Raw genomic sequence first — 114,540 nt, 5'->3', positions numbered from 1 at the left:
CAAAGGCGTGAACACACAGGAGACAGGCTGACCCACGGACAGCTGACACACGGACGTGAAGTACAGGCTGACATATGCAGACCACACATTTTGATCCAACTCATGTAAGCAAACCCGAATGCTAATTCAGAGACTAGCCAGAACGCCAACCCATGGTGTATCCTTGGTATCCCAAGCCTTGATATGCCTGCACACAGGCCCTAAATAAGAATCAAACAGAGTGTCACAGAGAACTATCAACATCAACACCTGTCGTCCTGCATCTGGGCCTCTCTGCTCCCATCATGGCTCTGCCACGCTCTACCTCCATTACTGCGACCCCCATCCTGGCTCTGAGCCCACTCTCCAAGGGCCTAGAGCAGGGGCTTTCACCCTAGCCCCCAGGAATAGTGGGGAAATGTTAAAATGCAGATCCCCAAGCTCCAGCCATCTGAGATTCAAATCCAGAAAGTCTGAGTAAGTTTCTGGAGCTTGCTTTTTATATTTATACTTACCCTGGCACACCTGGGGCAGTGGGCCCAGGCCCATCCCTGAGAAATGCTGTTCCAGATGGCTAAGTTTCTGACACCCTCCACTCCAGGGATGCTCCTGGCCTACTGTGGGCCACACCGCAGCCTTCTTCCCCAACTCAGGGGCTGAGTATTAAATGTTAGTAAGAGGGGAGGCTGGATGGCTCATTGGGTTAAAGCCTCTGCCTTTGGCTCAGGTCATGATCCCAGGGTCCTGGGATCGAGCCCTGCATCGGGTTCTCTGCTCAGCGGGGAGCCTGCTTCCCCTCCTTGCCTCTCTGCCTGCTTGTGATCTCTTTCTGTCAAATAAATAAATAAAAATCTTTTAAAAAAATAAAATAAATGTTAGTAAGAAAGGTTTCAGAGGATGGGGGCAACTTCAAGGTCAAGAGGCAAACAGAGCAGGCAGGTTTCTGTTCTCTGCCCCTGAAAAAAACCAGAGTCCTCCAGTAGCCTAAGAGGCTTTGCTCTGGAGAAGAGGAGTCAGCAGATGGCGGTTAGTTTAGGATGCAGGCCAGGCAGACGTGGCCACAACGGTGCACAGTGTCAGCTCGAGGTATCCCCCTTCTGAGGAGGAACGAGCTCTGATGAGGACGGCCTGGAGAGTAGAAGACCAAACACCTTGTATAAGGTGTATAAGGTGTAAACACCTTGTATAAGGTCTCACAACCTTGTATAATACTGATTGCCCTTGCTTTATCTGGCCTGTGATCATGTTCAGACCAGACGCAGGTCCTTATGTCTACTGAGCCTCACATAGGGCCCCTCACATTCATGGCAGGGGGCAGAGAGATTTAGGGGTTCCTGTGTCGAGCTGAGCCCTGGGACCAAAGATGAATGGGGCTGGAGCTTTGTCTTTGAGGAGCCTTAGAAGGGAGGAGCCCTGGGGTCAGTGTAAGGCCAGGAGGTGAAATGCTGGGCCATTCCACCACATCCCAGGGGCAGGGGCAGAAATTGGAGCACCAGGGGCTCTAAGGAGGCCCCTCCCTAGGGGAGGGGAGGCCGCGTGAAGGGTGGGCGGTTGAGTAAGCAAAGCCAGACCGTAGGAGGGTAATGAGCTGTGGGGGGGGTATCCAAGGAGGCAGGCCTTCATTAGGGCCTTATCTCCAGATTTGTTGAGGGGGAGAACCGGGGCCTTATCTGGGTTGGAGAAGCGCTCCTGTGTTTATCCCTCGGTGTTTACACACCTATCTGATGAGACATATTTTGGGCTTTTTAAAAATTATTTTTAATTGTGGCAAAATACAACATAAAGTTTACCATCTTAACCATTTTCAAGCATAGAGTTCAGTAGCACTCAGTACATTCATAGTTACCCAACCATCACCACCATCCATGGCCAGAACTTTGTCATCTTCCCCAGTCGAAACTCTGTACCCTTAATTAAACACCAACTCCCCATTCCCCCCCTCCCCCAGCCTCTGGCAACCACCACTCTACTTTCTGACTCTATAGACCACACTAAGCATCTCATCTAAGTGGAATTTTGTGTGTGTGTGTGTGTGTGTGACAGGCATAATTTCACTCAGCATAATGTCCTCTGGGTTCATCCATGTTGGAGCTGAAGTCAGAACTTTCTTCCTCTTTAAGACTGAATAATATCCCATTGTGTGTAGTAGATACCACACTGCGTATCCATTCATCATGCTTGGGTTGTTTCCACCTTCTGATTATTGTGAATAATGCTGCTTAAGTGTGGGTGTACAAATTTGGCTCTAGATTTTTGTTTATTTCCTTCCATGGCCATGTTTGTATTTGATTCTCTCTCTCTTGGCTGCCTGGGTGGCTCAGTGGGTTAAGCGGCAGGTCATGATCCCAGGGTCCTGGGACTGAGACTTGCATTGAGCTCCCCTCTCAGCAGAGAGCCTGCTTCTCCCTCCCCCTCTGCCTGCTGCTCTATCTACTTGTGCTCTCTCTCAAATAAAATCTTTTAAAAAATCCTCTCTTTTTTAAGATCTTATTTGAGAGAGAGCACGAGTGAGGGGAAGGGACACAGAAAAAGGGACAAGCAGATTCCCCATTGAGCAGGGAGTCTAATGTGGGATATGGGGGCTTGATCCCAGGACCCCGAAATCACAACCTGAGCTGAAGGCAGATGCTTAACCAAAATGAGCCACCCGGATACCCCCTAATCTTTTTTTTTTTTTTTTTAAAGTAAGCTCTATGCCCAGTGTGGGATTTGAACTCACAACCCGGAGATCAGGAGTTACATGCCCTACAGACTGAGCCAGCCAGGCACCCCTAAGATTCTATTTTGGTAAGAAAAGAAAGAAAGAGAGAGAGAGGAAGGGAGGAAGGAAGGAAGGAAAGAAACAAGCACTGAATATTGCTAATTTCATATGGCCCAACTCAACGGATCCACATATGCCCATGCATAACCGTACCTGTGCACATCTGTAAGCGTATGTACTGTCTCTGATGTTTGCATGTCTGCTTGGCTGTTTTTAAGTAATCATTTGTCAGTGTGTGTTTACCTGTGCACGCGTCAGTGTCTGGGCACTTGTGTGCACGTCTGGGTGCAGAGCTATCTGTGTGCATGAGTGTCTGGGCAGTAGTGGAGGTCTTGGACCCCAACACTGGAATCTGGTACAGGGAGCTCAACGGAGAAAGGCAGGGATGCACAGACTGAAGTGATAAGGGCCCCAAGGTATCACTGACATCCTGATCCTGAATGCCTGCAAATCAAATCAAACTCCCCAGGTGGCAAGACTGGCCACCCTTCCTACAGGCTGACCGGGTAAAGGGCCATGGGAGGGGACAGGGGTGTATCCTGGCCTCTGGGCTGGGCCTCAGGCAGAGACCCAATGTGAAAGATAGCAAGGCCCAGCCCCTGGCTGCAGTGTGCTGGCACGGGCCCCTTAATAACTGTTATTAAAAGGACGAAAAATACTGTCACGTCCAGGAGATGTGTCAGGCGCCTGCCTGGCATCATTTTGCCATCCTGGGGGCCATTTAGCCCTGTCTGTTGTCTTTTTTGTTGTTGTTGTTGTTAAGATTTTACTTATTTATTTGAGAGCGATACACAGCGGAAGAAAGAGAACACAAGACGGAGAGGGAGGGGGAGAAGCAGGTTTCCCATGCAGCCAGAAGCCCGATGCGGGGCTCTATCCCAGGACCCTGAGATCATGACCTGAGCCAAAGGCAGACGCTTAATGACTGAACCACCCAGACACCCTGTCTGTCGTCTCCTATAAGCCAAAAGGCGCCTGGACAGGTGATTGTCACATTAGGGATGGTAGGAGCAGGGGATGGGCTATAGATGGTCAGTTGCAGGCTGCCCCCATGCCAACACTGCCACATTTCATGTCACTGGAGACAACATTCCCTGGTCGAGCCGCTAGGGACAGGAGAGCCACGGTGCACCCAAATCCCTTGAATCAAGGTGAAGTGACGTGGGAGTTAAAAACCCAGGAACATGCAGTGAGGGGTCCCCGAGCTAGATAGCAAAGGATGAGAAAGACTGGAAGTTGTGCAAAATGACAAGCAGGACATTCCCAGGAGGAGGACTAGAGGGGCGAGGGCACGGCTGGGAAGGAAGATGGGGGCTGTGGGAAAGGCCGTCTGGAGCCACACTCCGCAGCGGGCCCAGCTAAGTTGTTGGCTCTCATTGTCCAGACCATGGTGCAAGGCTGGCTAAAGTCCTAGAGCTGTGTTTTAGGATTATTTACCAAGCAGCCCCCCAGGGGGAGAGTGGCCCGAAGCACTAGACTCCCAGAAACAACCCAGATGGGTGCAGTCCTCCGTTCTCAAGCACCGCACAGGCCTTCAGGAGCCCCCACGCCCACCCCCGGCTCTGGAACATAATGGGTACCTTGAACAATCACAACTCTTGAGTCACCTTGGCTTAATCTGTAAAATGGGACCAACATCACCTCTTTCACCAGGTCTTTGCGAGGAATAAATGGGCTTTTCTATGGTAAGTGCCCGAGAGGAGTAGTTCAGTACGTGCTGGATTCGAGAGCTTTCTCAGGCCATGAAAGGGTGGGTGCTTGGTGGAGGCCTGAAGACACATGAAGCAGCAACCAGAGGCACTCCCCTCGTCAGTTGCTGCCCTTTCTAGACGGAAGGCCGGCTCTGAATGTGAACATGGCCCTCTGGCTGTGTTCGTGGAGTGTGGCTCTGAGATTTGGTCTCTTATTCCGGTTCCGAGGAGGCAAGGTCCTCTCCTCACTCTCCTACACAGATGAACATTCTGGCAGGCAGATCACGGGAATGAGGATTTGGGCGTTCTATCTTGGACAGGTAGCTATGTCTGGGTTCTAGCCTGCAAACCTTGTGATGACGGCGTCTTCCTTCCCTCAACCCCCCTCTAGCCATTCATTCACCTATCCCATCTGATGGGGGGAGACTTGTCCCCACTAGTGTTTCCATACAGGGAGGGAATTCCCACTCTACTTTCCTGGAGGGGGAGGTGCGAGAGGACTGCCCCCCTCCCTTTTCTCTTCACTCAGCCTTCCAGTCCAAGGGCGGAGGCTTGTCTGGTGGCATGGAAGGTGGCTGAATCCTTCTGCTCCACCCCCAACCCCTTCTCTCTTTTTTTGTTCTTTTGTAGGCAAAGATAGCATATTCTTCATTGATCTACAAGGTAAACTTTTAGAGAAGTTCTGTCCCTGAATGAGGAGGGAGAGGTCTGCTTTTTGGGGGGTGTGGAGGTGAGCATGGTTAGTTTTAAGAGTTTTTTTTTTTTTTTGTAAGATTTAGGGGCGCCTGGGTAGCTCAGTCAGCTAACCCTCTGCCTTCTGCTCAGGTCATGATCCCAGAGTCCTGGGATCGAGTCCCACATCGGGCTCTCTGCTCATCGGAGAGCCTGCTTCTCCCTCTCCCTCTGCCTGCCGTTCCACCTGCTTGTGCACTGTCAGATAAATAAAATCTTTTTTTTTAAATAAAGATTTATTTACTCATTTTAGACAAAGAGAGTACCTGTGCACAAGAGCCAGGGAGGGGCAGAGGGAGAGGAAGGAGGAGAGAAGCAGACTCCTGGCTGAGCGTAGAGCCTGACGCTGGGGCTCAATCCCACAAACCCGAGGTCATGACCTAAGCTGAAACCAAAAGCTGGACAATCAGCTAACTGAGCCACCCAGGCACCCCAAGTTTTAGAAGGTTATTAACAACCACATTTGACCAGAGTAAAAACTACATTCTTTAATCAGCTTTGTCAGAAATATTGGTAAAAAAACAGTTCATGTCTGTCTGTCTCTTATGTCTTATTTCTCAGTTCATTTTGAACTTGGGAGGAGATATTATCTAATGATCTCTTAAGCCCCCAACATTACTGGTCTAGCTTCCTCACCCTCCCCATCCTACCCCAACCCCTCGTCTCCCTCTGTCCATCCAGTTCATCCAACATGTATTTAATGCCTCTTTTAGGCCAGCAATGTGGTCCCAAAGATGAGTAAGACTTGGTCTCTGCCCTGGAGGAACTCACAGTTTAGTGGGGAAGGAAGACTCATAAATAATTATAAGCCACAGGTTAAGCCAAGGTATAAACCAAGTGCTTTGAGGTTTATAGCTCATGACCCATTCTAGAACCTTAGAGGAACCATGTCTCCACCTCCCCATCCCCAACGAGGGTACAGCCCTGCGGCAGGCTTTTTCTCAGATGGTGACTGGAAGGTGAAGGAGCCATTTCTGTCAACAGGGAGGGATAATTTTAGGGAAGAAACAAGCCAGCACAGGCCTGTGGCTCTGGTTCACAACTGTGAAACCTTGAGTGAGCCTCTCAGGACCACAGCCTCCCAGGTGTGATGTTAAGAAGGCTGGGCTGGAGGTCTCCAAGTCTCTTCCAGCACTCATATATTCCATAACCTCCCCCCCCCATCACTTTTTGATATTACAAGCCAGTACTTGAAGACTCCCTTCCTGAGAATTCTCCAGACAGGATCTCTAGGACCTTCTCTCCTCTTAGTAGTGAAGAGGTTCACCGGCATGGCTCAAGGGAAGTCTTCTGGAAGCCACAGATGATTTGTGATGGCTGGTTAACACAGGGGCAGGGGTGAATGGGCACAGGATCATGGCCAGGGGCTTGGCTTACCCCTCCCTAAGCCCAAACCCAGTGGTGGGGGTGGGCAAGGCATAGTGGGATGCTGTGGGATGGCTATAAGAGGGCAGAACCAGAGTAAGTACGGGAGGACTGCTCCCAAGGGAAGAGTTCAAATGTTTTGGGACTGTCTTGTTCTCTGCCCACAGACCTGCAAGCTCCCCCCACCCCGCCTTCCTTTCCCCTTCACCTCAATGGCCAATAATTTTAGGTTCCCTGGGCATCAAGACCAGCATGAACTGGTCTTTCCCCCCCAGCCCTCACCTCAGAAATCCCTTGTCCCCATCTGGCTCCAATCTCTGGTCATAGGAAAAAGTTCCCTCCCCCCCTCCAAAGCCAGGCCCCTGTTCTCAAGGCCAGGCTCCCACTTCCAAAGGGACCTAATGATTCCTAACATTTACGGGGGTCTCCTACTCCACTGAGTGCTTTACATTTGGTCAGGCTCCTCTTCACCCCCATGCACATCTTCAGCCTTCTTCCATGCTGCAAAAAAAGTGTAGTTCTTACCCTACTCTCCTAACTCCTGCCCAATTTTTCTCCATTTCTTTTCAGCTAGGCACCTACCAAGATACCACAGCCACTGCCATACCGTGCCTTCTCTGTATTCTCTCAAAAAGTCTTGTTCCTGTAATATTCTAAAGCCCAAGCCTCAGTTACTTACTCCCTGGCTCCGACTCTGCAGCATGCAGCATTAAGAACATCCTCCTTCTGGAAGCTTCCTCTCCCTTGACTTCTACTCCAGCCTCTACTTCCTGGGCTGGTTCCTGCTATTCCTACTTCTCCCCACCTACCCTACCCTCCTGTCCCCACACCACCTACCCTGGGATGCTTTCTCCCACACCCATCCTAGTCCCTGGCCAGCCCTCTACATTTCACCTCTGGGAGCTCATCCATTTTTGTGACTTCAAGTGCCCCTTCTACATGAAAGGCAAAGCCAAAGTCCTTAGCCCCTCCACCCTAATCATCCCCTGACATCCAGCTCCTCTCTTGCCCTCCCTGGGGCAGCTTCCGCCAGACTGGCTCCCATACAGATACAACCAACACACACCAAAACCAATGGAGTAGGGCTCAAGACAGGAGACTGGTCAGCTTTGCTACAGGGCCACCTTGTACCAGTTTGGGGCTTCTTCTCAGTGGACCTGTTCCCCTATTGCATGATGGGTGCAATAATCCCCGCCCTGTCTATCCCATAGCATAATGTGGCACTTGGAAAAAACAGTACAGGGCAGTCTTTTTTTTTTTTTTTTGAGCTTCCGTCTTCTGCCTGACATTGCCAACTCCTGGTTCCCAGGAGAGCTCCAGATGGCTTTCTACAGGCTGCATGTGCAGGGAGGTATCAAAGTCCCCAGGATTTCTCTGCAATGTCTCTGGGGTTTGAGCTTCCCTCTGAATTCCTACAATCACCCCCCATCCCCTTAAGCCTAGATGGCTGGTTCCTGACTGAGCCGATCTACCTTGCACACGGCTGTACATCTTCTCCCCCAGCAGGTCTCTGTCCTTACCCAGAATGCCTGCCAGCTGCAGAGTTACCCAGCTTTCCCCCTACTCGTGGCCCCACCCAGCTCTCCTGCAACCTTTTCTGCCCTTAACAAACCACTCAGCTGGTCCACTTGAGTCTGAAGAAGCTTCCTATTCTGTGCCTTTCCCCACGCAGCTCCCCATTTCCTGTTTTTCTTTCCACCCACCTAAACCTTGCCCATCCTTTATGTCCCGACTCCCTTCGAGACTCTTCTGAGATCTAACCCCCCTTGTTCTGATTTTTCCTGTTAGTACGAGAATGTGTCCACACAAGCCCATGTAGCTGGAGTATCACTGAAGGCGTCCTTTCACTTTTTAACTGTGTAGCACATGGTCCTTTTCTCCATCCAGTACTCCTTCTCTGAAACTAAGCGCACTGGACTTGGGAGTTCTGCATGGAGAGTCAATCTGTCCCCCCACCCAGCTTAATGTAATTTCCCTCAATGAAAGAGGAGCTTAGTAACACCATACAGATTTGTCACTGAAGATTAAAACAGAAAACAAGTAAAAATACCAAGCAGTGTCTGACACAGAACAAAAATGCAAAAAATACTGGCTGAAGTGGGGCCTTGGCTTTAATCTCAGCTTGATGTAAGAAACAGTAATCATTTATGGTTCTCAAACTTACAGGCAAAACTGAAATCTTAGAGATATTATTCACTGCAGTGTTTGGTGTTTCTCATTTAACATCCCTATAATACATTCTTCTCTGAAACATTTCTTCTGGTGAATAAGTATACTTTCCTTTATGTGACAATGAGAACGCTTAGAACTTTCTCCCATTTCTGCCTTTGATTATACTCGGTTGCAGATTTCCTTGCTGACCTGTGGGGGGCAGTGTGGGATGGGGAGAGAGCAAGGGCCCTGGGGTTGGAAGATGGGGACTGGGGCACACTGGGCCCCTTCTTCCTGAAGCTGGATAACCTGAGCCTTGGTCCCCTCACCTGTGGAAAGGGGTTAAGAATGATGAGGATACCTATTTTACAGGACCACTGAGATAGTATCTTGAAACTACTTTATAAATTACCCAAAAAATCCCATGAAAACTGGTTATTAGCGGTACAGGTTTTCTGACATAATTTCCCTTTCCCACCTCTCAATACTTGCATCTTATCTTTTAAACTTTGTTCTAATCATGTTGTAGTTTTACTATAACTGTGTCTTTTGATTTGCTATGATCCTTTCTGGAAGTAAAAATAAGTGACAAAATTATTTCTAAAGAGCAAATCTCCCTGAGGGCAAAAAATGTCCTTCACTTGTTTTGGGTAATAACAATTTACAGCAGAAACATGTATAGCTACCGGGACGCCTTGCTGGCCCCGTCAGTGGAGCAGGAGACTTTTGGTCTGCAGGTTTCGAGTTTGAGCCCCACGTTGGTGTGGAGATTACTTAAAAGAGGGAGAGAAAGAAAAACATGTAGCTACAGAATGAACATTTAGCTTTCGTGCCTATGCAAAGGCCAGTGGAGGTACTTTGTACTGAATTGTTAAAATAAGCTGAACTGCAGGACAGAGAATGATCCAGAAAGGGACTTTTTTGTGGGGCTTGTACTGGTAATCGACGGATGATCTGATCACGCATTCCTTCTTTCATTTGTCCAAGCCTATACTGATGCCTATCGTGAGCCAGGCGCTCCTGGGGCGCTAGAAAAACAAAGGTGACTGACCCAAACACAGTGCCTGCTCTGAAAGAGCTCACAGTGCAGGAAGGAGGGTGGGGAGGTCAACCACAGTTCGCCTCTGGGGCGGACCAGGCTGGGTGGGGGAGGTAGGCATGCGCCAAACATGGGGTTTCTCTAGTCAGATGGGGAAGCAAGGACTCCAGGTAGAGGAAACATACAGGGTGATCACTTCAGGTAACCCCAAGTGGTCCAGTTTGGTTAGAGAAGAAAAGAATTCGAGACTCAGACACAAGAACAGGTCAAATTAAGATGAGCCTGGCAGCCTCCAGGAGCCTGGATTGTATCTTGAAGGGGAAAGGAGGTGTGTAGTGGGGGAAACACGCCAACAGTCTGGAAGTGAGGGCTTTGGGACATCCCCGACCTGAGAGCTCCAATTCGGTTCTTTCAAACACAGGTCCGCGTTACAAGCTGTGCTGTCTGACGGGTACTCGGCTTACAGAGACACGACCCGGCTCTGCAGGCAGATGGATTCATAAACGGCCTTTGTGGACAGAGGCCAACTGGGATGTTGAGAAGGAGAGTCAAGTTCTGGACCCGGGCTGGACTGCGTGACCTCTAAAGTTTCTTCTCAATCTGCAGTTCCGTGATTCTCCAGCAAGCCCAGTAGCTGAACTGTGCTGTGGGCTGGGATCTGTGGCTGGGGAGCTGCCCCGGGCAGCAAATGGGTTAAGGCTCAAATAACTTTTATATATGAATTAATGTGTGGAGCTGGGAGCCAAAATCTGTTCCATTAATTTTTCCATCCATTCCAGGAGCAGTTAGGTACACACAGTAAAGTTTATTTTGGTGCATGGTATACTTCACTCCATTAAAAATAAATTAATCAGCAAATTCCTGCCTGGCTCAACTCTGGTTTATGTAAATAGTGCCCAGCTGTAATGAGTTACAAGGTGTTACTATCTCACACACACAGAGGGGGCTTCACTCTAGAACTCCGCTCGCAACAAAAGCATCTTAAATAAACTCAGAGAAGGCGGTCTGATTTGTAATGTTTTCACAGAAGTGGGACATACCTCACCCATATAGAATTTCTTTATATGACTCATTTTATAGCAAGTTAAATGAAGGAAGTTTGATGGGGGAAGGAGGGGCACTATGGTTCCCCGCCCCCTGTCTTTAATTCAAAGATTAAGTCCCCCAAGAGCTGACCCACGCTCGGGAAGGAGGGGACTGACCCCCAAGTGCACAGACTAAGCTGGCTCTCCAGCACACGCTCCAGAAGCTGGGATGGGGCCAGAAAGCTGGGCATGGGGCTCGGCCCTGGGTTGGTACAAAGAAGCCAGAAAGGATCTCTTCTTCTCCTCAGTATCTCACATAAAGGGAGTCAAGAGAGGAAAGACAAGCATGTTCCTCCCTCTCATTCAGTGGGGAAGTGTTCTTGGGGCTTCTTTCTAAATGACGCAGGATGTGACAAGCCCCAGGGCCTCTGGGTCCCAGACGATGGAGCCTGGCAAGGCTATGGCTTGGCCAGAACAGTGACATCTCCATGAACTGGAGACAAAAGCAGCAGCAGACCCTGTCGTCCGCCTGTCTCTAACTGAGCTGGGGGGCGGTCCTCAGCTTATGGCAACTGCCATCTCAGATAAGTCTCTAAAAACCCGGGAATAAAGAAGAGCCATGGCAGAGATAAGTCTCTTTCTTTTAATGGCCAACTCAACCTCATGGCCCAAAGCCGGAGGACAGAGCATGGTTACCCGTCTTGACTCAGCAGCACGCCAAACTGCCTCTTGGCCATGGTGGGCCCTTGGTGGAAGTGTCCCCTTGCTAACCTATCCCCATCCCTCTGCGGCCTTTGGGGAAAGCTGTCAATCACATCGTTACTGGAGGGGACCAGGGGAGAGTGTGCTGGGGAGCTCTCGCTCCAGGCTTCTCCTGAGGGGGAGGATACCTCAGAAGAGCTAAGGGTTTTCCCAGCATTGTACCCCACCAGGTCAGACTCCTGGGCATACTAAGAGGAAAATCAATGCAAATGGGGCCAGGTATTTGACAGATGCTGTTCACAGGTCAGTTCAGGCCACTTTCTGCAGGGTTCTGAGCCAAACAAGCACCTCTCTCCTGGCAGTTCCTCAAAGCCAGCTGGCCAGCTGTGCAGAGACACCAGCCCATCAGAGACCCTCGTCGTTATAACTCGGGGAATGAGGCCTCAGGATGCTCTGAGGATTCTTCTCCACAAGAGGGCGCCAGCTCACCTCCCCTGTCAGCAGCAGATCCTCCCCATTCATGGAGTCCAAGTACTGCATCTGCAACAGAGGGAGCGGGAAACAGAGGACAGGGACAAGGGCAGGAGAGACGTAAGATGGCATTAAGGAAACAGCTTTCGAATGGTGAGGACGGGGAGGGGCTTTGGGGGATTGGGTCCAACCATCCCAGCTCCCAGGACAGCAGGTCTCTGATCGTCCAGGCTATTTCATTACAGTGGGTTGGAAGAAATGAGTTACTGGGGCAGCTCACGGGGAAGGCTTTAGGGAACTCCCCGTCATGCCCCTGAACAGAGAGACACACGAGCCCCGATTCTGTGGACTGCAAAAACTTTCTAGGGTGGCTATAGCTGGGGAGACATGTTCTTGGGATGTGTATGTGAGTTTTATCTGTCCATTCCGGGTGGTGGTGTTACGATGAGCCAATTCCCTTCTCTGAGCTTTAAGTTTCCCTGAGAGAGGGGACAGTAACGTGCACCCCACAGGACTCATGAAGAGATTAAACGATACAGTACATGTACACTGTAGTCACTGGAACTTTTTATTTTAAATATGTATGCCTCTACTGTCCTCTAGTGAGCTCTGACCCCACAGTTAGCGGGCTTCCATGCAGACCAGTGGGTCCAGCTTCACCCACTAGGCTGGCTGGGGGGGGGTCCTGCAGTGGGGAACGGAGAGCAGCTGCAGGGGAGGTGAGGCTGGGCGGTTCAGCAAGAGGCAGGTGATCTAATGAGTGGCCAAGTCTCGGGGAGGATTCCCCGGGCTGCTGCTAGTAAGAACAGCAGAATGAGAAAGGCTTTCTAGTGGATAGGCCAAATCAAGGGGAGGGCTGGGTCACATCAGGAATGGGCACTGAATTCACAAAGATGAAGCTCCACTGTGGGCTGCGAAGGCATTTGGGAGGAAAGGGGCAGGAGTCGGAGGCCTCATCCTAGTTCCTTGGATCTTCTCCCTCTTCCAAGAATTCCTTCGTTCCTGTTCTGTCACCTTCAGGCTGCTGACCCTTGAACTCAACCCGTCTCTCACATACACCTCAGGTCTAGATTTCCACACGTCCTGCCGTTCTTCTAGTACAAGGAGAGCAATGGACCCAAGACCTTGCCTAAAATACACTCCTCTTCCGACAACTCCATTTCTGTGCCTCACGCCACCTCTCTGCCCATCTTCTGTGTTGAAAATCCCGACGTAACCTCTGACTGGCCCTTGGGCTACCCACCAGACCAACCAGGATCATGGCAGTGCAGGACTAGTCTGCCGAGGGCCCAGCTTCCTGGTCTTTCCTGATCCGCTCACTCATAGTCTTGCCTTTCTTCGGCCTTTCACAGTATTTTGTTCCTACCTGTATCACCTCACAGACGGACTTACGCCAGAGTTATTAGCCTTGTGCCTGACTGTTCTCCTCACCAAACCATGAGCTGGCTCGAGGGCAGGTCTGGGTCCTATGGATCTCTGCTTTCTCAACAGAGTCCCCGGCACAGCACATATTCATAAGGTCTGCTGACAGGACCAGGTCCCCATCAAAGCTCCCTGCTTTCCTAAGAGAGCCCCATCACTGTTTCCCTATTGCCTGCCTTTCACTGGACAATATGGGGACTCCTAAGGGATTGGTGTACAGTCCCTTCTTTTGGGGCTCTCGGAGAAGTCCCAGCTGTGTTCTTGCTGTGGCCCCTGGCACAAGCCCACCATGGCAGATGGAAAAGTTAAGCCAGTCTCTCAAAAAACCATTTGCTTTGCTTTTGCATTTGCTTTGCCAACTGCTACTTGTGTCTGACAGTGAGGCCAGTCAACAGTGTGAGTCTTAAGAGCTCTCCGTGGGTGGAGTCCTCTGGCCACAGTGCTTTCTCCCAGCTCTGGCAGATCTGAAGAATGATCAAACAGAAGTCCTGGCTTCTGGGGTTCTCTATCCTCTGGGTCTGAGGAGCCCTACTGTGTGGTTTTTCCAGCAATCAGCAAGCTGCTCCTGCTGGCCCTGTCCTCTCCCTAAGAGCTGGGGCCTGGCCTTCCCCTTCCTGGCTGTTGAAAGCTTAAAGGCCGTGGACACAGGTGAGTAAGAGAATAACTGTGGGGTGAGGCCCCTTCAGCTCCAGGGCCAGGCCCATGAAGCAAAGGTGTGACTCATGGGACAGCCTGAGCTGATGAGCCGTCTGGAGCAGCTAAGGCCTCTAGTGGCTACATGAATCACCGGCTTGGGGTTGTAGGCCAGCTGTGCGGGCTGACTCACTGGGAGACCCTGGAAGAGCCTCTATGTTCCTCTTCTCTGCCACTCAGCTCACTCATCTATAAAGTATGGGTTTCCCATCAGTACAGGATCAGGGGGACAGAGAGATCAAGGAGGGAGGTAGCCATGGTTTCAAGGAAAATGATGTAGTTAAAGCAGTCCCCACTCTGGAGTTCTCTTAGAAGCTCTGGTGTCAGGGAGCCCTGGCGGACGAGGGGCTGGCGAATGAAGCAGAAGGACCCTACTTGATTGTGGCTAGCACTTGGCGGGAAGAGTCTCGAAGGACGCCCGTGGAATGCCGCCTGGAGCCCAGTCCTGCTAGAAATCAGGAGCAGGAAACATGAACCTTGAAGCTTCAAAGTGGGGAGAGAGGGGGCTACAGTAGGCAACTACACTGTACCCCATTCCCATATCCTACAAGACTGTGTGTGTCCGGGGTCTTGCACAGCACTGGGCACGTAACAGGCAAATCAAAAAACAGGTAGTGAATGAATGCCTAAGTTTGTGAGCGCAGACTCCTCAGAGCTGCTGCTTCTACCCCATTCCCTCTCCCAGCCTAGCTCACGGCTGGACGGACACACAGAAGGTGTTCTTCACGAGCACTGCTGCTGACAGGATGTGGTCAGAATTCCCTCAGGCTGGCCTCTGGGAACTCGACCTCTCACAATCCTCTGAAAGTCCAGCATCTCCAGACCTCAGAAAGACCTGCTTTCTGTGAGCCTCTGGAGGGGAGGGGTAGGCCTGCTCACCTGTTTCCTCACATACTCCACCAACAATTCAAGCTGCCGGGGGTCTTCACATTTCTGGTTGAAGAAGGTCCTCCAGAGTGCAGCAGCCAGCCCATGGTCATCTGAAAGGATCCCCTGGAAAAGAGAGTATAACTTGTCTTCCATGGAGTCTGGCAGAGCCAGACCTACAAAAGGTGGGGATAGTGTGAGCACACCAGCAACCACAGAATCGGACTGGAAAGACCCTACAGACACTACAAGAGAGAAAACAGGGCAGCTACGTGGTAGAGCTGGAAGGGTCTTCAGCATCTGGTCCAACTGATTCATTTTATGCAGAGGAAGGACATGGAAGCCAGAGCGGCCAAGTGACTGGCTAAGATTAACGCAGAGATGGGGTTCATGTCTGGCCGCCCTCCCAGGTCACAGCTCCCAACACTCTCCCACACCGTACATGACCCAGCAATACCTGTGAGGCCAAGAAGAGAAATGGCGATACAGTGTTCCTACCGCTATCTGCAAGGAATGGGCACAGAGTACTGTGGGTGGATATTTTTTCCCCCAGAAACAGAGGTGGGCATAGACTGCACCTTTTTCCTAGTCCAAAGGCACATATCTGCAAGGCAGCTGGCTCTCAGGCAGAAGAAACCAGGCACCTTGGCCTCACTGTCACCCATCTCTGGATTGGCCACAGCTGGCCCTGCCTCAAGTGGAGGAACAGGCTGTTTAGCAGGACTGCCACAGGCCAGAGGGAATGCTCAGAGCCCGTGAGCATGTGTGTATGTCTGATATTGTCCTCTGCAGCACGGAGGAGGACTCTGCTGAGAAGGAACAGATATCAAGTATCACAGAGACTAATCAGCACCTGGGCCATGGACTAGGGCCATTTTCTAGTTTGGACCTCTAAGGGAAGGGGAGGGTTTGGGAGGGTGACTGAAGGGAAAGGCCCCAAGAAGCTGCTCTGTCTGGGTGCCATGCTAATGTGGAACCAGACAAAGCCCCGACTTATAAATCAGAAGGCCGGACAAGTCCTGGCTCGGCCACTACCAAGCTCAGAGGTGGCGGACAATTCACTAATCATCTATGAAACAGAGACCGAAGTGCTTGCTCTACATATAGCATCTTTGCATTATAAAAGTGAGATCATGTACAGGCATTCTGTTACGTGTAGCATGTCAGATACAAGAATCAGGAGCTTGCTTTGGCAGGCCGCTGTGGCTACAGCTGAACCAACAGTGAGATCTAGGGATCAGACCACCTAGGTTCAGACGGCAGCTCTGTCACTTGACAGCTGTGTGGCCCTTAGAAAGCCACCAGCCCTTCCTGAGCCTCAGTTCCCCATAAGCCAAACAAGCACAGTAAGACCCAGCCCACAGCGCTGTTGTGAGAATTCAGAATCACGGCCATCACGGGCTCTGAAGACCCCAGATCATGCCTTCAGTGTGATGTTGTTCACTGGCCCCTGGGACACGGTGGCATATGAGGTCTGACTCCAGGCCTGCTGCCACGAAGGGCCAAGTCCAGGGTGGGGTGCTGACAGTTTGGTGGAAAAACAGCCAGCCTGGTCCAAATGCCCCCTGCTAAACATCCCTCTGATTTCCCGGCTTCAGAGGCTGTGCTGGCACAATGGCTGAGTCAGGAAAACCAGCTTCTTCTGGCAGATGGGGACAGGGCCCGAGAACAAGCTCAGGCACATCACCGTTCTCCAAGCTATTTGCTAACACAACAGCCTGCTGTGTCTGAAGTGCCCTGGGCACAAGTGGAGCTGCTGGCAGTGACCCACGTGTGCTGCACGGGAAGGACCAGCAGTGGGAGCGGGTGTCGCGAGGACCTAGAGAATGAACACAGAGCGCAGGACAGCGAAAGCCCTGGGAGCCACCGCCTGCTGCAAGCCGGCACCCCTGGCAATGGGGGAGACGGCTGGGAAGGGGCAAGTCCACCATCAGTCGGAAAGAAAAGGATGACTCAGGACTCAGATGAACAGTGATAAGACCTGACTGTTCCAGGCTGTCAGTTTCTTCACACACCTCGCTCCTAATGACTACATTTGCCAGAAGAATAGATTATTATTATCCCCATTTGGAAGATAAGTACACAGAGGCTTAGAGGTTATCTAGCTAATTGGCAGTAGACTCAGGACCAGAATGCACTGGTGAGGTCAAGGGACGGTGCCTGACCAGCTCTATTTAGAACACAGTACCCGGCTTGGAGTGGTGGGTGCAATAAAAAATGGCTGAATATATCAACGAGCCCAACTTCAGCCTTCTTTCCACCAAACTGCTAGTAAGTCAGTGAAAACAAATGGGAGATTGGTCTGTGAGAGAGAAATCAGGAAAGGAAAAAGGGTGCTTGGAGACCAAATATTAGTTCGCGTAGCAATGTTTCCATAACATTGGGGGGTCTGCCTATTTTCCTCACGACACACAAAAAAAACCATCCCTCCAGAGATTAAGACACCTAGGTCTAGAGTAATTGGGAGGAAGCCTGTGCCTTGAGGGTCCCAGTTATGGTTCAGGTTTGGAGTGGCAGTCTCAGAGGAGACTGATTTGTGACACCATTACATGCTTAGCGTGATGCTGAGAACACAGAATCACAGCAAAACGGTCTCAGCTCACGGGCAGCTTGCCATCTAGTTGAAGAAACAAGCTAGTTTCAAACAGGATCAAGTCCTAGAGAGTGAACAACTGCCCATTGCTAGAGGGAGGCTCCCAAGGTAGACTGGACACGGTTCGCTCCTCATTCTTCTGTCTTAGCTGCTACGACATTGTATCTCTAACTAGATGTTTGCTTGTTTCCCTGTTTACTGTCTATCTCCCCATTAGAAGGTAAGCTCCAGTGGAAAAGAACCACACCATGTTTGTCTTATTCACCAATATATTCCCAGCGCATCCCCTATGGTAGGCACTTCCTGTTCAATGGATGGATGGATGGATGGGTAGATGAGGCTGAAATTCAGAGTAAACAAACACAGATCTAGAGAGGTCAGGGAAGGCACTAGGAGAAAGGGGCCTTTAAAAGTGGAGAATATCTGGAGAGCTACATTTTAAGCAAGAGAGACTACACTGGTTCACTGAACATTTACAAAGAGAGTGCCTACAAGGTGCCAGGCCCAAAGCTGATGGACTCGGCCACTGCGCTCCAAACCTCCTTGCCCAGGAGGGCTTCCAGCCGGCACAGCACATCTGTGGGGCAGTGGGGCAAATGGCCTCACTTGGAAAAGAAGGTTACACACTCAAAAGCAAGGGGAGATAACAGTGGTTAGGACATGTCACAATGGGGACATCTGAAAGGAGGCCTGGAAATTCCATGGAGGAATTTGGGACTTAATGTAGTAGAACACAGGAAGGTTCCCAAAGTGGCCAGGGTAAGGGCACAACCCAAGCAGCATTCTAGGAAAAGGGGGCTGCAGAATGGCACTGTCCAAGTGAACTTTCTGGGATGACAGAAATGCTCGACAGCCACACTGTCCAGCACAGCCGCCACCAGCCACATAAAGCTATTGAGCACCCGAAATGTAACCAGTTTTCAATTTTATTTAAGGACTTGAAACCAAAATAGCCACACGTGGGGCATCTGGGTGGCTCAGTCGGTTAAGCTTCTCACTTTTTTTTTTTTTAAAGATTATTTCTTTATTTGACAGACAGAGATCCCAAGTAGGCAGAGAGGCAGGCAGAGAGAGAGGAAGGGAAGCAGGCTCCCTGCTAAGCAGAGAGCCGATGTGGGGCTCGATCCCAGGACCGTGGGATCATGACCTGAGCTGAAGGCAGAGGCTTTAACCCACTGAGCCACCCAGGTGCCCCAAGCTTCTCACTCTTGATCTCAGCTCAGGTCTTGATCTCAGGATCGTGAGTTCAAGCCCCGCGCTGACAACAACAACAGAAAAGAGCCACCCGTGGCTAGTCTTGGACGGCACAGCTCTAGAACCCATAACTCCCAGTGCGGCCTGCAGAATGGAGGCACCGAGTCACCTGCAGCTTGTTTGCCATGCAGAATCTCAGGCCTCACCCCAGACTTGCTGAGTCAGAATCTGAATTTTACCTACATGATCTGCATGTGCATTAGAATTACCTGAGGAACTTTTACAACAGATGCCCACCTACAGCAGTTAACGTAGAACTTTGGGGAGACAGGGCCCAAACAGGTGGTATTTCTAAAAAGGTGTCCCAGGTAATTAGTGTATCTTCCCACTCTATAAAGAGTGAAGAGAGGTGCTTGCTAAACACCAGGCCCCACTCCTATTGACCTGGAATCTTCAGAAGTGCTCAAGAATCAGATTCGAACAGCTCCCCAGATGACTCTTGCCATCAGGTGTGTTTATAAGATGGCCCCGCCAGGATGGACTGGGATGGGAGGGACAGAAAAGACACACAATTCAGAACATTATTAACACCGGTGAAAGCAATCAGCTGAGCTAGCTGTAGTGAAGTCCTCAACCAAATGCCAACTAATAGAGAATTCTATTTCTTCAATTCTAAGCGCCCCCCCCTTTTTTTAGATTTTATTTATTTGACAGAGAGAGAGGTCACAAGTAGGCAGAGAGGCAGGCAGAGAGAGAGGGGGAAACAGGCTCCCCACAGAGCAGAGAGCCCAACTCAGGGCTTGATCCCAGGACCCTGAGATCATGACCTGAGCTGAAGGCAGAGGCTCAACCCACTGAGCGGCCCAGGTGCCCCTTAAGTCTCATTTTTCTATACACTAAAAGGTTTCTGAAGTCAGAATGTATCTAATTTAACAATTAATGTGTAGATGGAAGCAGTGTTTCTCAACTCCTGTCCCATGCCCGCCAAGCTCATATTAAATTGATGACATGTGTGTACGCTATTGCTAAACTGCTCTCCCATAAACCTTGCTGTTTCTACAAATACATGGTGGACCGAGAATCGGGAAACCTCAATTTTAACTAGTCCTATTTTTGTAAGCTTATCTCCTGGCTTTAATTATTATTATCTTCACACTAATAACACTTCCTCCAGCCTGAACTCCAGCTCCGTACTTTCATCCTTTATGCCTTTCCTCCCTTTCTCATTCCTCACTTACCATGGGCCAGGCAAGAGAAATGCAAACACAGTAGACAGTGCCACCACCCAGAAGGAGTACCCACCCAGCCAGGGTGACAGTTAACAATAGCGAAGTGAGTACGGTGGAGTCCGGAGCAGGTGAAAGGAGCTGAGACTGGGGAAGTTCTAGGCCTGTTTTGCAGAAGGGGCGGTGCTTGCATTAAATCTGGAGGTCACCACGAAATGAGCAGAAAAGCACGCGTTTTATTAAAAAGATGAAGTATGATGAACCCCGGGAGTGTGCGTACCGGTGCTCATTACACCATTCTTTTACCTTTTTGATGTGTTTGAAATTTCCATAATAATAGTGGGGAGAGAAAGATGAGACGGATACTACCACATGGGTATACCCTGAGGACATTATGCTAAGTGAAGTAAGCCAGTCACAAAAGAATAAAACCCATATGATTCTACTTACAAGGGATACTCCAGAGTATTCAAATTCACAGAGGCAGAAAGGAGAAGGTGCTGGTTACCAGGGACTAGGAAGAGGCTGAGGGAAGAGTATGGGTTTAATGGGTACCAGAGCTTCAGTTTGGGAAGATGGAAGAAGTTCTGGAGGTGGGTAGTGGGGACAGTCGCTCGACAATGTGAATGGACTGAAGACCACTAAAATATGCACTAAAAGTGGTATTTGAGGGGCGCCTGGGTGGCTCAGTGGGTTAAGCCTCTGCCTTCGGCTCAGGTCATGATCCCAGGGTCCTGGGATCGAGCCCCACATCTGGCTCTCTGCTTAGCAGGGAGCCTGCTTCACCCTCTCTCTCTCTGCCTGCCTCTCTGCCTACTTGTGCTCTCTCTCTGTCAAATAAATAAATAAAATCTTTAAAAAAAAAGGTGGAATTTGATGTTATGTATATTGTACAATGAAAAAAAATGAGATCTAAATGTTCTGATGTGTAAGGAGGCCTAAGATATATTGTTCAGTGAAAAAATAGTGTATGCAGTGTAACTTCCATTGTGTAAAGAAAATACGTAGGTGCCTGTGTATGCAAACATAACGTCTGGAAGGACACCCAATAAACTATTAACGAAGTTTTCCTCTGGGACAGGGAATTGGGCAGGACAGGAAAGGGGCCTTCAATTTACTTCAACCACTTATGTGCAGTTTTATGAGTTTTTGAAATGCGTATGTACTGCTTTTATAATGACAGCCACAAAAGTGTATGATTTGTCTGGCAGCCCATGCTGTCTTCCTATTTCTAGAGGCTGAAACAGTGACTGATTTGCCTTTGTTCCTACATCCAGCACCCCACAAGGACTCAATAAATACTAGTAGTTGAATGATCTGGCCATATTCTATTGTGCCCTCTTTCCCAAGTACTAGGCAAACTGCTGGGCATAGTCATTCCTATTGCCAAGTCAATGAAGATGAGGAAATAAATTCTAAGCCATAATGATAGGATAGTGACAATGTCCTCTGAAGGTTCCCTCAGAGTTTCTCATCAAAAGTCTTTCTATGTAAGTGATGAATCCCTGAATTCTACTCCAGAAACCAATACTACACTGGGTATTTACTAATGAAAATTTAAATTAAAAATTAAAAAAAAAAAAAGGTCTTTGTTGGGGAAAGCCAATGTTCTGCTTAAGGCTTGGCAAATGCTCTTACCTCATCATATCCCAAGATTGCTGCATAGAAATTATTTGTCATAAGGATCATGTTCTTCTTCAGGATATAAGAATTAACCTACAGAAACAAAATGACAAAAACAAAAGTATGAAAAAAGGGGGAGAAAAACAAAACTTATTTTTGCCTCTAAACTATCATAGACTCTTAGTAAAAAAACAAAGAGAGAAGGCCCCTAACAGTTCAAACTGCTAGTTCCATTTCCCTGATCTGCCAGGACTCTCCCCAATTTGACAGCTTCTTTCAGGTTTTGATCCCAAATTACACAAAGCAGTAACGCAGTTTAATGAGCTGAGCCCTGAGTACATGTTAGGCTTTGTGCTAGACCCTACAGAACACAAAGTGTAAGACATGGATTCTTAGCTGAAGGAGCACACAGTCTATCTATCTAGTATGGAAAAACAAACACGTAAAAAATAATTAAACTGTAATATGTTGCCTCAGATTCTATCCCGAAAGTGGTGAGCAATAAATGAATTTAGTACAAATGATCTCTGCTCTGAGAGCAGGTGAAGAGTTCTCCAGGAAGTAACACTTAGGTGGATCTTGGAGGAGAGAGGACATTCTAGACCAAGAGAGCAAGGTATGCCAAGGTACAGAGGCAGGAAAGGACAAGTTTGGGGAGTGCCAGGGAAAGTGAATGGGCAGGAACACTGGAAAGGTATGCTGGGGCCAGGTTAGGAAACATCTAAGGGTTATTCAAAGAAGCTTGTGGTGGTGAAAGACAGAAGGAAGCTGTCAGGAGATGTGAAGAGGAGGCAGAGAAGCAGGACCCTAAGTGAGATGCTGAGGAAAATGGAGAGCCCCCGAGGCTATGAAGAAGAGGAGAGAATAAGCCGGGCTAAAGTAGTAAGACTGTTAATCTTTTTTTTTTTTTTTAAGATTTTATTTATTTATTTGACAGACAGAGATCACAGAGAGACAGGCAAAGAGAGAGAAGAAAGCAGACTCCCTGCTGAGCAGAGAGCCCGACGCGGGGCTCGATCCCAGGACCCTGGGATCATGACCTGAGCCGAAGGCAGAGGCTTTAACCCACTGAGCCACTCAGGTCCCCAGTAAGACTGTTAATCTTAATAGACTGTTTTGAAATATAATTCCAGGGAGACCATGGACTCCCAGGTAGAACTTCTCTCAGAGAACAGCCAGGTGGGCCTTCAGAGTCTGGACTATAGAGTTCAGTCAACACCTTCAGTAGGGTAAAACTCTGACCTCCACACCTTTAGGACGATAACCCAGGCCATGTTTCATTCCTCTCTGGGATCCCAGCAAAAGTCCGGTGTAATGTACAGGACATAAGGAAGGACTCACTGGATATTTAAACTGACAGGTTTTAGAAACAACCAAGTTATTAGGAACGTTACGTGGAGGATAAGATTTGTCCTTTAACAACCCTGACCATAACCACGCCACTGTCATCCCCTCTGTTGACTGAGGACCCAGTATGGCCCATGTGCTTTATGGCTATCCTCGCCTCTAGCTCACTGGAACTCAGAGGGTAGGTGTGCTTCGGTCACATTTTTATGGACACAGACAACAGCCGCAGGCAGGTGAAGTAACTAGCCCCAGGTCCCACAGCAAATTAGTAAGAGAGCGGAGACCAACATCCAGCTCAGTCTGAGTCTAAAGGCCACGTGCCTTCTGTTCCATCAGCTTCCTGCCTCCAGAAGGATGATTCTACTTTGTATCATAGATCAAAGACTGAATGATTTAATCCTGTGGTTCATAACTGGTCTCTGAAGAAGAGCAGAAAGGAGTAGTGAAAGGACCTGGGTTCGGTCAGACAACCTGGTTCAAGTTCTAACTGTGCTGTACACAGAGGATGTGATATTGGGCAAGTCAAATAATCTACTTCCTTGCTTTTCAAATGCACTACACACAGAGCTGGTTTACACAGCAATCGAATTAGCATGCATTCATTCATTAATTCAACAGTGTATGCTGAAAGCCTCCGTAAGCTGTAACGTGCTCTGCAAATGCAATGAATTATGAGTAATACCTTCTGGTTTGTTTACAGAAAACCAAAACCAGTTCCAATAGTCAGGGATAATTTTCAAAAAGGAAGAGAGAACAGCCCAGCTCAAGACTGGAAAATGTGAGATTGGATGCAGCTGGTGGTACAACCCATGACCTTTCCCCCCTACCTTCAACCCAGGCCAAATCAGACCTCCAGCCTTCATGTTCCTAGAGCTCTGTCCACACTCTTCCTCCTGGATGCACAACTCGGTTTAGAGCCATGTATGTACCTGTCTCTCCCACTAGTCTGTAAGCTATTAACTCCGATTAACCTTAGCACCCCCAACAGACCCCTGGTCCAGGGCCTGGCCCAGAGCAGGACTTGAGACTGGCATGCTGAAGACTGATCCTTACAAGGGCCTGAGTGCCACGCATAACATGTTCAATCCGATGACACCCTTTTGTTTGTTTCCCCTTTTTTGCTGCTCGAATACCTTGCACGTTTCTGAAATTTCAACGATAGGTATTGCCTAACTTGTTACTGCACCATCTTCCAGAATGGGCCGGGGTGAAATGCAGAGTCAAGAAACAAGCCAGAGACAGAGTTCATTCCTTTTGAAGTACGATGATGGGACTACAACCCAGACCTGCTGAGAGCCATTCTGGGGCTCTCCCTACTCCCGTACAAGTTGTTCTTCTCATCCTGCAAGAAGAATCAGAGCCACAAACAGACGTCAGAGACATCACAGAAAGGCAAGAGCATCTCTCAGAGGCAACCAGGCACTGAACCTGCTTAGCACACTTAGTTTATGTGTTGCATCTACCTAGTAAGCCTTAGAGCTGGAAGGGTCTTCAGAGATCAACTAGTTCAATCCCTCCAAAGAAATGGTGAACTAAGACCCAAAAAGGGGTCAGGAACTTGCCAGAGGTCACAGAGAAAGATACTGGAGGGCCAGGATCGGAACCTGATTCTAGACAAGTGCTTTACCTGCTTCACCATCTGTAGGACATTTCTAGAGACCAGCAACACATTAATCTGCAAACCTTGGTTTCCAGCAAGGTCCAGTAACATACAAACACACTTTCTCCTCTTGGGATGCACCTGCATTCTGGCTGGCTAGGACCCCAGAAGAATGGAAAGCAAGGGGAGAATTCCCTATGAGCAAGGCTCTACCACCTCTGGTCCTATAGTCTAACTCCAGTGACCTATAAGCTGCCTTCCCCTCTCCCCTGATGGCAAGCAGCCACAGCCAGGAATGGCTTTCAGATATCATCACCCAGGCTGGATTAGATCATGAAAAAGGCCCTTCCTGGAACAGGGTGGAAGCTCGATCAGTGCAGACACATGATCTGCAGGCAACAGGTGAGGGTGAGTGAGAACAGCTTCCTGAACTACGGGACTCACCCCACTGGGCCCTCCTAGCCAGCCCAGCGGCCAAGGGGAGCTGGATATTCCCGCATTTAAGCTTTGGTTTGTTGACCTGCAGGTTCTGTGTCCCCACTGCCAGATGATTCTGGACGGAGCCCCCTGCTTGTGATGAATCCACGGATGGACAGACCGAATGAGAAACTCCTCCCAGATAGTGTTGGGCTGTTCTCTCAGTAAACTCTTATCCTTTCCATAATGCTTTGCTTTTCATAAAAACCCATACATACAGCACCACCACAAGGAAAAGGTTCCTTTTATATCAGTTACTCATATTTTCCCATTTATTTAAGCTATTAAAATTCATGCAGATATTTTATAAGCCATCAGGATTTGGTGACTGGTATTACTGAATGTTTAATAATAAACGAAACAGAAGAAATCAGAGGGTTAAATGATGACTGCAATTCCTGTAATGACTTAATTAAATTTTTATTGAGTACATAAACTATGATGTCATTTCTAGCCAACCATGGGTCTGCTTTCCCAGCATGTCACAGGGCGGGAGCACTCAATAGGAGGCTAGGCTAAATGAGCAGTGAGTCTCAGCTGAAATGGGGAGGGGAGCAAGGCTCATGTAACACACTCAATAAATTATCCGTTCATTTTTAAACAAAGTCCATGAGTTATAATATATTTGCCATGCACTTTTTATGACATAATAAAAATGTTACCTTAAGGATTACTTAACACATACTACAAATGTTATAGCAGAGGCAGGCACAAGGGGCAAAGAAAACAAACACGAGCAGGCCAGGGACGGGTCCTGGAGTTGACGTCCCAGGGGGAACAGCATAGTATATTAAAAAGGGAATGCCAAAAAGGGGGTGGGGAGATACAAGAGTTCAGGGTTACTAATCAGCAGATTAATGAATGAGACAACCAACAGGGAACACAAGTAAAACAATAATGAATCTCACAAGGCACATGTTTAATTAATATAGTATTCTCGAGAAGGAATATTAGCTTTTAAAGAGAAGCCAGTTCATTTGAGGCCAAGTCATTGCCCTCTTCTCCCCTTTTGCTGTTGCTACTCTTAAAGATGTTTCTGTGACTGTTTAACAGAGGAACCAGATTATGTGGATGAAGAGAGTGATGGAGGATTGAGTTTAAACAACTCCATGAACTCTACATGGTTCTCTGTGATCTGTTCTTGGTCATCTTTCCTGCCTCACCTCCTCCCACCTCCCCACTTTTAGCTCACCCTTCATTCACAGTAAATAAGCTTGCTTTCTTACAGCTCTTAAGCATACTACTCCCGGGATTCCTTCCCCTTCTTCACCCACTGAGACGCTAACTCCTTCTTATCCTCTAAGACATAGCTTATCAATTATATCTTCTGCAAAGCCTACCCTCTCCCCAGTCTACAGTGCCCCCACAAAAGTGATTTAAGTCCAGAAAGAGGTCCCATAACTCACTGTTTACCAAGTGCCAAGACCTATGCTAAGAACTTCATGCATGTGAGCTCACTTAATCCTTCCCAGTGACTGAGACAGGTACTGTTACTATCCCCACTTTAGAGAAGAGGAAATGGACATTTGGGAAGCTAGGAAATAGTGGGTGAAGATGAGAATACAGAGCAGTCGGACTCCAGTGCTTATCTGTGTTAGAACAAACACAAAAAACTATGTGGCCACCACTTCCTGTAACTACAACTTAGATTCTCTGTAGAGGTATGGCTAAAAACAACTAATAAGGTCTTGGGTAAACACAACTCAGAGACTCCCAGTTGCAATGGTGGCTAGAGACAGGTCACCAGATGGGTCATCAGTGGCCAATTACTAATAGACATTAGATATCGCTAGTATAGAAAAGCCCCATTCCTGGGAAAACTAGTGGGCAAAAGGGTGTGATTGGGGCATGGGAGGACAGAATGGACGAAGGCTGGTGGTGACAACACAAGAACTGATGCCCATGAAGGTAAGAGTAAGTTTTACAGCTACTGGCTTGAGGCAAAGCTACTAACAGTAGCAGCCTAATAAGAATTTATTGGAATGGGGGAGCCCGGCTGGCTCAGTCAGTGCTGCATGCGACTCTTGATCTTGGGGTTGTGACTATGAGCCTCATATTAGGTGTAGAGATTACTTAAAAAGTACAATCTTAAATTAAAAAAAAGAAAAATAATTATTGGAATGAATGACTAAAAAAGGGTGGCTAGAGTTGCTGACTAAAGCATAAGGAATACACAAAATTCATCCTAAGGGTACAACAGTGCAAAGGATCACAGGTCAGGTCTTGCCAGCAGGCAGAAATGCCATCGGCAAAGCTTTGCAGGATCACCACCATGGGCTCCAGCGACTGCACGGCAATAGGCTAATGTGCACTGAACATCAGCCAATCTATTAAATTTAATGTTAGAAATGAGCTCACTGTACAATATTATGCAAAACACACAGAAACAGGTGAGAAGAGACAGAGAGGAGAAGGACATGGAGAGACCAAACACACATGCCTGCATGTAATGTGCTAACTTGCATGATGGCTAACAGATCTACTGAGGGCCTTATAGCAACGATCACAAAATATAACAAAATAAAATTCTGTGTGTGTGTGTGTGTGTGTGTGTGTGTGTGTGTCAGGCAGATCCAGAGAAAACTACATTAACACCAAGAAGAAAAGGAAAAATAACAAAACTTGAAAAGATGGTCCGTTTCGATTTCTTCTTCCCTCTTTAGAAAATCATGTGGTAAGGCCTATTTCAGCTGTGATGAAAAGCCAACCTAAACAAAACATGAGATAATTCTTACATCTTATTTTAGTAAATCATTTTAAACTTTTAATGCACAGGGAAGCTAGCTACATTGAAATGCCTTTTTACATTATTTATTTACTTACTTACTTATTTATTTTAAAAATCCCAGTCTTGGGGCACCTGGGTGGCTCAGTGGGATAAGCTGCTGCCTTCGGCTCAGGTCATGATCTCAGGGTCCTGGGATCGAGTCCCGAATCGGGCTCTCTGCTCAGCAGGGAGCCTGCTTCCCTCTCTCTCTCTCTGCCTGCCTCTCTGTCTACTGTGATCTCTCTCTGTCAAATAAATAAATAAAATATTAAAAAAAAAAATCCCAGCCTTGCAGCTTGGAATCTGCATATTCAAAATTTGCACAGCCTGATCATGTCTTTAAAAACAAGGTTAAGTGGTTTGACAGGCATACCTGCCGAACCACTGGCTTTAATTTCTGAATGGTTACAAAGCACAGGAGTCTTTTCCTCAGGCTTGGAAAAGAGCAAAGCAAGAGACAGATGTCCTTGAAAATTACAGTAATTTACCCACTTGACAAGACATTCCAACACATCAGTTAAGTCTGAAATCACCCTGAAAAAAGCTGATGAGGAACATTATGATCCTGGGAAGATCAAACTACCACGCCAATTTAATTTTCTTCTTTGTCAGGACATACAGATAAAAGGAAGATAACAGCTATACTCTCGTTTTTGAAGTTTTTTATTGCATCCCAGATGGCAAGTCTCATGCATATTCCAGTTAGAAGAGTTAATATTGACTTGAAAGAGTCACTGTTTCAACAGTAACACTGACAGCACAAAGTTCTAAAGGAAACAATTCTGGGAGCCTCCACTGAAAATCGGAAATGATAATAATTATAATAGTGGTGATAGTAACAACAAGCATACATCATATTTGATTTGATAATATATTCACATATACAATCTTATTTGTGTTTCATGACAATAACCTTGTCCTTCTAGGAGCTCACAGACTAACTGCTACTATTGTCCTGACCCTATAAACGGGAAAACAGAAGTTCAAAAATGTTAAACGGCTTGCCCCGAAAACACACTCTTCTTGTGACAGTGCTTTAACTTTTATCTTGGACAGCTGGTCCCTAAATTTAGTGTCTGCGCTGATATGTCACATCTTTCTGCTTTTGATGAGTCAAAATTTCTCATCAGAAACGGGAGAATCACAGAAGCAAAAAATTTAAAATTGTTAATTTTAGTACTTTGAAAAACTAGAGTAAAATGGAAATGACTCTGAATTCTTGAAAAGTCATTCTAGAAACAAGATGAGATTCAACAAGGTCAAATACACAGCAGCATGTATAGGCTAAAATAATAAGTAACCGGATGAAGGGAGGGTTTGACTACACAGTCATAATAAAATCCCAGAGCAAATCTCTGATCATGAGCTGACAAATGAGAAATGATTAAGGTGGACATATGAAAAGAAACTCCATATACAAAGGTCAGAAAGTTTTCTTTCTTCTACTATTGTAATAGTCAAAAGTCTTTGTTTTAGCCATCATAACAAACATGGAGAAACCAGAGAAATTTCCATGAAGAATGTCAGATAGGTATGGTCACGCTGGGTTGCCACTGGTCATAAGCCAGAGCATTCAAGATTCTGTGGACAAAAGAAACACCCAGAGAGTGTTTCATGAGTTGGCCTGGTTGCTTCCAGCATCGGTATCAATGGATCAGCAGATTTGGGGAATACTCTGAATACTGCCTGAGGTGAGTATCACTCACTCCCTGCATCCCTTCCTTAGGGCCTGGACCTACTCCTCCCCAACTCCATATGAGTTGGTGGGCTGCTGGTCTTGGAAACCTGTCCCCTCATCACAGAGATGGGCAGAGAATCCCAGCTAATCAGAGTTTTGCTTCTGAACAGAGACACCCAAAGATAAAAGGCAGCTAAAGCTGGGTCATCCCAAAGAGACGTACTAAATTCCTATTACTAAACTGCAATCCCTGAGCTTCCTGGGGCCTGTTGTCAAACTCTCCTTTCCATTCCGTGAGCACTAGTTAGCCCCCAATAAATGTTTTTGTTTGTTTAAATTAGCTGAAGTCAGTCTCTGTTGAGTGTAATCAATGGATATATTGTCATTCATCAATTCAATAAAACCTCTCCATAATAATGTAATAACAACATTCGTTAGCATTTGTAGAATATTGACCATGTGTCAGCAACTGTATTAAAAACTTTATGTTTTATCTCTTTAATCTTCACAATAATCCTAAAAGGGGGGTGTCATTGTTCTCATTTTACAGAAGAGGCATCATCTTATTTTCTGTGAAGTCTTTCAAGTTCCCTAACACTTGTTGCTTTTTCCTTCACATGGTTTTTTAATATTTCCACCAGGAAGTCATACTGTGCTATTTTAATAGTCTGTCCCTGTCATTCCCCGACTGCATTAGACTGTGAGCTCCTTGAGGGCAAAGACAGTGCATTGCTCAACACATGGCAGCAGAATGACTCAATACAGTATTCCCTGTCATAATTACCTCTTCTATTAGTGATGTCCACCCACCTTTACAAATTTCAGGAAAGCTCCCTTGAGTACAAGGATTGAGTACATGGATTTGGGAGGGGTTGAGCGGGCCTGTGTACACGCTGCTGCTGTTTTCATGGTTTCCAAACACTACTCTAGCCTGAAGAGGCCCAACTCCTGTCTTTCAGTGTGTCCTCACCTGGCCTCTGAAACCCCACACCTCTCTCAAAGCAGTCTCTTCCACTGAAATATTTCAAGACCACCTCTAGTTCCACGACTATCAGGTTCCAGTGTTCTAGACTTAAGTCAAAATACTTAATACAGAAGGAGAACCTCTGACTGAACAGAGAAAGAACTTCACAAGTGTCAGGGTAAAAAAACATGAAGTGGGCAACTGGGTTTTTCCCCTCTCACTGATCATTCCAATGAGATTAAGCGCCAGCTAACTCGGGGCGCCTGGGTGGCTCAGTGGGTTAAAGCCTCTGCCTTTGGCTTGGGTCGTGATCTCAAGGTCCTGGGATTAAGCCCCGCATTGGGCTCTCTGCTCAGCAGGGAGCCTGCTTCTCCCCCACCCCCGCCTGCCTCTCTGCCTACTTGTGATCTCTCTCTCTCTCTGTCAAATAAATAAATAAAATCTTAAAAAAAAAAAAAAAAAGCCAGCTAACTCTCTGAAGTGAACAGGTTAAACATTAACAGACCTTTGATCCCTGCCTGTTCTATAACAAGTGCTATGGAAGAATAACTAGGAAACTTTCCTAAGAAATGCCTTTTTGCTTACATTTCCAAGTTTAACAAAGGGCTCATGCCCTGCTCACAAGTGCCAGTGCACAAAAGTTTTGATCAGGCTTTGGTTTTCTGTTGTTAAATACAAGATTAGGAAAGTGAAAACAGTTTCATTTATTAGTGGTCATTAATGGCCAATAATCAAGGTAGAACCAATCAGCAAGTCAATTACTTAAGTATAATAAGCAAAGGATAATTCCATTCACACCTACTAGGGGGGCTATAATTAAAAAAAAAAGAGGAAAAGGAAAATATCAAGTGTTAGCAAGGATATAGAAAAACTGGAACTCTAAAGCATTACTGGTGGGAATGTAAAATAGCATAGCATTGTGAAAAATAGTTTGGTGATTTCTCACAAAGTTAAACACAGAACTACCCTATGACCTACTAATTCCATTTCTAAGTAAATACCCAAAAGAATCGAAAGCTGAGACTGGAACTGATACTTGTACACCAATGTTCACAACAGCATTATTCACAATAGCTACAAGGCAGAAAAAACCCAAGCATCCATCAACAGATGAATAGATAAACAAAATACGGTATCTACAGGCAATGGGATAATATTCAGCCATTAAAAGAAATCAAAGTAATACATGCTATAACATGGATATACCTTGAAAACATTACACTTAATGAAATAAGTCAGACAGAGAAGGACAAATATTGCATGATCTCCCCTTCTGTGAGGTATCTAGGATAGGCATAGAGGCTGCGAGGAGTTGGAGAGAGAAGAAATGAGGGAGTTTTTGTTGTGGATGATGAAAAAATTGGTATAAATAGTGGTGACGGGTATGTAATATTATGAATGCATTTCATTCAATGCCACCAAATGGTACTCTTGTGAAGGGTTAAAATGATAAATATTATGTATATTTTACCACAATTAAAAAAAAGTTCCAATTACAAATGATTCTTCTCACACAAGAATTTCAATCTGTGACTTAACCATGTGTATATATTGAAGCCTGTCTTAAAATAGTTACCTTCTTCTAAGCAGTAGTACTAGGAAGTAACTTACATTCCTTGCTAGGCCATAAGCTATCCAGGTGCAGAATTCTACACTGCCTTATACACATTTGCTAAGCATATATTGAGTGTCTACTATATTCAAGACATTATGGTATGCAGTGGACATAAAGGATGAACGAAACACAGTAGCTATCCCAAGGAAGTCTGTGATCTCATGTGGAAGACACAACACACACAAATGAAACACCTCGCGCACGCTGTAAAAATGGCAACGGTGAGTCTGGGGGCTGAAAGGCTTCAGAGATGAAGCAACATTTATTATATTGGGTATTAAAGGGTGAACAGGGATTACTACTTTTCAAACTGCAAGAATGGTATGTGCAAAGCCACAGAGAGGTAAACACATACTGCATCTGCAGAAGAAAATTTGTAAGAAAAAGGCCATGAATGGAAAGCAGCAGGGAAAGGGAAGCAGAACTGGAAAGGCAGTATCTGTTTGACTGGAAATGACCCTGAAGGCCACAAGAAGAGGTCTAGGCACAGGGGAGTTACATGGACAGATTTATTTCTGAAAATTAGCCCTAGAAGTATAAAGTACAGACCACGAAGTCGGGAAAGGCCAGAGCTAGGAATACTGGAGAAGGCTGCAGCGACGGCCCACGTGAGAGTTGGTAAGGAACTAAATTAACGTAAGTGACAACAGGCATAAAGAGGAAGGCAGGCCTTCCAGAGAAATGCAGGATCAGGGTTTGTACATCAGGATCAACATGATTTGATTATCAGGTGGATGCAGAGGAGAAAGGTGAGGAGGGCATGCCTTGCACATAATTAGACCTCCCTGGATACCAACTGCAAAAAGAATGCAACAGCTATTTGTAATCATAAGCTGATGACTTTCTGACCCTGGTCACACTCAGGACAGACAACAAGTCTTATAGGGTTTTAGCAATCACGGTGCCCTCAATGTCTCCTGTGTTGTGGTAATGGAAAATCCTACTTGAACAAGATGTAATATGAGCAAGATGTGTACTTAGCTTGAGCTCGGCAGGCATCCGCGGTGGAGCAGGAGTACAGAACACCAGCGCCGAGGAGCCTGATCCCCTTTCAGTGGAAATGAATCAGTGGATATCATTCCTCTGGGTTCTACCTGCAGTCACGAGGTCTGATTGCTGTCAGCAAGATGCTGACACACCTTAGGTTTCCAGAGACACTTGCAGGCTCCCAAATGCACCATGGACCTGATGACTGACCATATGAGCACAGGAAAGCTGCAGGCACAATGCTGCTTTCTAAGTGATTTTTTTATTAAATTTAGGCAGACTGGGGACAGTGGGAAACCATAGGATGCTTGTTCCCCATCAGCACTGGCCATCTCAAGTGATAGACATATAAGCAGAACAGATGAAAATGGACAATTAATAAGCTAGTAAGAGCCTGGACACTAATGGAGCCTGGGCACTGTCATTTGTCCTGGGTGCTGAGGATCTAAACATCCCAGAAGACCTGGAGGCAGCACTGTCCTTTCCCACTCAGCAAGTCCAAGACAGGCATCATGCTGCCCAGAAAACATTCTCAGAGGATCCAAAATCTACCTCTTCCCAATCTTGAGGTTCCTAGCTCTTTTACCAAACAGTCCTGTCTTCTTCTCTGCAGTAATGGAGAGCAAGAGAGGTACCATCCTAAATCACAGAATCACACAGGTTAACTGGTGACTCCAGCTGGGCAGAGGAGGTCAGACCAAAGTCTATAACCCCAAAAGGTAAAGTGGACACTTCCCTTAGTCTCCATGGGTCATACACAATGCTTGTCGTTCACTGCTGTCTCCTTAACTGCTTACTGCTCTGAACCACACAACTTCCCAAATACTGCCCCTGTGGTAACCTCAGAAACAGGCAGGTCCCTGCTGTGGAGACGAGGAAACAAAGGTTCAGAAAGATGAGTCGACAACTGTCAGTCTGCTCAGAGATGGTGGAGATGTTCACAGAAACACAATGTCATCTGATTCTTAGTCCAACATTCTTTTGTCTTAAGGCTCAAACAGAAGTGCTATTCTGCTGACAGAATCCTGTAGAAGTATCCTGGGAAGGGCTGAGCCTGGATTCCGGAAGAAGCTCTCCTGCTCTAGTAATGAGAAGGTCAGTGGTGCGACAAGCAGGAACGTTCAGAGTCCCAGAAAATGGAATGGACACTTGGCTTTATGAGCTCTAAGAGTGGCCCTCATCTCATTCTTTTTGTCTTCTTTTTTCAGTAAAATATTGCTAAAACAGTAAACATTTTATCTAAAGGAAAAAGAAAACCTCGGTTGGAAAGCTGTATCTGGTAAAGAGCTGCTCTCTCTAACAATCTGTATTCGAGTCCCACTCAGAACTTAGAAATGCCTGGAATTCTATGCAAACTCTGGGCCCACACAGCTCCATTTCCCCACCTTGTGACTGTGGAAGACATATCTCTTTGAGACTCAGTTTTTCCATTAACTATGCAAAACTGCCTTTCTTTTTTCTATTTACATCATCACATCTGATACAAATACTTACTAAGTAATGAAATGAAGAGCTGCAAACCTTTATCTAGCCCCGCAGGCACTCTTTAAACAGTCTCACACATGGTAACTCATTTAACCCTTCACAATGCTGTAAGTAAGGTGAGGTAGGTACTAGAGTTATCCCTATTTTACAGAGAATAAAATGGAGGCACAGAGACTAAGGTTCTTGCTCAAGGTCACACGGCTGGCATGGGATCTGAGCCTCGTCTGACTTTGGTGTCTAAGGGCTCTCAACCACTGTGATTCTGCCTTAGAAATCTGGTTACAAACCCAACCCATTCCTCCACCTGTGCAGAGGGCTGCCAGTCTCCATCCCTCCCTTCAGCGCCTGGGGGCTGCCTAATTTCTAGCGCCATCCTGTCATCACACTCAGCCCCGTGCTCGGCCAGCTAGCTTCTCTAGAAAGTCTGCAGCAAAAAGGTTAACAAAACAAAAAACAGGTGAATTCCAATCTTACTTGTTCATCTATTTAGTTCAGAGCCTAACCTAGGAAAGATTCCACCTCATTTCTCTTTTTGGCATATAAGCCCTGTAAGATCATTTCTCTCTGGTACACTCTCTACCAAAGGCATTTGGGGATTAGCATGCGAACATTAGCAAAAATGTGCCCTAAATAAATAAGTGAGTAAAACAACCCTTAACAGAGCCATACAATTAATAATGCTGCTGGACCTGAAGGAGAAAAAAATGCAATAGTGCCTTCATCATCGACAAATGTATATTCAGTATTAACCACCCACCACACACTGTTCTAAAAGTCGAGGCTACAGCAATAAGCAAGAGACAATATAGGGGCCCCTGGCTGGCTCAGTCGATTGAGCATGCGACTCTTGATCTTGGGGTTGTGAGCCTGAGCCTCACATTGGATACAGAGATTACTTAGAAACAAAATTCTTTAAAAAAGGAGGAGAGGGGTTCCTGTGTGGCTCAGTGGGTTAAGGCCTCTGCCTTAGGCTCGGGTCATGATCTCGGGGTCCTGGGATCAAGCCCCGCATCAGGCTCTCTGCTTCCCCCTCTCTCTGCCTGCCCCTCTGCCTACTTATGACCTCTGTCTGTAAATAAATAAATAAAATCTTTAAAAAAAAAGAAAAAAAAGGAGGAGAGAGAGATTATACTTGAATTCCTAGAGCTTACATTTTAGGAAGGGGAAAGACAAAATAAAATACATAGAATGTTAGATAGTAATTTTATTTTATTTTTTAAAAGATTTTATTTATTTATGAAAAGGGGAACAAGGGAGAGGAGTAGAGGGAGAGGGAGAAGCAGGCTCCCCAGTGAGGCCGATGCAGGGCTCCATCCCCAGGACTCTGGGATCATGACCTGAGCCGAAGGCAGATGATCAACGACTGAGCCACCCAGGCGCCCCGAGACAGTCATTTTAGTGCTATTGTCCAAATCCTATCACTCAAGGCTCCTAAAATGAGAACTTCCCAGTGCTGTATGTATGGTGTTCTGATACAGGGCTAAGATAAGAGTCTGCTATTGCTAAAAGCTGGCAAGCACTGATGGAAAGGAAGGAGAAATTGCTCTAAGACTGAAGCAAGGATGTTTGATGGAAGCTTTAATGTATGTTCCTGGAGGACAAGGTCACACGGTAACACCTGTATCCTCAGCACATGGCAAGCACTGAATGACACTTTATGCAAGGGCACAGCATCGGGGGATGGTGAGGAAGGGAGAGTGGGAGGCCCCCTGCCTTCCTGTGTATAGCTCTGCTCTGCACCACTGTGTCAAGTAGGAAAGACTCAAGGGGATAGTTGAGGACAATTAATCAAGAAAATATTTTTCAGGGGCACCTGGGTGGCTCAGTGGATTAAGCCGCTGCCTTCGGCTCAGGTCATGATCTCAGAGTCCTGGGATCGAGTCCCGCATCGGGCTCTCTGCTCAGCAGGGAGCCTGCTTCCCTCTCTCTCTCTCTCTGCCTGCCTCTCCGTCTACTTGTGATCTCTCTCTGTCAAATAAATAAAAATAAAATCTTTAAAAAAAAAAAAAAAAAAGAAAAAGAAAATATTTTTCAGAATATGCTTACCCATATATTTAGCATAGATGTTTCGATACCTGTCAGGGCTTTTGTTTGCTTTTTTGGTTTTTTTGTGCCAAAACCCGGGATCGATACCTATTAATTTTTGAAAGGACTGTCTTTACTTAATTTTGCTCTTCCCCTGGAGCTTCTTGCAATGCAACAAAACCACTTGTTCGATGAAATCAAGCACCATTTCCTGTGCACTTAAAATGTGCCTTGCTCTGTGCCGGGCCCTGAGGAGGCTACTCGAGGATGCCCCATGATTCTTGCACTGGAGAAATTTACTATCACACTGGCAGAGTAAGACACATCAAGCAGAGTGGTTCAGGAGAGTTTCCTGTGGATGGGCAGAGACTGAAGGAAAAGTTCTGCAGGCAGAAAAGATAATCAAATGACGGTGAATTACAAGGAACCCTGAAGACAGGGTAAGGGGATGGTGTATAGCCAGCAGGCCCTGGGGAGCCACTGTGGGTTTCCGTGTGAGGAGTATTTGACATAAGCAGTGTTTAAGAAGATGAGCCAGGCTGCTGAATGATTTGCAAGATGCATCTGAGATGAAGAGAGATGACAGGCAGGGGATCTGTGAAGCACCCAAAAGTGAGTTGAGGTACGAGGTCAGGACTGGCTCTGTCAAGTAAGGCAGCTCAAGTCCACAGAGTGGCTGTGGCTCCTCCTGCTCCTCTGAGGACCAGACATGTCACATGTATGGTGCCTATCACTGCCACTCAGAAAAGAGCAGATAAATAGATGCATCGAAAAGAGCAGATAAACAGATGCATCGACGTGGAGAAAGAAGTTGCTACTTTCCGGCTACGCCCCTTCAGATCTAACTATGACCACAGGATTGTTCACCCAGCATTTTAGGGAAATGGGGAAGAGGGCTGTTACAACTGCCTCGCCAATCCAGAAATACTCACAGCACATCCAAGACAGCTACAACCCATGTCTAACCCTACTGTACCCTGGTGTGACGCCTTAGCTTCCAGAACTTTTATACGTAGTCCTCCTGTCCTGAGCAGAGCCACTGCCCTCTGGTAGTGCCCAGTGCAGGGTTAAACCCACAGGAGAAAAGAGCAGACAGGTGCCTACTTCTGGTAGGACAAAGAGTGAGGGGCCCTAACAATCTTGCCATACCCTAAGAGCCCCCCACAGGGCTACTGCAAACATTCCTTCTGCTGAAGACACAATTTACAAAAAGTCCCAGTGAAAATGCAGTTGTTATCTGGGACCATTAAAACATTACCCTATTAGCATCCATTAACAATTTAGCATGAATCAGTTTTTGAGGTAAGGTAGCAGTAGAGAACTGATTCTCATTCGGATAATGAGTTAGGAACAGACTCTGTGAGTTCACTCACTCATCCACTAACATATCTGATAAAGGCTTATTAGTACGTACTAAGCACTGTGCTAGACACTAGAACACTGACCTTAAGAGAAAGGATCAAAAGAGATCTGTGACATAGAAAGACAAATGGAGGGAATGTATGGCAGCTCTAGAGAAGGGGAAAGGTGATAGTATGATGTAATGAAAAGAACAGAATGAATCAGCAGTGAGTTTTAATCTCTGCTCTGCTACTATGACCCCAAACAAGTCATTTTTTTCTTGCCAGGACTAAGTGTCCTCCACTGGAAAAGATTAAATCAGGATCATCTTTGTCCCTGTCAAACTTCTAGGAGATTGCCAACCACTGAAGTGGCACAAAATACCAACCCTGACTGCTTTGCAGTTCTGACCAGTGCGGTCCAGCCCTGAATAGGGCTTCCTGCCATCAGCTGGAGCAGTCTGGACTTCCTCAACGCAATCCCTGGGGGGCGTCACCAAGTGGGATTCTTCCGCCATCCATGTCTATCTATGGCTTCAGACCAGACAACTCCAGCATGTTTTAAATTCTGCACTGGTCCCCAAACAACTCTAGTCTTTCCTGGGCCTTTGAGCTAAGGATAATAGGGAAAGGGCCAGTTCTTCCAGGGTTACAGAGCTTGGAGATTAAGTTCAAAGTCTGACAAACTGCTGTTCCCTCTTGTGAATTCCACCCTGGGTTAGAAACCTATTATCTTGGATTTTTTTTCAAGCTGGAAGGGCTCTTAAAAATAATATGGTCTAGGGTGCCTGGGTAGCTCGGTCATTGAGCATCTACCTTCCACTCGGGTCGTGATGTCAGGGTCCTGGGATCAAGCCCCACATCGCAAGCTCCCTACTCAGTGGGAAGCCTGCTTCTCCCGCTCCCACTGCCCCTGCTTGTATTCCCTCTCTGTCTCTCAGTCAAATAAATAAATAAATAAATAGATTTTTAAAAATAATAAAAAAAATAATATGGTCTAGGGGTGCTTGGCTGGCTCAGTCCATTAGGCGTCCAACTCTTGGTTTCAACTCAGGTCATGATCTCAGGCTCAGCACTAAGCAGGAAGTCCACATGAGATTCTCTCTCTCCCCCTCTCCCCTTGCCCCCCAACCCCCACCCAGCACTCTCATGTGTGTTCTCTCTCTCTCTCTCTCTCAAAATAAATAAAGAGAGAGAGGGGCGCCTGGGTGGCTCAGTGGGTTAAAGCCTCTGCCTTTGGCTCAGGTCATGAACCCAGGATCCTGGGATCAAGCCCCACATCGGGCTCTCTGCTCAGCAGGGAGCCTGCTTTCCCCTCTCTCTGTCTCTGCCTGCCTCTCTGCCTACTTGTGATCTCTGTCAAATAAATAAATAAAATCTTAAAATAAGAGAGAGAGAAAGAGAGAGAGAGAAATAATCTGGTCCAGGCTCTTCACCTGACCTGCTGATTAAATGGTAAAAACCTGGTTTAATTCCTTACTCTTTTGACTCCAAAACTAGTGAGTGGTTTTTCAACTCTCCCATCCTCCTTCCTCTAAAAGGAGGAGCTTCTTTGGCAAGGCAACTTGGGACCTAAAGCACAGCTGATGATAAACACTTTTTGTCTTTGAAAGAGAAGAGGTAGAGCCATAAATTATCTGTACTCAAAATACCAAAGACACTAGAATTCATCTGAAATCCAAAGAATCTTAGCAAAAGGGCACAGGACAAGCATGAAAGGAGTAGTGTGGGGGACATTGAGCATGCCACTGAGTGCTTAATGGGAATGGTCTCCTACTTCCCCATAACCAGGAATAAACCACAAGCCTGCTGATTCTTAACCCCAGCAGCTGAACTGCCCAGGGCCCACAAAAGGGGCAACACACACAGTTTACACCTTTTATTATTCTGATAGAAATTTCTCTCCTGGGAGCAGAAAGGGGTCAAAAGTCCAAAACCAAAAACATATATCTTTATAAGTCAGAGCAAAAGAAGCATTACAGCAGACAGTTATTAAAAAAAAAAAAAAAAAAAAAAAAAAAAGCCTTAGTGAACAGAGTGGAGTAGGAGGTGTTAGAAAACTCACTCCAAGTAATTTATTCGCTGGGAACCACAAAGGGCTTTCCCAAGAACAGCAAAAACACCATTAATTTCCCCAGTACCCTCCTTTCAAAGGGCTCCAAACACTTCACACATATCGTTTTAAATTGTCCTCAAAGGCTCCAAAATAAGGGGTTACTATTTCCCCAGGTTCGGATGGAGAAACCAAAATATTCATGGCCGCCCTGCCCTGTCCAAGTCATCCTAACAGATTCAGCCAACATCCACTAGGGCCTGAGGGCCTGCAACGTCCATGACCCATGCCATGCAGAACAGGCGATACAAAGATGAAAGATAGAATCTCTGTCCTCCAAAAAGTCAGACACCAGTGAGGCATGACAGATATGGACATAAATCATTCTGAAATAAGGCAGCCGATGGTAGGTGCTATAGAAAGGGTCCAAACAGTGCCCATTTTATCAAGTGACTAAAATGTGCCACACACTGTGCTAGGTCTTTACTAGCATCACATTGTTGAAATCACACACTATGTGTGACTTATCTTACAGAGAAAAGAATGGAGACAATGAAACGTAAGGAGCCTTGCCCAGGGTCTTAAGGCCACATTATGGCACAGCATGAACAAAACCCAGATCTGTCTGGCTCCAAAGCCCATTTGATGGGAGATAAGTGCTTGGGAAGTTACACACACAAATACATGACAGCAGAATGCCCTTTTCTCAGACCCAGAGGAGAACTCCTGTATAGGAAGGAGGCCCCTACTGGAGATCCCCGGAGAAGGTTCCGGCTTGGTGACAGCTCTGCAGAGCCTAGCTGGTGGGGGTAAACCCTGCCTCTTTAGTCAAAGCTCCACTTTGGAGGCCAAGGAAGAAAGATTTGGAGGAAGAAGAGCGTGTGAAGCAGCAGGCCACTGTCTGCAGACCAGATAGGTTAGAGAGAGGATGATCAGCCTTGGGGAATCCCTGAGTCTTAGCAAGGTTAATATAAATAGCTCTATTTTAAGCCCACAGGACAAGAAGCAGATGGGGGAAAGAGAAGGTCCTCCAAATTCTAGAAGCAAAGTTGAGCCCGGAATCTGGAAGCCTAGTCACCACTCCAGCCTTCTTCCCATAATGGGATCCTTCCGTAATTGTTTTCAAATCTTAATTTCAACCTAACAAAACAACAATAAAAACCCTCTAATGGGGGCATCTGGGTGGCTCAGTTGGTTGAGCGTCTGACTTCTGCTCAATCGTGGTCTCAGGGTCCTGGGATAGGTCTCGTTGGCTTCCATGGTCAGCAGGAAGTCTATTTCCGCCTACCTCCATCCACCTCCTTCCTCTCCGCTTGTGATTACTCTCTCTCTCTCTTTCTCTCTCTCAAATAAATTTAACAAACAAACAAACAAACAAAAAAACCCTTGATGGAGCCCAATACTTCTGTGTATTATTATCTTCATCAACACAAATGACTTTGATCCTATCAATGCATAGGTTAGTCATTAGTTCATGTTCTTGTACTCTAACTACTTCCGAAAAAGGTTCAAGTCAGCTTATAAAAAAAGGCCATATGGTATGGCCAAAAGAGCAAAAGCTTGAAAATCAATCAGATCTGAACTTGTGACTACTGTGGTGGCCACAGCCAAGTTCTTTAAAGTTTCTGCCCCTCAGTTCTCCTCAGCTGTATAATGGGTACACTCACCTCTCTAACCAGGCAATTTGTGATTGAGATGAGATCTGTGAAATGCCTGCCAGAATTGGGCCCACAGTTAGACCTCTCAACCAAAAAGGGGGGGAAAAAAGGGTAGAAGAAAAGGGTTAATAAAGTATAGGTGTGAGAGAAATAAGGTAATGAAAAACTGTATCAAATACCCAAGTAAGGGAAGCTCTGTAATTTCTGGCAGCCATTGCAACAGGGAAGCGGGGTTGTTATACCAATAGCATGGTTAAATAAAGGGAAACAGAAGTTCATCAGGACAGAGAAAGTTCTTAAATTCTAAATGCACAGAGGCACATCTCCAGTTGAGTGGATGTAGATGTGCACACATACACACACACGCGTTCACACCATTTTTCTCTCCACAGGAACAGGGCCAACGGCTCTCCAGAGCCCTGCTGCCCCCTGACAGCACACTGCTGCTGCATGCAGGGAAGTACTTCAACAGTTAAAACATTTTTGTGCCAATATTTTAAGAGTGCAGAAGGTTCCAAATTACATGTAAAATAAACAATGCCAGACTGTGAAAACTCTTGGCTGCAACGTTCTCTGATGTTAACAAGAGTTTCTTTATTACTGTAACCTTTCAGAAGTGAATAAAAATTATTTCTCTGCCCTAGTTTTGCCCTCCAGTAAAAGGGAAGAGAACAGTGACCATGGAAAGAGCTGTACAATGACCTCTCACGAAGGCGAGGAGGCTGGGAAGGGGGCAGTTTAAAACACAAAGCCTTCCGTATATGTTTTCTAGTCAAAGGTTAGAAATTTAGTTTGTGCTGTGCTGATCATATTGTAAAATTTTACGTTCCTAATATTTTTATGTAACTAAAACCCTCAGGGGGGATCAGAGGGCATTTGCAAGGAGCCCCAACTAAGCTGATGCTAAGAGAAAACCCAAATCTTGATCAAGGCCTCTTTGCCATTCAGGGAACCTCATCACTCTGAACTGAGTCTGAAATGCCCCTAAAAACTGGGAAGAAGATCCACAGGTGGCCAGGACTTAGACAAAGTAGGGTTTTTTTTTTTTTTGCAGACCTTTGAGTCAATGAGTCTTTGAATATTAGACACACAATCTCAAAATGGGAGCTCATCTGGATAAAGAGAGTCTGCTTTCAGCACTGTAGGAAAAGGAAAAAAGTCACCATAGGAAGGCAAACATGCTCTCACACCATTCTGCCTCTACCTATACTGTTCCTCTGCCCAGAAGGCTTCTCTTGTCTGTTAAACACTTATCTGAAAAGATACAACCCAAATGTCACCTACCCCAAGCTTCTCTCCTCTGGGCCTTCTCAACAATTTTTAAATATCATAGTCTTTTAATACTGTAATCACCAGCTTATATGTTTGTCTTCTCCTATAAGACTGGGGAATTGGGAACAGTATCTTCATCATCTGTGTATCTCCAGTGCCTAGCAGAGTACCTGAAGCTAGCAGGCCACAATAAAATGGAGGGATAGATGGGTAAAACCTTGTTTGTGTCTGGGAACAGAAATCCGACAGAGAATGATGAACTGCTAAAAAAACAGAACACAAGCTCTGGGATTTAACACAAGGCTAGCTTTTCAGACTCTCACAGAATTGCGGAATGTTAAGTCTGGAAGAGAATTTAGAAATCATCTAACTCTCCTCCCCAGAGAAGTGAGCTGATTTGACTTCCTCGAGCTCACCCAGAGTGGGCCAGGCCGGCCAGAACTCTCTCCATTATGCCATACCACCCATCCCTTCTCTTTACTATAGAAAATTATAGGTGTAAATATTTATTTGGCAGTTGAGAAACATGATAAGACTACATATTACAGGATGTTATTTCATTATAAATAACTAACAATGGGTGTCATGCTAAAATTCCAACAACTTGATACAATGCACTGAGTTGCTCAAAAAAGTGAAACATAACTTCACCGTATGACCCAGCAATTCCACTCCTAGATAATATGCCCAAGAGAACTGAAAACCTATGTTCAAACAAAAATATGTACATGAGGGGCACCTGGGTGGCTCAGTGGGTTAAGCCTCTGCCTTCGGCTCAGGTCATGGTCTCAGGGTCCTAGGATTGAGCCCTGCATCAGGCTCTTTGCCCAGTGGAGAGCCTGCTTCCTCCTCTCTCTGCCTTCCTCTGCCTACTTGTGACCTCTCTCTGTCAAATAAATAAGTAAAATCTTAAAAAAAAGAAAATGTACATGAATGTTCACAGGAACTTATTCATAAAAAAAAAAAAAAAAGGAAACAACCCAAATGCCCATCAATTGATAAATGGTTAATAAAATGTGGCATATCCATACCACAGACCATCCATAAAAAGGAATGAAGTATTGACACACGCTACAGCATGGATGAACCATGAAAACATGATGCTAAGTGAAAGGAGCCAGACAGAAAAGGCCACATATTATAACTCCACTTACATGAAATGCCCAGGATAGGAAAATCTATGGAGACAGAAAGTAAAGTAGTGGCTGCCAGGGGCTGGGGGGAGAAAGGAATGGCTGGAGTGACTGCTAATGGGCACAGGGTTTCTTTCTGAGGTGATGAAAATGTTCTGGAATTAGATAGTGGTGATGGTTGCATAACACTGTGAATGTACTAAAAAAAACCCAAAACTTAAAATCGTGACTTTTATGGTAGATTAATTATAACTCCATTTTTTTAAATAAAAAAGATATAATCTCTGTCCTTTAGGAGCTAACAATTTAACTGAAGGAGTCAGGACCAACATACCGACATGCTTAAGGACTCAGAGGGTCGATAATGTGCAAGTTAGAGGAAAAAGGAAACAACACTTATATTAAAAATCTTAATGCTTGGGATGCGTGGGTAGTTCAGTGGGTTAATGCCTCTGCCTTCGGCTCAGGTCATGATCCCAGGGTTCTGGGATCAGGCCCCGCATCTGGCTCTCTGCTCGGCAGGGAGCCTGCTTCCCCTCCTCTCTCTCTGCCTGCCTCTCTGCTTGCTTGTGATCTCTGTCTGTCAAATAAATAATAAATGAAATATTTTTTTTAAAAAAAAAATCTTAATGCTTACGTTAGAGTCATGGTTCTGAGTGATGACCTTTTCGGGTAGCACAGACTAGTGATTAAGAACGTGGTCTCTATGCTGTGAAGTGTGTAAGCCTGACGATTCGCAGACCTGTACCCCTGGGGCAAATAATACATTATATGTTAATAAAAAAAAAATAAAATAAAATAATTTTTTTAAAAAAGAGCATGGTCTCTAAAGTCTGGCAAGTTTGGGTTCCAATCCAGGCTCTCATATTTACTGTGTTAAGACTGATTAAATTATCTTTCTGGTAGGTTGGAATAATGGTCTCCCAAAAGGTTATCTACAGCCTAATTCCTAGAACCTGGGAATGTACCTTATATGGGGAAAAAAGAACTCTGCAGCTATGATTAGATCAGGAATCTTCAGATGGGGAAGTTAGTCTGGATTATCCAGGCGGCCCTAAATGTAATCACATGTACCTTTAAAGAGGGAGAATGGAATTGGGAGTGATGTGGCCACAAGCCAAAGAATGCCAGCGGCCATCAGAAGCTGGAAAGGGCAAAGAACAGGTTCTCCCCTATAGCCTCCAGAAGGAGTACAACCCTGGTAAATCTCAATTTTGGCCTCATGAAGCTGATTTCTGGTAGACAGAACTATGACAGAATGAATTTCTGTTGTTTTAAGCCACCAAATTTGTGCTAAGTTGCTACAGCAGCTACAGGAAACGAATCCACTAACCTCTCTGATCCTAGCTGCCTTCATCTACAAAACGAGGACAGAAATACTAAGTCACAGGTAAAATTGTGTGTAAAATGTAAAATTCATACGGTGCTTATGTGCCCAGCAAAGAGAGAGTTCTCGGTAAGTGTTAGCTACTCCTGGGGGTGAACTGCTTCTGCATTGTGCTGAAATCCCCAACTTTCACGGGGCACCTGTCCACACCCACACCCTACTCCCCGGGATCAGCAGGGAGAGCAGGGAGAGCCGGCAGTTAGGAGACCCAAGTTCTGCTCTTCAGTTGGTTTCTAACAGACTTAGTCCTCTCCTCAAGCCAGTCTGTTAGTTAAATGACCAGATCGCAAGGGAGCAGTGGACCTCTAACCCGAGGGTCTATTAAAACACAGACTATACAGTCTATAGCCAGAGTTTCTGATGTGGCAGACGGAGGGTGAGGCCCGAAACTTGCTTTATTTTTTAAAAAGATTTTATTTATTTATTTATTTGACAGACAGAGATCACAAGTAGGCAGAGAGGCAGGCAGAGAGAGAGGAAGGGATGCGTGGGTGGCTGAGCAGAGAGCTCGAGGCGGGGCTCGATCCCAGGACCCTGGGATCATGACCTGAGCAGAAGGCAGAAGCTTTAACCCACTGAGCCACCCAGGCGCCCCAAAACTTGCATTTTTTAGCAAGTTCCTAAGTGAGGTTGAGGTTACTGGTCTGGAGACCCCACTTTTGAAAATCTCTGGTCTAGAGTATTTCAAAGTTCCTTTCCAGTTTTAATAGTTCAAGACACCCCCATAGATGCCAGCATTCAAATAATAAACACTGCTGTATCAGGCTGAAAAAGCTTCACAACGAAGTTCTTTTCCTATGTAAAAAAGTGAGGGATGGGAAAATATGAAGTCCATGGTTAAGGACTAGTTTTAACTTTTGAACTAAGCAGAATGAAAAATCTTAAGCAATAGTGGGAACAGGAAGGGGTTGTCCCCTTATCCAACATGCTGGCCCCATTTTAATTTATCTTAATCCCACCTTTCTGCCTTTTCACCAGACCCCTCCCCCTCACGCCCTCCTCCAGAAACACATCTAGGTGTCTCCTGAATTCATTTATTGGCTTTGCCGTGCACAGTATAATACCACCTTTGTTAGTCTCCCAGCCCAGCCTCTCCGAGCACCGTGTTCAGTCTCAGTGCTCCTCCACTCTTAAAAAAACACAACCAAGGAGTCTCTGAAAAATAATTGTAAAATCAACTAAGGCAAATTCAGACGATGTGGAGACATTCAGACTCTAAATGCTGGAAAAAGAAACAAATTCAGAACATTGTTAGCATTCTCACCTGTCCTTTTTTCCCCCTTAATCTCTCTTAGTCCTGTTGAGTAGGAAACCTCTGCCCGATTGGATTAGAAACTCTGAATAAAAGGGGCCTCGGGCTGGGGACTGCACTGAAGAAACGGAATGTCTCGAGACTCAAGAAAAGCTGTCCTCTTGGCCTATGAAGTCCTTGGTGAGAAGACCAAGGAGAAGGATCCGGACATGAAGTTGATCTCCTTCCCGCACCCTGGGAGGGATCATGGTATAGTAAAGGGGACAATGGGCTGGGAATCAGCATACCCTAGTTTGGGTCCTTGTTCTGCTGTTTTGTAGCTGCTTGACCTTGAGCAAATCCATGAACTTTTCTGGGACTCCATTTTCTCACCACAGAAAATGAGCCAGTGGAACTCGATCTATAGTCCTTATTTTGAGAGGCACATCAGAAATCCTCTGGGGTGACTTTTCAAAATACATATATCTGAGCCCCTCCATACTGAGAACCATGGAACGAGAGAATCTCTGAGGTATTCAATCTAACATTCTTTATTTTTTTAAGATTTTTTTTTTTATTTATTTGACAGAGATCACAAGTAGGGAGAGAGGCAGGCAGAGAGAGAGGGGGAGGGGGAAGCAGGCTCCCTGCTGAGCAGACAGCCCGATGTGGGGCTCAATCCCAGGACCCTGGGATCATGACCTAAGCCGAAGGCAGAGGCTTTAACCCACTGATCCATCCAGGTGCCCCTCAATCTAATATTCTAAGGTTCGTCTATTCTATAAAGTGAATGAGAAATATAAATGATGAAAGAGCCAAGGAACCCCCGAGGCAGGGCAGGGAGAGAAAAACGAAACTTTCTCGGGGAAGAGTGGGTCAAAGAAATAGAATCCAGGTATGATAAGAGATCATTTATTAAGTCAGTATTTGGGAGATAGTGCTGCCCAATCACTAATAATGGAAGCAAGGACCTGTTTCCAGCAAAGTGCCTGAAGCGGGACCATGTCAGGCATTCTAGGTAAGACACCAGGAATTCTAGGATCCTCATCCCGTCTACTGGGCGTGACCTATACAAACCCACAATTATAGGACAGCGCTACAGCAATACAGAGAAGGGAGTGGCCAAATATACCAATATTACGGGGGGGGGGGGCGGGGGGCAGGCAGGGCGGGGGGGTGTTGCTGGGAAAAGCTTCCTGGAAGAGGTACTATCCAGCTGTGTCTTACAGTGCCATGAAAAGGCAAGACAGGTGTTAAGGCCACTTCAGACAAAGGGAACTGCATAAACAAAAGCCCAAAAGCATAAAGGAACATGGTGTACTATAGCATCAGTGAAAACCTGGCATGAGTGAAACCTTTGTTTGAGTGTGTGTGTGTATGTGTGTGTGTGCACATGCACGCATGGATATCTGTGTATTAAAGAGGTCTCTTAGCAATCAGACTAGAAAGATGAGCTGGGGCTGGAATGTAAAGATATCTTTCCTCCTCTTCCCCCTGCCCCGACCAGTTTTCACCCTGAAAAGTTTCAAACTTACTTAAAAAAATCTAAGAGCATTACAATAAAAATCTGTATAACTTAGATTCACAACTGTTAATATTTTTAACATTTGCTTCATCTCTCTCTATATATACATACACATGCCCTTTTATCTTTTGCTAAACCATTAAACCATGTGAAAATATAAAATTATTTTGGGAATGCCTGGGTGGCTCAGTAGGTTAAGCGTCTGCCTTTGGCTCAGGTCATGTTCCCCAGGGCCTTGGGATCAAGCCCTGCTTTGGGCTCTCTGCTCAGTAGGGAGCCTGCTTTTCCTTCTTCCTCTGCCTGCCTCTCTCTGCCTACTTGTGCTCTCTTTCTCTGTCAAATAAATAAAATTTTTAAAAAAGAAAATATCAAATCATTTCATTTCTAAATACCGAACACTATCTTCTAAGAACATCCTCTTATAGGACTACGAACCATTCTATATACCATTGCTAAGATATCTCAATTTCAACCCTCAGATTTCTAGACAGAGGGATATCATCAGACATGGAATTTGGAAAAACCTCTGGTGATTTATATGGTGACAGGGTTCACTAGAGTGGGGCAAGTCCAGAACCAGTTAGGAGGCCATGTGCAATGAAGGAGAGATGACGAGGGTTGATATGAAGTAATGGAACAGAAGACAGAAAAAAAAAAAAAAATCCAAAGATATTTTGGTCAGAAAAATGACAGGACAATTTGGGTGCAGAGAATGAGGCAAGAGTTGAGAACTCTAAGAATTTCAGCTTGGATAGGCTAGACTGATGGTGACAATGTCAGAAGTGAACCAGGAAACAGGAAGAACAGGTTCATGGAGCTACTTATCCCATCTCCCGAGTGATTTAGGAGAACCATTAGCAACACCTGTACGGGAGGTGTGGAAAATGGCTCTGGCTGAGGCCAATGCACACAGTTCTAAGCAGTACTAGAACTATGGTACAAAAGACATCAAAGAGAGCAGGGCACCATTTCAGGTACCAGAGGAATTCAAAGACAAATATGAATTAGACCTCTGGAAACTCACAACCTATAACTGAAGGTAAGAGCAGCCATGAGAGAGAGAAGCCATCATGTGCATAGAGAGGAGCTTTATGCTCTATTTAATTTCAATTTCAGAAAGGTTTATAACTTCTCTTGCAGGGACAATCCCTGAAATGAAGTGAGTCCAGCACGCTGCCCAGAAGGACACGGGAACTAAGCTGTCACATGGGCATTCTGGCTGTATGCGCCCAGGCAGCTGATCAGTCCCAAAACTGCCTAAAGCACACATTCCATGCAGCCTTGCCACCTTTTGAGACCTGGGGTCACGAAACTTGTGCAAAGAAAGAAATGCCTCTACCAAAGATACATCTCAGCTGGACCCTGCTGAAGTTCATGAGCCAATCCCAAAATGAAACTGCTCTGCCGTCTAAGAATTTAGCCTTCTTTCAGCTAATAAACAAATATCCACTCCAACAGCTTAGGACATTCAAAAACTTTCAAAAAAGACATCTGATATCTGACAACAAACATGTCTTATCTTATTTTATTTTTTATAAACATATAATGTATTTTTATCCCCAGGGGTACAGGTCTGTGAATCGCCAGGTTTACACACTTCACAGCACTCACCATAGCACATACCCTCCCCAATATCCATAACCCCACCCCCCCTCTCCCAACCCTCCTCCCCCCAGCAACCCTCAGTTTGTTTTGTGAGATTAAGAGTCACTTACGGTTTGTCTCCCTCCCAATCCCATCTTGTTTCATTTATTCTTCTTCTACACCCTTAACCCCCTATGTTGCATCTCTACTTCCTCATATGAGGGAGATCATATGATAGCTGTCTTTCTCCGATTGTATGTCTTATTTTAAAGGCCTCAAGCCCAAGGAATTGCTCAGAATTTACACCCCACCGTTCTTATTGCTGGCCACAAAACTATGCCTGAAAGTGGTCCTTGCCTTTTAAAACAATACCTATGGATGGCAGTGAGTGTTAATTCTGACTTAGAGGTGCAAAGTATAGCAAAATTTTTACTTCGTGGTAAAAGAGAGGAGTTTCAAGATTTCTGTGGGGAGGTAGGGCGAAGAAGGGAATGGTATTACAGAGGCCTGAAAGAAAATTTCCAGAAAAACTGAAGTACGTATAATTCTTATTTTTACCACCCTTTATAGATTTAAAGTCTTTGTTAGTTTAGAAACATAAACGGCCTCATATATAAGTTGTTGGTTTTTTTTAGTCAAATCCATTAGAAGATGTGAAAGCATGGAAAAAGAAATACTTGAGGGTCAAGGAAACAATTTCTCATTTCTTTTTCTTACAATATTTAAGACTAACAGAGCAAACAAATATGCGCAGAATGAAAAGAGATGCCTCTCCACCACACTTTTTCTAATACATATAGTGGGCTTCCAGAATAGTCCTTTGTTGTCAGTTATTTACTGGACAAGCATTCAGCCAAGGGGCAAAGATAAGTACTTTGGAGAATACAAAGGGCGGGGGGGGGGGGGAGGCCTCAGGACCCAGTCCCCAGGGAAGTTACCTGAAAAGTAATCAATACTCACGAATAACAATGATACAAAAGAGAACCGATAAGAGCCAGAAGAAGGGTATAGATATATTACTAAGGTAAGGTACTTCCAGCTAGGGACAACTGGGATTGGCTTCCAGTATGGGGTGGAGGGATGTAAAGGAATTGAAGCTGTGGTGTTTAGGCAACCCGTGTTATGTACCGCGTGGGGAAAGACACAAGACCGGAAGAGCAAGGCATTCAGCTCAGCTGGAGGGAAGAGTGTGTGAAGCAAGGCTGGAATGTGATGTTCACTGAGTGCTTACTCTGTGCCAGGCACATGTGCTAGAAGGTTTTACATATTTACAGTTCAAGAAGAGCTAGAGGAAATGAGTTTGGAAAAGTAGTCTGGAGTGTGATCACAGAGGACCTTACAAAGCAAAATGCTGGTTCTAAGAAGAAAAGTAGAATTTTACAAAGGAGTCCAGTTCAGCCCACAGCTCCTCCACCTCTTTCTAGGCCTGCTGCACCACCCCCATGAGGAAGCTCTGCTAGCGAGGACAGGAGACCTTGAGATGACAGGAGGCTCATCCTTATTCTGGAATGGTGCTGGCAAGAAATCATCTGAAGTCCTGATGAGACAACTTGCATTCCAGGGACCACTGATAAGGATAAACTTGGAATTTCTTAATGCTCCTTCCCACCTAGTCTCCAACTATTGGAAAGCTTAAACCTGCTCATTGTAAGCCACAAGGTGGAGATGTCTGGCAGAGCAGAACTGAGAGGAAGTCGTTTAGCCAGCCTAAGGTTACCATTAACACTTTGAGCCACTGCCTTGAGCTAATTTTTATGTTTGTTTTTTAAGTTTGGTTGAAATGTCACAAATGGAAAAATTAACTAAAGCACCCGGGTTAGCCACAAGACTGGACACACCTGGCTGCAAACCCAGCAAAAGAAACTTACTTCATTAGTAGGAGAGGCAGAAAGTGAAATTTACATCTGAAATGTGCCTGCACCAAGAGAAAGCACTGAGGCCAAAGGCGCTGTCTGTTTTTACAGCTGTGTCAAGTCTTAGTTCTCTACTCTTAGCAACACTCAGGAGTGAGGCAAGGGCCCAAGGAAAAATGGTCTCCAACCTCTTCAGCTGCAACTCAGCTCACAAAGGTTTTTAAGAACCAGTTAATGAAATAAAACAAGACCAGATGAGGTGATATAATGAACTTTATTTCCACAGCTAATTTATATGTTTAAATCCCAAATAATGTTTTTTTTAAAGTTAGAACGCTCTAAATTATTGATGTGATTTTTGTAACCTCAAATTTAACACTCGCATTTTATACCAGCTTCACTAATGATATATGAGTCTGCCTTGTTTTTCACAATAGTTGGGCTCCTGAAAAGCTGGTAAAAAGCAAAACATTTTTAATAAAAATTTCCCCACCAAATGAGACTGCAGTTCTAATTTCAAAGGAGTTCTTGAATCAAATTTCTGATTCGTCATTAATTCACAAGTGGTTCCACTCAAAGTAATTGCCTCTAAGAATTCTTTGGCATGAAAAAGATCACCACTACATTGATCAGTCTTACAAATTCTACTTTTTATATGGGTTTTCTTAAAGATGTACACCTGGGATGCCAAATTATACAGAGAAAGATTTACAAATTACCACCTTCTAGTCAGATTTTCTGAGGCACCCCAATAACTCACTTTTTTTTTTTTTTTTAAAGCAACTGAAGCACAGAGGAGGAGAGACGTGGCAGCCAGGGTCAGAACCAGGCCAGACTGGCTCCCTACTACTTTCCCCAGCCGCACGTCTCTAACTTTCCCATTTCTTTAGGCTGTACACACACAAAAGACTGAGAACCCCTCTACACACACAATCACACAACAAAAGTGACTAAAATATAATTTTCTTGCCTGTATAAAGGGTGTCTACCATGAGTTTGGAAAGGGGGTGCAGGGGAACCAAGTCAATTATAATAGAAAAGCAGTACTGGTAACTCCCCAACTCTTTCAAACGTCTGTTATTTTTAAATCACCATCTTTTATTTATAGTCTTTGTAACTACACTGGGCTTGGCATTTCTCTTCATGCAGGTGAATTTACAAGTCTGTACTTGGGGAGTATTATGGATCGTCTAAAACCTTGTTATTCAAAGTGTGACTGCCCCATCCTCACCCTGCTCCACCTATGGTGCTGGCATCAGCTGAAACTTTCTAGAAATGTAGACTGTGGCTCCACCCCAACTTACTGAATCGGAATTTGCATTTTAACAAGATTCTCTAGGTGGACCACAGGCACAATAAAGTGTGAGAAACACCGATCTAACACACTTCTCAAGAGGACATCATATCTAACAAAATTTAGAAAGAAAAATAGTCAGATAAAATGGAGGGGAAAAAAAAAGAAAAGGAAAAACGAATTCCCACAAGGCTGTACTGATGTACACATGGACTACAAACAAATAAATCAAGCATCATCTATCTGATAAGTGGGCTTTGAAATAAAATTTCAGAGGCTGAAATTAATTTATTCATTCAACAAGTATTTATTCATCCAATGTTTCCTATGTAAGCAAAAACGTGTGATTAAGACTGGTCTCCTGCCTTTATAAAGCATGCAGTCAAGAGGAAGTAACATTATAAAGTAACACAGAAGGTTCAAAGTGCTGGAGATTGTGATGGAGATATTTATGGAGGTCCAAAGGAAATTGATGGTGGAGGAGGGGTAATAACTAAAATGTTCCTGTAGCTCAAGAATCAGTAACCTATGGCTCACTAAGCCATGTGGCCCACGCGGCTCTAGCAGTCTAACATCCAGGCAAGTTTAGTCAATAGTGACAAGAAAAAACAGGCTAAATAATTAGAAGAGCTACTGTGTCACTGCATGGCACTCAGCCAAGGCTTTGGCTGGCCAGGGGGTGTCAATGGTTATCATTAAGTGATTTGGTACCAGCAGCACCACCCTATGTCCACTGGTGCTGCCACAGAGATGGACGGTAAGTACCTGAGCGCATGTGGAACACTTAGCTACAGGAGTAGCTTCAAGACTGCTGACCCACTCTGGGTAGCAAAGACAGCAGAAAGGCCTGATAGTGAAAAAAAATGAACAACGAACCAAAGAACAAACACACTTCCAAAGACAGTACTCACTGACTCTGAAACAAATAACGATGATGCTGATAGCAGCTAAAACTCTGACATACGCTATCCTCTTCTTAGAATGAACAGAAACGCCAATGGTCTACTGTCCCAGAGAAAGACATGTAAATGTCACTGGAAATGTCTTAAAACAAACGGATGTCCACTGTGCTTCCTATACATGCAGTTCCTCCAAAGACATGAGAATTTGGAAATATCCTCTCAGTAAGAAACCATCATCTCCATGATTCAGCCTCAAAGACCACAATTTTACACACAGAGTAATTAAGCATATGATACCATTAGACAATGATGTAAGAGTATGTGAAAATAATTACAATAAATACAACATAGGGGACGACCTCCCACTTAACTCTTAAGCAGCACGGGAAAAATTCTCCAAGACATATTGTTGAGTGAAAAAAAAATTAAGTACATATTAACTGCATATTAGTACACAGAAGATGATCAGGTATAATCCAACAGACAGACACAAAAACAATATTATATATTTTCTGTAGATAACACAGAAGAAAGTCTTAAAAAATATACACCAAGTAGAAACAATTTGAATTTTAAAAACAATTTTAAGTATGAAGGTTCCTCAAAAAGTTGAAAACAGATCTACCTTACAACCCATCAATCACACTACTGGGTATTTATCCTAAAGATACAAATGTAGTGATCCAAAGGGGCACGTGCACCTGAATGTTTATAGCAGCAATGTCCACAATAGCCAAACTATGGAAAGAACCTAGATGTCCATCAACAGATGAATGGATAAAGAAGATGTGGTGTATATATACATATGTGTATACACACACACACACACACACACACACACACACACACACCCCTATAATGGAATACTATGCAGCCATCAAAAACCCCAAAATCTTGCCATTTGCAATGACGTGGACAGAACTAGAGGGTATTGTGCTGAGTGAAGTAAGTCAACCAGAGAAAGACAATTATCATATGATCTCTCTGATATGAGGAATTTGAGAGGCAGGGCAGGGGGCTGTGGAGTCAGGGAGGGAAAAAATGAAACAAGATGGGACTGGGGAGGGAGACAAACCATAAAAGAGACTCTTAATCTCACAAAACAAACTGAGGGCTCCTGGGTCGGGGGGTGAGGGGAGTAGGGATAGGGTGGCTGGGTTATGAACTTTGGGAAGGGTACATGCTAGGTGAGTGCCGTTGAAATGTGTAAGCCTGATGATTCACAGACCTGCACCCCTGGGGCAAATAATACACTAATGTTAATTAAAAAAAAAATACTTCATTGCCTTCAAAAAAAAATAAAAATAAAAACAATTGTAAAGTAAAAACATATCTAATATAGGAACACCTGGCTGGCTCAATCATTGGAGCAACCCTTGATTGCAGGGTCCCAAGTTTGAGCCCCACATTAGTTACAGAGATTACATAAAAAAAAAGTCTTAAAACAAAACCCATATCTAATACGTATCAAGATAAAAAGCCAAGACGCAAAACTGTGTATGGTTAAGCCCATTTGTGTTATTTATAATTTGCATTTATCTAAGAAACAACTAGAAGGATACACATCAACTCTTAACAATGGTTACTTTTGGGGGGTTGGAATGGGGAAAGGACACTTGTCTTTACATTAAATACTTTTTACTGTTTGATTTTTACTCTACGAATGTGTACGACTTTTATAATACATATATAAACTCTGTTTACTCCTCAGTCTGTAGGGAGACCATCTTAATGGAAAAAAATGAAAGTAACCCATTTTGTGATCCCATCTGCTTTAGACAATCCTAAACTGGGAGGCAATGAAATGGGAAAAAACAAGGATTACAATCTAGTAAAATATGGTCTAGACACAAAAATATACAATATACCCAAAGAAAGAGATTACTATTTATATAAACAACCTTATTCTAATGTTATGGTTCCATTTCCTACACTCTATGCTTTACACACACACACACACACACACACAAAATCCCCCTTTCTCAGTTAATTGTTAAATGTACTAATGTACATCTTCAGCAGATACCCTGCCAAATTATTCTAGGTTGTTAGTGATCAAGGCGCTTGTTTTTCAGTTCCTGAGGACAGTGCAGGCCCGATGCCAGGGTATTTCCATCAGAACAAATTTAGAGGAGGACTGGTTCAAAGTCTGAATTGGGGTCAAAGGCATAGCGTCCTAAAGCTCAATTATTTGATTTCCTCCATTCAACAAATCCATCCCTCTTACTACCATTATTTGGGCTTAATAGTTCCATACCCATACACACACACAGGATGTCCTCACTCTGACAAACCATAATAATGTGTGCAAACACAAAGTCTCCATGGCATGTCAGTCTCCAAAGAGGCAGAAGCAACTCTCACTGAATTACAACCTGACATTAGGCAGCAATACACAGAAATCTAAAAGCAAAGCCATTCTAGAACATATAAAACGTCAACTCAAGTCAGGCAATCCCTCACTGGAGTTCTCCAGGACCAGAATCTGACAGCATTTCACTTACCCCCATGACTCTGCCACGCTGCTCAACATCCTCCCACATAAAATGAACTATGATCCGACACATGTACTTCCCACTCCGGCCTTCCTGCTTCATTCGGACTAGACACATCCTGGGTGGGAAGAAGATATAAAGAGTAACTGACTGTTTGCATTCTTTGTATCATACATTTATACTGAAGGTCAGTTCATCTGACTAATTTCAGGAAACAACACAGAATTAAAAAACTGTAAGTGATCTTATTTTTAAAAACATTCATTGAGGTATAACATAAATATTATAAAGTACACAAATCTTTAGTGTATAGCCTGAGAAATTATGTATTATATATTATATACATATAAGAAGCACCCAGATCAAGAGAATGAGATTATTCGGAGCACCTCACTCTCCTACATGCAAGTGACCCAAATTTAGTTGTTAGAAGATAAGCAAGTCAAAATCTTTCATTTTACTGAATAAAAACAGAAGGCTACACAAGGAAAGTAATTTGCCCAACACCACCGAGTAGTCTGTAAAGATGGACACAGTGGTATGCTGTCCAACGCAGAAGCTACTAGCTACATGTGGCTATTGAGCACTTAAAATGTGACTAGTTCCAACTGACATGTAGCATAAGTTTAAGATTTCAAAGATTTAGTTCAACAAAAGAATACAAATACCTCAAATATTTCAGATATAGAGTTAAATAAAACCAATTATTAAAAATAAATTTCATTATTTTCTTTTTACTTTTTTTAATGGAGCTACTAGAAACTTTTAAATTCAATACATGAGTTGCATTGTTTGTTTGACAGTACCTATTTAGAACACCAATCACAGAAAGTACTATGATTTTCACCTACGTAATTACCGAAACATATCCCCCATTAGCATGTAAGTTCCACTGAAGGCAAAGATCAAGTATGGGCTGTTTTGTTTTTTTTTAAGATTTTATTTATTTATTTATTTGACAGACAGAGATTGCAACCAGGCAGAGAGGCAGGCAGAGAGAGGAAGGGAAGAGAGAGAACAGAGAGCCCGATGTAGGGCTCGATCCCAGGATCCTGGGATCATGATCCAAACCACAGGCAGAGGCTTTCACCCACTGAGCCACCCAGGCACCCCTGGGCTGTTTTGGGTTTCTTTTTTTTTTTTTTTTTTTCAATAACCATTGTATACCCAGGGCTTAAGAATAGTAGGCATTTAATACTTATTTGCTAAATAAATAAGTGAATAAAAACAAACAAAAAATAAGTGAATAAAACATCTCAGGGTTCGTTTGGGCTTCCTCTCCTATACCACATTGCCTCTAATCAGTCCATAAGGGTCTCTGCTTAAATCTTCCATAAGAATGTAAGAATTGTATTATATTTTATTAATTAGTAAACATATATTATACTTAACTGTGTGTAAAAATACAAACAGGGACATTAACTTTTCAAACTAGTTCCTTGGGACGCCTGGGTGGCTCAGTTGGTTAAGCAGCTGCCTTCGGCTCAGGTCATGATCCCAGCGTCCTGGGATCGAGTCCCACATCGGGCTCCTTGCTCGGCAGGGAGCCTGCTTCTCCCTCTGCCTCTGTCTGCCTGTGCTCACTCTCTCTCCCTCTCTCTCTGACAAATAAATAAATAAAATCTCAAACTAGTTCCTTATCTCACTCTTAATGAGCATCCTTATTTCTATTATCTTTCATTTAATAGTTTTTAGGTGGCTATAATAGGACTACTCACCAAAAGACATTTCCTGCTATAATTATGGCATACTGGATCTAATCCAGCCCATTAAACTCTACTAGCAATAGTATGGTACAATGGAATGATTCCAGCCTGGCCTGCCTCAACATCTCTGTTAACGACTAAGATGGAGAAAAGAAAACATACTTATCAAATCTGCAGATGACAAGAAGCTGGGCAAGAAGACAAATATGCAGGATGACCCAACCATAAGCCAAAAATATTTCAACAGACTGTTTCAATGGGCTGAATATAATAGAATGAATTTGAACAGAGGTAAACCTAAGGTCTTGCACTTGAGTCTTAAAGAACTGGTACTGGTACAGGATAGGTCAGTCATGCCCATCTATGTGTAAAAAAGCCGTATAGGCTTAAGCTGACAATTAACTTCAAAGGAAGTCAAGGTGATGATGAGGTTGTCCCCCATATTAACATGGTTTTAGATATAGTATTGGAAACATAATATCTTCAAAGTGAAATTTTTGTTCCATTCAGCACAGATCAGGCTCTTAGAATGCTTAGAATGCTGTCCACAGTTTTAAGCGTTATATTTTAAGAAACAAGAGGATGAGATGAATGATCAGAAGACATGTAGCCTGGAGAAAAACAAGAGAGTTGCCTTAAATATTGTAGACAAGTGATTGGACTATTTGTCCAAGAGTTAGAATCAGAACCAATGGGTAAATCAGGGCTCAACCAGTATCAAAAGATTGGGATCATTCCCTGCATATTTTCAGACCACAATGCTCTGAAGCTAGAACTCAACCACAAGAGGAAGTTTGGAAAGAACACAAATACATGGAGACTAAACAGCATCCTTCTAAAGAATGAATGGGTCAACCGGGAAATTAAAGAAGAATTGAAAAAAATCATGGAAACAAATGATAATGAAAATACAACGGTTCAAAATCTGTGGGACACAACAAAGGCAGTCCTGAGAGGAAAATATATAGCGGTACAAGCTTTTCTCAAGAAACAAGAAAGGTCTCAGGTACACAACTTAACCCTACACCTAAAGGAGCCGGAGAAAGAACAAGAAAGAAACCCTAAGCCCAGCAGGAGAAGAGAAATCATAAAGATCAGAGCAGAAATCAATGAAATAGAAACCAAAAAAACAATAGAACAAATCAACCAAACTAGGAGCTGGTTCTTTGAAAGAATTAATAAAATTGATAAACCCTTGGCCAGACTTATCAAAAAGAAAAGAGAAAGGACCCAAATAAATAAAATCATGAATGAAAGAGGAGAGATCACAACTAACACCAAAGAAATACAAACTATTATAAGAACATACTATGAGCAACTCTACGCCAACAAATTTGACAATCTGGAAGAAATGGATGCATTCCTAGAAACATATAAACTACCAAAATTGAACCAGGAAGAAATAGAAAGCCTGAACAGACCCATAACAAGTAAGGAGATTGAAACAGTCATTAAAAATCTCCAAACAAACAAAAGCCCAGGGCCAGACGGCTTCCCGGGGGAATTCTACCAAACATTTAAAGAACAACTAATTCCTATTCTCCTGAAACTGTTCCAAAAAATAGAAATGGAAGGAAAACTCCCAAACTCATTTTATGAGGCCAGCATTACCTTGATCCCAAAACCAGACATGGATCCCATCAAAAAAGAGAGCTATAGACCAATATCCTTGATGAACACAGATGCAAAAATTCTCACCAAAATACTAGCCAATAGGATTCAACAGTACATTAAAAGGATTATTCACCATGACCAAGTGGGATTTATCCCAGGGCTGCAAGGTTGGTTCAACATCCGCAAATCAGTCAATGTGATACAACACATCAATAAAAGAAAGAACAAGAACCATATGATACTCTCAATAGATGCTGAAAAAGCATTTGACAAAGTACAGCATCCCTTCCTGATCAAAACCCTTCAAAGTGTAGGGATAGAGGGCACATACCTCAATATCATCAAAGCCATCTATGAAAAACCCACTGCAAATATCATTCTCAATGGAGAAAAACTGAAAGCTTTTCCACTAAGGTCAGGAACACGGCAGGGATGTCCATTATCACCACTGCTATTCAACATAGTACTAGAAGTCCTAGCCTCAGCAATCAGACAACAAAAGGAAATTAAAGGCATCCAAATCGGCAAAGAAGAAGTCAAATTATCACTCTTCGCAGATGATATGATACTCTATGTGGAAAACCCAAAAGACTCCACTCCAAAACTGCTAGAACTTATACAGGAATTCAGTAAAGTGTCAGGATATAAGATCAATGCACAGAAATCAGTTGCATTTCTCTACACCAACAACAAGACAGAAGAAAGAGAAATTAAGGAGTCAATCCCATTTACAATTGCACCCCAAACCATAAGATACGTAGGAATAAACCTAACCAAAGAGGCTAAGAATCTATACTCAGAAAACTATAACGTACTCATGAAAGAAATTGAGGAAGACACAAAGAAATGGAAAAATGTTCCATGCTCCTGGATTGGAAGAATAAATATTGTGAAAATGTCTATGCTACCTAAAGCAATCTACACACTTAATGCACTTCCTATCAAAGTACCATCCATCTTTTTCAAAGAAATGGAACAAATAATTTTAAAATTTATATGGAACCAGAAAAGACCTCGAATAGCCAAAGGGATATTGAAAAAGAAAGCCAAAGTTGGTGGCATCACAATTCCGGACTTCAAGCTCTATTACAAAGCTGTCATCATCAAGACAGCATGGTACTGGCACAAAAACAGACACATAGACCAATGGAATAGAACAGAGAGCCCAGAAATAGACCCTCAACTCTATGGTCAACTAATCTTCGACAAAGCAGGAAAGAATGTCCAATGGAAAAAAGACAGCCTCTTCAATAAATGGTGTTGGGAAAATTGGACAGCCACGTGCAGAAAAATGAAATTGGACCATTTCCTTACACCACACACAAAAATAGATTCAAAATGGATTAAGGACCTCAATGTGAGAAAGGAATCCATCAAAATCCTTGAGGAGAACACAGGCAGCAACCTCTTCGACCTCAGCCGCAGCAACATCTTCCTAGGAACATCACCAAAGGCAAGGGAAGCAAGGGCAAAAATGAACTTTTGGGATTTCATCAAAATCAAAAGCTTTTGCACAGCAAAGGAAACAGTTAACAAAACCAAAAGACAACTGACAGAATGGGGGAAGATATTTGCAAACGACATATCAGATAAAGGACTAGTGTCCAAAATCTATAAAGAACTTAACAAACTCAACACCCAAAGAACAAATAATCCAATCAAGAAATGGGCAGAGGACATGAACAGACATTTCTGCAAAGAAGACATCCAGATGGCCAACAGACACATGAAAAAGTGCTCCATATCACTCGGCATCAGGGAAATACAAATCAAAACCACAATGAGATATCACCTCACACCAGTCAGAATGGCTAAAATCAACAAGTCAGGAAATGACAGATGCTGGCAAGGATGCGGAGAAAGGGGAACCCTCCTACACTGTTGGTGGGAATGCAAGCTGGTGCAACCACTCTGGAAAACAGCATGGAGGTTCCTCAAAATGTTGAAAATAGAACTGCCCTATGACCCAGCAATTGCACTACTGGGTATTTACCCTAAAGATACAAACGTAGTGATCCAAAGGGGCACGTGCACCCGAATGTTTATAGCAGCAATGTCCACAATAGCCAAACTATGGAAAGAACCTAGATGTCCATCAACAGATGAATGGATCAAGAAGATGTGGTATATATACACAATGGAATACTATGCAGCCATCAAAAGAAACGAAATCTTGCCATTTGCGACAGCATGGATGGAACTAGAGCGTATCATGCTTAGCGAAATAAGTCAAGCGGAGAAAGACAACTATCATGTGATCTCCCTGATATGAGGGAGTGGTGATGCAACATGGGGGCTTAAGTGGGTAGGAGAAGAATCCATGAAACAAGATGGGATAGGGAGGGAGACAAACCATAAGTGACTCTTAATCTCACGAAACAAACTGTGGGTTGCTGGGGGGAGGGGGGTTGGGAGAAGGGGGGTAGGGTTATGGACATTGGGGAGGGTATGTGCTTTTGGGTAAATTGGAAGGGGAGATGAACCATGAGAGACTATGGACTCTGAAAAACAATCTGAGGGGTTTGAAGTGGCGGGGGGGGTGGGAGGTTGGGGTACCAGGTGGTGGGTATTATAGAGGGCACAGCTTGCATGGAGCACTGGGTGTGGTGAAAAAATAATGAATACTGTTTTTCTGAAAATAAATAAATTGGAAAAAAAAAAAAGAAATGTAATGTGCTTATATAAATGCTTAACAACTATAAAAAAAAAAGAAATGTAATGTGCTTATATAAATGCTTAACAACTATTAAAAAAAAAAAAAAAAAAGAACCAATGGGTAAACCACAGAGGGAGAAAGAATTCCTCAACACTGAACACTGAAAGAAATAACTTTCTAACAGGAGAGTTTCTGAAGATTCGAATAATGGAATGAATAAGCCCAAGATGGAAAGAATTTGCCTACTTCTGAAGGGTAAACACTTTGTGAGAACTCAGCTAAGAGACTGACTACGTGGTCTTTAACATCCCTTCCAACCATGAGATTTGGGGATGCTGTGATTTTAAATTTGTAACCTCTGAACCCAGTTGGTGCCTAAGAAGTAACACTTTGTAACAATAAAAACAGGTCATGGAAAAAGATTTGACTACTTCATATGACATAGGATATACTGCAAAGCAGAAACAAACTGGACAGAGAAAGTTCAATAGTCCTTTTTCATAAGATTTTTCTTAAAGTTAATCAAGTCGCTCATGTCAGCCTCTCACCTGAAAAGACACTGTGAATTTTGATGCTTACATGTCGTCAGAGGCCACTTCATGAACAGCAAAAGTGAGGTAATGGAATTCTTCATTTATTTGAAAATTCTGTAGTTTGTTAATACACCTGCCTTCTGAGGTTTAAAAGGCACAGATTTTCTCAGACCATAAAGTATACATTATGCTATGTTCACCTCAAGTGTACCTACCATCTGTTACCATACAGTCTATTATAATACCATTGACTATATTCCCTATGATGTACCTTTTATCTCCATTACTTATTCATTCCATGAACTGGAAGCCTGTATCTTCCCACTCTGCTTCATCAATTTTATCCATTCCTCACTCTCTCCGCTCTGGGAAACATCAGTTTGCTCTGTGTATTTATAAGTCTATTTCTGCTTTTTGTTTATTCATTGGTTTTTTTAGACTTCATACATAAGTGAGCTTATATGGTATTTGCCTCTGACTTCATTAATTTAGCATCATACCCTCTAGGTCTATCCTTATTGTCAAAAACAGTAAAAAAAAAAAAAAAACCTCATCCTTTTTAATGGCTGAGTAATATTCCAGAGGGGGGAGGAGAGAGAGGGAGAATCTTCTTTATCCATTCATCTATTAATGGACACTTCAGTTGCTTCTAAATCTTGACTACTATAGATAATACTGCAATAAACACAGAGGTGCATGTATCTTTTCAAATTCATATTTTCATTTTGGGGGTAAATACCCAGTAGTGGAATTAGTGGACCATATGGTATTCCTATTTTTATTTTTTTAAAAAAGATTTTATTTATTTATTTGAGAGAGAAAGAGAGAGCATGAGAAGGGGGAGGGTCAGAGGGATAAGCAGACTCCCCGCCAAGCAGGGAGCCTGATGCGGGACTCAATCCTGGGACTCTAGGATCATGACCTGAACTGAAGGCAGTCACTTAAACAACTGAGCCACCCAGGCACCCTCTATTTTTAAGGAACCCCCATACTGTTTTCCACAGTGGCTGTACCAATTTATATTCCCACCAACAGTGCATGAGAGTTCCTTTTTTTCCCCACATCCTCACCAACACTTGTTATTTCTTTTTTTTTTTTTTTAAGATTTTATTTATTTATTTGACAGAGAGAGATTACAAGTAGGCAGGGAGTCAGGCAGAGGTGCGGGGCGGGGAAGCAGGCTCCCTGCTAAGCAGGGAAAGCCCAATGTGGGGCTCGATCCCAGGACCCCGAGATCATGATCTGAGCTGAAGTCAGAGGCTTAAACCTACTGAGCCACCCAGGAGCCCCAATTTCTTGTCTTTTTTATTCTAACCATTCTCACAGATACAAAGTGAAGTCTCACTGTAGTTTTGATTTGTGTTGCCCTAACGATTACTGCTATTGAGTATCTCTCCATGTGCCTGTTGGCCATCTGTGTCTTCTTTGGAAAAATGTCTGTTCAGGTCCTCTGCCCATTTTTTAATTGGATTACTTATTTTGGGGGAGTGTTGAATCATATAAGTTCTTTATATATTTTAGACATTAACCCCTTATCAGATATATCATTTGTGATTATCTTCTCTCATTTAGTAGGTTGCCTTTTCATTTTGCTGTTTCCTTCACTGTGCAAAAGCTCTTTCTTTTGGTATAGTCCAGGTGTTCCCCACTGTCAACACTTTCTAGTTGAAGAAATTGAATCTCAGAAGAATAACTTGCCCAGAGCTACAAACCTACTCAAAGGTGCCATCTGACCCCTGATAATTTGATCCCAGGCAGTACTATTTAGCTTCCTCCTTTAATGACTAGTACAAATCTTACAGAATCCATTTACTCTATTTTCCATTTAATCCTCACAAGGTTAATAAGTATCAAAACTAGCATCACAGGGTGCCTGTGTGGCTCAGTGGGTCAAGCCTCTGCCTTCAGCTCAGGTCATGATCCCAGGGTCCTGGGGTCGAGCCCTGCATCGGGCTCCCTTCTCATGGGGGAGCCTGCTTCCCCCCTCTCTCTCTGCCTGCCTCTCTGCCTACTTGTGATCTCTCTCTCTCTGTCAAATAAATAAATAAGATCTTGAAAAAAAAAAAAACTAGTATCACATTAGAAATAGTGTATCAGAAGGGGAAAGACTGGCTAACTTGAGGCAAACATACCTACAACAACCAAAAGTAACTGTTGGCACCCTAACAGGAAAGAAAGAAACTAAAAATATATTGGAAACAAACATACAAAAAATAGCACAGCAAATGAGGTTCAACAGGGATGGTAACATACCCAGCACAACTCAAAAAAGATAGCCTGGCAAAGTACAGCTAAGACTTTTTAGGACCAGGACACGCCTGAGTGGCTCAGTCAATGAAGCAACTGCCTTTGGCTCTGGTCTTAATCAAAAAGTCCTGGGATCCAGCCTCACATCAGACTCCTCAGCTTCTCCCTCTGCCTGATGCTCCCCCTGCTTGTGCTCTCTGGAAGATAAATAAAATCTTGAATAAAAAAAAAAAAAACAGTTATCAGGACTTCCTGAATCACCCAGAAAAGGTTAAAGTACATTGGGAGATGAAAAGGAGTGCAATAAGTCCAAAATGGTACACAAAAACAAAAAAGATCTGATGATACTGGTATCCACCACAAAACAAAGCCAACACTTGTCACACACAGGCTCTCACTGCACAACAATAATGTTTGAGCCACTAAGTAAACTATATTCCACAACTGAGAATACTAGGTTTAAAGAGCGGAACAGGATAGATCTACCTCAATTTACATTATAGGTGCATTCCTCATAATAAATATTTAAGTGTTCTGTATTGTTAAGTGGAAAATGCAATGTCTTAAATAAAACTGCATTTAAAATTGGCAAAATAAATAAATAAATATTTAAGTGTTGAGAAAACAAATTACATTTTGGTATTGATTCAACTTCGCAATTTCAGCTCTGTTGTGGGGGATGGAGGAGGGGAAAGGGGCGATACTTCCCTGCTAAAACATAATAAAGACTGCCCTTAAGAATGCAAAGTAGGAAACAGCATGTGTTGGAGAGGATGTGGAGAAAGCAGAACCCTCTTACACTGTTGGTGGGAATGCAAGTTGGTGCAGCCTCTTTGGAGAACAGTGTGGAGATTCCTCAAGAAATTAAAAATAGAGCTTCCCTATGACCCTGCAATTGCACTCCTGGGTATTTACCCCAAATACACAGATGTCGTGAAAAGAAGGGCCATCTGTACCCCAATGTTTATAGCAGCAATGGCCACAGTCGCCAAACTATGGAAAGAACCAAGATGCCCTTCAACGGATGAATGGATAAGGAAGATGTGGTCCATATACACTATGGAGTATTATGCCTCCATCAGAAAGGATGAATACTCAACTTTTGTAGCAATATGGACGGGACTGGAAGAGATTATGCTGAGTGAAATAAGTCAAGCAGAGAGAGTCAATTATCATATGGTTTCACTTATTTGTGGAGCATAACAAATAGCATGGAGGACAAGGGGTGTTAGAGAGGAGTAGGGAATTTGGGTAAATTGGAAGGGGAGGTGAACCATGAGAGACTATGGACTCTGAAAAACAATCTGAGGGGTTTGAAGTGGCGGGGGGGGGGGGTGGGAGGTTGGGGTACCAGGTGGTGGGTATTATAGAGGGCACGGCTTGCATGGAGCACTGGGTGTGGTGAAAAAATAATGAATACTGTTTTTCTGAAAATAAATAAATAAATAATAATTTAAAAAAAAAAAAAAAAAAAGAATGCAAAGTAGGGGTTTCTGGGTGGCTCAGTGGGTTAAAGCCTCTGCCTTCAGCTCAGGTCATGATCCCAGGGTCCTGGGATCCAGCCCCGCACTGAGCCCGGCACTGAGCCCCCATATCCCCCTCTCTGTCTGCCTCTCTGCCTACTTGTGATCTCTATCTATCAAATAAATAAATGAAATATTTAAATTTTTTTAAAAAAGAATGCAATGTAACTTTTAAAAAAAGAGATAATCTTCTGCTCAAACCTAAAACTGCCCTAAAAAGAGACTACTTTTAAAAATCTTTTTACAAAGAAAGAACTTATCAATAAAATATTCTTGTATTAAATAATGAACTTAATCATTCATTTAATAAGTATTTACTAAGCACCTACACTAACTATAGACTTAGTCTGTATATAAACTACTCTCTGTTTAGGAGCAATTCCAATTACCCCTCCCAAATTTGATGATGTTCTTAAACCCACAATTTATTATTGAGGTTTTAAGCTTCACAGTACCATCCTTGCTTGTATCTCAGTGATTCCAGTGGCTCATAAATAATACTGATCTCCTTTACATATAAGGAAAGCAAATAGCCCAGCTAGCAAAGGAAAGAAAAAAAAAGGAGTAGTTAAGTCTTAGTCCTGGCTCCCAACTATCGCTAAAAGGCAAGCACAGAGGCAGAGAAAAGGGGAAAAAGACTCACTTCACTAGGTGTCTCAAAAAACAAAGGGCTAAGATGTTGTGGCAAATAATAATAATGATTACTGCCATTTGTGACATCCTCTAATATCAGACTTGTCACTTGAACATACATTTTTGGGGCGCCTGGGTGGCTCAGTTGGTTAAGCGACTGCCTTCGGCTCAGGTCATGATCCTGGGGTACTGGGATCGAGTCCCGCATTGGGCTCCCTGCTCATCGGGGAGTCTGCTTCTCCCTGATTCTCCCCCTTCTCATCTTCTCTCTCTCTCATTCTCTCTCTTAAATAAATAAACAAAAACTTATTAAAAAAAAAAAAAAAGAAAGAAAATGCACTTTCATTCATACTCTTTCAATTAATTTTTTTAAAGATTTTATTTATTTATTTGACAGAGAAAGATCACAAATAGGCAGAGAGACAGACAGAGGGAGGGGGGAAGCAGGCTCCCTGCTGAGCAGAGAGCCCGATGAGGGCTCGATCCCAGGACCCTGAGACCATGACCTGAGTGGAAGGCAGACGTTTACCCACTGAGCCACCCAGGCGCCCCTCTTTCAATCAATTTTAACTGCTCCCATTTCACAAAAACAAAACTGACACTCTGAGGAAAGAAGAGAAGGAAATAAAGAGGTTTCTTTCTCTAGGTTTATAAAAATATTTCAGTGTCTCCCCATCTTAAAATAATAAAAAAAACATTTCCCCTCCATCCCACCTTCTTGATCATTTGGAAAACCTTAAAATGTAGTTCAGAATTACTTGAGTAACCTAAGGTTGCCCAAAGGAAAAGAAAAGAGCTGGAATAAAGCCTGAACACCCCTACTTTCCCCCAAGCCAGTATCTCCCAGGACAGTGTCAGTATGGGCTGTCTCCCCCATTCTGTGACAGCACAGCTCCAAGAGCCTCTTCCTGCTGGATCAGACAAGAAAGAAGAGAAAGACAGCAACACTCTCTGCAAAAGTTCAAAGGAACAAGAGTCCTAGCCACGCTCTGCTCCTCTCTGCCTAAACCCGGGAGGGAAGAATTCTTGTTATTCCTGACGCTGACCTCCTGCCATGTATTGGCAGCTCTCAGTACCCTGTACGACTTGCTCTGTTTTGGCCTTGTTTCTCCCTCATGGTGCTTTATAAGCTGCTCAGAGTAGACCAGATTTTGACTTCAGTGAAGACTAGTGGGCATTCAAGGCAGGTCTGTCACTCTGGCTGCTAAGAAGGAATCCCAAAGGGGACTTTCACATAGCTTGTTTCCCTTCCCTGCCACCAGCCGAGGCCAAGGAAGCAGAGCCTACATGCCCACACTCAAGCCTCAGCAGTGTGCTAATGAATGAGTTTATTTATTTGTGAGCTGGCATGCTTACCCTTCCCCGGGGCTGTGTACATGGCTATCTCCACCTGGTTTCCTAAACTCCCTCCCCATGAAGCCTAACCTTTATGTGGGGAGTGTGGGGGCCACAGGACAGTCTGTGGGCAAACAGACAAGTGGGGTGAGGCACTTCCTGAAGCCATCTCACCTGACAGGGAGCCTCCTCCAAGAACTACACCTGGCCTGGGGCCTGCCTGTCAGATCCACTACAGAGGACAAGCTCCTGGGTAGCAGGTACCAGTGCTTTTAGGTTATGCAATGTTGATAAAATGATGCTACATTGGCCTTCGGTTTGGGTAAAAAGCCACATTTGTGAGTGTTTGAACAGAGTGATTGGCTGGGGCATGGAGAGTGAGGATGTACACAGGCCTACAGTGACATCAAAGCTGCTGTAGCCATTTTAAAGAGCCCCCTTGCAAAGGCCGGGAGCATCTGCCAGGGCAGTTCTCTGGCTGGAGACTGGGACCAGTCTGTTTTCCAACCCCTTCCCACCAGCACAGTTTACTTCCTTCTCTTCTTTCCCAGAGGCTTCTTCCCCCAGACTCATAAAAATGTTCCAGTGTTTTCCCCCTCTTAAAATAAAAAATAGAAAGCAAGTATCAAAATGCTTCCTCTCTGTCCTGTTTCTCCTTCTAGTGAACATCTTTCTTAATCACTTGGAATGTCTTAAAAAGTAGCTTACAGTTACTTCCTACCCTCCTAATAATTCCTCAAGACCCCATGTGCTCTGGTTCTAGACCCCAGAAGGCCGATGCAACTGCTTCCTTTGACCATTCCCAGGCAGTCCCCCCTTCCTCTGTGCTCCCATAAGACCTACACAGAGCACTTATCATCCTGTACTGTTTTCAGATCTACTTCTTGCCTCCCCCAGAACCCAGATAGCGAGCACCAAGAAACACAGTTTTGTACAGATGATGGTCAGTGCTATGCTGTTCCTATTCAAGGGAAGAAGCCCCCATCCCCATGACCATCAAAAGCGGATAAAAGTGATTGCAGAAGGAGCAGTTACCTTTGGATTGGAGTCTCAGGTCCTCCACTACAGATCAAGAGGCCTGTGACAAATTCCTTAAACTTGCAAAAATCATTTCCCCATTTGTAAAATCAAATAGATCTGTGGTTTTATTTTTTTTTAAGATTTATTTATTTGAGAGAGAGCAGGCAGGGAGGGGCAGAGGGAGAAGGGACACGTCTGCTTGGGACATGTAAAATAAACAAAAGATAATATTAGTAAAAGGCTGAGTAATTATTACATTTATGATACACCTGACTTTAAAATAATTTTTAAAACATACAAACTGCAGAGGCACCTGGCTGGTTCAGTCAGTGAAGCATGCGACTCTTGATCTCAGGGTGTAAGTTCAAGCCCCATATTGGGTGTAGGGATTACTTAAAAATAAAATTAAAAAAAAAAAAAAAACCCAAACTGCACTTTATTCCCTGCATCCCATCTCCATCATAAGTATATTCTAATCTTATTTATTCCATTCCATTTCCTAAAATTAACCTCTGCACCTAGAAGGTATTAGTGTTCCACAACTAAAAGGGGAACCTCCAACAAATCTACTAACACCAACATAAATTCCAGCTACATACATGTAACCACCAGAGAAACTTAAATAGGAGTGGAGCTTTGCCACTCTCATCCAACCAAAAGACAGTGCCAGGACCCTTCCAAATGTTGTGGGAGCCAAACCAGATCTGGGGCCATCAATTACTTATTGAACATTTACTAATACAAACTAAGAGTAAGACATGCAGTTGAGGGAAGAAATATCTCATTTTCATACCTTTCCAAAAAGATAATAAAAAAAATTGTTGCGCTCAATAAATTCACCATCTATAAAGACGATATGGTAAAATATAATAGTGTTACATGATGAGTGTTGTGATAGAAGTGTCTAAAATACTAAGAAAACGCAGAAGAGGAACTAATTATCACCTTTGAAGGGTAGCGAAGGCTTCAAAGAGAAATGATATCTGAGCTGGATATTGAATGAAAAACAGGAGTTTGTCAGGGGAGAGCAGGGAGAAGGGCTTTCTGGACAGAAGAAAGCTTTGTAGAGAAGATTTGATCCTTCTATTATGTAATACTCTTTTATCTTGTAAAGGAGGGAGTGGTGGTAATAGTGGCACCTAGAACAGCACTAGCAAAGGTGGCGTATTTGGTGGGATAAGAATACTGTGCCAAGAAACATACTTTGTCCCAAGAATAATGGAGAATATTAAGGAGTGTGTGTGTGTACTGACCCAATTTGTATTGAGAAGACCAATGGCATGTGAAGATGGAAACTGGAGGCCAAAGACCAGTTTCCAGGTACTGTTGCCTATAACCCAGTAAAATCAATTTAATGGGAGACATCTTAATTTTTTTTTTTATAATGAATTCAAACGGAATAGAAAATATCAGAGACCATCTGGCATTGTAAGGCCAAGTTTTAAAACTATAGTATCAGAGATGTAGGTGTTCTGGGTTGTAGGGTAAAATTCATTTGTTACTGTGGTTCATGGTCAAAAAAGTTTGAGACCAGATGAAGGGATAGGGAAAAGTCAAGGAGCTCTCCCTGGTTTCTGGTGTGGATACCTTAAGGGATTGCAATGTGACTGCCCAGGACAGGGAAGAGAGAAGGCCTGCCTTTATCAAGTCCACAATTGGACACAAGAAAGCCCAGAGAGCAACTTCTCTCAATTTTTCAGCGGCCACAGTCAATACTAATCTTGCTCGGCAGAGACAAAGGATACATAGTCATTGCAGCTGCACACTCACGTGAATACACAACTGATAAGGGCCCTCTAGAAACTGGAAATACACAGAAAAACTTAGGAACTAAAGAAAGCACACAGGATAAGGGAATCATCAACACCTCCTCTAGGGAACTAGAAATATGTGAGAAATCCTGTGTCTATTCTAAGAGCCAACAGGGAGTCATCATCCTCGGGAACCCAAGGAAGCTTTCTGAAAAGTCCACTGCCAGGGTATTCTGTTTATTAGGGTTTACTTTTTTTTCTTAGGGGATGGGAAGGACTCTTTCTACTTTTGTAACTGCTTTCTAAGCCTCCCTAGCTCTCCCTCATACTACCACCTACAGGAGGTATTTCAACCTTACACATCTCTGGCAAGTCCACTGAGTCCTGTAATACCGGACATGGCTATCCCTCCGTTATCCTCCTAGAGCTTCGGGCTAAGAGAACAGGGCTGGAAAAACATAGCTTCTCCACAGACTTGGAGTGGATCCATTCCTCCTCCTAATACCCTTATGCCCTAGAAGAAAAAGGTTCCCCCATTCTTCTTGGAGGGTGACAGCACAATTGGGCCCCAAACTACATTTACGGCAACGCTTCCCATTAAAACTCCTGCACAAACCTGCTCTAGACACTTCAGACAAGTGGCTGTCCTCAAATGCTCCATGTCCTTGAACATACATTCTGTGTTTTGCCCCTGATATTCCCTCAACCTAAAATGCCCTCCTTTTCTCTGGCAGAAATTCTCCTCACCCTTCATGGTATATCTCAATGTCACTCCTGCCACAAAGCCACTCTTTATCCAATACTCTCCCCAACCACTACCACCAAATTTGGATTTAGTCACACCTCCCTGTCCTTCCATAGATTCTGCTTGTGCCCTGGGCACAGCACATCTTTCAATGTCATCCGTTTTGGGCAACTGTACTTTCTGCCTGTCACCTGCTGGATTGTTTCCGAAGGTACATGCCCTTCTCTCCAAAGCCCCCAGTCCTTAACGCCCAGTGAGTTTCCCGATTCAAACTGAAAAGCTACCACTGAAAAGCTGCAGATCCTAAGAACTAAAAAGGAAGGGTGGAGGGGAGACCAAGTGTGGATTTGAGGCACACAGCCGCCCTCCCCCTACTTAACTGGTACTCCCCACTCCTCTGAGAAATTAGAACCAACCTCAGCAAGGAAGATGCAGCAGGCATGTCTGGAAATGGTGGCTATCTTGAAAGAACTCTTAAGTAATTTCAAGGTTCTCCTGGCTACTATTAGTCAGGGATCGACCTTGGGATGTGGTTACAGGGATTATATATTTTATTTTGCCATCCACTCCCTCTAACTCTCTGATACCTCTAGCTATATGGGCAATAAAGAGTCTTTCATACCAGCTCTGAATATTATCTTTGAGCTCCTCTGGGAACAGCCTAGCCTCCTTTCAGCCCTCCCACCTTTCCAGTGAGTAATTCTGCAGTGCCACCTCTGCAGTGCTCTCCTCTTAAAAAAGTGATTTTCCTCTCAGTATATCCAGCTGCCCTCCCTAAACCTTTCCTTAACCTTCACCGTTCAGACAGAGGGTAGTCTGCCTTCTCAGCTGCCTGACTAAAAGACTGTATATTAAAAAAAAAAAAAAAAAAAAAAAAGGCAGAACTAGTAAAGGTTTTGATAATTGTGGCTTCCTCTGTGGTCCCACAGGCACTACTTACTCAGATTTATTATAAAACCTAGCCATTCCAATTTATCGCTGACTATTTTAAATGTCTTATCTCCCTCATTAGACTGTGAGCTTCTTGAGAACCACTGCTAGTTCCCAGCAAACTTCCCAGGACAGAGCATGCACTCAATGAAGTACCCGCTTAGAAAAAATAACACAAAATAAATTGCTACCTTGTGCCCCTTAGCCAATCTCAGTGACTATGGAAGTTCAGAAGGAGAAATACTTCAGAGGCGATCAAAACCAAAAAGTCTTTATATAGTAGTCAGTCCTGTGATGCAAAGCTCAGCTGAAGAGAGTCTCAAACAAGGGTCCTTTTGACAGGGCAACCATTCCCCACGTTCCTCAGATACTCACTATGGTCAAAGTAGTAAACTTAGTTCTCCAGAATTTACTTTCCCAAGATCTGGCAGTTCAATAAATGCATTCCCCAGCCCCCACTTCAACGTCTCTCCTATATCCTTCTGACCTTTAATACTGTGTAACATTAGATGAAAAATTGATTTTTTTTGGCTACTTAATTTGCAGCTGAAGAAAAAATATACTGTTTAAGGTGTTAAATATTTTTACATGCAACAAACCTGGCATGAATTTAACCTGTATGCACATTTTAGAGGTACAGGCGTAAATGTCAGTGCTATAATTTGTTATAGGTTTCTGATGACCAGCAATGAAAATGACCACGGATTCTCACAATTCAAACCACTTTTACGTAAATGTGAATTTTCCTAAAACAGCCAAGGGAGAGAACTTTCCATCCATGCTCACAGAGTCTCTTAAAGATAGTGATAGCATTGTTCACCAGGTTAGGTGTTCTTTGAGAAAAGCTTACAAATATTAGTTTCTTTCTGGGACTATGCTGTGACCTTTAATAAAAATGTGCTTTAAGACACTAGTTATTAAAATGAAAGGAACAGTTTTTAATGCCTGAACAACTGCCATTTCATATCATCAGCCCTGCTGAAGGCTATACCTTGCAAGTTAGCAGTGTTTCCAAAAAAAAAAAAAAAAATTTTTTTTTTTGGTGACTTCACTGAAATTGCTCACTTACCAGACGTGAAGTAGAGTTATAAGAAACCATGAATTGAATGTATCAGGCATCTGACACCCTAGAAAATAACAATAAAGTATAAATATGTGAGGGGTTAGAGAAGGAATATTGACTATATTTTAAATATTGGTAGGAATCTGTTCAACTCAAATATATGGCAGCTACAATGTTCTCTGATTATGCGACCACAGAGAGGGCCAGTGGAACCACAGGGCAAGATGATGGGTCGAAAGAGCACTGAATGCAGTCAGACAACCAGCCTTCTAGTCCCAGCCCTGGGACCACTTTACTGTGTGGCCTTAGGCAAATCGCTTTTCTTCTCAGATGCTCCGTTTTCTCACTTCGCATAATGTGGCCTAGATGATCTGTATGGTTCCTTCCAACTTATATGCTATTTTCCCTTCCTAGTCTCAAGTTCATCTGGAAAGCTAGGCTGACACTACTTTGTCTACCACACTTAAGTGTAAGTGTTTTTCACTGTTGCCCTGCTGAGAAGTCTAAGTTCTTCTAGTTTCTTTTTCCTGTCTTTCTTCCTTAAGGCGACCCAGTATGCTACGAACATGCTGGGCATACTACGAACATACTGGGTATGCTGAATGATTCGCCCAAAATAAATGACCAGGAGAAAGAAGTGAGGCTCTCGGGAGCTGCAGTTGAAAAGGAAAGCAGATTACATCTAATGAAAGGCCATTCATCACCCCCTAGGAATGACAAAACTTTAAGACACTAAAAACTCAGGTCACTGCTTAGACATCCACGCCTCTCAATTCTCAGATCTCTAGGAAATGCCTCTGGCCTAGATGAGGGGTCCCCCACTGAATGTACCTTCCCGATTACATGACAGGGAGAAAAGGTAAAGCAAGAGGATGAAGAAAAGTATCAGTGCTCAGTTTGGGCCCTTCGAGTAGAATCTGCCCTTTGAGCAATGACTCAAGAAAAAAGGGATATTTTCTGCCTTGTAAACAATACAATGTACTAAATGGTAACAAACTAGGGCCACTAGGAGAGAAAACACAGAGCAGAACCTCTGTGAAGCACACTAATACTACCAATAATACTAAAGAGCTGCATTCCTTGTGGGCTTACTTTGTGTGAGACACTGTAATTGATGCCTACATGCATGACTCAATGAATCCTACCAACAGGCCTATGAGGTAGATATTACTAATACCCTCAATGACAGGTGAAAAAATGGACTCTTACAGACCATGATAATTGCCCAAGTCACACAGCTACGAAATCAAGCATCTAGGATCAAATTCAGATCTGCTTGATTTCAGGCACTGTGGTCTTAATCGCTAACTGGTTCTCTAATACTAGTACCAGAAACTAACATTCACTAAGGGCCCGTATTTCCTGCCAGGTCCACTGCTAGTCATGGCAATACATTATCTTACTTAATTCTCACTTTAACCCTGAAGGGAGGCATTATAATCCTCCTTTTAGAGATGAGGAAACAGGACCAAAAAGGCTAAGTAACTTGAGGGCAGCCACAATATAACAAGCTAGTGACTGGGCTGGAGTTTAAGTTCAGATCTGTCATAAAGTGACACCAAAATACTCTGGTGAGCTTACTGGGAGGTGCCCAGCAGTTGTCAAGTGGACTTCCTCTTGGAACCCAGTAGGAGGGAGGTGAAGGCTGGCCTGGCCAACCATACAGCTATTAAGACACATGCCATCTGAGAGTGGGCCAACCACCCTCCACCTAGAACAAGAATAGCCATGAGAAACTCTCAAGCCCAGATCTGAAGTTGGGCCTTTTTTGGATGCTAGAACAAAACATTAAAAAGAAAAGTTTTCTTGGAAGTCTGTCTTTCAATCTGGAAAATGAAATTTGGCTGCCTCTAAAGGACAATCTGTTCAATTGCTACCTCTACATCAAAGCTTCTCAGCAGCCTCCAGGAGCCTTTCCAATTCTCTCAGAGAGGGAATCAATTCTTGGGCTGGAAAGCACAGACAGACGGACAGGCCAGCAGCTGGACTTGGGTCACCATTTTCCATCCTGGGGGTCGGCTCAGGGCTAACGATGGGAAAAGAGCTGGCATACTGACTCCCTGTACCCAGCAAAGTCAGAACAGAAACCCACAGGGTAAAGCCCTGAGAAATAAGACCACTGAATGACCATAAGCATCACAAAAACATAGTAGATCTTCAGCTCAAAAAACTGTGTTTAAACACGTCAAAGTTAAAATCTGTTACTGCCTTTTGTCAAGATCACACTCTTACACCAGTACACACTTGGCCCATTTATTTCCTGAGGCTAGGTACTTTCTTCCTCAATATCAAGCTGGATAAAATTAAATAATTCATCACTGTTATGGAGTGGCAGTATTAACACAGTTTTTGTTTAATGCAGCCTCCAGGTCAGACCTCCTGATTCAAAACCCTGACTGTACCTCTTACTTGCTACGTGACTCTGGGTAAAGTTACTTAGCCTTCTCAGTGCCTATGCCATCTTCTCTGTAAAAATGGGGAGAACAAGAGAACCTACCTTATAGGGATTTGTGAGGATTAAATGAGATAAGGCCTATGAAACGTTTAGCAAAATGGTTAATATTTAATAGGTACTCAATAAATATTTACTATTGTTTCTCGCTGAATTATTTCAACAGTAGGGTTTAAAATATCTTAAATAGCTCACTATTTAAGACTGTGTCAATAAAATGATGAACCTCAATCACTGACTCAGAGCTTACTCATTAAGGAAACTCCTCTCCAAGGTATTAAGTCTCTTAAGAGCTAAAGACAAAGCAGTTTTCATACAGAACAGAATTTCAGTATGGAATTCAACACAAACTTTATTGATTGACCCCATCTGTTCCAAAGTGCTCCTCATAACAGAACTGATCTCCAAAAGACCAGTTAGCAAACCACTGCATTCTCACAGAGGTTATACTTCTTGATGCCACAAATGGGATACACCATCAGAACATCTTGGAAACAACAGGGGGCCATTAGTCTCACCAGTCAGAATCCCCAAGGTTGAGGTCACTGGATCAAAACCTTTGAACACGTTGGCTCCGAGATGACACAGAGTCTATAACTTGGACATTTTATGGGGGTGAATCCAAGAGGCTATAGGGCTACTCACAATCATTCTCACACAATCTTCAGGAATTAACACGGGCCTCACTTTTTTGGAAGAGTAAGGATGACAGTGCTGAGCTACCTAAGCCTCTCTATCCTTTTTAAAAACTACTGAATGCTAAAGACTCTAAAAGTCAAGCCCTAAAATATCAAAAATCCAAGGGCAATAGCCACTTTAAAAGTGTAATCTTGGGAAGTATATTCTCTTCTTTTACCCCAAACCTGCCTGGCCTACTCTTTAGAACCTTTCTTTAGAAGACGCAAGTCTCATTGTTTCATAGATATTTATCTGCCTCCAAATCGTATTTTTCAGATTGGCTCCATTTTTTATTCCTAGCCACAGTTCAGAACCACTTTGCTTTCATTTTAAAAGTTAATCTACCCAACAACAACAAAGATGGACCACACTGGAGCATTAATACAAATGAATTAGCTGTAAGTCTAAAAGCCAATACTTTTTTTTTTTTTTTAAAGATTTTATTTATTTATTTGACAGAGAGAGAGAGAACACAAGTAGGGAGAGAGGCAGGCGGGGGTGGTGGTGGGGAGAAGCAGGCTCCCCGCTGAGCAGAGAGCCTAATGCGGGGCTGGATCCCAGGTCCCTGAGATCATGACCTGAGCGAAAGGCAGAGGCTTAACCCACTGAGCCATCCAGGTGCCCCTAAAAGGCAATTCTTAAACTAGGTCTTAAAAAACCATAAGCACAAGAGACTATGGACTCTGAAAAACAATCTGAGGGGTTTGAAGTGGCGGGGGGGTGGGAAGTTGGGGGAACCAGGTGGTGGGTATTATAGAGGGCACGGATTGCATGGAGCACTGGGTGTAGTGAAAAAATAATGAATACTGTTTTTCTGAAAATAAATAAACTGAAAAAATTTTTAAAAAATAGAAATAAATTAAAAAAAGAAAATTGGTTTTCCCAAAAAACAAAACAAACAAACAAACAAAAAACCATAAGCAAGAGTGGTATCACCAAAATGTGCTGCCTCTCCAGGTAACAACTTCAAAGGGCAAAGCTAGAACAAAGTTTATTGAGGTGAACACACTCTAATATACGTAAACATCAGTTAATAATACTAATAGAATATCTTCTAGGAATAGTTCTTATTTAAAAACAATAATATATAAATATATTAAAATGAATTACAATTTCTAATTTGCAATTACATTCTTTCACAGGTCATATATTATAGTGAAAAAATTCCTGGCCTTTAAGCCAGACAACATAGGATCAAGCTAAGCAACTTTGGGAAATCACTTCGCCTTTAAGTTACAACTGCTTCTGAAAAGAAAATAAAAATGAAAACAATACAAGTCCTTCCTATCCTACAAGGTTTTGTAACTCCTAAATGAGCCCAATATAAAAGCACACCATGTAAATGTGATTAGCATGTAATGGTAATAATTTGTATAAACTTTTATTTTTATTAGTAGTTAACAACAAATCATAAATTGAAACATGATATGTTACCTTAAACATACAATAATAATCTCAGTATTCAATTTATAATATTAACTCAAGGATCTTCAATAATGAGGACTGGCTAAGACAAAGATAACTAGTAAACACCATTTCAAAATAATTATAAATTTATTAGTTATTTATAAAATCAAATATTAAACAGATATCTGAGGATGAACTTTTAAAAAGATTTGATGAAAAATACTTGGGGAGATGGATTCCAGAAATCACTTAGGAAAAATCCAGCTTCAAATATTAATAGTTTCTTCATCAAATAGATAGAGAATATTTTCTCCTTTCAGACTAATTTCTCCTAAATGAGAATTTTTTAGAGATTAAAAAGAAGCAAGAAAGTTTACTTTTGTCCCTATGAGTAAATAAGAAACAGAAGGTAGACACTAAATCAGGATTACAACTCAGTAGGGTATGTATTTTAAGTTTCTACAATCTGCTGAAATTATAAAATCACCAAAAGAACTTGGATTTGGTTTTTAAAAACCAAAAGTTATTAAATAATCCAAACTGCATCTAGCTATCTTCCTTATTATTAACATAATTCTACACAAATATTTGCTCTCCATGAAAACTATCAAATATATACAGTCAAGTGTTTGTTGCTTCCAGGATAATGGTTATAACCACAGATGTGCACAGCACACATTTCTTTCCAAAATCTGTAGAACTAGAAACAGCTTCAACTTTCTCAATTACTTTAAAAGTACCTGCTTAACTAATTTTATTTGTAACTAAACAGTTGACAGCATCAAAATGAATACTATGTCACTATAATCAACGGTCAGTGATGATCTAAACCAGCAAAACCCCTTTGGAAAACAATTTACTTTCAATGGGATATAAATAATAAAATTATATATATATATATATACCTTTGACCCAATCATCCTTCAACAGAAAGAAAACAATCATTAGGCATCAACCAAAACAATTAAAAACTAGAAATAAAAGAGGAATGATTGGCAAAAAGTTCACTTCACCCAAAATGCTAAGTACAACATCCAGAATGCGAACAGGATTTGTTTACTATGAGTACTCATACGTAAAAAGATGCATGTGTGGAAAATGTCAAAGTACTAGACAAATTTTTGGTTTCTTCTTTTCTCTAACTTGTTAAAATGTCTTATTTATAGGGTTTTTTTGCCTTTGTTTATTCTATTAAAAGAGAAAAATAAGCAGCTTTTATTACACACTTTTGTACAGGAAAAATTGTTTCAATAGTGACTCAAAACTGACCCAGTCATAAAAACGAAAAATAGGGTTTTTTTTAAGATTTTATTTTTAAGTAATCTCTACACCCAACATGGGACTCGAATTTACAACCCCAAGATCAAGAGTCACATGCTCTACCAACTGAGCCAACCAGGCACCCCATGAAAAGTAGATTGATTTTCCTTTTCAGAACTATCAAAAACAGTAAACTTACTTAGAAAGAATTCCTCGAAGTCAGTTTTCTCCACACAGCTAGTATACATGCGCAGGGCTGCAATCTTAATCTTCTAGACAAAAAATAAAATAAAATCAAACTCAAGATATGACCAAGTATGTTCCAGTGCTAGCAGATATAGTCACAACATCTTATATTTGTTCAACCAGGAGGAGGAGTCCAAACCTGTCTCTAGGCAAATTTAATAGCTAAACCAACACAGATTATTACTTTCTTAAAGCTAACCATTCACAGACTTCACACAATTTTCACATTTTATGAGTTAGCATCAAAATGTCAAAAAGATTTTTCCAATATTTATTTATATGAAATCTCTCCTTAATTCAAACTTACTTCATCACATTTGAGCCTCTAAATCACTATTCAGCATCACTCACATTAACTCTTTATAATCTGAAACCCCTTTTATTAAAAAATTACCCATTCTATGACCAAAATCAAACTAACAAACCAAAAACCCCCTCAATCCTTCAACCTTACTTCAGAAGCACTACTATCTCTTCTATAAGTCTTTTTTATACCTTGGGGAAAGAGTCTTTTTTTCCAAATTTTCCCTAGTTTTATAGTTTGCTGATTAAGAGAAGGCTGTGCTTACCATTAAGGGTTTTCAATGAATGCAAAATATAGTAAAAGGATCAAAATTTTACTACTTCCCAAAGCACTAAGAATTCTCTTAGAATCTTGATTTGAGTGGTGATTTTAATTTATTCACTGTATACCTAAGATCTGTATATTTTACTATATGTACATTATGCCTCCATAAAAATAAATCTGAAAGTGAAAAATAAATTCTTTTAAGAGTTAAATTGTAGGTCTGAAGACCAACTCAGTGCCAAAGTAAGGAAGTATTTCTAAGGACTTTCAAAATATTTCCTTAAGGATACAATTAAATAAATTAGTCCAACCACAAAAGTCTTACAACAGCTAATTTTTTCTTAAAATGATAATTACAAACTCAAATATGCAGACTAAAAAAATGCAGAAACTGAGAATGAAATACAACTGAAGAAAAAACAATCTAGAATTTAGTAAAGCTATGTTATTACGGTTCAAATTCACCAAAAAATACTTTAACACTGTATCATGCTCATTTCTCAAAACACTCTAGGGTCAGAACAGCAGTGTCTCTAATGGGCACAAGAACCCAAAATAAATTAGGGAAGGATTATGTCTCTAATTGTAATTAAGATTTTTTTTCTTTGCTAATTTGAGGTCTGTCATGTTTTCAAGGCTTTCAGAGTAAAGCTCATATAGGGGAAAACAGAATAAACATGTAACAACTGAAAAACATATATCTACATGGGAATAAATAAGCATTCGAAGCCAATTTAAACAAAATCTATGGTAAGACACTAAAAAGAGCAAATTAAACCTAAAAGCAAGCAGAAAGAATGATATAATAAAGAATAGAGATCAATAAAATTAGAAACAGAAAAATAGCACAGAAAATCTAAGAACCGAAAGCCAGTTTATTAGTAGTATCAGTAAAATTGATAAAATGTTGACAGAACTGATCAAGGAATAAAGAAAAAGCAGAGAAGATAAAAATTACCAGAATCAGAGAAGTTATCACAACATATCCTAGAAATATTCATAAAATAATAAGGGACTATTATGAACACATTTAGGACAACAGATACGATTATTAGAGAAAATGGACAAATTTCTTGGAAAAAACCACAAACTACCAAAACTCCCTAGAACAAATAACATGAATAGTCCTATTATCTATTAAAGAAATGGGATTTGCAGCAACAAAAAAAAGCCTTCTCCAAAGAAAACTCCATGCTCAATGGCATCACTAAACATCACTCTATGTTTCTACCAAACATCTAAAGAAATGTTATGAAATCTACATAAACTCTTCCAGAAAACAAGAGGGAAGAACACTTCTTAGCTCTTTCTATAAGGCCAATATTACCCTGATATCAAAACCAAAGTCATTAGAAGAAAATAAAACTATAGAACCACAGCCTTCAAGAATTTAGATGCAAAAATCCTTAACAAAATACTAACAAATGAAATTCAGCAATATTTTAAAAGGACAATAAATCACAACCAAATGGGATTTATTCCTGAAATGCAAAGCAGATTCAACATTCACAAATCAAATCACTGTAATTCACCGTATCAGCAGGCTAAAAAAGAAGCCTATTTAACTTCGTTAACACCTGCAGTTCTTAGAAGTATCTGACACAGAACACATTTTGGGGAGTACTGGTCTGTACCATGATCAAACTAATGACATCCCAGTATCATTATCCTAATGCTTGGCTTTGACCGCCCTACTTCTATCCTCAGGCAGGGAGTTAAGGACATCTTTAAGCTCTTCACTTCAGTGAACAAATAGTTTATTGAGTACCTAACTCAGTACCTGATGTGGATTTGGACATCGGGAAGAAAGAAGCGAACAATGAAGTAAAAAACTCTAGCTTTTCATGAAGCTTACAGCCTACCCTCAACTATAGACATATTGACAATTTTTTTTTTTTTGCCTGTAAACATAGGAAAAGACACTCAACTTTATTAGTAACCAGAGGAATGCAAACTAAATAAAAAATACTATATCACACCATCTAATTGGTAAACATGAGACAGTCTGACAGTATCAAGTGTTGGAAATGATTCTGAACCTTTAAACCCTAACTGATGGACATATAAACTGATAAAACAAGTCATGAATATAATTTAATACAGTTAAAAATACTTACCCAGCAATTCCATCTCTCTCTCTCTCAAGAAACTCCCGCACAATTTAAAAGGTACTGCCATTATGAAAGAATTAAAACAACTGTGTTCGGTAGAGGAATAGTTAAGCTGTAGTTTAATTATACAGTGTGAAGCTATTCAGCAGTTGAAATGAAAAAAATCAGATCTCCACTCAAAGACATAATGCTGACTAATAAAAACAGATTGAAAAGTGAGATACTGCTTATATAGTTTTCATTAATACAATATATTACATATGTTGTTTATGGATAATATATGAGTGGTAAAAGATAAAAAAATGTACAAGGGGATGACAAAACCAACTTTAGAACAGTAATTATCTTGGTGGAGAAAGAGAAGAAAGGAAAAATGGGCTAGTTTACTTTCTGTAAAAGTTTATCTTGGAAAAAATAAAACTAAAGCAAATATGGCAAAAATCAGTATTTGTCAAATGTGGGTACTGGTATATAAATGTCAACACATTCACAATTTTAAGTAAAATTCCTAATGGCCTGTTTCTTGATTTTTTTTTTTTTCCTAACTCCACAGTTTCCTCCAGATCCTCACATAGAGACAGTCCTATAGGTTCATTAATTATTCTACCTAAGAAAGGCAGATTTGCCACCAAGATCCAAATCTTCCCTGAAGAAGGCTTTCCCCCACAACATGTTCATGAAGAAAGCATCCATTACAAATAATGAAGACCTCACCAGACCAGCCAGTGTATTTATACACTGCTCATAATGTGGCAATCAGGAGCATTTTATAGTTCCTCACTTTTCCTGCAGTGAAGCCAAGCCTTTATACTTGGGTGAGCCATTTTCCTGGACAAATGTCTAAAGCAAGTCCCCTAAGACCATCACAGAGGGACTGGAAATAGCAACTTGGGGAAAGAATTTCTTCAAGGATTCATGCATTAATATAAGTTAAAGAAATAGGTGCACTAAATTCCACCCAGTCAATACAAATTGTTCTGGTTCTCAAAAGACTTCATGTTTATTTCATGCTAACTCTGGAAGACTTCATCAGTGTCTCTGATGAAAACACAAGCACCTCAGGCAGCTTTAAGAAATGAAAATCAGCTCTCCCACTGACTGCTGCATCTTGTGCCATCTTACAAGATGAAAAATGAATGTAGTAAAAGGTCTGCACTAACAGCTGTGTGAGAGTTGAAGGGGCTTTGAAGTCATCTGAACCTTCTATTCTGTACTGGAATTCCTTCTACAGCATTCTTGATTCACAGTCAACCATCTGGGCCACTGTTCAAACAAGTCCAATGACCTCGGGAGGTTACCTATCCCCCTGAAGGACAGTTCTTGTTAAGACTTTTGTTTCATTGAATGTAAATATGCTTCATGCAACATTCATGAAAAGTCCACTGCCCAGTGGAATACCTTACTTAGATTGTCTTTTTTTTTTTTTTTGACAAATACTTGAGAAGAACCATCATGTCTTCTCTTTCCCAGGGTAGGCATCTCTATTTCCTTCAACCACTCTTCATTCAACACGGTTTCTAAACCCTTCACAAGGCTCACTGCCCACTTCTTTTTTTTCTTTTTTAAAGATTTTATCTATTTATTTGACAGAAATCACAAGTAGGCAGAGAGAGAGGAGGAAGCAGGCTCCCCGCTGAGCAGAGAGGCTCGATCCCAGGACTCCAGGATCATGACCTGAGCCGAAGGCAGAGGCCCCAACCCACTAAGCCACCCAGGCGCCCTCCACTGCCCACTTCTGAATGCATTCCAGTTTGTCAGTGTCCTTCAGAACAGAAATCATTTCTTGGCTTTATGCTAATCTGGAAACTGCCTATTTGACATGCAATTGAACATGGGAAATGTCCTTGTCTTGCCTGATATTGCTACATAAAGATAATGGAAAAGACTGGTTATTTCAAGACAAACAGGTAAGGAAAAGCTACATTTAAATTCCTAAATATGAATCTAAAAGAAAAATTAAACTACATATGAAAATGTTACAGAAAAAAATGGGGGAAAGATGGTTGATACTGCTGATGTCAAGCACATATTTTACTCCCTAATGAAAGACATGTAAAAACGCAAAACTTAAAGATCTTTCCAGTACAGTCCAAGAGCCTGATCAGATATCCAAGTCAATTTTACCAAAAAGGGCTTGCAATCGATATATCTTTCTTTCTTTCTATTTATTTATTTATTTAAAAGAGAGAGGAAGAGAGAGCAGGCAGCAGAGGGAGAGGAGACTCTCCACACTGAGCAGAGAGCCTGATGCGGGACTCAATCCCAGGACCCCTGGATCATGACCCAAGCCGAAGGCAGACAATTAACCAACTGAGCCTCCCAGGCACCCAGGGCTTGTAGTCTTTCCAAAAGTAAAGTTATACCTATGTTTCCCACTGAAATTATACTAGAATGTCATGTTTGATGTTCTGATGTCAGAAATTTAAAAATAAAGGTTACAAAAGTAGACACTGCACATCATAAAGCCTTTTAAAATGCAAATATTATGTACTTAGTTGAGGTCGCAAAGGAACCAAGAAAAATCAAAGGCTAACTTAAACTACAACAGTGAAGAAATTTTCCTGATGATTTAGTAATCCTCCAAATGGTAGCCAACTTTCCCTCTGGAATCATAAAAAAACAGACTAGACAAAGCAATGGTAGCAACAAAGTGGAACTCAACCTCAAGAAATGAATAAAACAGTAAATTTTTCCCTTTTTTTCTTTCTGCTCTCATTTCTCTTTTCTCTTAATTTCTAATTTTCAAACAAACACATATTTTAAGTTTTAAATGCCATAATCACAAAATATATCAATGATTATCATTTGCCGAAAGATTAAGATGTAAAAAAGATAACTGATGAATATAACTAATATTTCACTGACAATTAAGAAGGCACTTCATAATCTTAGTCTCAAGAACATCACTACCTGTGTATGTGTTATCTTCCATACTTTCTAAAGCCCCTTAAAAACAAAATGTTTGTGGAATCACCATTAGCTTTTCAGAATTTATGTAAAAAAGAGATTATAGAGAGAAGCCTACACTTGCTGCAGTGAGAATTGTTAGGAAGAGAACCAGACATTGCAAAGAGAAACTACAAGTAAAGTCTGCAACAAAACTGAAATTCTAATTTTAATCCATCCTGTTAAAATGGCATAATTGGAATTATTTGATCATTTGCAGCAAAGCTACAAAGTTTTCTAGAAAAGTCCTCCCTACTGCTTTGTGTTGACTTGTTTTGATGGCTATATAACGTATGACTGATTAGGCTTATCCAACATTCTAGCAACCTTGAAAAACATTAAAAGGCACTTCTGCTATAAAGTTAGAGAAACGCTAGCACCAGGAGACACACTGGGCTAATATTTTATTACTTTAATTGGTTAGAGGCACTTATAAAACCCAGGGGCAATACGTACCTGATGCACAGAAGACATTCATTCATTTATAGCAACAACTATAAAGCAAATAACATGCTAGGCCAAGACTTGACTAGGAATGACATAGCTAGCAAATCTCCCTCTATCGTAAGAATTGTAATAAATCTTAAAATTGATTAATTTAAAAATGATTATTAGTAAAATTTTAACAAAAGTCACTACAATGACCTAGTGAAAAAAAATCACTTATGAATATGGATTCATCAGAGAGTAATATTTCCTTAAGAATGCTATCCATCAGAACATTTTGCCCATCCACTTCCTTAGAACTCATTTGTATGGCATATCACATAGCAAGAACCTGGAAAGCCCAGTTTTATTGGCTTAGCTTATACTGAAATACTTATATGGAATCAGGTTAAGGAAACAGAGAGAATACTCCAGACCCACACATTACATAGATCTGACTCGGAATGGGGTGGGGGGGACACAACACATTCTGAAGCTCTCAAAATAATGCATGAATTTCACAAAAGCAAAGCAGAAGCTTTAAAAAAAAAAAATCTATAAGGAGCAGAAGGCATAAAGCCCAAAAAGAAAATGAGAAGAATTTAAAAAGAATTTACCCATTTACTGTATTTCAAAGGTCCTGTAAATCCCATAGCTTCTATTATCTTCGTGAAGGCACCGACCTTCTCCTCAACAGGCTGTGGGGAATCCTTGGTAGTAGAAAGCTATTTCATCAAAAAGAAAGGGACAAAATTAGTTGAAAAAAAAAATTTAAGATTTATCTATTTTGAGGGGAAAGGAAGAAAGTTATTTTTTGTTGTTTTGGTTTGTTTTTGAGAGGGAGAGCATGAGCAGGGGGAGGGGCAGAACAGAGGAAGAGGGAGAAGTAAACTCCCCACTGAGCAAGGAGCCCCATGCAGGGCTCAATCCCAGAACCCTAGAATCATGACCTGAACCAAAGACAGATGCTTAACAAACTGAGCCACCCAAGTGCCCCCAAAGGGAAAGTCTTAAGCAGACTCCTTGCTGAGCACTGATGTGGGGCTCAATCTCCCCACCCTGAGGATCACAACCTGAGCCAAAACCAAGAGTCAAACACTTAACAGACTGTACCACACAGGCACCCCCCAAAATAATTATCCAAAAAAGAATGCTTTTGTTTCTTATTAGATATAAGGGTATTTTTTATTGCTTAGATTTTTTTTTTCACCTAGAATTTTTTTTTTTAATATTTTATTTATTTATTTGAGAGAGAGACAGTGAGAGAGAGCATAAGCGAGGAGAAGGTCAGAGAGAGAAGCAGACTCCCCATGGAGCTGGGAGCCCGATGCGGGACTCGATCCCGGGACTCCGGGATCATGACCTGAGCCGAAGGCAGTCGTCCAACCAACTGAGCCACCCAGGCGTCCCCACCTAGAATTTTTAATTCTTCTTTTTCTGGGCATCTTATCACTCAGTACAAACACATCTGGAACTCTAATAGGTGTCCTTCAAATTTCAGAGCCACCTCACTGACTATACGCCTATGGACCCATGTCTAGGAAATGACAGATGTGGGCTATGAGAATAAAACTTCTATGGAAAAGAGTACTTTTTAAAGGCAATCTTGGCCTTCATCTCCCAGAGAAGAATTCTGAGAAGCAGAATGCTCTGTTTTAAAATAACAGGAAAAGGAAAGAAGACTACTGTCTGAAAGCAGTCAAAAGTCATTCAGAATCATAACCAACCAAAGCAAGCAGTGAATAAATGTTCCTAAACTTGTATTTTTAGTATACCATATTTTATGAGTCTTGTAGTTTGCAAATAAACTCCAAGAAAAACCTATTCTTTTTTTTTTTTTTTTTAAGATTTTATTTATTTATTTAACAGACAGAGATCACAAGTAGGCAGAGAGGTGGGGGAAGCAGAGCAGAGAGCTCGATGTGGGGCTCTCTCCCAGGACCCTGGGATCATGACCCGAGCTGAAGGCAGAGGTTTTAACCCACTGAGCCACCCAGGCACCCCAGAAAAACCTATTCTAATGCTAAGCTCTCCAAATGACGGCAGGCTATAAGAAATTCTCCAAGTTAAATACTTTAAACAGATAACGTATGTTTTAACATATAAAAGTCTTTACTTTTAACATATGAAAAATCTGTAACAACTTTTTTCTCTAAAGTGTTTTCCAAGCAAGACAGTACAACAGAAGAGATACAGAATACAGGATCAGAAGCCTTAGGTTCAAATATTCAGTTGGTCTGTCACTTACCCTTGTGACCTTGGGCAGGTCACTTCATTTCCATGAGACTCACCTGTATTCAATAAAATTCCTTGCCTCATCCAGCTAAAAATTCTGCTAAAATTCAAATAAGAATACCTGTGTCAAAGCAGTCTATAAATGTAGAAAATACTAATAATTCTCACCTTATTTGTGGTGTGATACTTCCTACTCCACTGAACATCTATCCCAGGAATCTGTTCTGATCCACCACATTCCAGGGACTGGCTCATCTGAGGCCACTGGGAGATTTAAAAAATAAATAAATAAATGTAAGCAACAGAGCATTCACTTGGATGGCTACTCTGAGAAGAGCTGCTTCAAAGTAAAGATCATAGAATCCTTCCAACCTAGGTCCTGGTGATCTGATCACGAAAAGAATCCGAGATGGGCACCTAAGACTGTGTCTGGTATGCAGTAGGTACTCAATAAACATCTGTTGGATACCTGAATAAATAAAAGGCATTGGTGGTTCAGCGGTAGAATTCTCGCCTGCCTGAATAAATAAAAGGATTTGGCCCTGGAAACCTGGAACTAAATAAATCTGGGGCAACTCTAGGAACTAGAATTGTAATAAAGACCTACCTAAACATTGGCAGCAGTGTGGTAGATGGGGGGGAAAAGACTCTTAACAGTCAATATTTTTTTTTAAACAGATTTTTTAAATTTATTTATTTGACAGAGAGATCACAGTAGGCAGAGAGGCAGGGAGAGAGAGAGAGGAAGCAGGCTCCCCGCGGAGGAGAGACCCCCCACCGACGCAGGACTCAATCCCAGGACCCTGAGATCATAACCCGAGCCGAAGGCAGAGGCCCAACCCACCAAGCCACCCAGGCGCCCCTTAACAGTCAATTTTTTTTTTCCAATTTATTTATTTTCAGAAAAACAGTATTCATTATTTTTTCACCACACCCAGTGCTCCATGCAAGCCGTGCCCTCTATAATACCCACCACCTGGTACCCCAACCTCCCACCCCCCCGCCACTTCAAACCCCTCAGATTGTTTTTCAGAGTCCATAGTCTCTCATGGTTCACCTCCCCTTCCAATTTACCCAAATTCCCTTCTTCTCTCTAATGCCCCTTGTCCTCCATGCTATTTGTTATGCTCCACAAATAAGTGAAACCATATGATAATTGACTCTCTCTGCTTGACTTATTTCATTCAGCATAATCTCTTCCAGTCCAGTCCATGTTGCTACAAAAGTTGGGTATTCGTCCTTTCTGATGGAGGCATAATATTCCATAGTGTATATGGACCACATCTTCCTTATCCATTCATCCGTTGAAGGGCATCTGGGTTCTTTCCATAGTTTGGCGACCGTGGCCATTGCTGCTATAAACATTGGGGTACAGATGGCCCTTCTTTTCACGACATCTGTGTCTTTGGGATAAAAACCCAGGAGTGCAATTGCAGGGTCATAGGGAAGCTCTATTTTTAATTTCTTGAGGAATCTCCACACTGTTCTCCAAAGAGGCTGCACCAACTTGCATTCCCACCAACAGTGTAAGAGGGTTCCCCTTTCTCCACATCCTCTCCAACACATGTTGTTTCCTGTTTTGTTAATTTTGGCCATTCTAACTGGTGTAAGGTGATATCTTAACAGCCAATTTTAAGTTTAAAGCCTGCTTCTGGGGCGCCTGGGTGACTCAGTTGGTTAAGCGACTGCCTTTGGCTCAGGTTATGATCCTGGAATCCCTGGATCGAGTCCTGTATCAGGCTGCCTGCTAGGCGGGGAGTCTGCTTCTCCCTCTGACCCTTTCCCTTCTCATGATCTCTCTCTCTCATTCTCTCTCTTTCAAATAAATAAATAAAATCTTTTTTAAAAATAAATAAATAAAGCCTGCTTCTGCCACGTATAAGCTGGGTGGCCATGAGCGACTTACTGAATCTCAGTTGTAGGGAGGACTGAAGAAGATAACACATGTAAAGTACCTTTCACAAAATACTCAATAAATAGAAGCTTCCATCATCACCAACATCACTGTTGTTCAGATCAGAACTGCTTTCCTTTTATGTTCTCATTGCACTTGAATGCACTTGGGCAATAAAATAGTCACTATTTACAATTATCATATGCCAGGTACAATGCTAAGTGCCTTAACATATATTGTCTTCTTTAATAGTCACCATTAACACTATTAGGTTGGAAATAAAATCAAGACCAATAAACACAGTTTTGAAAATAAATTCCCAAGGGGAAAAAAGTTGATGTAAGAGAGCCTCAGTGTAGCATTATTCACAAGAGTGAAAACTTGATGGGGGAAGAGGGGGAGTCCAATAAGATGGTTAATTAAATTACAGTAAAGTCACTCAATAGAAAATCAGGTAATCATTGAGGTTTTTTAAATACACTTTATGTTCTAAAACAGTTTTAGGTTCACAGCAACACTGAGCAGAAGTACAGAGAACTCCCATAAACCCCTTCTTCATATACTCACATCCTCCACTACCAGCATCCCCCAGCAACACAGGACATTTCTTATGACAGATGAACCTACCCTGACACATCTTTATCACTCAAAGTCCAGAGTTTACATTAAAGCTCATTATTGCTAGCAACATGAAAACACTTAATGTATAGGATTATAGGTAGACACATGAATGTATATGGGCATCTCTAGAAAGAAACATATAGAAATTAAAGAGTTACTTTGTTAATAGAATTATGGATGTATTTAGGAATAGTTTCAATTCTCAGTAATGTTTTATTACCTTTACCAAAACAAGGGTGAGGAAGCAGAAGGAGGGTTACCCCTTCAATTGTGGTTTATTCCAAGAAGAGAGGGAAAACATGAAATGAAATGATTTTTTCTTTAATTCTAATGAGGGAAAAACAGAATTTCTAATTGAGTTATTATTTACTTTTCTTTTCAAATAAGGATATTAAAATATTAGGATTTTCCCGGTCAGTCCCAAGGACACTTGTGCTTTAATTCATAGGTATTAAGCAGGCTTTATAAAACAGAACAATCACAGAACACCTCCCATTACATTACATACACCAATATAATGGTTTATCTAGAACACAAAGCACTCAAACAGGTTCAAAAAACAACTGACAACAATTTCAACTAGCTGGGCTTTGGGGCAAATTCTCTTTAACTAGATTATATGATCCTTCTCTTCTCCCATAGTTCCAGGAGTAACCAGTGGATTCCTGTGTGACTGTCTCACCAACTGCTCTATTTCTGTTCTAACCATTATTCATGAGCTAACATTTAACACTACTTGAACTACTGAAGTACCTAAGTATTAGTACCAAGAACAACACCTAATTTCCGCATACCTACACATATTTATAAATACACATTTACTATTTGTTGTTCTTGCCCCCCAAAAGATTCCCTTGACCTTTAAAGACATCAATTTTTCCTTTCTTTAATCTGAAAAAATACCAATAAACAACTTCTTGTTAAAGAAAAAAAAAAAATACCCTGAAATACTCAAATGTCACTTTTTCAAAGAGGACTTCTCTGACCATTTTATCTAAAATAGTTTCTTAGAATCCCATTATTCTCTATTCTAGCAGTAGCCTGTTCATTTCATTCATAGTACTCATTATAATGTACAAGTATGTACCTCTGAAACCTGCTTATTTCCTATCACCACTACGGAAAAGATCCATGAGGGTAGAAACTAGGCATATTACCAGAATGAATTATAGTGTGTTGGATATGGGAAACACTCAAATATTTGTTGAATGAACAAACCCAACCATTTACATGGTTATTTATTATTTCCTTCTTGTCTTTTCTATGCCATGTATACATTCTTCATTCACCCAACCTTAATTAAATGCCCACAATATGCTAGTCTTTGCGTGAGGTTTTAGGATACAAACAATTCCTATCCTCAAGCAGCTCATAGTCTTATGGAGAACAGAAAGACTCACTACACAAGAAACAGAACCTGTTCCAGACAACTCCAATGATAAACTCTTACGCAGGCAGTCCTCATTAAAATAAATGTAAGATTTGACCTTCCCCCCAACCTTCAGGAAGGTTCTGAAAGTAAAGAGACCTTCCTGACCTGAAAGAGGGAGGAAGGAAGGAAGGGACGGTCTGAGGGACGGAAGAGAAAGGAGGGGAAAAAAAGAAAAGGAAGGAAGGACTCCAGCAATTCTGGACTACCATGGTATGCATAACTGGTCCCTTTAGCAAAACTGTAAGCTCTACCAGCGAACAGTCCCTCTTATACTGTCCCACTGCTCAATATCATTCTGGGCATGGAGTCGGCACTCAATAAAACTTAGGTGGATTTTTTTATTTTTTTAAATAGGAGGCCGATCTGGAGAAGATCCAGAAAAGAACCACAGGAATGATCAAAGAGATGAATAAAAGGTCCTAGTGGAAAGGTTAAAATGAATTGAGGTTGTTTAGCTTGGAGGAAAAGCAACTGAAGAACTAAGGAGTAACTCAGAATAACAACACTTGAGCTGGAAGAAATCCCAAAGATCTAAGTCCAACCTTTTCATTTCACAGACGAGGAAACTAAGACCCAGGGAAAGCTTGCAACTTGAGGTAGTTTAGGACAATTTTTTTTTTAAAGTTTCAATTTATACAGTGAGGATAAAATTTACCCAAGTAGCATCAACATACATATAGCAACAAAAACAGCAATTACAATTTACTGAAGATCTCCTATATGCCTCACTCCTATATGCTTGATGTTTTTTACTCAAATTATCTCACAACTTTGCAAAGCTGATACAATTTTCTCCCACTTTAGAAATGAGGACAATAAGGTCCAAAGAAGAAAAATTCATTAAAGGATTAGACATATATTCAGAGCTATCTTCCTTCCCCTGTATCAAGCTGCTTTCAAAAACCTAAGTAGAGGTCAATGACACATGCTCTGTGCACTGAGCACAAATCTCTGAGTTTCCAAACACTCCAAATACTATTCTCCAGTTAAAGGAACCAGGGCTCCTTAAAGAAATTGCTGAATCTAGGGCTAAAGCAAAGAAAATACAACATGAACTTGAAACATCTTATGCTAGGAAATAATGTTCAAAAATGATGAAAGCTCATAGACAAGAACTTGAAGGAGTCCCTAAGAGTCAAACCTGGGACAATTTGATAAACAAAAATAATAATAAGCAAGACAAATTACAACTCAGAGGGAAATAAACATCCATGAAATCATACTGATATAAATAACTGAATAAATAAATAGAGAAGTAACAGCTCTTCCTTAAACAGTAGAATTCCAAACAATACAGTAATCATGATGGAAACAGAAAATCACCATTATACGAACATCACAGGAATGATTACAGCAGTCAAGAACCATAAACAGAATTACCACATAATGCAGTAATCTCACTTCTGAGTATACATCCCAAAGAATCCAAAGCAGGACCCTGAAGAGATATTTGCACACTACATCAGTGCAGCATTAGTGACAATAGCCAAGATGTGGAAGCAACCCAAATGTCCCATAAAAATGGATAAAGCAAATGTGGTATATACATATAATGGAAAATTATGCAACCTTTAAAAAGTGAAATCCTGTCACATGCTGCAACATGGATGAACCTTAAGAACATTATACTAAGCGGGGCACCTGGGTGGCTCAGTGGGTTGAGCCTCTGCCTTCGGCTCCGGTCATGATACCAGGGTCCTGGGATCGAGCCCCACATTGGGCTCTCTGCTCAGTGGGGAGTCTGCTTCCCCTGCTCTCTCTGCCTGCCTCTCTACCTCCTTGTGATCTCTCTCTGTCAAATAAATAAAAAAAATAAATAAAATAAAACCTTAAAGAACATTATACTAAGCAACATTAAGTCACAAAAGGACAAATACTATATGATTCCAGTTAAATGTATATCCAAAATAGTCTAAATCATAAACAGAAAGTACAAATGTGGTTGCCAAGGGTGAGGTGGGATGAATTAGTGTTTAATGGGTACAGAATTACAGTTTAGCAAGATGAAAAAGTTCTAGAGATCCATCATACAACAATGTGAATATACTTTATACTACACTAAACTATATCCTTAAAAATGGTTAACATAGTAAATTTAATACTATGTGTTTTTGAACCACAACTTTTAAAATAATTAATTAATTGATATTATATATCTTAAAAAAAGAAACACTGATGGATGTTAAAAGTAGTGAAGAGGGGCGCCTGGGTGGCTCAGTGGGTTAAGCTGCTGCCTTCGGCTCAGGTCATGATCTCAGGGTCCTGGGATCGAGTCCCGCATCGGGCTCTCTGCTCAACAGGGAGCCTGCTTCCTCCTCTCTCTCTGCCTGCCTCTCTGCCTACTTGTAATCTCTCTCTGGCAAATAAATAAATAAAATCTTTAAAAAAATAAAATAAAATAAAATAAAAGTAGTGAAGAGAAGTATGCTGAGAAACAGGGTATCTGCATAGCCTCTAAGTATCTTCTCACAAGGTACTTATTAATTATGAAGGGGAAAATAGTAACTTCATAGTAGGGAAACCTGACAGACACCAATTTAATAATCAAGTGATCAAAGTTAGCATCACCAGTAACAAGACATATTGGCATCATATATCCCCTGTAATCATGCACTGAGAAGGGAACATCACTTTTGCCAAAAATGTATAACCTAATTACAAGAAAATATTAGACAAACTGAAATTGAAGAACCAAAGAAAGGACATTAGTGGAAAAAAGACTGGTAAAAGTTAAACAGATTAGTTGATAGTACAATATCAATGTTAATTTCCTAGTTTCAATACGTGCACAATTGTTATAGGAGATATTAACATTAGAGAAAGCTAGGCGAAGGGTATATGAGAATACTATCTTTGCAACTTTTCTGTAAATTTATTTCAAATTTTAGAAAAGATTTTTTATGGTTTTTATTTTTTTTAAGATTTATTTATTTACTGGGGGGGAGAGAGAGCAAAGTGAGTGAGAACATGAGTGGGGGGCAGAGGCAGAGGGAGAAGAGAAGGAGGGAGCCCAACTCAGGGCTCAATCCCAGGACCCCAGGACAACAACCTGTACCAAAGGCAGACTCTTAACCTACACCCAGTCTCCCCCTAAAAAAATGTTTTTTAAGTAGACTCATCAAAGCCTGACAGAACTCCAAAACGTTATTTAGGAAAGACAGATAAGAATATAATGTCCCTAGCTTTTTGAAAATAGTAACAGGATTACAGCATTGGACATTACCTTAGAGATCATTTGATACTATCATTCAACCAATGAATTCTTTTATGTCATGCTCTTAACACATAAGTCTTCTAACCATTGCCTGAATATTTCCAGTAACAGGAAACTTACTATGTCAAAATGCAGCCCACATATTCCATGACCCCACAATTCTAATTAACACAAAGTTCTTCTCCATTCTGAGCTAAATCTGTCTCCCTGTCAGACATGTACCTGAAGAAAACCAGATTTTTCCAACCAGGGGTCCTCAAAGTGGGAAAATGTGCCAATGAGGCACAACAAAATGTCCAGTTTATTTATACTGGCTGAAATCACCTCTTGTCAGCATGAGATAAACCACCCTAAGTTATTTCATGGATGATTGCTATAATGCTGTCTCGGAACCTAATACAGTACCTGGTACATACTAGGTACTCAAGAAATGTTTATTGATTCAAAGAATGAGACATAAGTCTGAGATTCACATGATGAGCTCCCCCCCACCCATATACACACAAAAACAAATGACTTAGAACTCCATGATAAATTTCATTAAAATTTTCCAATGCACGAAGAGTAACAGAACATACCTCAACTCTGAAAAGAAATAGCTCCATGACTACATAAAGTAGAATGCCTCCTCTGTACAGACATATCCTTTATTCATTCAACATATATTTAGCGCCTACTCTGTGCCAAAGTGAGTAAGAAGCCCAGGAAGTACAGGCACAAACAAAACGTGTCCTCAGAAGGGAAAAGCTTACACACTAGTTAGAGGGAATTATACTATTTTAAATTGTTTTAGCATATTTACATAAATAAATTACATAACACAATTTTATATCAAAAATATTTTTAATTACATCAAATATGAAGAAGTTAGTGGCTACAGAAGGAATTCACATAGACTAGTAAGAAAAATAAATTCCCATAGATAAGTGGAGAAATGATACAAGCATATGATTTTTAAAAACTAGACTACAACTGGTAAATATAGAAAAATGTTTAGCCCTGACAGATAAATACAGAAATACAAAGCAAAACAAGATAATATTTTCTACCCAGTTAGTTTAAATTTTTTTAAAACACCCAATTCAGAGGTGGTAATAATGAAAGACTACCTATATATACATTGCTGATGGCACTATAAATTAAAACAACCTTATGGAGAAAGAAACAGCTCATACTCATCGACCCAGGGTACACCCTCCTAGTAACTTATATTTAATAAATAATTAAAAATTTTAAAAACTATATATCAAGAAAATGGTAACTATATTAAGCCTATAAAGGAAAAAAAATTTGGAAGTGATTTTAATATCAAACACGGCCTAAGTAAACAGAATAACACGTAGCCATTAAAAAATTTAATTATGCAATCTACCTAACATGAATAATGTCTGCTCTAATAAGTGAAAGGGCACCAGAAAATAAAATTCTGTGGTTATTTGTTAAGGTATCTAAGGAAAAAATTAGCACACACACACATAAGGACTGGAAAAAAACCAGATGTTTTCAAGTTTGAGGTCATGGATGATTTTTATTTCCTTTATTACTAAATTATTTGTATAATTAACAAAAATCAGGAGAAAAAAACTCTCAAGGAGGGTCTAAGGTAATGAATCATGTGGTCAATGGTAAACTAAAAATGGCCTCAAATAATTGTTCCTTGGATTTTGTGTTCATGAAAAGAAAAGAGAAGAAAAGAAAAGAGAAAAGAAATGAAACATTTCTTACCCCAAATAAAAGTGGCACAATGTGGCTGCAAAGAGAAAACTGAAGTTAACTCTGAGGTGAATATCTGGAAACATTCCCAACAGTAAAAATCATCAGACTGTAGCATGGTATCCTAGGCTAAGTTCCACTGCTGGGGTATTTAGAAACAACGCCCTAGACACCATACTGTAGGAATCAGTCCTGAGCTGGCACCACAGAGACCCAGAAGTGGTCTCATGAGGTTTTTCCATCACACAATTTGTTTGGCTAATCTATAAATATATGACATTTGCAAATAAACACTAAGGTTTTCATACCAAGCAAAGAAACAACAAACCTTACCTGGAAAGTACCAGACAGAGCCCTGCCCCACTGTCCCTGTGTAGACGACATAGGTACCAATCGGCTGCATGCTGGAACCCATGGGGAAATGTTAATCCGGCTCTTCTAGAGAGAGAAAAAAATGTCAAGAATTCTATCCCACTCCATGTACAGAAGTTTAGAAATCCTCCCAGAACAGGGTACATGAAAAGTGAACTTCCGGGGCCCCTGGGTGACTCAAGCAGTTAAGCCTCTGCCTTCAGCTCAGGTCATGATCTCGGGGTTCTGGAACAGAGCCCCATGCAGGCCTCCCTGCTCAGCAGGGAGTCTACGTCTCCCTCTCCCTCTCCCTCTCTCCATTCACGCTCTCTCCTTCTCTTCTTTCTCTCTCTAATGAATAAATACAAATCTCTAAAAAGAAAAAAAAAAGAAAAGAGAACTTCCAAAATAAGACAAGACTAAAACTCCGCATGCTTATCTCTCTAAGGAAGATGTACCCCTACCTATTCCAGATCTATGAACCAAAACAACTCTAGTAATGGCTGACTCAACCCAGGGTACATGGGTTCCCTCTCAGGAAAGTAACAAAATAAGCAGACTTCAGGCATTTCACAATTAGATTATCATTTAAATAAGAGTTTACAATGCCTTTTCATAAACACTGACTTGTCTGATCTTCACAGAATCCCTTTATAGTAAGCAGTGTGGGATCACTATGACCATGCCTTCAGCTCAGGTCATGATTTCAGGTTCATGAGATGGAGCCCCACCTCAGGCTCCAAGCTGAACATGGAACCTGCTTTAAGATTCTCTCCCTCTCCCTCTGTCCCCCGCCCCCACTCATACACACACATGTACACACACTCTCTCTCTAAAAGATAAATAGTTACTATAATGATAGGGTTAAGATTTGAACCCAGGCAGCCCAACTCCAGAATCCATGCTTATTTATGGGATGAAAGGGTAAAGAAAGTTATCTCCAAAGTCTCCCCTAACACTCTATAATCTAGTCTTGAAACAATAAAACACAGTATCGTACTGTGGAAAGAGCCATGTACTTGGGACTCAAAAAGCACTGATTTGACTCTTGGCTTCACTGTTGAGCTACAAGTCTTTGTTGCCTCTTCTATAACATAAAGAAAAAAATCCCTACTTCTCAGAACTTTAGAAAAATCAACAAATGTACCTTGCAGCATGTCCAAATAAATAGTAAGTTGAATGCGAATCTCCATTTCCTCCTGAGTAGGCAGGAAGGGGTAAGATGTAGAAAAAGGTATAGGAATTTTAAACCTAGAGATGCTTTCTAAAGTGTCTCATAGTTTTAAAACTGTGTAACTTTTTTTTTAAGATTTCATTTATTTATTTGACAGACAGAGATCACAATTAGGCAGAGAGGCAAGCAGAGAGAGAGGGGGAAGCCCTGATGCGGGGCTGGATCCTAGGACCCTGAGATAATGACCCAAGCCAAAGGCAGAGGCTTAACTCACTGAGCCACCCAGGCGTCCCTGTATAACTATTTTTAATAGACCACTCACAACCCCTTATGTTTTAAATGAAAAGTAAAGCTTCTAATATTTTATTTCAGCTGAGATTTGATCTGCTGGGATAACATTTAAATAAGAAACAGTTACTGGCTTTTTGTTTACTAACACTTAATCATTTGCCAGAATCACTCAATGTTAGATCTTCCTTTCCTAAAAATATAAACATGGGATAAACTTCTGCAGATTTAAGTCCAGAGCAGGGGAAGAAAAGTAAAGGGAAATTACATGTAGGAACAATAAAAACTCTGAAAGATTTTCTGAAGAATTTCATCATATTTTTTCCCACGTCAACAAAACTTTTCTCTTTAATTTTGGTTCTACTTGGTTTTATACCAATACTTTAAATCAGTTCTTATTAGAAGAAAGACGCAATCAGCTGTTCTTTCCTTCTCCAATCCTACAACAACAATTCTTGTTCAAACCCTTAATTGAAACTGAGGTGCAGCAGGAAGGGTATATGAATTCCAAGATGGTTATTAAATAGCTGTGTGACCCTGAACTAGTTACTCAACATTCTGGACCTCTATTTTCCCTAATGTAAAGTGGGAATAATAAAAGCTACCCCACAGGAGTGTTCCAAGGATCATTTGTAAAAGCACCTCAAGAACTCTAAAACACACACAAAAGCATCATTTTAACAACTGTTACTGAATTATGCGCAGAAGCTTCTGCTTCCATAGCAAACTGTCACAGCAACAAGAACCATTTTCTTAAAATACTATTCTGAACCTGCTATTCCCTTTCTCAAAAGCTCCAAGTGCCTCCAAGTGCCCTTTTAGTCAAACCTGATTACCTGATCTTTACCAATTGGACCCCTGTAGACTCAACTTTATACTTAAATACCCTGCCTTGTATTCTCCATTCAGCAGCTCCAAAACCTGACTCTGATTCCCTGGTTTGGGAATTAGTGCTCCTCCCCACACAACCTAATCCCCTCTTCTGGTCAGTTCCTCTTCTTCCCTCTTACGCAACCCATGAGTTCATTAGCTTCAAGAAGTATCCCCAGATTCCAAGTACTGGTTCTACTGACTCTATTTGGTCCATTTTCCTCCGCACCTCTCCCAGTTCTTCATTTATAAATATAAAACTGTGAAAGTACTTCTCTCCCACTTACAGATACTGATGTATCAGGCCTATAACAATTAGCAAACCTCAACTCCCAAGTTTAGGAAAACATTTGTAGCCATTTCCAATGGTTAAAACTACTGCTTTAACCTAGGATAATATACACACCACAACTAAATGGGAACCAGTTTTATTGTCTTTTGCCTCATCGATGCTTCAAAAACCAAAATTTTAGACAGGTTCCACGTTTTTATTTCCTCTTAGTATTGAAAATTGCAGGTGATTTTACATTTGTATTTCAAAATACTTGGACAGACCAATTTTTCAACTATAAGGCTCCATGTGGTATTTAAGATACACAGTATTTTCCTCAGCTTACTCATGAGCTAGAAAAGGCTTTACATGGCATCCATTTTCCTATTCCCCATAGTTTTTTTTGTAAAGTGCACACAAACACTTAGTCAATACTGAACCATCACTCCTTCGGTAAATACAGGCTTAGGTTCCTACAAGCCTCTGGTCCCATTTCCATCAACCAATCAGTATATAACCTTGTGTGCTTCTGCTTAAAGACATCTTATTTTATATATATGTATATGTAGTTGATTCATTAACATTGAACCCATAGCCAATAGCACTGTAACTCACTCCTGAACAAAACATATCCAACACATAAAATTTTCTCTGTAAGGAACATCACGGTCTTTTTGCACGTAGCAATATCAGACAGCACTAGATGGCACTAACATTTGGCAACCATATTAAACAGGGAAATCACAGGGGAGCCTGGGTGGCTCAGTCATTAGGCGTCGGCCTTCAGCTTGGGTCATGATCCCAAGGTCCTGGGATTGAGCCCCGCATGGGGCTCCCTGCTTGGCCGGGAGCCTGCTTCTCCCTCTCCCCCTCCCCTTGTTTATGTTCCCTTTCTCGCCATGTCTCTGTCAAATAAATAAAGAAAATATTAAACAACAACAACAACAGGGAAATCACCAACAAAGCACAAAAATGCAAAAACACATGCCATTAAGTAACCTGGGAAAGGGTACTTGTTTACACTATAAGAGCTAAAATAAGGGGGTGCCTAGGTGGCTCAGCGGGTTAAAGCCTCTGCCTTCGGCTTGGGTCATGATCCCAGGGTCCTGGGATTGAGCCCCACATTGGGCTCTCTGCTTAGTGGGGAGCCCGTTTGCCCCTCTTTCTCTCTACCTGCCTCTCTGCCTACTTATGATCTCTGTCAAATAAATAAATAAAATCTTTAAAAAAAAAAAAAAAGAGCTAAAATAAGAAGTTAGAGTATCTGTCTCAGCTAGGAACTTGGATGTTACAGCTCAAATTTTTAACTCCTCTGCCCAAGCCGTAAATGACCGCAAAAGTACCATGAGTATTGATTTGGGGATCACAAATAAATTTTAGCAAGTATGATGAATTCAAATCTGTGAATAATGAAGATCGACCACAGTCACCAAATCCACTCTGCAAATGTCCACTGGCTCTTGTACTCCCAATAGCATGGAAACTAATTCAATTCCATAATCTCAAAGATAAACACTACCTGAGCAAACTGTCCTACAAGTTACAAAGTGGCATGTTATAAAAGGGTATTTCCTCAGACAGAAGGAGCAGAGAATGTCCAAACTTACTGAATACTCTGCTTCTCCCACTTTGTTGGGGGTGTCCAATCTTAGATTTAAAAGATTAAGTCCAGGAAAGATTTGAGCAAATCAGTAAATGTACTAAGATTGAGCAAATAATTAACATATATTAATTATTATATATATTAAGGGTTATCTATTAGAGAAAGGAGTTAACAAATATGAAAAGACGAAGGGTACAATAAACCCTATGGTACTAGGATGGCTTTAGAGTAATTAGTATGGGTTTTTGTTATGTATATATAAATATAGAAACAGATATGTGTTTATGTATATGTATGTACTTACATATACTTCTTAACCTTGTCTTAATAGGTCCTGGGAGGAGACTACATCTAGCATCCAGGTTTGGCTTCTAAATAGCAATATTCACTAAAAAGAACTAAACTTCTCTGGAGAAAAGTTGACTTCTGAATGGGGCTGATGCTCCTTAAAGCCTTTTTTTTTTTTTTAAAGATTTTATTTATTTATTTGACACAGAGAGAGAGAAATTACAAGTAGGCAGAGAGGCAGGCAGATAGAGAGGGGGAAGCAGGCTCTCAGCGGAGCAAAGAACCCGATACGGAACTTGGAACTCGATCTCAGAACCCTGAGATCACGACCTGAGCTGAAGGCAGAGGCTTAACCCACTAAGCCACCCAAGTGCCCTCCTTAAAGCCTTATTTGCAAAGCACTAGCGATATTTGATCTGTTAGTAGTTCTTTGTAAGACTTCATTTGCAAGAGTGCCCTGGAACTCTTCCAATATGAAAACGTTTCCCCAAGGGTATTGGTTGAAAACAAATAGAGGCAACTGTTTAACTTCATGGCTGCCTAAGGTAGTGGATACTACTTGGGGAAAACAAAAGGCTAATAAAAAAAGTTTAAAAGGAAAAGCAAGAGAATGAGCTCATAAGGGCTTTGAAAATGTCTGACATATTCCTGGGAATCTGAAGGCCATGCATATGCACAGAGCTGTATACATGAACAGGTTAAGACCGGAGAACTCTGGTTGACCTTGAGGCTCTGCACAAGAAGAAAGTGAAGTTTAAGACAGAGATATTAAATGACTGGCAGAACGGCGTGCCCCAACATGTGCACAGAGTCCCTCAGCAAAAACCAGGAGACATACTGGTTCCAAGTATTTAAGGAAGTCTCCAATCATTATCTGACCACTAAGCTAACCAAGCAGAGACCACACAACAAAGAATACAGACATTACAGAATTAATTCAGAAAGGTTACTAAACAGAAAAAAAAAATAAACAAACTCTGAGAAAGGACAGATCTGATTTTCAAAGCTGCCATACTGTATTATTTTAAATGTCCAGGTTTGAACAAAAAAAAACATACAAAAAAAGAAAAAAAGTATGAAACATGTAAAGAAACAGAAGGGGAAAAAAGTGGTAAAAACTGTCCCTGGGGCAGGGCACCTGGGTGGCTCAGTGGGTTAAAACTGTCCCTGGGGCACCTGGGTGGCTCAATGGGTTAAGCACAGAGCCTGTTTGAATTTCTCTCTCCCTCCGCTCCCCACCCTGCCCCACACACACACTCTCTCTTTCTCTCAAATAAATAAATAAATCTTTTTTTTTTTTAAAGTACAGAGTGGCTTTCTGCAATTTCTACTACTGTCAAAGAAAGTAAAAATGATCACCTATGCCCAGTGGTGATAAAGGTAACTATTAGATAAAACCATAAACGAGTCCCACTGCCCTGCACTGCTCAAGTGTCCAGTTCCTCTGCTAGAGCTACTCAGCAACTGCAGTGTTTGAACTTCCTAAACCCACTGCTGCAGAAGAGAAAGAAGAGAAAAACTAAGGAGAAACTAATGAGAAAGTTTTAGGAATACTACTTCTCTGGGGTTCAAATTTCTTATCTTAAAATGGAGAAAACAACAGTATCTACTTTTTTCAGAGGGCTATTGTCAGGATTAAGTAAATTCACATATATAAAGTATTTAAGAGTGCTTACCACATGATAAACGCCCTATAAATGTCAAACTTTTTTTGTTTTTAGAGCAGGAGGGAGGGAGAGAGAGAATACGTACATGCACAGGGCTGCGAGGGGGGGAGAGGGAGAGTGAGAGTGAGAATCTCAGGCAGACTTCCCACTGAGTGCAGAGCCCTATGTGGGGCTCAATCTCAGGATCCTGAGATCATGACCTGAGCTGAAATCAACAGTCCAGCACAGCACCCACCAAGCTACCCAGGGCACCTTGATAAATGCCCTAAAAATGTCAGCTATCCATATTCTTGCCAGGGAAGTCTCAACATCTTATTTCAACTACAGTCTTTATCTCAGCTTGCTTACGCTCTCCTGAACACCAACTCTCCAGCTACTTACAAACAAACAGTAACAGCAAAACACCACCCTCTCCAGCTGGATATGTTCAGTAAAGGACACTGCTCTATGAACTCAGTCATCCAAGGCAGACCTGGGACTCACTGTTAGACATCCCACTCCCTCACCCTCAATATCTAACCTTTCACCATCCCTGCAGACAGTTTCCTCAATACCTGCTGAAATCATCCCTTCCACTTCCCCTCTTACTATAGGCCTTCCTCACTTCTTGCAGGATTACTTGAGTAGCTTCTGACCAGCTTCAGGACTTGAACCTCAGCCCTTTGATCCATCCACAACTGCTACAGGGATCTATTAAACCAAAAATCTAACAGCAGGTGTGAGAGTTCACTAAGATGAGGGGTTTTTTTTAACTTTTTTATATTTTCAAGATACAATTTTTAAATTTCAATTAAAAAATGAGAGAAGAGAGGCACCTGGCTGGCTCAGTTGGTAGAGCACTCAACTCCTCATCTCAGGGTCATGAGCTCAAGATCCACATTGGGTCTAGAGCTTACTTTAAAAAAAAAAAATTAAAAAGACCACAGCTTTAAAAAAATAAATAAAAATTTCAAAAATAAAAACAAAAAATGAGAGAAGAAACTCAAGTGTTCCCCTGATCAGTTGTGGTTGCAGGGGGAGAACAACAGGAGAAAAGACTGCGAAAGAGCACAAAAGAAATTTTGGGGAGGGAGAAACATGTTCATTTTTTTTACTGTGGTGATAGCTTCTCAAGCATCTATCTATGTTAACAGTTATCAAATTGTGTAAATAAAGAAGTACAACTTACTGTATGTCAATTATTAACTTTAAAAATTTAAGTAAAAAAAGAATGTATCAAAAAGCCTTTAAAAATAAACATTTTTGCTCTAAAAACAGAAGCGTTGACATAGATGCCATCTAGAGCATGAGAGATGATGCCAAGTAATAGATATACATCACTATCACAGACTACCTGCATATCTCCAGCACAAGTCACAAAAGATCAGGGAGAGGGTAACCTTGTCCTAGAACCCAGTCTCCAGGGCCCAACACAAACTGGGGACCACAGGAAATCGGCCCAGACCCTGGCCTGCTATCAGTTCACATTAGGTTGCACACCATTCAAACCCTCCTCAGTGCTCATGTGCAGCTTACCTACCCCCCTACCCACCAAAAAGGGCTTCCTTAGCCCACTTGCAAGACTCAGGGTCTCACCCTATAGAAGTACCTTAGTGGATTATATTATAGGTGTTAAGAACAACTTGAGAATGAAGATCAGGTTGTTTTCAACTTGAAAACTATTTGAAAAATAAATAAATAATATTTGGAAAAAAACCTATTAAAAATGAATTTTCCCTTAAAATATTTCAAAGGTTCCCCTCTGCCTCAGGATAAAACTCTAATCCTAACCTTGAAACATAAGGCCCTGACTCCTCTCCTGCCATTTCCCCATAAGTACTCCTGAGTCAAGCCAAAGATTCATGTACAGTTCTTGGGTGTCTGGCATTAGTAGAATAAGCTAATGCTTCTTTTCTGTGCTCTTTCTCCCAGTCTCCAATACTCTCATTTAGTTCAGGCATCCCTCCCCAACGGATGCTTATCCTCAAGCTGGGTTAGGTGTGTCTCTTACTCTGCTCCTGTAGCACCTCGTACAGTCTTCTCTCACAGCATTTCAAGTACTATATTAGTTGTTCTCTTTTTTGCCTCTCCTAATTAGATTATACACTTGAGAGAAAGGTTTATGTTTTTCATCCTCAGTCCCTTGGATAGTTCCTAGAATGTAGTAAACTCTAAAAACAGTTGCTAAAGTAAAAGGAAGGGAAGAAAAGCACTTAAATGTCACCTGTATCAACTGATTTTCTGATCAATCCTATAAAAATTTTAAGAAAATCTGAGGCTCAGAGAAATTAGATGACTTGCTCAAGGTCACACTCACAGTAAGTAATGGAGCCAAGCTTTCGACCGAGGCTCTTCAGACTCCTGGACAGGTAGATTTCCTGTATTTACGAATTCCTCAGTACCTAACCAAGATGCCTCTTCAGAATAGGCTATCAATAAATATCTGCCGCTTTCATGTTTACTGCCACTTTCAACTAGTCCATGGCTTTGTCATGCAGCACACTGTATCATATAAGAGGACTTTATAAACAATCACATTATAAAGTGAAAGTGATTTTAAACCCTAAAAAAGTGAAAGGACTTTCATTACCTAAACTTGCTTTTTATCTAAAAAGATGAACAGAAAGGAATAAACAGGAAAAAATCTGACTAACAGAGGCCAGTTAGGCAGTTTCAATGGATGCTACCACCTAAGAATAAACCTGCAACAGTCCACAAACTCAGGGACAAGAATATTTAATATATCTGGGGCAGCCAATAACTTCCAAGACAAATCAAGGTGTTCATTTCAGATGTACAGCCCAATAAACTTTTCATCTTTTTCCTGACATATCCACCTTAAAAACTAAGTAAGGACATCCTAGTTGCCATTTCCAACAGTTCTCAAATCTGAATCAATTTCTGTCCTGCATCAACAATTACTTCACCAAATGAATCTTTCTGTAAGTTAAATGAGCTACTATTCTTCAAAGACTTACTGATCAGCAATAGAGAGTACTGCACTTTGCTAGGCTGACAAGAAATACAAGAGGTAAAACTGCAGTCCTTGCAAACCATATATAAGATTAAAAGTTAGGTGTAAATAGGGGCGCCTGGGTGGCTCAGTGGGTTAAGCCACTGCCTTCGGCTCAGGTCATGATCTTGGGGTCCTGGGATCCAGTCCCGCGTTGGGCTCTCTGCTCAGCGGGGAGCCTGCTTTCTCCTCTCTCTCTCTGCCTACTTGTGATCTCTCTCTGTCAAATAAATAAATAAAATCTTAAAAAAAAAAAAAAGATTAAAAAAAAAGTTAGGTGTAAATAGCAACTCACAAGACAGCTAGAGGCAGGAATGGAAAGTGTCTACTCTAAAAAACAGATTTTTCTTAGAGCAGAAAGTGTCTGCTCTAAAAAACAATTTTTGGAAGATTCCCTAAAATTATAAACCCTCCCATCCCTCAATGATTAGTAACTAAGCTCTGTATCTTCCTAACCTTTTCCTGCGGCCACGTTCTTTCTCCTTGAATTCCCAGATGTCAGAGTATGCTAGAAGAATAAGGACTGAATCACAGGGCAGTAGTTTCCCATAAGGGTGCTAAGTCTAGGGGCGCCTAGGTGGCTCAATTGTTAAGCGGCTGCCTTCGGCTCAGGTCATGATCCCAGAGTCCTGGGATCGAGCGCCTATCGGGCTCCCTGCTCTGAGGGAAGTCCGCTTCTCCCTCTCCCACTCCCCTGGCTTGTATTCCCTCTCTGTCTCTCTTTCGGTCAAATAAATAAAATAAAAATCTTAAAAAAAAAAAATACTGCTAAAAAGCCTAGTAATCCTTCTTTCCTTCAACAAATATTTCTTGAACACCTATGATGTGCCATGCACTGTGCTGGGCAGTCAGAACGACAGATATGAGCCCGGTTTCGTGCAGCCCTCAACCTAACAACTTATAATAGTATTCCACTGAACTGTACAGTTATGAACCGTCTTACTGATCTCGGAAACAAAACCCAGAGAACCTCAGAAACCAAAAGGACTGCAGATTAACCTCATTTTTCCCATCAGGACACCGAGACCCGAAAGTGACTCGCCCAAGGTCACACTGGGCATCAGTGACAGAACAGAAACTAGAACCCAGGTCTCAAGACACTCCAATCAGTGCCCCCACGTGCTGCCTCTCCCGGCGGGAAAGCGGTCGCATGAGGTGACTAAAAAAGCAAACTTCGCCAAATTTAGGTCCTATGTCATTCTCTTCCTCCTCCAAAGAGGGGGACGTCACAGCCAAACACAGAGGTAGGGGGAAGTAGGACGCTGCCTCAGTCTCCCCACTGAGAAGGCGGCCGCGTAGCCTCGCTGCCGCACAAACTCCCCTCCTGCACTTTCCTCCAGTTTCTCCCGCCCTGCCCGCTCCGACTCCAACCCTGGGGCCCAGCGGGCGACCGCAGCAAATTACTCCTTCACTCACAAGGACTCGCACCAGCAACGCCATGTTCCTGTACAACCATTTCCGGGTAAAGGGTGGCCTTCCGGAGTCCCCGCGGCCCCCACCCCTTGCCAATGTGGTTCTTTTGCCGGCGGGTGCCCGGCAACGCCGGCGCAAGCGTACAGAGGCCGCCGCGCTCACGAGCGCGCGCTTTTCTTAGGGGAGCGCGAGGCTGCCTCTCCGGGCGCGCGCCTCCCGGTCTCTCCAGTCTTCACCCCGACGACACGTCACAGAGGCTCAAGTCCTCTCCGCAGCACCTGTCCTCCTTGACCAGTGGCCTCGGGCTTTTCACAGCTCTCTCCTTATCCGCTCCGCTTCACCCGCCTCATTCCTCAGCGCCCCGTTGTCCGAACTTTTCCCAGACTCTACCCCCATGGGAATCCCTCCCCTTTGTCAGTGGGGGAGTTGGGGGGGGGAGGACTTTGGGAGATCCCAACATTTTAAGGGCTCCCTAAAAAAAAGAGCCTGAGAAGGAGTTGTAGAGGAACACAGAAGAGTGTTCAGCTGAGTCCTGAAAGTCAGGGGAAGAGGGCCGTCATGGGCTGACTTGAGGCCTGAAGAGAACTTTTGGGGTTTCTGAAGGGTGGATGGTTTCATGAGAATATCTTTTTTTTTTTTTTTAAAGATTTTATTTATTTATTTGACAGACAGAGATCACAAGTAGGCAGAGAGCCAGGCAGAGAGAGACGAGGAAACAGGCTCCCTGCTGAGCAGAGAGCCCGATGTGGGACTCGATCCCAGGGCCCTGGGATCATGACCTGAGGAAGGCAGAGGCTTTAACCCACTGAGCCACCCAGGCGCCCGAGAATATCTTTTACCTATTGATAGGAAATTATTTAAAGGTGAAGATACAGAAGAAAAAATCAAGGATGCAAGGAGCTTCTTTTTTTTTTTTTTTTTAAGATTTTATTTATTTATTTGACAGAAATCACAAGTAGATGGAGAGGCAGGCAGAGAGAGAGGGAAGCAGGCTCCCCGCTGAGCAGGGAGCCTGATGCGGGACTCGATCCCAGGACCCTGAGATCATGACCTGAGCCGAAGGTAGTGGCTTAACCCACTGAGCCACCCAGGCACCCTGCAAGGAGCTTCTTGAGGAGGTGGGAGAGAATGGCCTTGGCTGGAGGACCCCTTCCATTGTATCCCAAGAGCAGTAGAGGAGGAAAGGTGGGGGTGGAAGCTCCCCGGGGTTGACTGAGAGCAGAGGGACAGGATGTCCAAGGACTTCCTTCTTGTCATTCAGTTAGCAAAGATGAATGTTCACTATGTGCTGGTTACAAGACAGGTGTGGATAATGGCTTTGTGCAGCTCCTAGACTGCTGGGGGAAGCATGGCAAAAGTCTAGTAAACCAATGAAAAAATAAAGTAATTAAGACATTAAAAAATTATGGTAAGTGCTTTGAAGGAAACAACCGGGCTAACCTTGAGAATAACATGGGAAATTATACTTTAGCTAGAACGACCAGGTAAGGCCTCTCTGAGGAGGTGGCATGTAAGTTAAGACCCAAAGGATGAAAAGAAGCTGGCCATGGCAAGTTACTTGAACATGCTATTTTCTCAGCAAGTCTTGGGGGATGAGAAAGGGAAAAAAGATTCGAGGAGAGTTCTGAAATGGGAAAGAATAAGGGTTTATTTAAAGCATCCAAAGAATTGGGTATTTATACCCAAAAAACAAAAACACTAATTCAAAAAGGTATATCCACCCCTTAGTTTCTTGCAACATTATTTACAGTAGCCAACATATGGAAGCCACCTAAGTGTCTATCCATAGGTGAATGGATAAAGAAAATGTGGTGTGTATATATATATACACACAAAAATATGTTACTCAGCCGTAAAAAAGAATGAAATCTTGCCATTTTGACAACATGGATAGAACTAGGGAGTATCATGAAAAGTGAAAAAAGTCTGACAGAGAAAAACAAATACCATATAATTTCACTTATATGTGGAATCTAAAAACAAAACAAATAAAAAAGCAGAAACAGTCTCATAAATACAGAAAACTGGTAGTTGCCAGAGGGCAGGGGGTGGGAAGATGGATAAAATAGGTGAAGGGAATTAAGAGGTACAAACTCCGAGTTATGATACAATTCACAGAGATGAAAAGTACAGCATAGAGATTTAATACTATTGTAATAACTTTGTGTGGTGACAGATGGTAACTACACTGATCATGGTAAGCTCTGAGTAATGCATAGAGTTGCCAAATCACTATGCTGTATACCTGAAACCAATAGAACAGTGTGTGTCAACTATACTTAAATTGGGAAAGAAAAAAAAAAAAAAGAACCCAAAGAAAACCAGTGTGGCGGGACCCCTGGGTGGCTCAGTGCAGGTTGTGATCTCAGGATCACGGGATCAAGCTCCCCATAGGGGTCTCTGCTCACTGGGGAGCCTGCTTCCCTTCCTCTCTCTCTGCCTACTTGTGATCTCTGTCAAATAAATAAACAAAATCTTTTTTTTTTTTTTTTTTTAAAGAAAGGGGCACCTGGGTGGCTCAGTGGGTTAAAGCCTCTGCCTTCGGCTCAGGTCCGAGCCCCACGTCGGGCTCTCTGCTCTGCAGGGAGCCTGCTTCCTCCTCTCTCTCTCTCTGCCTGCCTCTCTGCCTACTTGTGATCTCTGTCAAATAAATAAATAAAATCTTTAAAAGAAAAAGAAAACCAGTGTAGCATTGAAATTAATCTGAATTAATTTAAAGAGATAATTAAGATAGGCAGAAGCTTGGGCGCCTGGGTGGCTCAGTGGGTTAAAGCCTCTGCCTTCAGCTCAGGTCATGATCCCAGAGTCCTGGGATCGAGCAGGGAGCCTGCTTCCCCCTCCTCTCTCTGCCTGCCTCTCTGCCTACTTGTGATCTCTGTCTGACTTGTGATCTCTGTCTGTGAAATAAAATCTTAAAAAAAAAAAAAAAGATGGGCAGAAGCTAACTTATGCAAGGACTACTAGATGAAGTCTGTATTTTATTCTAAGTATAGTTGGAAGCCATTAGGGGATATTAAGCAGGGGACAACTAACTGGCCCATGTTTAAGAAGCTGATGTTGAGGGGTGCCTGGGTGACTCAGTGGGTTGGGCCTCTGCTTTCAGCTCAGTTCATGGTCTCAGGGTCCTGGGATAGAGCCCTGCATCAGGCTCTCTGTTTGACAAGGAGCCTACTTCCCTTCCTCTCTCTCTGCCTGCTTCTCTGCCTACTTGTGATCTCCATCAAATAAATAAATAAAATCTTTAAAAAAAAATAAAAGCTGATGTTGACATAGGAGGATCAGAGAGTTAAATGTGAAAATGGAAGACCCATTAGTAGGCTAATAGTATTCAAACACTAATGATTTTCGTACATGAAATTAGTTTTGTTTTTATACAGAATAGAAAGATTACCCTCATCAGTCTTCCATATGAAGGATTTTATAAGCCAAAGTGGAGATGCTTTCTGATTTCGAGTCTGTAGCTTATATACGTATTATTGAAAAACAATGGTATAGTGCTCCTACATGTACCTTAGGACATGTGGTATCACATATTAAAAAGAGACAAGAGGGACACCTGAGTGGTTCAGTTGGATAAGCAACCTACTTTTTTTTTTTTAAAGATTCCACTTATTTATTAGACAGAGATCACAAGTAGGCAGAGAGGCAGGCAGAGAGAGAGGAGGAAGCAGGCTCCCTGCAGAGCAGAGAGCCCGATGCGGGGCTCGATCCCAGGACCCTGGGATCATGACCCGAGCCAGAGCCAGAGGCTTTAACCCACTGAGCCACCCAGGCGCTCCAGCAACCTACTTTTGATTTCAGCTCAGATCATGATCTCAGGGTTGTGAGATTGAATCCCACATTGGGCTCCATGCTCAGTGAGGAGTCTGCTTGAGAGTCTCTCTCACTCTCCCTCTACCCCTCCCCCCACTCACTTCTGCAAGTGTGTGCGCATGCCCTCTCTCAAATAAATAAATAAAACCTTTTTTTAAAAAAAGAGATAAGAGAGACATTCTTGTTAATCAGATTCAAGAAGCAAATGTTAGGGGCACCTGGTTGGCTCAGTCAGAAGAATATGTGACTCTTGATTTCAGGGTTGTGAGTTTCAGCTCCACTTTGGGTGTAGAGGTTACTAAAATAAACAAATAAACTTAAAAAAAAGAAAAAGAGGTGCCTGGGTGGCTCAGCTGGCTGAGCACCTGCCTTTCGCTCAGCTCATGATCTTGGGGTCCTCAGATCTAGCCCTGCATCAGGCTTCTTTCTCAGCAGGAGGTCTGCTTTTCTCTTTCTCTCCATCTCCTTCTACCCCTCCCCATTCCTCATTCTCTCCCTCTCTCAAATAAATAAATAAAATCTTTTTTAAAATGTAATACAAAAGCTTTGCAAATAGACCAATAAATAATTCACAAAAAAGATGATGACCTAAGATGTTGGGCACAAGAAGAAAAAAAAAAGATTGATATTTAATTTCCTTTCTGATGATTTCTATTTTCTCTGTGAACTAAGGGGGAGAGATTTCCCACTCAGAGGAATGCAGATGGCATGGAGACTATGGAAAAGTGGAGAGAGTTTAAAGTTCAATAGAGAACAAAAGAAAAAGGGGCCAGTTGAAACATGGAGGATCTAGTTGAAGTTGGTAAATCTTCATTTTTAAAATTTTAATGTATTAATTAATTTTAAATTAAAAGGTGATGCATGATCACATTCTCTTCTAAAACTTAGCATGTTAGGGTGCCTGGGTGGCTCAGTGGGTTAAAGCCTCTGCCTTCGACTCAGGTCATGATACCAGAGTGCTGGAATCGAGCCCCGCATCAGACTCTCTGCTCAGCGGGGAGTCTGCTTCCTCCTCTCTCTCTCTGCCTACTTGTGATCTCACTCTCTCTGTCAAATAAATAAATTTTTTAAAAATCTTTTAAAAAATAAAAAATAAAACTTAGCATGTTACAGATAAATCTAAAGTTCCATTTACCTGTGCCTTGCATCCCAATTCTTTCCACCCTCTCTAAAATCGAATTTCCTTCTAGATATTTTGTACTGTTTTCACATACATATACATATTCCTTCAGAAAATATATCACTCTGGCTGGTGTGGGTTTTCTTTCTTTCCTTCCTTCTTTTTTTTTAATTAATTGACAACATTCTTATGTTTTATTTGCTTCTTCCTTTTTTTCACTCAACAGTTTTTTTATTCTGTGTATGTTGCTCTCTATAGATCCAGTTCAGGTCTTTCTAATAGCTGTTCTATCATATAATATGGCTGACAGACGTTTGTTTCCTTTTTGTTCTCATTGTTTCTATGACCAGTGTTTCCATGAATATTCTTGTGAATTTAAGACCAAAACTTTTGATAGCACCAATTACCTCTTTTTTTTCTTCAAAATCATTTACCAGCTTGGATTTATTAAAGGATTATGGTTTTTCCAGGTCATGGAATGGATGTCATCAGCACAAAGAAAGTGATGATATTGTTAAGAAAAAGATTCAAGGGGTAGACCAGGAAATCTGGATGGTAAAAGATTTAAAGAAAGGAAGAAGCTGTTAAGAAAGTGGCCTAAGTAAAGGAGAGGTAGAAATCCCTGGGGAAGAGGTCTTCAAAGAATTGAGGGCCCACGTTTCAGGAGAGTCATCTATATAGACATTTAGGTTACCTCAGATGGTGGCTGGATTTGGAATGAAGAGTCATATTCTGAGGCCAAAGTCTAAGAGAGTGTCTGAGTTTGGAAGCAACATGAACATAGAGCATGAGCCATGAAAGAGCAGTAGGAAGAGGGGTAATTACTGGAGACCAAGCAGATGAAGACTCCTTAACTGCCAATCTTAACACTTGAAGGGTGTAGAATAATGACAAGCACCATCCCAGAGAAGAAAGGCTACAGGGGAAATAATAGAAATACTATTCAAAGAGGAAGTTCAGGTTTCAGTTAAGACAGAAAGTAGAAGGAAATTTCTGTGAAAAGGCTGAAAGTATAAACAAGTTTATCTTTCTTAAAACCCATGGAGATGGCACGTTCCATAAGGCCCTTCACGGTGCTCCTCCCCCTGCTCCTTGGTCTCAACTCTCCAGGCTGCTCAACTTCTATCCACCATCAGGGCTTGTCAACAACTTGTGTCCCAGCAATCTCCATTGTTCTCCCAAAGCTCCCTCTCTCTATGTTTCATCGTTCTCCACACTGCCTCTAGCCCTCAGGATTCCCACACCTCCAATTAGAGGCTCCACATTGAAATTCAGTCATTCATTAAAGAAATATATTTGCTGAGCATTTACCATGATGCAAGCTCAGATCTAGATGCTGATGATACAATAGAAAATAAATGTTCCTACTCTCATGGAGTTTATAGTCCAGTGAAAGGAGACAAACAGGCAAATAAATAGATATAATCTAATGCCAAGTATTGGTAAGTGCTAAGCAGGACAAGAATAAAAAGTAATAGAGCAGATAGTTATTTTAGCTTGGATGGTCAAGCAGGACCTCACTGAA

The 114,540-nt window shown here is 42.3% G+C and overlaps 1 protein-coding gene across 3 annotated transcripts; it reads right to left on the bottom strand.

The window, feature by feature from the left end:
- Positions 1-8,621: 8,621 nt before the first annotated feature.
- On the bottom strand, positions 8,622-108,183 carry LOC122916124 (ubiquinol-cytochrome-c reductase complex assembly factor 1). 3 transcript variants are annotated; one of them, XM_044263163.1, is made up of 10 exons: positions 108,086-108,183; positions 97,499-97,603; positions 88,460-88,555; positions 86,674-86,781; positions 79,959-80,031; positions 73,969-74,026; positions 56,216-56,324; positions 21,550-21,627; positions 14,911-15,024; positions 8,622-11,985 (listed from the first exon to the last, which is right to left on the bottom strand). In XM_044263163.1, exons 1-10 carry the CDS (start codon positions 108,107-108,109, stop codon positions 11,851-11,853), a joined length of 900 nt encoding a protein of 299 aa, XP_044119098.1. In that variant the 5' UTR covers positions 108,110-108,183; the 3' UTR covers positions 8,622-11,850. The 3 variants fall into 3 exon arrangements, with proteins under 3 accessions (XP_044119098.1, XP_044119099.1, XP_044119100.1); XM_044263164.1 differs by having other exon boundaries at positions 79,959-80,028; XM_044263165.1 differs by having other exon boundaries at positions 97,499-97,600; positions 108,086-108,145.
- Positions 108,184-114,540: the final 6,357 nt, after the last annotated feature.

This window comes from Neovison vison, chromosome 8, assembly GCF_020171115.1.
Source record: "Neovison vison isolate M4711 chromosome 8, ASM_NN_V1, whole genome shotgun sequence".
Lineage (NCBI taxonomy): Eukaryota > Metazoa > Chordata > Mammalia > Carnivora > Mustelidae > Neogale > Neogale vison.
The sequence above is the reverse complement of the archived record's forward strand: the minus strand, read 5'-3'. Positions and strand labels throughout refer to the sequence as shown.

Excerpts from the sequence above, each read along its gene's own strand:
- LOC122916124 (XM_044263163.1), bottom strand. The coding sequence starts at position 108,109 with ATGGCGTTGCTGGTGCGAGTCCTT. Across the intron at positions 86,782-88,459 it reads AGTATCACACCACAAATAAG|CTTTCTACTACCAAGGATTC; the intron begins GTGAGAATTATT and ends TTGATGAAATAG. Across the intron at positions 80,032-86,673 it reads CTTTGAAATACAGTAAATGG|AAGATTAAGATTGCAGCCCT; the intron begins GTAAATTCTTTT and ends TTTTTTGTCTAG.